General features: G+C 39.2%; 4 protein-coding genes across 5 annotated transcripts; 3 read left to right on the top strand and 1 right to left on the bottom strand.

The window, feature by feature from the left end:
* Positions 1 to 6,455: 6,455 nt before the first annotated feature.
* On the top strand, positions 6,456 to 9,590 carry LOC113162292 (early growth response protein 1-B). The gene is made up of 2 exons (XM_026360351.1): positions 6,456 to 6,807; positions 7,082 to 9,590. Exons 1-2 carry the CDS (start codon positions 6,648 to 6,650, stop codon positions 8,398 to 8,400), a joined length of 1,479 nt encoding a protein of 492 aa, XP_026216136.1. The 5' UTR covers positions 6,456 to 6,647; the 3' UTR covers positions 8,401 to 9,590.
* Positions 9,591 to 26,109: 16,519 nt separating this feature from the next.
* On the top strand, positions 26,110 to 66,153 carry fbxo41 (F-box protein 41). Its single transcript, XM_026360838.2, has 16 exons — positions 26,110 to 26,208; positions 27,567 to 27,712; positions 27,856 to 27,972; positions 36,207 to 37,004; positions 37,161 to 37,390; positions 50,012 to 50,219; positions 54,464 to 54,537; positions 56,842 to 57,221; positions 59,192 to 59,430; positions 59,517 to 59,632; positions 60,049 to 60,201; positions 60,371 to 60,466; positions 60,581 to 60,699; positions 61,094 to 61,252; positions 61,406 to 61,521; positions 62,228 to 66,153. Exons 4-16 carry the CDS (start codon positions 36,456 to 36,458, stop codon positions 62,288 to 62,290), a joined length of 2,502 nt encoding a protein of 833 aa, XP_026216623.1. The 5' UTR covers positions 26,110 to 26,208; positions 27,567 to 27,712; positions 27,856 to 27,972; positions 36,207 to 36,455; the 3' UTR covers positions 62,291 to 66,153.
* Positions 66,154 to 69,971: 3,818 nt separating this feature from the next.
* On the bottom strand, positions 69,972 to 82,103 carry smox (spermine oxidase). 2 transcript variants are annotated; one of them, XM_026359948.1, is made up of 8 exons: positions 82,002 to 82,103; positions 77,924 to 77,981; positions 77,539 to 77,773; positions 76,347 to 76,573; positions 74,587 to 74,760; positions 72,972 to 73,710; positions 71,553 to 71,713; positions 69,972 to 70,538 (listed from the first exon to the last, which is right to left on the bottom strand). In XM_026359948.1, the coding sequence occupies exons 3-8, from the start codon at positions 77,744 to 77,746 to the stop codon at positions 70,386 to 70,388; spliced, it is 1,662 nt and encodes a 553-aa protein (XP_026215733.1). In that variant the 5' UTR covers positions 77,747 to 77,773; positions 77,924 to 77,981; positions 82,002 to 82,103; the 3' UTR covers positions 69,972 to 70,385. The 2 variants fall into 2 exon arrangements, with proteins under 2 accessions (XP_026215733.1, XP_026215731.1); XM_026359946.1 differs by lacking the exon at positions 77,924 to 77,981.
* Positions 82,104 to 94,875: 12,772 nt separating this feature from the next.
* On the top strand, positions 94,876 to 121,472 carry rnf24 (ring finger protein 24). The gene is made up of 6 exons (XM_026359003.1): positions 94,876 to 95,426; positions 107,009 to 107,158; positions 111,693 to 111,735; positions 112,489 to 112,530; positions 116,698 to 116,777; positions 118,024 to 121,472. The coding sequence occupies exons 2-6, from the start codon at positions 107,016 to 107,018 to the stop codon at positions 118,163 to 118,165; spliced, it is 450 nt and encodes a 149-aa protein (XP_026214788.1). The 5' UTR covers positions 94,876 to 95,426; positions 107,009 to 107,015; the 3' UTR covers positions 118,166 to 121,472.
* The last annotated feature ends 790 nt before the right edge of the window (positions 121,473 to 122,262 follow it).

Consider the following 122,262-nt stretch of genomic DNA (forward strand, 5'->3'; position numbering starts at 1 on the left):
AACGACTGTATGTGCATCAATAATGCAGCGAAACAATGCTTTCTAATTATTAGCAGTCATATCTTTTTATACACGTTGTGTTGTAACTGGATAGAAGAAAGAGCAACAAAAAAAGAAATCAGTGTGGGTGCAGATGAGTCAGAGACTAGAATATGTAGACCTATTAACTTCTGTTGGTCAAACGTACATGCAATTAGTCCAGTGTTGCATGGTAATGATTTTGTGTAGTAGATGTTATTGACTTTCTAAGAGGATTGTTATTGTATCTGGTAAAGCAAGTAACCTACATAATTGCATTTTAACACTAATGACAGCTATCTGTAAGTGAAGGAATGTTTTAGTTTGTATCAAACATTTTTTTGAATCACTTGTGGAGTAATTAAAAAAACAAACATGACAATTTGCTTTTCTTTTTCATGGGTTTCTCCTAAAAAAAAAAAATGTGCAAGCGGTTAGGTAACAGCAGGTACAGTAGCTGGATCAGGCCCAAGAATTGGACTGTCAGAGTGCTGCAAGCACAGATCCAACAGAGAAGAGGGCAAGGTGGGAGCCATGCGAGTGCAGTGTGTGTGGAGGAGTCTGGGGGCATGGTTAAAGAAACACTGGGGCATTCCGAAATCACGATTGGAGAGCCGAATATGATTCTCACCCATCCCTGTTGTAGAACCAAAGAGTACAGGCGGCTGGGGACCAAAGTGGGCGAGTGCGAAAGTATTTTTGGATCGCACGGGAAACCTGCCACACCAACAGCAGCAGCAGCATCGGGGCCTGGTACCGGGCTTCCCTAACCCACTCCCACTCTCAGAGGAAGAGCAGGAGAGAGATGTTCCTTCAAAAGAAGAACCACGCTTCCGCTGCTTTTATTTTTCTTATTTTTGCTGTTTTTCTTTCAATTGCCCGGCGTTTGAATGATGATGTAGTATATATAACTATACAGAGCCCAACATGACAGAGGGAGGGAGAGGGAGAGAAAATAACGAACTTGGCAGCTTAGGCGAGTATCTTGTATTTATAGAAAGTCGTGTTTCCGGCAGAGGTTTCTGTGGTTTTAGCACTCCCAATCCATTTTGCGGTGTCTTACAGGCCTTATTGTATCCAGGTTTAGATTGAAGATGTTCCCTCATCTAGCGCCTTGGGGAGAGATTTGACTGTGAGACATGTCAGAATGTGATTTGGGGGAGGCAGATGGATTTCTCCAGCTCTTCTGCAACCCTGGCTTTTGAAGGATTACTTCAAAAAATTTGCTTTGCATCCACAAACCTAAAAAAGGCATTAGTCAAAAGTACAACACAGCATTTGAGGCTGCATACAAACATGTGATATATGTGCATTTATTATAATGACTGTACGGGTGCAGGCAGCGCTGTAACCTTCCTCGTTTTCTAAAGTTCTAGTTTTATCTAATTGTCTTTTAGATTCGATACAGTGTTTTCTGCATAACCTCGCCAGATCATGGTAGGTTAGAAGTGCTTTTTTACTTCACACGGCAACGACAGCCTCGGCATCTCGGTGGATTTCCTGGTATGGATCAGGTCCTTCTATTATTCACTCTCAAACAGTGTGGGTTGCATAGTTGGTTGACAGGATGCCAAGACATTGAGACTTTGAGGAGCTACTGTACATCAAATGAGCTGTCTTTCATTTTGAAGTAAAAATATACAAAGTAATGTGTCCTGTAATATGGATGATACCAGAAACAGACCCATCACATCAAAATCTGAGCTTTGGATTAAGGTCTGAAAAAATTTAAATGCAGCAGAACTGTGCTGTCAAATCATTAGATTATAAATATTTGTAAGTACTTGTGAAAGGAACCTATGGTCACATTTGATCCCTGGGGGAAACCTGAGGTCAGAAACTGACACACAGAGAGTTGATAATGTAACATGCACAAAGCCCAAATTAGGTGTAATCAATCAGTCAATATATTTGCCTTTAGTTTTTGCCAATAGCTTGACTGCTGCACGGTTTCCAAGAATCAACATGCCAGAGTTTGCAGATTTCATCCAAAGGAGTTACACCAGCCTCGTCTAAACCGTGTAGTACTTGTTAAAAGTAAAGCATTTATTTTGTGTTTTATGTGATTGTGACTCATAAAAGAAAATATAAAACAAAAAATATAGAACAGACATTAGTGTCCACCTTATCCTTCATCTTGCAGGCTGTGATCTCAGAGGGCAGTCACTCCTCACTGCCTCTTCAACTCTATCAGGCACCCACCTGCAAGCAAAACTCCCACACTTTGTCCAGGAATGAACCTGAAAATAACACGGCCAAGGGGTTACAGGCAGTATAAAGAAAAGTGTTTGCCTTCCCCTGGTGCACAAAGCTTTCACTTCAGTTATGAAAGTAGTGTAAGGCATTGCATGTGTAATCGATAATGCTGGAGTAAAGCAATCAAAACGTAATCAGCAGTGGCAGCTGGGATTGGCTGCAGCGTGTGACCCTCATGCAGGCGTAGCAAAGGATTCTGGTAGTGTTTAGTTAAGAGAATAACAAATGATAGATAGATGGACAATTGAATGTATTGCCTTGTGCAGCCAGACAAATAAATACATAGATATTAAAACATGATTCACTTGTGCTTTACTAAAGAGGAGAGTGCTCAGACATCCTGGGAACGTTTCCACAGCCAGCACTTTGAACCTCCTTTAAAGTCAATATCCTTGTTAAAACATGGCAGAAACTTACTGTATTGCCTCCATTACCCACCAGACTGATCTCTGAGAAACAGGCGCATTTTGTCTCACAGTACTCAGATGCAAAGGAATAAAACAAAGGCTTTCATTAAACTTACACTGGTATGGAGTTTACCCCTGCGCTATAATGTCAGTAAGTGCTAACATTACATAAATCCATTACTTAGTCCCCGTGCTGTGGCATTTTATGGAGGAGAGAGGTTAGCCACACTGCAGTTATCATCGCCGCATTCCGTGATCTGAACTCTGTGTGATCAGATTGGTTTTAATAGACTCTGGATTACTTGGAGGCAGTTCCTCAATGCTAAACATCTCTGGGCCTAGAATTAGAGTGCACATCTGAGGTGAAAACGATTTGTTCCGGAGAATGTCACTGCTGCAATGAAAGAGCTTATACGCTATTATCATACACTACCTTAAAAAGATGACAGGGTAGCGACTCAGAGATCCTTTGATACATTTTCCACCGCTCAGTATTGAAGGAAATAACATCAAATTTGAGCAGTCTAGTATAAGCAGGCCATTTATTATGCCTAATAATCTCTCTGCATTTGTGCTGCAGTAGACACAATATATTTTATTCCATATTGCCCACAAGCTTTCTTATCTTCAGCTAATGTTGTGTGTAACAAAGCGCACTCCAAACCTATTCAAACAGCCTGAGATCTGAGTGCACAGGAGCCCTTTCACGACATTTCAGAATAAGAATAAAATCCTGTGCCTATTGGTAAAAAGGTGTCTTTAGTGGTGTGAAGGATGTGATTTACTGGTTTTGGCCCACTTACCTTTTAACATTTTGGCTGTGCGCACTTGTGACCCCTTGTCAGAGGTTTCATGGCTACTGTGAGACGTCCAGTTGAAGAGTGATTTCCCTTTCTCGGATTGTTTCATTTGAATTGCTTTTAGAGAGTGGAGTGTTAAACAGATACGTTAAAGGAGAGAACAGGAAAGATTAGAGCAAAGTCAGAAAATATCATGTTATGGTAGTCTGGGTAGTATATTAGTCAATATGCATACCACTTTCCTTTCTTATAATTGCTGTGTATGTCAAGTGTCTATTGTTTAAAAAAGATTAAAATGCCAATTTACACCCAGTCTCCTCTTTATTAGCTATTTATGATGCCTGTAATCTCAGTTTTTGTGCACACAGGTTTACTGTTGTGGAACTGTTAATTACATTATATGTTTTTAGCATTGGGGTCATAGTTAGTGCTGGTTTTGTACTTGGACTTCCATTATAGTAAGCTGTGTGTTTGATAGTCTGTTCAACACATGTATGTGAATAAGGACAAACAAAAATAGAAATCACTTTTCATTATAATGGTCCAGTTCAACATCACAATTAACTATAATATGAAAAGTAAATAGTTCATTAAATGTACACATTTACAATATCATCTAATTTAGCATGTTAGGTTTGGATGTTAAGTGTTATACACTTATTCTAGGACCTATGATGGTATCAGTATCACCATCAGAGATTCTCAAACTGGTTGAAGTTAAAGTAGCAGTATCACAAGTAAAATAATAACATAATAAAAACAAGTGAAAGTCCTGAATTCAAACATTTACTTCAGTAAAAGCATAGAATGATTCACCTCTATCTGATTTACATTGTCCTCTGCAGAGCAAAAGCAAGATAAATGTCAATAAGTACAACAAAAGCTAACAGTTATTTTTGCCACAGCTTGTAGATTTTGTCCTAAAGTTGTTGTTTTTTTCTTAAAGGTTAAATTTCTTATTATAATACTAACGAACACTGAAGAATAAAGGAGAAACATAAAATATATATACAGAACAGACATTACGATATACCTTATTGTACTGAATTATTAGCTACTAGTGTAAAAATAATCAATGAAAAATAGCTGCTGTCAGTGTTATTTTACAATATCAGTCTATTCTAATATTTGATGCACATCTAAACAAAACATTGCACCTTATCAAGAAGGTGATACATAAATAACTTAATGTTTCTGGTTATTTTTAATCTTGTGCATATTTGTGCATAAACGTTTTAGTTGTATGTTGTGGAGAAGAAAGCACAATGCTTTCACATATTACTATGAAGTAAATATAAGCACCTTATGTTTTTATATAAGTGTAGGTGCTTGAATAAAACTTTCCACCCTGGGAAATAAGATATGTACACATCACTGCTGAAATATTGATTTTAATGGGTTGTCTGGGGCTGGCGTATTTGCATTTTGCTAATACAGTATAATGTTGCTTAAACTACATGCCCTCTGCTCCTGTTGGATTAACAGGATCATTATGATTCGGGTAGCCGCACCACGCCACTGTGGCAAAGTCATTGTGTTAGTAGCGACTAGAATTATCCCTCTGGTGTATGATGGGATTGATTTCATGCAAAAGAATGCCATTCACATGAATACTGAACCCCAGGACCCATTCAGAGCAAAGCAAACTCGCAAAGGGTTTGTGTATTTCTGGTTCATGTGTGATTACACTGCTGAATGCTGCACCGTCGCTATCCGTGGTCCTGAACCTCCAACCGGTGCCAGAGGTCTGCTGCAGACTGCAAAGTCCTATGAAAGAGTATCGACTTTTAGTAATAGGAAGTGTGACCGCGGCGTGCACCCAGCAACAGATGCGAAACAGAAAAAAAAATGCTTTGGGGATTGAAATGTCATGTGAACAGTTGGGTTCAACCACTGAACACCTCAGGGGTGATATCGACTCCCTTCAATGCTTTTAAAGGCCAAGGGTTCGTTTAGACCGGGCTCTGCGGCTATTCGCTCTCATGGTGTAAGCAACCACAATTTGCAGCGGCCACAAGGAGCCAGTTAGTGGAGGTGAGTCCAAGCAGTGAAAGAGCTGCTGCTGAATCCAGACCTACGCTGTCTGGGCCACAAATGAAGTGTCAGGAGAGGAGACGAGCTGAACTGCAACGGGTGAAGTTACGTTAAGATGTAATCTCTTAAGAATGGTTTGATATCTGAATTAATCTGAAATACTGACTTTAAATACTGCTTCATGACTTTCAGGTCTTCACAAACATCTCACCTGTATGTCCATGTATCACTTCTCACATCATGTCTCATATGTTTTAGATGTTTTTTAGATGTCGTGTTATGGTTATATATGATCAAATGTACTGCACACCTTTCTAAAACACTCTTGATTACATTATATATATTATAAAAAAAAACATTAAGTATCCTAAATATAGTTTTATGGAACAAACTTGGAGCACAGATTGAGCTGAATAGTGAAATGGTTTCCAAAATGCGTCGATGACCTCTGATGTACCCAGACTCCCAACCCTGGACTACACCTGCTGTGAGTAGCAGAGTGAGTTAAACACAGTTTCTTTTTCCATCTGGACGTCCAGGACACCGTGTGAACTCACTGCTGGGAGGCTGTGGACCCAAATAAACAGCTTCACATTTACACATTATTTCCCTCCGATGTCCTTTTAATTGATACTCGTTCATAATGAAACGCCATCATTACGGCGTCTTTACCACCCAGCAGCACTGGTCGCCACTTGTTGCAACGTCAGACTCCATCTCTCCGGTTTGGGAGGAGGGAGGATTGCAGGGAGGGGAGGAGAGGATGAGGGGAGGGGGGACTCCGTCACATCCTCTGGCCATAAATGGGCATGAAGTTTACACGCAGCGGGGAATCCTCTCACTGGAGATGATGAATGGGGAGGAGGGCCGAGGGAGCTGCCAAAGTGTATATAAGGAGAAAGAGGGGAAGTCGCTGATGTGAAATCCACAGCAAGCAAATACCTACCGAGGAGCAGAGACGAAAAGGAATACCTTTAATTGCTTTTTACACCTTTTGACACAGACCACTTCGGATCATTTGTTGAAAACCATCAAAAGGGGGTTGAAAGAAAACAATCATCTGCATCATTTGTTCTCCATTTTCCCTCCCTTTTTCTCCCCCTGGAAGAGACGGACTTCTAAGTGCATCATTATGTTGAACAATATGGATTTGAACGCGAAAGATTCTTTTTACCCTCAGTTTGAGAATTGCAACAGTTCTTCCCTGGGAATGGAAAACAGCGTGCGGAAAGACGGCAGCCAGGAGGTGTACGTCGATGCAGAGCGGGGGGTACCTGCCCAGTTTGGCCACGGTGAGTTCGCATCTTTGCACAGTCGATGATAATGTGCATGCATGAGGAGGGATGTTAAACGTGTTAAATAATGAAGTGCCACAAGACGCGTAACTCTTTTAGTGCATGTGTGTGTGTGTGTGTGTATCAAGGCTTCATATCAAGACATTTCTCCACCACGATACGCATTAATGTTTATGTAACACTGACTCCCTTCTTCGCTTCATTTGCACTTTATTCCCAGCTATAAAACACTCGCGATGACAAAGTTTTCTCTCTCTTTGTGATCCAACAGAAGGAGCACCTGCAACCCTCAAAACCGAAGCTTCCAACTCAGAATTTGCTTTTAACCACTGCGAGTGCCCGAAAGACACATACACCCCCTCCTCGCTCTCCTACTCTGGCAGCTTCTATGTGGAGGCATCTCAGGGAGCGCCGTGCAGCACTGAAACACTGCTCAACATGATCACCGAGATCGTGGGTATATCCACGCTGCCACTTTCAGAAGTGCAACAGAGCGGCAACAGTCGGGGAACTTACCCATCTCCTGCGCCGCTGGAAAATGGCAGCTTTGGAGACCCCAAGAGGCCATCGTACACCTGCTCCGGCCCTACTCCTCCTGTTTATTCCCCGAGCCAGACGTGCCAGAGGTACGCCGATGATCAGGCCGGCAGCCAAACCCAAGACCCGTCCACTTCCCAGCTCAGTTTCGGCTCCTCCCGAGCCTCAAACCAGAAGAAGACTGAACCAAAGTCCGAGGCCGCTTCTTTCCCCGTTGTGGTCAAGAACGAGTTTGAAAGCAGCTGCTACGAGTGGGGGACGTTTAACAAGTCTGACTGTTTGGAGACGAGTTTCCAGACAGAAACCTTCCCGATGTCAAGCGATTTCCCCCCCGACCAGCAGATGGATGTAAAGGAACTTTTAGACACGTTCCCCCCAATTTGTCCCAACCCGGAGATGGAATTTAAAGTGGAAGGGGGCATCAAGCAAGAACCGTGCTTCTCTGACACCTGTTCTCAGAGCTACTCCAGCCCCCTGTACAATAATTACCTCCCACCTCCACCCATGGGCCTCTCCTCCAACCTGAAACCTTTCCCCGAACCTCAGCAGTCGTCCAACCAGTGTGAGTCCTTATACACGTCGCCAGCTTTACCGAGCACCATAGACTCCATCCTCTACTCTTCCTTGTTGCCAGATTCTTTTGCCCAAAGTTACACCACCCGCGCCACGAAGCCCCCCAGGGCCAGGAAGAGTCCCGCCGCCTCTCACGGCCCAGCGAAAGAGAAACCCTTCACCTGCCCCATGGAGAGCTGCGACCGGCGCTTCTCTCGCTCGGACGAGCTCAACCGGCACATCCGCATCCACACGGGTCACAAACCTTTCCAGTGCCGCATCTGTTTGCGCAGCTTCAGCCGTAGCGACCACCTCACCACCCACACCAGGACTCACACGGGCGAGAAGCCGTTCTCCTGCGACGTGTGCGGTAAACGGTTCGCCCGGAGCGACGAGAGGAAACGGCACGGACGCGTACACCTGAAACAGAAGGAGAAAATGGAAATAAAGCCACAGGTGACCGCCGGCGCATGGCCGTTCACTCTTCCCGAGGGAATTTGAAGACAAGGCTGTGTTGGCCATATTAGCATCTTTCCGTCTTGGAAGATAAACCAGATCACTACAAGTTGATGTCTGAGTTGGTTTGACCTGCAAGCCGATGCCTGACAGGAGAGGTTTTGTGCAAATAATGCAGTTTTGGAGGAGCAAAAAAAAAAAAGGGGGGGGGGGGGGGGAGAAAGAGGTCTGCTGCGGCCTTATTGCCAGCTGCTGCTGATGCTGCTGACTTATTCAAAGATGCATTAATTCTAAAAGTCGGTAAACAGCTCAACAGTGACTTGTTGCTGTTGTTCTAGTAGAAGCCAAACCTCTCTGCTGCGGCATTTGCATGACTGCTGTTCAGCACCTCTTCATCTGGACAGCTCCGACCTCCACCCGCCTCTGAGCCTGGATGGATTGCACTTAAAGATTATTAATATCTCCATTTTAAGATTCTTATTTTCTGCTTTTAGCATTCTTAGAGCAATGGTTTGGACTATGTTTCTTAAAAAAAAAATGCATGTTTATGTCAGTGTTCTTTTCCTTTAACTGGAATATCAACCACTGTCAAGGTTCTCCTTCACTCCACAGCGAGCATTATTGAAGGGATGTAGGCGAACATATTTATGGCTTCGACCATAAAGCTGTCCATCTTTGATCCAATTTAGTGTTTGTTTAACTTCTTATCATTTGGCTGTCAGTGTTTTTTGTCATTGGTCTTTGTGTTGTGTTACAATTGTTTGGATTATTACAATTGTGAAAGATATATCATAAATGGGAAATAAATATATTTGTATTACTGTACTTCTTTGTATTTTTATAGATAACTGAATATTTTACATCTATCACATTTGAGCGTCATTTCTAAGGTGAAATGTATTCTAAATCATGAATAATGTCTTGGTTTTTGAGGGCTATTGTTTAGTAACACAATATTTTAAATGTTACAATTTGATATCAGAAACATTTTCGCACTTCATTCCATTGTTGGTATGATAAGAGTTATTTCATTGAACTGCTGATCAGATGATGACAAGAATGTACACTAGTTGTGGTATGGCTTTTTTGAACAAAAGTGGTTTTACAGTATGTACAGAAGTATATTTAATCAAGCTAGAAATGACTAGCAAATCATATAAACATTGCTTTTGAGTAATCAGGTAGCACACATTGCTGCGAGTTTCTGTGGATTTTACCTTGGTAATAAAAAGGGTTTGGACACCTCGACTGGAGATACTGTTTGCTGAAATGTTGAGAGTTTGGTGAAATTGTCACCAACAGGGTACTGCAAAAAAAAAAAAAAAAAAAAAAAACGTAATTTAACTCGCCTTAAGTTATATTAACTGTTGTAAACAGTAAAGATTTTGTACATACACAGTTTCTACAATGCTTTAAATTAATATTGATGTTGTTATTTTTATGAAAAATTTATGAACAAAATAAACATTTTCTGGAAGCAGCAAGTTTCTTGTGCGTGATTGAGGACGAGCAGACGTCTTTCCCCTTTTTCACTGAGGCCCAGCCTGTTTCTCGCAGCGTTGAGATCCCTTGTTAGAGTGTATCTCTTCCCAAAATATACATTATAACAGGCCACCTGTGGCACCACACTGTAGCCCTAACATTAGACATCACAGTTCTGCCCTGTGACTCACAAAGCTTTTGACTCCAACACATTACGGTTAAAAGCTTATTACTCAGTGCTGTGATTCTGAATCCCCCTCGACTTCAAAGATCCCTTTTCTCGTGATGTAAATGTAGAGATAAACACCACGAACGCCGTGATAATCTCTACAGGAAACCTGTTAAACAGGACATTTTCTTGCCATGTCACTGAGATGATCTGATGCTCTCAGTTCATTCATTCCTTTGTTCATTGACTCGTGCTTTTTTTGCAATAAAAGGATATTAATTTCCACTCAATCGCTGAATGTGATTATGGGCTATTATCATGTTTTTTTTTCACTCAAAGAATTGTGGTACTGAACTCTCCTCTTGTCTAAACTGTCTGTATGTTCTTGTAAATGCAGTTAATGGTTTCCATGTCTCATCTCTACTAGAAAGAAAAAAACAAAACAAGGAAAGGCTGTAGTGCCAGCCACTACTTCTTTTTGTGCTAAAGAGACTTTTTTTTGTTGTTGTTCAGAACAACAAAATCACTATGTTATTAAATTAAGAACAACCCCACATGGTTTAATGTTTTCATGTGCAAAGATAAAATGTTTAAAATAAGCTAATTTGATTTATTTATAGCGTCCATGCAAGAGAACTAGGGGAGAAGAGTGTTGTTTCTATACTTACAGAGGGAATCCAAGATGCTTTGTGCTCTGTGCATCTTTCCGTCATGCCAAGATCTTACAGTCTGTCTTTGCAAACCATGAAGCCATGTACTACCAGGGACTCCGCTGCGGTACGTAGGACATGCATGTGCCCATGACGCAGTCGCCTGGCAGAACACCGCTTTGCTTGCCCACGGCAGTGCGTAAGTGCCTGCGTTGTCTGTATCTGACAAACATACTGTACAAGTGTGAAAATGCAAGTTGCCACATGGAGCACTGTGAATAGTATGTACCCATCCTCTCCTGTCCATCACTCATCATCACTTACAATAGCACAGGACCCAGCCAGCATCAACACACGCTCCCTTATCCATGTTGTTTTAGTGGCAAACATTGTCCAGTGATGGATAGTTGAAGTTTTGAATTGCAGTGATGGTGCAGTCACAGTGACCATTATCCAGACACTTGAAGACTGAAGAGTTATTGAACTCTGGCCAGTGATGGAATTTCTGCATTTGTGCATGTGGAAGCTCAAATTCACATTTGCATACTGTAAATGGTCCTTGATAAATCTACAGCATGTGAATACAGTTTCAGCTGTGTTGTCTTTATCAAACGCGTTCCATGTAGTAAAGCTTCCTACCTAATGCTCCATTACAGACAAAAAGACATAAATCAGTTCTTTTTCTGATTGACATTTGTGTTTTTTTTATCCTCTGGATATCGCTGAAGCCATTAAGTAATTGTGCAGGGAGGACTCCTGTCTGCCACTGAGAACCATGCTTTCTCAGAACATGGACCTCTGCTGTGAATGGTAGCACATCAAGTCCATTAAATCCTTGCCAGAGTATTACTAATGCAAACATGTTAACATCAGGATTGCTGGATTGGGGGTTTATCCAAGGTAGTGCTTCTATGTGACTAACAAATTTCATATGTAACCATGGAGAAAACCATGAACAGATGTGATTTCACTTGTTCATTGTCTCATCCAATTAATCGCTTGATGTGGGATTGCTTCTGGATAAGTCAATAGAACTATTTATCTGCTGTACCAAATGAGTACTTTGGCTCAGGATTAAATAAAAAAAATCCTTTAAAATGACAGTGAAGGATTAGATGGGTCCAAATTCTGAGGATAAATGTCAGTGCAGAATGATATGTACTTACATGTTCATTACTTCTGAGCACAGGCTTTCCCCTTCATCTGATTGGTGCACAAAAGTAGTTTTTTTTAAATTGCATTATCTAATTTTTAACTTCTTTTGCATCATACACAAACAAATGTTGACCTCCAGCCAGTTTATATTACATCGATCAATAACTGGCGTATGCCGCATTCCTCAGTGTCAAGCACGTCCACATGTGTGGTGCCGTCAAATGTCTGAAGTCCGTCTTGAGAGGAACAAGTACAGTCTTAGTCATCTGTGAAGAGCCTAACATCCCTTTTGTCCATGCTTGAACTTCAAACAATTCTATCGCTACAACAATAATCCAATAATGGCTTTCACAATGTATGAAAATGAATTTTATTTGCTTATATGAAGGATCAGAGGCAGTTTCAGCGGTTCAAGCTTCAGGTATCAGGTCACCTCAAGTACCTATTAATAATCACAGTTCTACTTGAGACGGTCTATATGGCCACACAGTCTCATTCGCATGTGGATTGATCCATTGTGGGGTAATCACCACATAATTTTATGCGCACCTTTAAAAATGTGCACTGGGGCACGTCATGGTCCTTGGGGTGGGCTCAGTAATCAAGGTGCATAATCGCATGGCGGTAATGGCAATCAGGCTTAGCAGATTAATTCCTCAGATCATACATCAACCCGTCGGTCCTGTATCTGATCATGAAGAAGGGTGTAGGTGGTCTGGAGAGTGCAGGTGATTAAAAAGAAGAGAACCATTCCAGCGAGAAGGAGCTCGTTATGCAAACATTTTTTAAGTGCCTAATTCTTTCCATTGTTCTGGCTCCAAAATTCTTCATTTATGGTACTGATCAGGCGACGCACAAGACTGAGAAAAGAACTTTTAGTTTGCCCCTTCCTAATTTACAAATGTACTGTAGGATCAAGTGGTCAAGTCTTACCAGTTACCAGTATGTGCTGCACAGTGAACAGACCTTGCTAGCTGAATGACTTCTTAGCAATTCAGCCACTTGCAGAAATTTACAGCTGCCCTTGAAACATTCCAGGTTGGAGTCTTTACAATAATATTGCGGCACTGTGCTGCAGCTGTGTGCATGCTGTAGCAACTCCAGGTATCTGGAGAGCCAATGAAAATAATAATAATAAATAAAGCTTTAGCATCACAATCTGTTCGTCTGAAAAGCGTCTTATACTCATTTGTGCAGGTCACATCATTTAATATAAATGGTTTGTGGCTTCTATAATGAATGTTTTATATTAACAGTGAATACAATTACTGTGTAAAGTGTGAAATGGGTTATTACCTTTAAGTTCATCATCATCATGTTTATAAAATAGCATTTCAGTGCTGTCTTCATAGCTTCTCCCTCTTGGACAACTCAGTTCCCCCTAAAAATAAACTATTGCTGTTGTTTTAAGACAAATTCAACCGATGCCATCAGATGTTTTCCATCATGACAACTTGCTTGTTCTTAAAACAACATTGACTGATTGGCTTCGCCTCCCTCCATGACAGTGCCACTCTGGCTGTAGTTCAGTCCAGTTCAGACGGATGTGACAGCACCTTGTACTGACAACAGGATCAAATGTTAACCTTTAACTCCATCAGCTGGTGGCAGAGCACTGCAGCTTCCTCTCACAGTGAATGACAATTTTTAATCTGTCATGATATGTGTCAGTGGCTACATGCACAAAAAAAAAAAAAAAGAATTAAATAAAAAAATAAAACGAACTCTGGTCTCATCACTTTGTTGTCCAGTACATATACTTTGGCATTTGTGGAGGAAATAAGCTTCGGGCACATGCATGTATATGACACAACATGGTTTGGATTGACAGTAATGACTCTGAAGGAAGTTTGTGCTTGTGTTAAAAAAAAAAAAAAAAAAAAAGTGTGGCGTGCTATTACTTGTTGGAAGTATCTAGAAAACCTGCTGTCACATTAGCATGCAGCCATCTCACGAAGAAAATGTATAAAATCCACTCATCTATAAAACATCATCATATACACACACAGCTGTTAACATCTCTTCCCATAAAATAAATGAACTTATGGCCGTGTGTCCAGTAGAGCTCTGAGTGATTACTTTAGTGCTTTGACATTTGCAACAGCAGTAATGAGGCATGTCTGTGACAGCTGTGTCACTACCAGCAGCCTGTGTCTTGGCTGTTCAGTTCAACACTGGGAAAGGGAGGCATACTGTGGCCAAACACTGGCACTCTCTCTAGATAATGATGGTTCACCCATAGAGAAGCACAGAGAATGTGTCGAAGTCGGTGGAAAACTATGCGCATGTGTGTTTAGTGAGAGAAAGAAGTGAGTGAGGGAGGCCGATTGAGAGTGTACGCGAAGTGTATTAGCGTGTGTGTTTATGTGTGTGTGTGTGTGTGTGTGTGTGTGTGCATGGCTGTCATTGCCAAGATGGAATCAGAGACTGGGAGAGGAGGCTGGGCTGGGACATAAAGACTAGTATAAAAAAATGAGTGGGCTGAACACGCTCCGCTCATACAGTGCACCCTCCCATCATGCAGGGCGACAATTTGCATGTGCACACCAGCCTCAGTGCCTCAACTGTATGTATTCTGCATCTAAATTAACCATCAAAATCAAGCGATGCTCTTCAGAGCGCCGTGAAATGTATGCAAAATATAGCTACTTCAGCATTAGCAGCTTGCTTTCTCTACGGCAACACTTGTTTTAATGCCCGCTGAATTCTGATAGTTGAGTTGTTGCTGACTGTTGAGTGAATTGGAGCCATTAGGAAAGAACGGTCGACCACAGAAAGCCACATTATTTTCTGAATAAGTACATTAGTGACCTACAGAAAGAATCATACAGTGATTGCTCATGTATTGCATTGTTTTTACTTTTGTTTTAAATCACAGCAGTAGAACTACTTGATTGTTTTTTATATATTTTTAGCCATATTTAGAGTTATTATGTTAAATCTATCAACTACATTTTGCTGAGAACAGTTAAAACCCTGCGAAAAAGTTGTAGTCAAAACTCACCTCAGTGGTTTTATCACCCTGCACTCTTTTCACATGCTGTGCGTTTAATGCATCAGACTCTTAAAGTGTCTTATAGCTGTGTTACAGCTGCAGTGTCATTACATACAAAACATAAAGGAAACTCAATTCTTAACACATGAAACCAGTGAGAAAGATACTGTGGATTTGGGTTAAGAGAAATTTCTGAATCAGAGGTACCACATAATTGGAGTTGTGTGTAGTTAGTTGAGTTACCTTCCTCCACATTTCCATGTGGGTCAGTAAGGATATCCTATAGAGCTGCTGAGCACAAATGAAATCTGCACGTCTCTCAGTCAGCTCCGCTACCGGCGGCTTTACCCCCCTCTGGTTAGCAGCAAAGCAGAGCATCAGAAACTCCTCCTCCTGTCCTCTCCTTCTTCCTCGCTGTTCCCCCTCAGCAGTGCATAATGGCCAGCTCCTCCTCCCCCAGTGGTTTTAGCTCATGATGGACAATCACTTTCACAGTGGGGGAGCACACAGAGGGTGATGTCTCTCTTGGTCTGAGTGTATAGAAGCCATGCTGGGGTCACAAAGGGGCGTATACAGTACAGCATGTTTCCCAAGCTTGAAAAGGCCCAGTCATACATCAGACTGAAGCTGTCTCTGATCTCAAATCTGTAGAGTTTTGGAAACCTAAAGAGACGTGCTTTGCCTCCCTCCTGTGTTTCTTGGCACTTAAAATGAGGGCTTTCATATGTATGACTCAGATCAGCAGTACACATTTAAAAATCAAAACACTTTCTATTACTGCAGGTCCCCAGACTCCCCTGTCTCATGCTGTAAGCAATCACCATGTGAATTAAGATTGTGATTTAGGTTGTAATTTTTGTAATTGCTTTTGTGGCTTTGGAGAGCACGGTATGCTGAAGCGAGACTGGAAATTGAGAAAGGGAGCAGCATTTTTAGCAGTTAAAGTTCATACCTTACTCGAGCATCCTGGAAATCTGTGGGATTTGCGTTTAAATGTTTTATTGTTTTCCCTTTTCGTCACAGGTGCAATTACATTTATGTTGTTTGCCATTTAAAACTTTTCTTGAATTAGTGGATTAGAATAATGCTAATTTCAGTTTTGAACAATTACCAGCACTAATGCTTAGTGAGGATACAGAAGAGGGAAAGAAAGAGTCGGTGCTGTTGTTATTAGTCATCTGTGATCCTGTCACTCAATGCTGTGGCGGCATAGGGTCTGCTTCCTGTTAACAAGATATGTTTACAGCATCAGCATTGGGCTCCCGCCGTCTGTGTGTTTGTGCATTTATACTCCTTGTCACTCCTCAAGATTGATGCATCCAAGTCTCCGTTACCCATTAACTGATCAGAAACTTCCATCTTCAGGGGGGCACAGAGCGACAGGGTCCCCAGTCCTCCACAGTACTCGGTGGCTGAGGCAGGCCTTCCTTTGTTATGGAGCCAAAATGGTGCCCAGTGGCAGGATGCTGTGTCTAACCATTAACTAGATTCTTAGCACTGGGGCTTAATAGCAAGGTGACAAATTGCAATGTCCCCCAGAACTCAGGCTGGAGAAATATTAACCCCATCACAGCTGGGGCTCTTCCTCTGTCGTCCTGCAGATAAATGGAGAGATGCTGATCCTTCCATCACCATCAGCTTCTCCTTCCTCCTACTCATCCTCTCTGTGTGTTTGTGTCTGTTCTGGCACCACTGACAGTGGCGTCTTGTGAAGGAGTAAGAGATTGATATGATGAGAGGTAGATGTGCTGCTTCCTGCCTCTGGACGAGAAAAAGATAATTTATGGACTCATCACTGTGCGGGTTGTGAAAACAGTATTTTTTTTTTCTAACAAAGAATAACCCTCAAAGAAATCATCATTGTGAACGAATACAGAAGTATGATTGAAGTTGAACAATCACTTAAACAGCCACAGAGCTGGTACAATCAAGGACTTTAATTTATGTAGCAGATTCTCTTCATTTGTGATCTCCTGTAGTACCTGTGTTGTAGAAAGTCATTTTTAATGTGACCGTGTTTCTGTTCATATGGCCCATTCATCATGCCCTCAAATGCTGCAGGTCTCCCAGTGTTTAACACCTCTGAAATATTTCCTCCCTCCTTCTACGAGAAGTTAAAAGGGTGACAGATTTAGCTGTTGCCTCCATCATTAAATTCTGTACCCCTTCATAAAGTCAGCAGACCTCCACGGTGTGTCAGTCTCGCACCGTAATGGGCGCTCACGGTCCAAATGGACTGAAGAGCTTTCATGTGTCCTGAACAGTCTACTCCTCTCATTACGGCCCATAGTGGTCTCACATCAAACAGCCTCATTATTTTCAACGAGGGAGGAAGCGCAAGTGTGTGACGAGTTGGAGCTACAAAGTGACTACCAAGTTCAAATAAAATCTGCACTTTGTGGTTCTGCTATGCAAGCAAAACGCTGCTGAGATTAAAGCACTGTGTGCCTCCAGTCTGGTGACATAGGGCTTCAAGTCTCCAGTTATGCTCACACTGATGCAGTATTTGTGGAAAATTATGGGAAATCAGGACCTGTAATGTTTTAACATGATACTTTAGCTTCTTCAGCAACAAAAATGGGTACATAATGCTTTATGCATGCAGAGTCATCGAAGTACTAAATCCACAATATGGTGTGATTATGATGAATAAGATTCAGCATCAGCACCTCTGAATACCCTGGATCATAAATGGCTTTTCACAATCTGATCATTAAAGTGCACCAAAAATGTTTTGATATCACACAGACCATCATATTAGCTCTCAGCTGAATTCTGCCTATTTATAGTTTTAAAGCATTTTACACCATTTACATAAAAAGCCTCTATTACTAGCCTAATTCAATATTAGCTGACAACAATTTGACAAGGCAAGATCAAAGGTTAAGCTAACACACAATGGCTGTTAACTCTATTAACATGGAAATGAATGCAACAACTCAATAGCCTGTTGTCATACCTACAGTGAACAGCCTAAATAAGTTGCAGTGAAAAATCACAAGGGCCGCACTTGATAAGACATACTCGTGTTACTATGGCAACATCCATGGCTCAAGCTAAGAATGCAGAGATGTGGATAATCGTTGTCATTGTGATACACAGGGTTTTGCTATAAACCTGTGTATCACTATACTGGGACATTAATGCATTTTGCAGTCAGCAAGATCAGTTTCCATTCAGAAATGATCTCAACAATGGCTATACATGCTCTCAACTGTCAGCGGCACAAAGGCTTCTGTCCATCATTATAGCTCAAGATTTCAAGATTTATAGACTCCATGCACCCCTTCCTGTACAAACATGTACGGAGAAGTTACACATCGTTACAAATGATGAATCATTTTAAATCTATTCTGTTGTCTAATGGATGTGCTGCAGAAGCACTACTAGTCATTGAAAAGTAAATTGAAAGAGTTTTAGCTTCAAATACTTGTGTTAGATTGATCAAGTGAAAATATAAAATGCTTGCCAATACCTTTTTAAAGACAATGATCTTTATGTATGCTGCACACGTGTATTTTGATAGAAATGTTGAAATAAATAAAGTGTTTTGTGTGAATGCATATACTATATTTACATCAACATTTCAAAAATGTGCAGCTATAATGTGCAAATTCAGGCTGCTGAAATGGTTCAAGCATCACAGTATAAACAAGGCACAGAATGAAACTTTACTTGTTGATTTCTGCACGTTTGGTTGCACATGTTAGAGATTTCAACGTATCTTTCCAGTTTTGCCGTTTTAGTAAAAATGAGAGCTGGTGTTGTTGGCTACACTTAGAAACAATTTAATTGCCACTGGACAACACCAAACCATTGAAAACAAATCAAAACACACGTTTGTATCCCTGGAGAAAGGAGATTATAATTCCTCAGTAAGATTTCAAAGCAGCGCTTTGATAAAATTGTTAAGTGCCAACTGTAAGGAATAGCAGCACTGTTTGCTAAAATTACTTGAATAATTCTTCAAGTGATTGTCAAGTGATATTTTACATTTGTGCCGCAGAGTGTCTGTGCACACACAATTTTCATAGCTGGACTGCTCGATAATAAACTGTACACTTACAGTTAAGTTGCACTGTTGTGAAGTGAATGTGATAATGATTTTCAAGCTGTTAGCCTGCAGTTTCATCACATTTTATCCTTTTAATGACTATAATTGGCACTTAAGGTGACATATTGATATTGTCTGGGCTCCCACGGTCTTGTATGTTGTTCTATTGTGTTACTCCGAGTGTTAACAGATGGCAAAAGCCCATATGACTTTCTAATGTAACAAGAGTTCCTCATGCTTTGAAGAAGCCAAGCTGCCTGTCATTTTAAACTGTGTGTGGCCTCTGATCAGTGAGATCTGTGAAATGTAACTCTGTGTTTACAGAGGATTAACACGGCAGTCAGATCCTTTCTACATATTCAAGTACTCATCTAATCATTTTGGAGCATCATGTTGCTTTGGCTTTAGAGATAAGAAAAGAGCAGATAACAGGCTGACAACAAGGGAATAATCACCCATCAAGACACAATGTTTGCACCAACAGTTACAAACATTTTAACAGTTTGATTCAGTCTTGTTCTGACAACAACAACAAAAAAAACCCAATAATTTTTCTTAATGTTTATCAGTTAATGCTTGTATTTTACTGGTGCCCCCTGCTGTTAAAAGCTTTAACTGCTTTCTATGTCTTTTGTTGAAATGTTGCTCCTACACTTCATGGCTGATTGGTTTGTTTAGACTAGCATGACCTATTGAATTACATTTATTTTAAGGTCATACAGTCAGGCTCATTTCTTCTCAGCCTGATTAATAACATGAACGTTGAATGGGTTACTATTGTCTCAAAAATAACATCCAATTTCTTCCTTTATGATGAATTAAACATGTGATTATCACAGCTGCTTCTGGGTGTTTGTCTCATCCATTAATGTTGACATCACTTTAAAAATAAGTGTTAAATAACTTTAATATGTTAACACCACAGTAATAATAATAATTATTATAATAAAAATAATACTAATAATAACAGTAAGAGACTTTGCCTCTGTCTCTTCTCATTTTTATCACCTTTTTTTTGCTTTCTTATAGCCAAAATATAATAAACTCCAGGCAAAACGTTTTCATTGTACAAAAATGTCAGACATGTGTTGTGGTTGCTAAGCAAACAGTGACTAATAATATCTACATGGAAGAGGTTTGCATTAGTGCAGCAAGCCAAAGCACAGCATGTCTCAGTCTCTACCAGTCTAAAGACAATGAAGGTTCACCACACTGTAATTACCCGACAATGAGTTTGTCAGTCACTTCTCATAAATATGAATAAGGAGGGATGGATAAAGGTGTTCGGTCTAAATTTGCCACGGTTTTTGACGTGAGAACGAGAAAACGGCCCAGCATCATATTGATCCTATCAAAATCTCCTGAGGGAGAGGGTTTTTAAGCTTTTGTGTGTCAGTCTTTCTCTGTCATGACTGGATGAGTGCGGCATGTAGAGGGCGTAGAGGGGTAGAGATTGATGTAACAGGTTTGGGTTTTTACTTTTTTAATTATGAAAAGGGGTTATATGTTTAAGAAACTGCCTGAAGACGTCAGCTTTTACTGTGAAATGCAAAAAAATCTCAAGGATGAAGTCAAGAGTATAGCTATATAAAACAGAAGGATCCATCTCCGACTGATTTATACACCAGTTAATTTAAATGTTAATGAGATATGGTGGTGAAAACCACCTCTTATACTGCGGCACATGTGTCACTTAGCATCCATGGAGAGTGTTACGGTGTCAATTATATTTCAAATCAACAATATTAAAGGTTATATCAAAGGCTAAAGCTCAGTTAATCTATTAATCTGTTTTGGTCAGGGAGACTTCTTCAGACTAACTCTTGTGTATCACTGGATACATTTTTTATAAAGTGCTTATAGTTTCGACACTATACATCACAACTTTCTATTACACAGACTGGAACATGTCATTGGGGTTAAGAAACAGCACTCGGCTGGTTTAAATCTTATCTATCAAATAGATTCCAGTATGTGCACTTTAATAATGAGTCTTCCATACACACAAAATTTACTTATAGGGGTTCCACAGAGTTCTGTGATTGGGCCTGTGATTTTCACTCTATATATGTCCTCCTTAGGCAACATTATTGGGAAACAAGACATTTCCATTGCTATGCAGATGATACCCAACTATATTTATCTATGAAACCAGAAGAAAGTAAATAAGCATGCTTAAAAGACATAAAAGCCTGGATGTCCTCTAATGTGCCTCAAGTAACACTGTAAGGACTCTCAGTTATCTTTGACCAGGATATCTTCTTTACAAAATACATAAAAGCTTAGGTTCTCTCCATTGGCTCCCTGTAAAATCCAGACTAGAGTGTAAAACACTTCTCCTCACATATAAAGCACTTCAAAATCAAGCTCCCTCATATCTTAAATACCTTTTAGTTTCATACTTTTCAAGCAGAACACTTCATTTTCAGAGTGCAGGTCTACTTATGGTTCCTAGAGTTTCCAAATGTAGAATAGGAGGCAGAGCCTTTAGCTATCAAGCTCCTCACCTGTGGAACCAGTTCCCAGTTCAGGTTCAGGAGGCTGACACCATCTCTACATTTAAGGGTAGACTTAAAACTTTCCTTTTTCTTAAAACTCATAGTTAGAGATGGCTCAGGTGACTCTGAACTCTTGTAGTTGTGCTTCCTCCTTTCTGTCTCCCTCTCTCTGTACTTTTCTGCAGGTATCCTCGGCCTTAAAGCTGTATACTGGCCCTACCAGCCCAGTGTTTTTGATGCTTGTTGTTGCTTGTTGCCAGCTGTTCTTTTCTTTTCCTATTTCCACTCTCCCCAACCAATCGAGGCAGATGGCCACCCACCCTGAGCATGGTTCTACTGGAGGTTTCTTCCTGTAAAGGGCATTTTTCCTCTCCACTAGTGCTGCTCAAGTGGGATTGTTGAGTTTTCTATATAATTCTGTATACGGTTATATTTTGTAAGGTCTTGAGGCCTTAAACACTGTAAAATGCCTTGAGATGAGTTCTGTGGTTATTTGGCGCTACACAAATAAAACTGTATTAAAATAAAGTACAGAAAAACTTAGAGACAGCTTTAGGTTCAAGTTAAGGTAAGATAAGGCTCTTGTGGGCGTTTATGCAAAATGCTACTGAACGTCTTGGTACTATAATGATTTAGGCTTCTAACATACAAAAATCAATAGCAAAAGACAAATGTTTAACCAACCTTTCATGTGTTACATTTCTTTGAGTACAACCTCAAACTCTATACTTAAGTTGAAGTACTAAGTATGTGCTCTACAATGTACTAAAGTACAAGTACTCCAGTGTATCGTGGATTTGATGCTACTGCTAAAATAAATGTGAAAATGTAGTCCAGATTTTTTTTGTTTTTGGACATAGCTATAATCTATAGAGACTTGGTTTAAAACAGAACAGCAGCTGGTAAAGGTGAAGCTGATTTTATTCATTTTATGTTCTGCCTGGCGGTTAATCCATAATATGTATTATAGCACATCCACATTGTTAGTTGATAATATTAAGAATTCATATGCAAATTGTGGTAGGTAAAAATGAAAACACATTTTCTTAAAGTAAATACTCATTGGCCATACAGAACATGCTGTATGTTTGATCTCCTACAAGTTTTGGAGAGAAAATTAGAAAGGGAAATGTTGACATTTGGAACGAATAAACTGACAGCTGAAGTGTGATGAATTATGGCCCATTTGACACCTTAATGTTCTGAGTACTTGCTCAGAATAAAGTTGAGTGGACTAAATGAATTAATTAAAAACATTTGAAGACAAAAAGAGTCTGGCACTTTAATTGCAATTTCACCTTTCACAAGCCATGGTTCATACATTTTATAGGCATATGCAGTACATCCTAAGAACATGACTTAATTTAATGTATTTTAATCAGTCAATTCTTTCTCAAACCAGACACCATGATGAAAAGATCATATAGCCGACAGCCTGTATTTATCTTTGTGTCACCTTATGTTGAAAACTCTAACTCTTTCACATTTTGCTAGAAAGACTTTTACATGATTTACTACTTTATGTTTGTTCAGTATGATCATTTTTGTGTCTCTTGTGGCTAATTGACTGATATTTTGGATACTAAAACTAAAAATGTGCCAAACAAGTAATTATATTTCTACATAATAGTGGGAATTGTGTGCTGCACAGCATGTGACACAGATTCAAAACATTTCACATGCACCAGCATCATTAGGGAGTACTGTTACAGTTTTTCAGTACTAAATGTGACCATGTGGAAAGAGCTAACTAATATATTTCAGTTTATAGTTTTACAAATATGTTAGTAATACACAGCAATGCACAAACACTGTTTTCATTTGGAGGTTCCTTCATGGTGCACTTCTCTACTCTGACCAGTAAGTGGTGCTTGAGCTCCTAAAAGGGATTGATGCAGATCCTGCAAATCTATTCTCATGTTTCTCTGTTTCCCCCTTTACACATTCACATGTACACAAACTTTCTGGTTACAACCATATTATTTTATTACTACAATAAAATCTAACCTGATAATATTTATATTCACTGTAAGTTCATCTAGCTGAAATGAAAAAAAAAAAAAAAAAAGAAACACTGATAACCCAGTCCCCCATAGTGTATTTGCTCAGACATTTACATGTGATAAAACATGCAGCAGTTGAGCTTTAATGACTGATGAATTCTTTAATTAAATACATCCTTTATTATAGGAGGATGTAACTATAAATTTAGATTTCAGATTCAAAGCACTCATTCAAACACTTAAATTGATCAATTTATATATTCAGCATTTATTATACTAAAATATTCTTCACACAGAAACCATCAGTACAGTAACACCTACAATAGGTACGTGGGAGGTCAGGACTGAAACTTGGTGGATGATATTTAAAGTAATACATAATATAAAGTGCAGGACCAAAGCGATACTAGTTGATGTAAAAACATAAAGTCACTAGTCAGAAAACATCAGAGGCTCGTGGGATCAAAACATCAGATGTTGACTAAAGCTGGGAGCTGATTTCTAGTTCTGAAATCTTGTTTCTATTTTCTCCTCTTTTCTGTCACCACAGAGCAACTTAATGTATCATTACTCACAAGAGTTATGACCCCACTATAACAGAGAGAGAGAGAGAGAGAGAGTAAAAAGACTCCACATCTGTAAACTGTAAAATTGAAAGTTTTTAGCTAAATTAAGCTAAACTCTATTCCTGCATATGTAGCATGGCTTGTCTGTATTTTATGATTTTGTATTTTATGGTTATGATTCAGTACAATGATTACAATACAAAATCATTTTGTTGATATACTCCATCATCATTGTCCTACATTCAAGCAATACGAGGAAATCCAGTACAACACCACCACTAACTACAGCTAAACTCAAGCTGCATCCAGGATCTTTTAGAAACTTCGGTTGAGCGTCTCCCAGTGCCCCGCCACCCCTTATGCCCATTAACAATATTAAAAATACAGAACTTTTGCTTGTCAATGAATGACTGTATTCTATGATTATTTATTTCATTGTTTCCTTCAGCTCCAAATGTCTTGTTTTGTCAGACCCACAGTCTGAAAATCATCTTCTTTTCATCATCTTTTCACTTTACAGTTAAAAATGCCCTTTAGAGGAAGAAACCTCCAGTAGAACCTGGCTCAGGGTGGGCGGCCATCTGCCTGGATTGGTTGGGGAGAGTGGAAATAGGAAAAAGAAAAGAACAGCAGGCAACAAGCAACAACAAGCATCAAAACACTGGAAAATTAGATTCTCTGTGTATCAGATTGGGTTGTTACAACTAGACTTTGACTAAAAGCTAAGGCCATAGGAGTAATGATGGAGCCAGCGGATATGGTAGCTACTTTGATAGTGAAAAGTAATTATATTACCAAAAATGTACTGTGTGCTTTTCAGGCCCCTGGAGGTCTAGAGCTCCGGTTGGTTTTAACCACAGAAAAGCAGCAGCTTTCAAACAAAAGGAACACATAAGTATTCGATACAGTAGTGTTTTACTGAACTTTATTGCAGGTGCTCAGGTTACAGTGAGTAACATTTATTCAAAAGAATAAAAACTCACTTTTTTCCCCAATACATTTAGGGGTTTTGCTGCTATATGATAGCTAGTGGGTAACTTAGTAAATAACAGCTCTCTAATCTAAAAATTAGATTAGAAAAAAAGTTTAAAAGTTAGAAAACTAATTTTCTAACACTGCACAAACTACACACTGATTATGGCAGTTACTTTACAATTTTACAGCAATTTACACCAAACATGTGCAGTACACAAATTCTAATATAGCTGTAAGTACAATAGCTTCTTAACTCTATCTATCAATCAGTCAATCTATCTAACACTTAACATATGTTTTTTTGCATTCTGCAAAAACAAACAAACAAACAAACAACAACAAAAAATAAATAATAACACTCTACACTGTTAAATGACAAGTAACAGGACATGTATGTGCAATTTAATCATATCTGACATGCAAACGGCCAAACGAGCACAGCAGTGTCTCAGAAACAGAGTTTTTGAAGAAAATCTTCACGTTATAAGCACAAAACACACAACACTGCAGAGTGGTCATCAGCTGTGGCGGGACACTGTGTCACCTCTGACCTCACTGAAGATGAAGATGTAGTAGCACAATCCCTATAAAAGACAAACATGTTAAAATGGATTGTGCTGACATGATTGAAACAACCCTTGAATACTTGTACTATTGTGCTTCCTGTGTCAGTTATACTAAAGCATTTGAAGTGGTACTTCTAATTGTAGTGAGGTACTTTGTGAGGTATTCATAACATTACTTGAGTTTGGAGGTTTCTTTACTTTTACCACATGTGCAGTCTTGTAGATATAGCTGACCTCTACTTATAATAAGTTTTAGATCTACTAGAATTAAACCTCCACCCTCACCTCAGTAGTTTCTGTCTTTCTTCTTCTCTTTCTGGTTCGACAAACAGCATGTTGCTCACTACTGCCCCCTGCAGGATGGCGCCGCTCTTATTTCACAGTAACTGTAACTAACTGGTCAATTAAAGTCACAGTAAGATACAACTTTACAAACACATGACAGGGAAGACATACAAGATAAGTTATGCTTATTTGACGCTGGGTTACTACTTTTCAAAAGACACAGCGTTAAATGTCCGCTCACCTGTTTCTCCTCAGTGGATCGACGCCTGTTAAACTTTTCACGTCGCTATTTCTCGACGTAATTGTGACGTATTTAAATGGCGCCCTACGCTACAAGTACCGAGTTGCAACTTTTGCACAGGTTTAAATGTTTTTGTTGAGCTGCGAAGAAAAGATTTTTCACCCAGATGGTTAGAAAATGTTCTATATATTCCAACCACGTCGGCTGAGTAGCAGTAAGTATTTTAAGAAATATTGTACGCTTTTAAAACTTTACCTGTGAACTAACATTACAAGTAACCTATTGTTAGCTTTGTGACCCACTGTTAGCCCCGTTTAGGACTGTATGCTCAAGGCTGACTGATCTGCTACACACGAGCAAAATAGACGGAAAACAAATCACTACCTCACCAGTAAAATATTAATAATAAATTATTAATAATAAAGTAAACCACGGTGTTAGAAAACAACAGCTTTAAACTTTGTGTGGGTCCTCCAGATGTGTTTTCAAATGCGGGGGCAGTAGTGAGCAAGGTGAGGGTCGAGGTCTACTTATAGAAGATATAAAACTTATCTTCAACTATATCTACAAGACTGCACACGTGGTAAAAGTAAAGAAACCTCAAACTCTTAAAGTTAGGAATACCTTACAAAGTACCTCACTACCATTAGAAGTACCACATACTACTACCACTGAAGATTTTCTTCTCAAAAACTTTGATATGATGTCAGATATGACTAAATAGTAGATAAATACCTTGTTACTTGTCATTTAACAATGTAGAGTGTTGCATTTTGCAGAATTCAAAGCATATATTAAGTGTCAGATTGATTCATAGACAATACTGTGCGTGTTATAATGGATATTGTGATGTACTGTATGTGTACACTAATAAAATCCTATGCATCGTCTCATTGGCCTTCAGTGTTTTTGATATCACAGTCTTAAATACTGCTGTAATCATTGGGCAACAGAAAGGCTCTGCAGGACTCAGTTTGAAATATATATGTTTACCTACCATATACTTTAGAATATAAACCCAAAAGCTTTTACTTTTTTATTCCATTAGACCACTTTACTAATTATTTCAGGTAAATTTCTAACTCTTACTCAGTTGATAATTATTTGGGTATTTGATTTCTATTTTTTTTCTAATTTTGCACACATTTCAGGTAATAAAAAATGTCTAACTTTTATTTTTTTTTATTTAGCTGCTTTTAGTATACTGAATTGCACTAACTATTCTGTATTTGTGTTGTATTTTAGTATTTGCACCTATCCTGTAGTTGCGATCACAGTGGTCACTGCTCTTAAAAACATTTTTCACAGAAAATTTCAGTAGGATTTGCTTTGAGCTAAAGTATGCAGCAACTTTTAGTGAGCCAACACAACACTTACACAGCACTGTACATCCTACATTGTTCCATCTCACATCACCAAAAGAGAACGCACACTGTGAATTACAAGACTATCTTGTCCCCTTTCAATCCAGACCTACCACTTGCATCCCATGCAGTGGGATGACTGATGCTAAATAGTAAACGGTGTGACATGTGGATGGTATTTGACAATCCCCCCTCTTTTACGTGAAAGGGGGACTGATTCACAGAGCAAAGCTGCAGCTGACAGGACCACATTGTCTTAACAGCTGCAATGGGATGTGTTGTCCGCCTGTCTGTCCTCCTGTGTGAGCTGAGCTGTCTGTCATCTTTACACACCCACAGCCTCAGCAGGAGCAGGTACAGTATTGTCTCCTCAGTGAGGGGATAGGAGAAGTGCATTTCTTATGATTCATGCTTTTGCCTCTACTGAAGCACTCTCTCTCTCCCCCTCTCTTTCTCTCCTCCCTCCTATCCCTGCCTCTCCTGGTCGTCCTCTGCAGGCCTGCTGCTGCTGCTGCTGCTGCTCTCTGCTGCAGAGAGGGGCTTCGTGACGTCAGCGGAGGCTGGAGCGGTTCCTTGGTTGGAGCGGAAAAAAAAAATGGAGAGAAGATTGCGAGGTGAGTGCACAACACACAACACATCTCTTTCTCTCTCTTTTTTTTTTTTTTTTTTGAACCCCCCCTCTTCCACATCACATCTGTGTCGCCGTGTGTGCGTGTGTTGTGTAGCCTGCGTTTTTAATGATCTCTTCATTGACGCCGCTGCTCCTGTGCAACGATTCGTACGCAACGTCGGGAGTCCGAGTCCAGCGATGAGCCAGCGCTGCTGCGAAGGAAGCGAAATCTGGGTGCATGTCAGCCTGTCAGCCTGTCGCGTCTTCCTCGGAGAGGGCGCATATGCTGCCATCAGCATCGGTTCCAGCTTCAGGCCCCTATTTGTGCATTTTATTGGTTTTGGTGTTGCTCATTGCTGTAAGATGACATTTTTTTTTTTTTGTGATGATGCCACTCGTCCACACCCACATGATGTGCTGCTTGTGACTGATCCATGTGCAGTGCAGATATGAGGATCTTTTATTTTTTTTGGGGGGGGGGCTTTCCAGTGTGTCAGTGTTCACATCACGTTAATCTGCTTGTTAGTCGAAAGCTTGAACCGGGTTTTCCACTTTGATCAGCCTGTTTGGCCTGAGCATGGTAGTCTACCAGCTGATGGAAATATGAAGATGTGCTGTAGTGCAAGTTGGGTGTCCTTCAATTAGGGCACACATGGTTGTTTTAATGCACACATGCATGAGGATGCCATGTAAAACTGTATCATCAAGTGCATTCATTTGTCATCTCCTTGCAGTGAAGTTCACAACCTGAAGTCTTGCATACAGAGCAGGTTTTCAGTGTTTCCTCTGAGCACGCTTAGATTTAATAGTTAAGTGTCCAAGTAATTCACGACTCTGTAAAATTCACACTCGAGTAATAATATTGCCTTAGGACTCCTCAAACTCTCCCTGTGTGCCTCAGCGATAGTGGCAGCACACTGCTTGAACAGCCAGGGCAGCTGGAGTTGGGGAAACTGTCATGTGACTAAAGTGCATGAGAAGTCTGACCGATGCTGCTGTGTTTGTAAAATCAGATGTGACAAAAGTTGGAGCAGTCGCGATGAACTAAGGAGGGATGGCTACAAGATTGAAAGGAAAACTGTTTGTCTGCAGATATCAAGTCTGTGGAAGAGTTTTCTATATGCAGTGCAGCACTGTACAACATACAGACACATGGTGCCAGGCTGCTTCATTCGCTGATCCAATCCAGATTTTTTATTCATAGCAGTTTCCAACCGTCCTGTAAATGTCACTGCAGACAGATGGTCACGTGTCAGAGAAGAATTCATTCTGATGCAGAATAGTTTACGGTCCCTAGCACTGAGTGTGTATGGTTATGTTACTTTAAGCACAGTTACCGTACGCGTGTTTTCATTCATGAGCATGTGTGCAAGGATCTTAGAAAGGCAATAGTGAATCCATATTCATTACCCATGACATCAGAGCAAAGAGAAATCCTCTCACTCCTAGAAGACATGATTGTGTGTTTACAATATTGTATTTGTGCTGTTTTGAGATTGTTTTGTGTTCACATGTACATGGGCAGTGTGTGTCTGTCTGTATGTACTGACTGATTTACACGTCTCTGAATCAGGCAGGGATACAATTAGTGTCCGATCTGTCATGATGTTGTCAGTAAGTTCATGTGTACAAGCAAGCAGGTCCTAATATTATTATTATTGGTATATTTATGGGTTGGCAGTTATTCTGTATTTTGTACTGTCAGGAAATGAAAGTGCAAAGGACCAACGCCAACAATGCATCTTCCTGACTGCTCTCTCTGATTGTGGCTCTAAACCTTAATCCCAGTTGCTCAAGATGAAAATAAATCTTCAAAAACGGGTCATGAATATAAAGAGTCATGGTTAAAAGGCGCAGCTGTTTCTTTAAACACAAGGACACTGTAGGTTTTAGCAAAGGTTATACAAATAAAACTACACATGTGCATTTGTTGGGGACTGTTGTTATTTCATCATGCAGTTTCATGCTGTAAGTACTTGATCTGACAGTTTTTCCCTTTAGCTAATCATTTAATTTCAGCTGATTCTTCTTCTTATTAAGTCTGTTATAACAATGCATCTATGCACAGTTGGCTCAGGCATCTACAAGTCATTCACGTTATTGTTGCTTTTGCATATAAAGTTGTTCATCCAACCATCACACCGAGCACAAGGTGCAGGCTTACAGTATGATCCAGCTTGTGACATTAGATCAATAAAACTTTTCTGACAGCTTGTGTCTGCCAACGGCTGTAGTAGAAAGACACTGACTCTGATGTGTGAATTGCCCTCATGAAATATGTCCTTATTCTTCTTCATTGTTTTAAGGGTTTTCAGGCCAGATAATCAAAATGCCTCATGATTGACATCTAATCAAATTTTATTAAATGCTCCCATCCTTGTTGAGCACCACATGTCAGCCCTGTGCAAACAGGAAATATTTCATCATAACTGATTTCATTGCTCCTCTACCAGCAACTCAAACACCTTATCACCATAGGCTCCAGGTTAATGAAGACAGTTGAAATGTAGCCACAAATCATAAAAGCAATTTTCTGCATCATTTTCCATAAATGTCCTCTCTAGAAGCCTCATCTCCAGTCTTGTTTATGCTCACACAGATGCCTTAATGTACATACGTGAAAAGTTTGCTTGTCTTTCTTTTTTTACGTCTTACCCAGATATGGTTGGAGAAGAAACTGTAATTTCCTTTAATAGAAATTACAAATGTGGAAGTAGCTACGTACAGTATCAATATGATCATTGGAAGCTCAGATTAATGTCACTAAATAACCACACAATATGACTTTATTAATGGATCCGTTGATATTTTTACATTCCTTTATGACCTAGCCAGTATTAGTTTGTGGTCTGGGGAGTGTGCCTCTCCATCAGATCGCATCTGTGAAAGTAATTCTTTATACTGCTTCTGAACTGATAAATCTATCTCCAGTATTTCAGGGTAATAGCTTTACGTTGTAGATCTACTTCCTTTTGGTGCTGAACATGTAATGTAGAGTGGGTTTTTAGAGCTGTTTCACTATGAGAAGATTTGGCAGAGAGCTGTAAAGCTCAGCAAACCTAAAAGCAGCTGCAAATTCAGGTGATAATTCTCAGGTAGCAGGGTGGAGCCTGGGTAATATTGTCACATGAGATGAAAAGGTTTCTGTCTCTCTAATAACCATAGTGTGCTGAATCTTTTTAGCCATAAGTTGTCAGGTATGCCCTTTGCTGTCAGGTGAGGAGCCCCAGGCTGTGAGATTATCGTGCCATGGGAGTCCCATGCCTTACTCAGGGCTAACACACTTTGACATGCTCATGTAGGAGTCCAGAAGGCATTAGGAGCTTTCACTAAACCTTTTGTCGTCCAGTTTATTAAAGGGGTTTATATGCTATAGCCCTGTCCTGGGAACATGTCAGGGCTCAGCAGGTTGATGTTGTATAATGTGAATAATTTTGTCACAATATGTTTATTTCTTTGGATGATAAGGTTTATTCTGGGATTGGCTGTGAAAATCTTAACGTGGGAGTGGGAGGAGCACATTTTCCACACAGGAAATACCCACAGTGATAACAGCTCCATTGTTGTAGTGTGGGATGAGCTCGTGTCACACCTCTCATGCATACTTGGCACCTCCAGTATTATGTACAGTAGCATACTGCTACAGTCACTGCCAGTTTGAGTTTATTGCCACAGCATCTCTTTGTGAAGCTTTGCAGAGCACTGGCGTGATGGCTGTGATGCACCTTGAGTCACTGTCCTTCTCACATCTTCAAGCAAAACAAATCTCTATCAGAGAGTTACAGGAATAAATCTCACCTGACTGTGAGCTTCAGTGCACATCAGGTGAACCAAAACTGTGTGAAGCCGTGTGGTATTTTGCATTTAAACTCACTTTTGTTATTTGCGAGTGGATTCAGACCAATTTGATAATTTGGTTTTGACTCTTTATAAATTATTATTATTTTTTTTTATAATGGTACGTCAACAGGGTAGCCTGAGGTGCAGCGGATGTTTTATGCAGAGTGAGGAGTTCTTGCTTATGACTCCTGCTTAGGCTACAGTATTTACATGTTATTAGTTTAACTCTTCTCAACTAATGTGAGCTGATGTTAAAACCTTGATGTTTTTTAAGTAAGCACTGCTTACATAAGGAATTGACCATTTACTGTACAAAAAGTACTGTACTTGTTGAAGGAGCCTGCAAAGGATTGTGCTGCACAGCCAGAAGTCAGCATTGAATTTTTGTCCACTAGATTGTCCAGATGACACTTTGACAGGACCTACCTGATTTCCTGCTACCTGCTGACTTTGTTGGTCATCTGTTTTTCCTGCTGGGTTTACCTCTTCCTGTCATTGTTTGTGGTCCCGTCCAGCCTGCCATTGATACAGCATTTGTATCAACTAAAGTCTGTAGACTACCTGTACTTTCCACTTTTTCAGCAAGGGTGGTGTCAGAAAAAAAAAAAAAAATAGTGACCTTGGGTAGAATCAAAGAGGGGATCACCCACTGGGATGGTTGAGCTTGCAGTGAGTGTGGGAATAAAATATTAATATACTGTATCTAGCAGCGTCTATCTGCCAAACCTGAGGTTTGAGTCTGATCTTACTGGTTTTAGCTGCTGTCTTCTACTTTCTAACATGTAAAATACAGGTACAACCATGATGTTTACCCACAGAGCAGCAATAGAGCGTCCCGATTTACCTATTTTATCATTTACTTATTGGAATGACTGGACTGTTTCAAAAGTCCAGTCATTACTATCAGTATTGGTGATGAGATGTCATTCGACTGCAGAGCTGCATTCACTCTGTGTGAAAGACGCTGTGCATTTCACAATGCCATAGCTTTTATTTTTTATTTTATTTATTTTTTTATTAAAGCAAGCAGATCACAACAGCCCCCTCTCTCACGGTTGCCCTGATCAAGATGTCAGCATAAAGATTCAGACAGTTCAATCCAACATGAAAGAGATAAACACATAGAATACTATAACCAGTCAACAATGTGTAAAGGCTTTAATTAAAGGAGTCTAATGTTATTTCAAAGCATTGGCTTTCTCTTGTTTGTTTTATTGATTTTTACAACAAGGGAATCCACCTGTAGATCTGCCCCTGTGTGTGATATATACTGTATATTGACTTATATCTACGTGGCAGCGCAGTTTCCACTTGGACGTTTTTCATAGTTGTGTTTAAGCACTTATTATGATCCTTGATCAAATTTTGTCATTTAGCGGCTTCTAGTTGTTCTGTTGAGGGAGCATCAGTCTTTTACCCCAAAACCTCCTGTTAGTGTTGAAGTGACAAAGACCTGTAGTGGCTGCAAAGTTATGAAAAGAGAAAAGCAATAAGTCAGGAGATTTTTCACCCACATCACCAAGTCACATAATAGTTGGTTTTGACTGCAATACTGAATGTGTTGCTCACTGGACTGCAGTGCTCATACGATGCTGTCTGCTGACTTTTATGGCCTGTGGTTCAAGTTTTCAACTGTGGTGTGGGATTTCACGAGAATGTCTTCTTTATGGAACCACTGTTTGTCTTGTGTAAAAAAATGTCCTGTAAGATCGACGTTGAGGAAAAACCTCAATATGACACCAAAATGTGGGGAAGGGAGGTGGATTAATGGTTCAACAAAACATAGCACTATATCTTTGTTGTTGAACAATGGGCAGTTCAATCCATCCACTTCTGCAGCTTTCTCGTGCCCACGCCTCTGTTCCTCCTGCCTGTCTACGTTTATCATCACTTTTCTATATCTTTGTAACTCGGTCTATTTGAGAACATTCACCTGTGACCTGCTCCAGACCTTATGCTCCGAAACCTTCTTCTCTTCTTGTGAAAGAAAGAGGATGATTTGGCAACCTCTACAGACTTCAGGTTGCAGCTCTGATACATAAATAGTTAAAGAGTTTTTAGTCATGATACTGCCTGATTCACTTATGACCATGTTGTAAAGAACCATGGTCAAATTAAAGCCCTTGCTCTGTATCGTCTAGGTCTGCAGTGTACAGTATATGCCTTGATTGGACTGACTTTAATGCCTCATTTGACCGTCAGAAAGCTTGTATGAGACTGACAGACAATGAAAATGAGACTGTTACAGTTTCCCAGCAAAGAGCTTTTAAAAGTAGCTTTTCATTAAAGGTCTGCAGAAAATGGTTAGTGAAGAAACAGAAGTAAAACAACCAATTACAGTGATATTTTCAATGACCTGCCATGTCAGTCAAGTGTGCCCTTTAGCTGTAAGAGTATTAAGGTCTTTACTAATGCTTGTGTATTTCCATCAGCCTTGAACTAACGTAACTCAAGGACAACTGAACATAGTAGATAGTCACTCCATACCAGATACAATATGCTGTAAGACAGTCATGAAGTACCTTTTATTGCTAAATACTGTGACACTTACTGATATTTTGTCATGGCACTGACTGGCTGGTATGTAGAATCATAATGTGTATAAAAATATGTTGGTATCCCAAAATAATACTGGAACACAAAATGCTGCATTTCCCCCAAAATACAGCACTACTGCCCAAACTTCACAACTTGTTATCTGGGAGTTTAAAGTGCTCCACTGATACAAGATTATCATATTCAAGTTAAACAATTGCAAACACATGTTAGAAGCCGACTTTATGCAACAGCCTGGATGGCCTTGAAACCAAATAGACTTGTTTTTGAAACCCGAAAAACACAAAAGCAACCCTTTATAAGTAGAGAGCACTGAGTCCTGCATGCAGATAGGATAGCTGCTGTAGTAAAACTGATTGCTACCTATTTTTACATTAGTCTAAAAAAGTATTTCTGTTTTATTTTCACCTGGATGTGTTAATTTCCAAAATAATAGTCTTTGTAACTGGGAAAATAGTAAATGCTATACCTTTACTAAGCAGAGATCACATAGTGCTTTAAAGAAAAGTGATTGAGAGCAATAAGTACATGTGCGTGTTACTGTATTGATGGCATACCGTACATGCTCACTACTCACTAGTCCACATTAGATCTCAGGACTCTGTTGTGTCTCATTTGAGCTCCATTGGCAGGATGTGACATTTGGCTACCCAGCAGCCTCACTTCCTTCCATTTCGAGACTGGTTAAATACCTCACTTACTAATTTCGAGCAGATGGGGATGCCTGCTGACTGCCGTGTAGTGACTGAATCCATAAAATCCTCCTTTTTTAATAAGTGGGCATGTCTCGCCATTTCACTCCCTGATCCAGCCTCACCAGACTTCTAATAACAGTCTCAGTGGCTTCTGGGGATTTCCAGTGCGTGAGCCCTCTGTGAAGAACGCCCTGCATCTGTGATTCGTGATTACACTTTCTAATAGCTGTTGTTGAAGGTTCCTTAAAGTGGGTTCTGGTTTACCTCTTGAATTGGTGTCAACCATTGCTGCTCATCTGAAGGAGTCCAAATGGTGCATGTTTGGCTCTCATGGCAATCCAAAATCTGAGCTTATTGCTGTTTTAAACTAGCACCCATTGGGCAGCTAATTGTTTAAAAAAGTAAATTACAGTAATGTATTAATTGTTGGGTGAGGTGTACATCCAGTTTTTTATATTTATGTAATGATTTGTCACATTTTACACCTCTGACAAATCTCTTTGGAAAAAGGTATTCAGTGAAACTAGTCTGTAGTTGTTGCAAAAATATTCTTCAGAACGCTTGATCAGAGAATTGCACTTTAACCTATGCTACGGTGCTGCTAACAGTAAGGAGCTTTTAATACAAAAGACCAGATTAGGAGGCAACTCAGATAACAGATGGTTTTTTTTGCTTGGGTCTGGTATCAGATCCAGCTGTAAATGACTACTGGAGCATTGTCTACCTGACCTTGTAGATGTGCGTCTGGATTATGATGTTGGTGTTAACATGCACTCTCACTAATCTACTAACTACTCACTAATGGATCCACTTCCTTTTCTCAACTCTTGCCTCTGTCTTCTTGATTTTAATTTGAAATTAGCTGGAGAAACAAATATTGTTACAAATATGTAAAGTTTCAATCAAGAGCAGGATCCTATAATTTTCAGGGAAATGCTGGATATTTTTTTCATAAAAGTTCTGCAGTATATTTTTTGCAGTTGCACCTTTGTCTTCAACTTTCTGTCAGTTCGTTTATTACTGATTATTCCAATTATTCCAATTATGTTGAATGTATTTATGTGATTGTAATGTTTTTCTAATGTTACACTAAAGATTCACAGTTTACACCTGAACTCACTTGTGTTATCTTTCCCCGGTCTTTTAGGACCTCAGGCTGAGGAGCCATGAAGGATGAAGTGAAGAGACCAGTTGAATGTTTCCACTATGTGTGGTCATGAGACAGAGCTGGGCTCTTCCATTGCAAATGGGATCTCTCTTCCTCCTTCTGACTTTCCATAATTGTCCTGTTTTCGCCATGAGAGGATCTGTCAGGTACGTGACCTCTGTGCCCTTATACTGGCACTACAGTTGAGCTGCGTAAGCGCCTCCTCTCCTCCAGCAGTTGCTGCACGGAATGGCATCTCTGGACCTGCCATACCGCTGTCCTCGCTGCGGGGAGCACAAGCGCTTCCGAAGCCTGTCATCCTTACGTGCCCACCTGGAGTACAACCATACATACGAGACCCTCTACGTCCTCTCCAAGTCCAATAGTGTATGTGACGCTGCTGCTCTGCTGCCCCTAGTGGCTGAGGGAGCTCTCCTCACACCTGCCAACAACAACGATCCATTTGAGCCGCTGCGGCCTTCAGCTTTAAAGGAGCGGCGATTCCCTTGCCGTGAGCTTCCTTGTGCGGACGACCTGAGTTTGACCCCAGCTAATTCCAACACTGCAGCTCGGTATCTTCCCAATGTGGAGTTTCCTCTGGGGGAGATTTTCATGAAGCAAGCCATGACATCCACAGACCCAGGTCCCCATGGTAACCCCAGCACCGCTGTAGCAGTAGCTGCTAATGTAGCTGCTAGTGCAGTTGAGGCTGCCTATGAGGAAGGCCTGGCCAGGCTGAAAGCGCGGGCGTTTGAACGTCTGGAGCTGGATGAGAGGCTGGAGAAGCTTTCAGAAGAGGTAATTAATATTTTTGGCTAGTTACAGTACAGTACAGTATAGTATAGTTGCCTTTGGATTTTCCGTTTTGCCACTCACCATTGGTTGTGTCAAATGATGCTGATACATCACCTCCAGGAACCAACCTTTGTTAATGAATGTGTACTTGTCTTGTAGGTGGAACAGAAAATAGCAGCTCGTGTAGGCCGCCTTCAGGCGGAGCTAGAGAGGAAGAGCTCCGAGCTGGAGCGAGCCAAGCAGGAAAGCGAGAGACTGAGCCAGGAGAAGCAAGACCTGGAGGACAAGGCCTCCGAGCTCTCTCGGCAGGTGGATGTCTCTGTGGAAATGCTAGCTAACCTCAAACAGGACTTGGTGAACAAGGAGGCGGAGCTCAATCGCAAACAGCAGTAAGTGAATTGCACTTGTTCTGCAGACTTAAGTTGTGCCGCCATTGCATGCGAGATAATACGTTTAAGCAGGTTTGATTATATGTGTATGGAATGTGCTCACAGTACACAATAAGTAGACTAAATACACTTCATATTTCAGTGTGGTAGTACATGTTTTTGTTCCACAATGAACTGCACAAAGAAAATCGAAGAACCACAGACAAGGCCCAAGGATAGTGACATGTTCTATCATCTGCCCATCCATCATCGGTCTTGTTCATGTGAGATGGATCGTAGTCCAATCGCCTGTGGTGAAATAATGTTTTGGAAAGAAGGGGGCTCAAAACAGCCTTGGATATCAGTTTGTCCACTCTGTTGACCACCCTACCAACAACTCCTAAGGTGGTCTTTTTGTAAAACACATTATTATGCATACAAACTCCCAAACACGTTCTCCCACCTCTCCTTGACCTCTACATTTATGCTGGTAGTGTCATCTTCATGCGTAACCACCCGCCAGATGTGGTCAGCATCTGTCCTGCTGCTGTTTTCTTATACCAGTGCCCTCAAGGGCTGCTTAGCTGCTCATGCTAAATGGAGGATTGGGTAGAAGCAGCTGGATGAGCAGCACAGATGTCTTTCTCATGATCTCCACTCTCTCAAGCCAGTGGCTCCATGAAGGCAGTCAAACCATAATACTAAGTATGGCTGCAGTAAATAAAAAGAGCACTTGGCTGTAAATCACAGAGCTGTAATGCAAGTTATTGCTGGCTCAGAATCACAGAATGGCAGAAAAAGTGAGGAAGACTAGGTTTTATCTTTCAAATTTTCTGTGCTTTTATTGAAATGAATCCCAGGGCGATTCATTGTGTGTTCCAACCACTGATGATTTACTTTGGCAGGATAAAAACGGTGCATAACATGTATTGTTTTTACCGAACATAGTAAAAACAATATATATTATATATAAACAATATATTAAAATGAAATGTATTATTATATTATGTATTATTATAAATTAATCAAAACAATGCATCCTTTATCATTATATTTTACAAAATAATCTGCTGCTTTTCTGTTTCACTGATTATGTTGATGCACAGCATTACATTTCCATAACAAATATTCTGTATAATATATGGTCATGTTTCCTGTTTATTATTAATTGGATGGGAATAATGAGGTAACAGGCTAATGAGAAACATGGGCTCAGTAAATAGAGAAATTCAGTAGATCGGTTGTAATACGTTAATTATAAGAGCACATGTAGTTGAAAAATCTGATTTCTTTTTCAGAACATCCTAATATATTGGAACAGACTGTAGTTTCTGTCTTCAGATTAAGAAGTACTACTTCCATTCAGTGCTTATATAGAAACCTTCTGGAATGTGTCCTGTGTCATCTGCTCAACCAGCCAGCCTCATCTTTCTGTCTTCTCCTGCTTTTTATCACTTTTCCTCACTTTTCTTATCAGTTACCTGAATGTCAGCAGTAGGTCAGAGACAGAAAGGCGTGTTCCAAGACCTGTAATCTCATCGCAAACGCCGCTTCACTTATCCCTGTGTGTGTGTTTGTGTGTGTGTGTGCGTGCCCATTAGTTGTGACAACACACATTTAATTTAGACATCCATTTATTTCTTACCGTACATTACTAAGGATTATTTACTTTGTTAGACACAGTGAGTGAGTGTTGCATTTTCCAGTTTTGTTATTGATTATTGTTTTGACTATTATGTTCATATTGCTTGTTTAGTACAATCTAACTAACAAATCGCTTCAACACTTTTTACTTCACTTTCATGTCTTTATTGAGAACAACCATAAAAACCTCATAGTGTTAGTGGAAAATGTATGTGAACCCTTGGAATTCAATACTGGTTGACCTTCCTGTAGCTGTGGAGCAGACCAGCATTCAGGAGGAATTTTAGCCCATTCTTCCTGCAGATCTGCTTTAGCTCTGTCATATTCTTAGACATATGTATGGGTCTCTTTAAGTCGTTCCATAGCATTCCTATTGGGTTGAGGTCTGGACTCAAGTTCAGGTCACATTTTATGACAAATAATGCAGAAAACCATGAAATTCCAAAAGGTTCACATACCCTTACATGCCACTGTATGTGGCATGTAAGTGTCACAGATCTTGTTGTACATTATGGGGTAGCATAAAACATCTGTATTTGTTTCCTATTTTCCATAGTCTTATGGCAGACATTGTTAAACCTTTACTGCAAGTTGACATGGTTGATATTGTGACTAGATAACAAACAATAGTCTTTTACTGGGATGAATGTGCAAAAGACAAGTGTGCTTTTATCCTATTTAGCCCCTTCTCTTTCTTTTAAAGGTTGCAGTAGCTGTGGTCATTCGATACCTGGCAGCATCAGATTATAAAGGTCATATTTTTAAAATCCTTGCTGAAGCTGTGCGACCGGCTCCTAGTAGCTCAGTCTCTACCTCTCTCACACACACTTAAAGAGAAGCTGGCAGTCAAACACTAAGCTCATTCAGACTCTAAAATACAAAGTAGGTCTGAGGTGGAAAAAGAGCATCACAGGCACTGAATGTTCAGCAGTAGTTAACAGACACAGAGCGGCTTATTGGCTCAAATGCGTCTGCCTAACAACTTTATACAATCAGCAGATTTTCCTCAGTGACTTTGGGGAGTTTATGAAACCCTTTAAAGAAGATATGCATCATGTTTGTATTAATAAGGTCAAGTTATAAAGATGCAAATCACCCAACTGTGAGTTTTCATGGAGACTGCCACAAACTAATTCTGCCATGCAGAAACATGACACCCACCTGATACTTCATTCTGGAGCCAGAAACCCTGTGAATAGTTTTGACAAGCATCTAAAATACAAAATTTCACAGTACATATCATATCTGCACAATTAATAGACAAACAACAATACACAAAAGCACACTACATGTTCATACTGTAACAGTCACTGAGAATACATAATGATGCATTCACACTACACTGTAGCAGTCAACACTGAATGAATAACAGAGTCCCTGAAGCATGGTTGTTAAGTGATTTAATAGCAGCTGGAATAAACAAGAGCAGCTGTAGTCAGCAGAAACTGGAGCCTGAGGAGAGATGAAAATAGTGGGATGGTTATCTCCATCATTTCTCCTACAGATTGATTCAAATTGCAAATAAACCAAATTTTGTGTTTGCTGTAGAAATATGTTGAACGTTGTTGTAGCCATAGGTTATGACTTGATGAACTAAACAAGGTTTATTTAGTTATTATAATATTATTACAATTGCCAATAGGCCAATTATCGTATTATTGTTCCAGTAGATAATTTTGAAGCACCGTTTGCAGTTAACTTTAATATTGTCTGCATCATTTAATATTGCAGTTCAGTTTCTGATCTACTTCATGGACATAGAATACATGCAATGCATTACAATATTCAAAATACAATAAAGAAAATTATGCCTGTCCTCATTGAGTGCTCCTGCAGGAGGACATAATACTGTCTGGACCATTCATCAGCTGCAGTCCTTTTACTGCTTAATTATTCCTCTTCTCCTGGGAAATATTTGTATTAGATGTACAAAAGGGTCATTACAGTATAATTTAGTGCTGTGCAACACTTACAATCTGTTGGTACACACCCAGAACAAGATAGAGCTCATCACTGTAGTAATAATTGATTGACACAGAAAAATATATTTTTTTATATTTTTAAAATAATCTATTTTTTAGGTGTTGACTAGGTTGGCTTTTCAGTTTATATGGGTTTCTGCTTTTTCCTTTATTTTATATGATGGTAAACTGAATATCACTGGGATCTGGACTGTTTTAAAGACATCTCCATGGATTTGGATATTTTCTGATACTTAGAGACTAATGAGTCAGTCAACAGAGAAAATAACCAGCAGATAAACAGACAAAAATAATAAATCAGTTGCAGCCACACAAGAGTAACTTTTCTTTGCAAAGCTCGAGTTTATGTTGAGATGGCAGCAAAACTACCTTTATTTATGTGGCTGTACTTTTAGCATTGTCATGTTGGATTGTACTACTGTGTATTGTAATTTATAGCATTGACATGCAATTGACAGAGAAACTGTATGAGTGTTGATTGCTCATGTCATGGCCAGCAGCCAGTCCCCTTTATAAGACCGCTATCAGTCCGAGCATATTGGGTCTTTGTGTCTCTAATTGCATACAGCTCATATTATGTTCAAATAGAATTGACTCCATTTAGCATGTGTTCATGATTGTGGTCACCCTCTGCTTTGAAAAACGAGGAAAGCAATACGGGCAATATTCCTGTATCATATCATATTCAGCAGGCAGCACACATAGTTGATGCAGTAGGCTTGAACCCTGAGGCTTAATTTATTCACAAAACCAGATATGGTAAAGTAAGAGAGTCCTGTGCATCATAAGAAGGCTGGAGGATGTGAACACCCCACAGAGTATAGGAGAGTGTTTCAATTTGCCGTCACTGTGTCTCTCTAAAAAACATTTTTTAACTGAGCAGCAATCTGAAATGCAAAGTGTAGCTGCCAGGACAGAAAAAGAACTTGCCTCATTAAGGTCAGCGTAGCCGAGAGAGTGTAGCATGCAGTATTAGCATGGCAAGACTTATGAAGGCTTTCTAATGAAAAGAAATCACAGGAGGAACGTGATCTGCAGTATAACTGAGCATGTGCATAAGAGTTTGTCTTTTTAATGTTGAAACAATACATCAAAAAATGTAAAAGCATGAGACGGTAAAACAGTTTTAAATAAAGCCCATATGAGGAGAATTATGTTCAAATGTGTACATGCAGTTGACACTACGTTCAGATTTACATCTTTGTGTGGCTTATAACTAGAAAGTGTTCCACAAGATATAGGTACCTATAGATATATAGGTAACCCAAACTCTTTTTTATATGAACCCTTAGTTACAGCAGGATTTATGAGTGGATAACTGTGTTATTAGATAGGAGAAACTTATATGTGTCTTTGAGGATTTGAACAGAAAGTAAATGACCTTTCTTTGTCATTTTGTTAATACTATCAAACTGACAATGTAGTCGCTGCATGTTATAGTGTTAATCGGGGGGACTCTGATTATTATGGCCATAAGATGCTTCAGAGATTTGCTGGCATGTATGGCGGCGTGTTCTTCAGTTGAAATGTAACTTGAGCTGTCAAGCTGTCATAGAGCTGAATGGGTGTTACTGGTATGAGGCTGAAATGCATGCATGCTCACACTAGAGGTGAACTATGCAGCCACTAAAATGATGATCAACAACAATAATGAGCAATAACTGAGTCATTTTTAAGCAAGAATGCAAGAAATTTGAAGGAGACATTTCTGACTCTGAATATTGATTTGTCACAATTTTCAGACACCATAGACTCAAACTGAACGGCTAATTGATTAATCGAGAAAACATCAAAATATTATTTGACACTGAAAATAATGAAATGCTGTTGCCCCACTCTACACATTTTCATCCTCCATTTTCTTACATCTGTTATTATTTTTCCCAATTTTGTTCCAGTAGCATTTACATTTTTAACGTACAGTACAAAACATCATTACCAAAACATAAAGAAGAAATTCAAGTGATAATTTGTTGCATGATTTTTTGCTTTTATGCTTTTCCTCCCATCACCTTGCTGTTGTATCTCCTGGCGACTCAGCCATTTTGTTTGAATTTCATGAGGACTGGTAGAGCCGCAATAAAATATTTACTTTCTCCTTATTGATCAGAGCCAAGATCTGGATTTGTGGGTTCTTGGGAAACCAGTTGTCTTTTGGCTGTGAGTGGCTTCGAGAATAGTACATTTCATCCTGTTCCTCTTTCATCATCCCTTTTCTCTTGTCCTTTCATCCTTGTCGCGTCTCCTCTCATGTCACCAGACCCTCCAGTCAGCTCCTCATGCTGTCTTTATCTTCATGTTTGTGTGTAGTGCATACACATGTGCACAGTTATGACATGGTGACACAGTGTAGTGTGCTCAATATGAAAAACAACAAAACAAAAAAAACACAATTGGATCCAGGTGTCAAAACAGGGCGGCACACGAGCAGCTGTCTTTTTGTTAAAGTGGAGGAAGCTCGTATTCATGCTCCATCCTCATCTTCCTCATGCAGGCCTTTCAGTCAATCATCTCTGTTCATACATATTAATTAGGCATAATTTTGAATTAATGGTCAGAGATGATGACAACTGTGAAAGGCAGTTGACCAGTGATTGTAATTAACATTTAAACAGAATCCTTTAGAAGATCATGCCTTATTAATCATGCCTGTTACAGCGGGATGTCTTTGCTATACTCGACTATTTGTTATGGCTGTTAGGAGAAGGGAGAGGAGACCCTGGCCTTCCCTGCTCATTACTGTTGTGAGTGGTGCTGCAGCAGAATAAGACATCTATTAAAGTTTCCAAAGCCCATTTTCATTTGACCTAATTCAAAGAATGGACAGTTTTTGTTTGTTGTTTCCAAAAGCCTAAATGCAAGAAGCCATCAGGTATGAATGCAGTGTAAGCAAACAAAGTTTGGAAAAAAAACAGGACAATTGAAGCAATTTTGAAGAAATGTTTTTCTTGGATCACTGAAATAAGTTGAAACTAGCAAATGTAATAATACATATAGTAAAACCAAAAATCTTCTAATGAAACGCAGACTTTGCGTTTAAATTTGTTGTGTTGTCTTTGTGATTTCTGAAAACAAACTAATGAAACTGGCCTTAAGGGACATGTTAAACTAAAGAGTGTCCTGTAATTAGCATTACAGGTGTCTTCAAACTTGTAATCTGTCAGTCTGCCTATTTAAACAAGTGAGAATTAATTACTATGCTGTTTGTATCATGGTGTGTACCGCACTCAACATGGACCACACAAAGCTAAGGAGAGAGTTGCCTCAGGAGATTTAAAAGAAAGTTATAGACAAACATGTTGAAGATAAAGGCTGTAAGACCATCTTCCAGCAGCTTGATGTTCCTGTGACTACAGTTACACATATCATTCAGACATTTAAGGTCCGAAGGGCTGTAGCCAGCCTCCCTGGATGGAGGCTTGGTTATGTTCTGGGGCTGCTTTGCTGCATCTGTCACAGGATTTTTTTGCAGGATACAATGAAATCCCAAGACTATCAAATCATTACTCATTACTCAAATCATCACTAGCAAAACGTACTTCCCAGTGTCAGAAGGCTTGGTTTCAGTCACAGGTCATAGTCCTCCAACAGGCTAATAATCCAAAACACAGCTAAAAACACCCAAGCGAGCAAAATACTGGACTATTCTGAAGTGGCCTTCTATAACAGCCTGATCTAAATCATATTGAATATCTGTGGAAAGAGCTGAAGTTAAGGGTACCATCATTTTTGTCGAGACCAGTTGCATTCTTAAAATGCTTCTGTTGAACCACAACTCAACAGCAATGTCTGAATTTTCAAGAGTAAATTTTTAGTAAATGTTTTTCTTTTTTTTTTTTTACTTCTGTCAGTTTCAAGTTATTTCACTGGCTAATCTGGGTTTTATGTCTTTAATTAAAGAGTACCAACAGTTTTTCCACATCTGTATGTGGCCAAATTGTCACATTTATACTTACGTTTTTGTACAGATTAAACAAAAGCTGTCTAGCACTTCCCATCTTCCTGCTACACTATTCAGCTGCTCGCGCCAGTGATATATTTTCCACACAGTTATGAGAATCACGATATAACTCTGTGTGGAAAATACATATATCACTCTATGTAATTCTCAGCAAGAAAACTAATATTTCTCAGAATATCATTCCTAAGCCAAGCTAATTATATTAAGCGTGTCGCTGACTGAACAAAGGCTATAGTTGGGTGTTCAGTGTGTTTGTGTGTGTCTGTGTTTGAGAAGAGAAACAAAGATAGCAAGGAGACAAAACTCTGGGCCACCTTGAGCAAACGAGGGTCACAGATAAGAGGTTCCCTGTTACCTACAATCATGAATCAGTGTTAGGAGGATACTGTCGATCCAGTTTGGAATTTGCTCCAAGGCATTTTCTCTGAATCATGCCCCAGACTAACAACCTGCATAATCATCACCCTGAAAAGATGCTGGTCTGCTTTTCCAGCTCCCCTAGTGTCCTGGTAAACATGATGGCACGTTTGTCACCTTGAGGCTTTATTTTTAAGGTGTTGCAATGACTCACGATAAAAGAGGGAGGTGTGTGTGTGTGTGTCTGTGTGTGTTGAAATTAGGATTGACAACAGGAAGCAACCACATCTCATTTCTCCTCTCTCCTCTGTCAAATCCCCTGTGCTTTCTGCTTCCACATGACTGCAGATTTCTGTTTTCTGTCTGCTACTTTAGCCTCTGCAGTATATTTTCTTTCTCACACTGTCTTTGTGCCTGTTTCCTCCCCTCTTCGTGGATTTTATCAACTTCAGTCTTTATTTCTTCTTCTCCCATTCTCTTCCCATGTCTACCTGAATCTAGTAAAGATTTTTTTCTTCTTTCCCCTGCTGCCCACACTCCAACATCATCTTTTTTTTATCTCTCACCTGAATCTGGTCCCTCTCCATTAGGATTTCTACACTTAGTGAGGTTCCTTCGGTTGAGTGGTGCATTGTGCAGAGAAAAGGGGGGAATGTCTCCCCTGGGTTTCTTCAGATACAGTATATTCCTCCTCCTTAGATTGGTGTACAGTATCTGTCTCCACCAACAACAAAAACCTGATGCAGATGAATAATTAATTAAGACAAATTACAGATGCATTGCATTTTTATGCCAAAGCACAGACGCTCTAATTTTAGGGTACATGGCTCAATAACTATTATTTCAAGAAGTCCTGAGGAAATAGTTAATCATCTGGAAGCTGAACTGTTTTCAGTTGCATTCTCTGTTTATTAATGTGAATAATGAGAGTGAAACTTCCAGCTTCTGGCGGCTTAATCATACATCACATTATGTGCAGCTTTAATTATGAAGTCAAAATAAATGATACTTTAACTCATTAATTTTACAGGCTAATGAGATGCATCATATACAGTAGGATGAATCTGTGCTACAATCTATGGAGGCAGTTTGCTAATTCATGTTATTTTAACCTTGTGGAGTCACAAAAGAAACAAAAGATGCACGTTTTTAGTTATTACTCTTGTGTTTATACTGCACATAATGATGATCTGTCAATTATGTAATTTATCACAGTTTATTTGTGTAAAATGATCGTGGAGTCATGCTGCTGTTACTCTTAAACCACTGGATGCAGTTTATGACAGTGAAATTTGATTTATTACTACTGATAGAAATCATGCTCATCACTCACATATGATAGGTGTGTTAGTCTAGGCATCAGTATGGTGTACCTGTGTCTTCATCTGTAAGGCCCTGCTGTTTAATCCGTGGAGATATTTAACATCCTTAGTTAAGTTCAGAGCTCATGACATGAAATCACATGAGAAACTGGCTTTAAAAGTTTCTCAAACCAACTGGGAAAGAACAGTACTTTGCTCCTTATTAGTGGAATGAGCTGTGACATGACCTGAAGTTAAAGATACTTATTCCTTCATTAGTGTTGCAGTATATGCATTTGTATAACTGGAAGAAATCTGGCTCCTTCTGTTCTCTCTGTTGGCTCCTGCTTGTAGCTCAGTGTCGTCCCTGGTCATAGTCTTCATGTATGTAGATATTTATGTTGTTGTCATTGAGTGTAAAGGGTTCTGCAGACACAACAGCTATTTCCTGTCTGTCCATTCTGATAGAGGATCCATCCTCATTTGTTCTACCTGAGGTTTCCTTCATTTACATATATACATGAATATATATGGACCGGAAGTCCCAAGGTCAAAATGGGAACCACCTCCTAACGTGGTAAAGAATGACCAATGGCTATCCAACTAGACATAGTAGTTGTGGGCAAACAAAGGAAGAAGGCCGTAGTGACAGATGTAGCAAGCCAAGTGATGGCAACATCAGGAAGGAGCATGATGAGCTCGAGAAAAACCCGAGGGCTGAGAGAAGAGCTAGACAGGATGTGGAAGGTGAAGGCAACAGTGGCCCCTGTGGTAATCGGAAGACTGGTGGCAGTGACCCCAAAACAGGGAGAGTGGCTCCTGCAGATTCAAAGAACGACATTCGAGATCTCTGTCCAGAAGGGTGCAGTCTTAAAAACAGCTAGTTAATGCACAGGACCCGAGCTTGAAGGAGAAAGATATTGGATATCACAATATATATACTGTGTATACACACGACTTACTCATGCACTCTGGAGGTTTTTTGTTTAATGCCCTTTTTGTACCTTTGTGGAACCAGGACCATCCTCTGGTTTCTATCTTCAGTGCGTCTCTGTTTGTGACTGATCCCTGTTGAAACAATCACTGTGACACGTTGGCTGGATGTTAAGATTTCCTCTTCATTTTTCAGAAATAGAGAGCAGACTTTTGAGCTTGGTAACGATGTGATGGATGGGAAGTACTTAGAGCTCAGACAGTTTGTGTCTCAAACACAAGCAGACACATTCTTCATGTTTTCTCTGTAAATTTCCACAATGGGGAGTATCATTGCCTGTAGTGGAGACAGTTGCAGTAATTTGCTGCATGCACTCACTTTGCATGAAATTTTATTATGACTCAATGAGCCCAGTGTAGATCAAAATCATACTAAGACATTATAAAGCAATTACAGAGGGAATCTAAACATGATTGATGACAGAATAGAAGGGGAGAAGTTATGGCCACTTAATTTTGAAATAATTTACTGATTCACTCATTGCTTACTCATGTACAGATGTGATTGTATGTCTGTTTCTATTTCTACACTACTGTCAATTACCTTCACTAATTTTGGAGTCCTTTTTGTGATGCCTGGAGATAAGAAAAGCTATCTATGCCAGCTGCCACATTATTTTTATCCCAGAATGTCCCAATTTCAAGTAAAATTCATGGTGAATGTTTACTCTGTTTTGAAAGTGTTTTGGGTTTAATACAGGCTTATAGTAGGGAATGTTTTACAGTTGTTGCATCCTCCAGTCAGTCTGCTTCGTACAGTGCAGTGTGTGTTGACTTCACGCTGTAGATTAGCAGCTTTGTTTATTTCATTAGAAGAAGAAAGAAACAAAGAAACAAACCACTTTAAGGTGAATGTGAAGAGATCCCGTTTCCTTTCTGCAGTGGTGATGTGAACCTTTGGCTTTGCTGAGGTCAAATGACCGAATTACTTTGTTAAATTCTACTGACTGATCTGTTTAGACAGGAGAGGCCTAGAAGATGTCTGCTGCTTCCACGTGGAGGCGGTTCCACATTAACAGGGATCAAAAGAAAAAGGAAAGCCATGTAGACAGGTGGATATTTGGATGTTGAGTCAGATGGAGGCTAGATATTCAGATCTGAAATCTGGATGTGAAATACTGAAACAGTTCTCAATATATGTAGTAGACACAGAATAAAAATCTATAGCAAGTAAAAATACTCAGCAGTTGCTGGTTCTAACCTCTCAAATGTAATATATTGAATATATCTATTGGTTTTTAAACTTACATACTAAAAAGGTGCAGCTCTCGTGAAAAGAATTAAGCAAACTTAAAGCAGCTTTAATTGATTTTTTTCATCATATCTGTGTTTCAGTGACAATGTGAAAAGAGTTTCTTGTAGTTAAGAACCCACAGAGGACTAATTTACAAACTGCATCTTCATCCTATTTGGCTGTCTGATCTGCAGCTTCACTGTTTTGGTTGCCTTCAGTTGCACCTTTCAGTTGCATCAGGCAGCTGATCTCCGTGGAAAAACCTTGAAACCCCATAATATACTACCTACCTTAGCTCTAAATTGCAAACAAACACAGTTAGAGACTTGGTGATAAAGCATTTAGCAGCTCCCCTTGTTTATTCCCTTCAGTATAAAGAGCTAAAGTAGGACTTGCTTTAATCAGTTATTGCAGGCTTGGAAGAAAACCGTATGTGTGCAGATGTGGCTTTAGTCAGCTGAAATTTATCTGCAACTCTTTGTGGTAAATACTGTGTGCTTTGCAGTTCTGTGTTTACCATTGTGGGACCTGTCATTAAGGTGACACTTGTTCCTGTTGACTGTGAGATATGATAACCATCATTGCATTAATTGTTTGCAATGACATACTGGATATTAGAGACCCTTATATAATATATAATCCAAGCTTAAATGGCCTCTTTTAGTATGACTGAACTAATTATATTTGAACATTTAAAAATTTTTCATCTCCAGACTTTTTGCTAATGCGATTGTTCAGTCCTACATAATGTTTTTTTTCTGATGACATAGACAGAATCACTGCAGGAAACGCTAGAGATAAATGCCCAGCAGGTTGCAGACAACTACAAATGCTTTCCGAATTCCTGGCTTGTTTGCCTTTGTGTCTGGGTAACACACTGTCCCTTATAATAGTACTTGGCCCTTCTGTGTCCATGGTAGAAATGTGTAGCTGCTTTCTCATTCTCATTCTGTTTTTTATTTTTCTCTCTTTCCTTTGGTGTTTGTATTGTGCATTTATCTCTGTTATCAGCCCTCAGTGCACATAGTCTCCATGCACAAAGAGCAGGACAGTAGCTGGTGTGTATGTGAAAAGACAGGTTTAAAGAGTGTCCTGCAGTCACATGAGGATCATTTGTTTAATACATAATTTAAGCTAGTAACACTGCCCTTTCTGCCTCTGCCTCCATAGAGAGGTCGCCCAGATTGACCAGTTCCTTCAGGATACAGCAGCACGAGAAGCCAACGCCAAGGTGCGTCTGCAGCAGTTCATTGAGGAGCTGCTGGACCGAGCCGACCGCGCTGAAAAACAGCTGCAGATCATCAGCAGCTGCGGCACCACACCAAACGGCAGCCTGGGACGCTGCAGCCTCCAGGCCTCAAAGGGTAATGGACGCCAGGTGAGGAAATCGTAACTTGTTGTATGTTACAAGCACTATAAGTTTACTTAACTTTGTTCATAATACTGAAGGCAACAAAAGCCTGCCTTATCTGCATAATAATTCAGATACATATAATATAGATGTTCTTGTCGATTCATCGCAGCTTTTCAGATAACACATTAGACTGGTATTTGTATATCACAAGAAGATATTTTCTAAATATTTATTTTATTATTCAGGATATACCTCAGGATTCGTCCGAGTGCTGCTTCCTGTTTTCCGACAGTCTCTGACAGAGCTGCTTTTTACTTCTGAATAGTGCATAAGCATTGATTCTATTGAGTAGCATCCCAGTAATGCACCACAGGTCGAACCCATAATAGACTTTAAGATGCTTGAAACAACAAGTGCACTGTTTTTAAAAAGCTAAAGGGCAGCAATTCTTTTAACGGCCAGAACATTTTTCATACATCAGCAGGTGAAAAAAAACTACAATTACTTCATAATTTGTCCACTGAGACAGGATGAGAATTTCCAGATGACAGGAGACAGAAACTGGAATTGGACACATTTACTCGAAATTCAATCTCAGGTTTAAATTACATCTACAAAATCGGTGTTCACTAGTTGAACTAAAGATCACAGCAGTGTGTGTGTGTGCAAGTGTGAATGTGTGCTTGAGGTGTTTTAAGTCATTTAGCTCATTTGTTGTGCCCCATGCTCTGCGAATTAGGCAGTCATTACCATCTCACTGTATTAACATGACTTTAATTAAATGTTCAGAGATGTTGTTTATATGGGGAAATCACTTGTACTCCACTATGTTTTAAAGCTTTCTTAGGATTCTCTCGTTCAGCTAATCCGATTTTAAGTTTTGTTTAATGGCCTGTACTTATCAAAGTTAAGTATTACACTTAAAAGAGCCTCATGAGAAGTATGCTCACTACAGATTAAGAATAAAAACATCTATCAAGAAACAAATATGTGTTTGTGCCACACCTACCAAATGTTTAAACCCAAACCAAGTGATAAAATAAAAATAAACACTAAAACAACCTTATTTTGATTTGCTCATACTGCTTCAGCCAACATAAGATAAGATAAGATAAGATAAGGAAACCTTTATTTGTCCCAATATGAGAAAATTGCATTGTTGCAACAGCAAAGTACATAACACAGTGCCAAAAGTAGCAAAGATGTAGGATAAGTTAAGATATTATAAAATATAAAAAATACTAGTGCAATAAAACTATAAAGCCATAAGAACTATAAGTTTGTACGAATTGTGCCTATGGCTATGTACAGTATATGGACATTGATGGATAAATAAATAAATACCAGGTAAAGTGACTACAGGATACTGCACTGGCGGTGATTCACCTTAAAATACAGTATTGCACATGATTACAGCAGATGGATGCTAAATGTTCAGTGTTAGTGGATTTCGTTGTAGAGTCTGACTGCAGCTGGGAAGAAAGATCTGCAGAATCTCTCCCTCACACAGCGAGGGTGGATCAGTCTGTCAATGAAGCTGCTCTCCAGGGCAGACAGGGCACCCTGCAGGAGGTGAGAGTCATGGTCCAGGCCGGTAGTTTGGAAGTATTGCCTCATGCTAACTCCTAAGAGTTCAGTGTCTCTCCTGCACAGTTGCTCCCTCACTGTACAGTGTCCCAGTTTGCACCTTCTCACATTAACAAACACAGCCAGACCCCCTCCTTTCTTCTTACCTCTATCATCCGTTCTGTCCGAGCGCAGCAGGTGAAAATTATCCAATGAAACAGCCGAGTCAGGGATGTGAGGGCTCAACCACGTCTCCCTGAACACAGTGGCCCTGCTCTCTCTGTATTCCCGCTGGTGTCTTGTGAGTGTTCGGCGAGCTCGTCTCAAAAGACACATATCATTTAACATGTGCAGTCACATCTCTGATTCTGTAGCAGCCATACAGGAGATACAGCGTAAGGAATCTCTGGCACTCCTCATTTCAAAACATTTATTGATAAGTATCTTTTATTTTCCAGTTTGGAAGTAGGAGTAAAGTAAAGATTACTTTTAATTGGAACCAAGGGTCTTGGCCTAAACCCTGAAAATCAGTCGGAGATCTAAGGTACGGATGTAACCATTTAGTGTACTGTAAGTATCTACAGCATTTGTCTTCTAATCAACTGATGCTCACCCAACACAGGATTAGAAAGATTAGGATTTATGTTTGGGAGGTGAAACAGGAGACTTGATCCCAGTCTGTTGTGGATTTAGCCACAGTAGAAGTAGTGAAGCTCTACAGCAGGCTCCATCCTGACCACTCACATAAAAAGCTGCTTCTTGCCCTGAAAGCAGAGATCAGCTCTTTGTCTCCCAGCTCACTATGGCTCCCACTGTGCCCCCACCATCCCCCCACCCCCACCTCTCCTTCCCTATTTTTCCTAATTGCACAATGATAATAAAAAAAAAAGAAGTAACAGCAGTCATTTTCAGCTCTTAAAATGTCACTTATTCAAATGATAAACCAACACCTCTTGGAAAAAAAGAGGCAACCTGTTTCAGATTGCACAGATGCGTGTGCTGCCATGGAAACCAGTCCTTGCTCTCGTTCAAGGTTTCAACATGATTTCTGAATCAGATGAAATGTGGTAGTGATCTGTCAGAGAGAAATGTGCAGTTAAAAAATCCTCCACTCAGATAACTGTCACTAAGTACAAATATATTGTGAGTGTCATCATCTCACTCACTTTGCAGTCACACAATACACTGAATAATGTAAGAGATCTCCCTTTGGTTATACTATAAGTAGCCTGTTGCAGAGATGCCTGAGATGGTTAAGAGATGGCATTTTTTTCTTGCAAACAAGCATATTCTAAAGAAATGTTGTTTTTTTATCTGTCTTAAGCTACATTACCAATCCATTTGACCTGTGATTGACCTTACAGGCTGCCTAAATTTAGACATTCTCCCTTCAGATTTAAACGTCAGTCAGTTTCACATGTCTGTGCTCCTGTACTGTTTCAGGACTGTGAATAATCAACATGACAAGAACAAGTGTGGAGTCACACACTGGTTGGCACCTTTGGAAAACTGTCAGGGAAGGCCCTGAGATGTCACCCAGCCAAGCACACACCTTCACAACCTGGCTCTCCGTCTCTTCGTCACGGCATCAGCAGGGTTGCCCTTATCTCCTAGGAGACAGGTTTTAGACTCACAGAGATATTTTCAGACTGACAGTGGAGGAAAGGATGCAGAACTTGCTTCCTGTTCGCTTTCTACTTTAACCCAATCTGATTCTAATGCACTGTGTTGTTTTATGAGTAGCTGGATCTGTAAAACACACAGAACAATCGAGGAAGACTTGAATTTGGATCAAATTGAATTCACCAGATTGGAGTTTATTTTGTACCATCCATTTCTGGTAGAGATCTGTCTTCACTGCAGCCTGGCCAGCAGCGAGAGCCATGAATGGTGTGTTTGCCTCCACGGTCCATTTTCACTGGCACTAAGCCAGAAACAAGCTGTGTGAGTAAAGAAAGGGAGAGAGAGTGACAGTGTCTGTGTTTGTGCACATTTTCCCGCTGCGGCACGTTGCCGGTCTGGTACACAGAGTTCCACCTGGCACTGCCTCACACACACGCATAGATTGTTACATGTACATGAACAGTGTACTTCAGTGCGTGTCGGCTTTGAGTGGTGTGTGTGAAAGAGAGAGGAGGATTTTGCTCTCAGGCAAACAGAGTGAGTGAGACTCAGACTGCACACCCACTACCAAAAACACTTCAGCAAACCCTCCCCTGCTTTCAGAGCTACAACCAAATATTTTAGGTTGTAGGAAAGATGCTGACTTCTTTTTCTGTGTGTTGCTGGAGTCAAGAGTGGAAACAGTCCAACACTTTAGATAGCTAGAGAGCTACAGGCCAGCTATTCAGCACCCCGCTGGATTGAGGTGTTGATAACTAGGCTTTATTGACACCTCAGTAAATTAACGACTTTGGAGATAGACTACTCAGAGATTACCATGAAAGTGAGTTGTGATCATTAGTGCTTTTTCATTAACTCTTCCCATTTGAGCTCCTCTGAAAGTGAATCCTTCCAATGATGGACATTTCATGAGATTCCTCTTGCGCCACCCTCAGGACGAAAAGAGGCCTAGCTGTGATCCTTCAATCAGTGCGCAGATCTGGAAGCTGAATTGACACTGAACCACATCACATGTCTACAGACACAAGTAGTAAGTTAATTTAATACTAACACTCTGTATGTTTGTGGCCCATGACTAGAGAAACTCCAGCCTCTCTGGGAGCACAAGGGGAATGTACCAAGTGTCAGACCGCCGTTCCTCCCCCAGCACAGGGTAAGCACGCCTTTTCCACATTTACACTCAGCTTTACCTTGAGTCTGCAGATTTATCCAAGCTCTTAACTGCCATGTTGCATATCATATACTGAAATAAGATAATGTATTTAGTGTTCTTTATAAAGTAATTGCAATATTGCTATATTTCTTGACATCCAGGGGTTTATTGAGCTGTGAAATGCATCTCTGTGTCTTAAGCTGACACTGTATGTGCAATAAAAACTGGGTTTCTGGTCCAGCTGGAGATTTTGTGGCTCTTGGCTGTCAAATGAATTTGGTGCACCTCATCTTTTTTACCTGTTGAGAGCTGCTGTAGTGAAACACAGTCTGTCACTTCAGCAGAAATATAACACAACCCCTTGAGCCCCAGAGCTTTTAACCACCATCCACCGTGGTGCTGCCTCTGGCCTGTGGAGTATAACTTGTCAGTGCTGTGTATAAAAGTTTGTAAGCACGGCAGTCACAGTTATAGTACCTCAGAAGTACAGTGAAAACTGTGGTTACGGCCACTTTGACTTATTGCACTTTACTATATATTAGTTTGTCTTCCCCAAACAGGCCAGCACTTTAACACTGAACCAATGGTACATTTCAGGTTTCTGCAAAATTAAGATAGACTTATGCAACAATATTATATATATATATATATATATATATATATATATATATATATATATATATATATATATAAGTGTTAATACAATAATCATCAGTGGTGATTTGCTGCTTTCCCATTTTTATTGAATGCCTTTGGATTAAAGACTGGTAGCAGACCAAACAAACAAACTCTAAGACATTATCTTCGGAATTCAAATTGCCATTTCTATTACTAGTTCTCATTTTTAAAATAAGTGATGATTAAAAATTACTAATTTCATTGCAACTCTCCAGCAGAGACCCAGAAATTCTGATAACAGTGTCTCACCCTTTTGCGTGTCATTTTTACACAATGACGTCCACATTAACTTATTCATTCCTAGTAGTTTTTTAGTCCCTGTTGCAGCACTGAGCTGCAGGTTGCACGTCTGCCGCCATGAGGTGTGACATAAGTATTTCTGGGTCTCTGCTGGAGATTTCAGACACGTGGCTATGCCATAATACTCTGACTAACACAACTGTCATCCCCATTTGGTAAGTGAATGTGTCTCCTAACATGGCGTCACACTGAACATGTCAGGCCTTCCCCATTCAATCACGGACACACACGGAGGCCCAACAGCGACCGTCCAAGCCTTCTGTCTTTGGTTATTAATATCTCTTCATCAGTGATCAAGATATTTTTTGCGGCTGGTTGTAGTATAAGTCATTCTCTCAGATGTTCTGCAGTTTTAGTGATGTATTGATTTTGACATCACTAGATATTTTTGCAGTCATTAGTCTGCATGTGTTCACCCCAACATGTCACAGTTTGTGCCTCTTTAATGACAGCTCATTTTATAAATTATGTTTTTTACATTAACATTTTCACATTACAAAGCTTTTAATGTAAAGGTAATCCATCACTGTGAATTAGATTTTTTTTGTGTGTTTTGATTATGTGAAGCACTTTGTAACACATGTCTATAAAAAGATGTAATATTATTGTTATTATTGTTATTATTATAGTTACATGTGAAACATTCAATCAGGACACATATTTTCATACTGATTTGCTCATTAACTAGTAATTGCTGATCATCAGCTTATATGATGAGATGATTTCATGTCATTGTCTCTACAGTATCTTGTAATTTATTTTATCATTAGACTGTAATGTGCAGCCGTTTTAGATTTATTAAAACCGTGAAGAACACTGTACTAACACTGCACTTAGATTCAACTCAAATATGTGTCTCTGAATGTTTTTCATTCCTGAAGTGATTTATGCCGATGCTTTGACTCTCCTTATTATGCTGAGAGAAAGAGGTTTGAGTACGGAGACGAAAAGAAAAATGTCCTACTTTTTGAGAGGCTGATATTTGTAACTCTTCATCACTCGTGTTGACTGGGAGGTTATTTTAGGTGATGTGGCTGTTCGTATGTGCATACGTTGCCCTCATTCTACTATAAATCCTGATGCAGCTGTTCTTTGTCAGTCATAATAAACTGTATCTGTGAGGTTTATCTGGTGCTATAAGTGGTTCACAGCATCCAATTTAAATACCAAGACTGCTGTTTTTCTCAGTGGAAACGAGAAGTGCTACACTGTGCAGAAAGGACTGAAATAAATAACGAAACATCAGGTCACTAAAGGGTTTAGAGTATGTGTGATGGTGCTACTGTTTGTATCATTATTTATATGACTTCCTCTCTTTTCCTGCAGAGCATCAGGGCGAATCAAGTCTGTCTCACAGGGCTCTGGGGGTTACGACAGTGACAGCGTCGAGATGCATCCCATGGAGGATTGTCCCGAGGCTCAGTACTATCACATGCAGTGCCGGCTGGGCGAGGGGGGTTACGAGCGCTCACCTGGATGTGGCTCAAGAAACTGGGGTCTCCGTAAACAAGCTATTCAGAACTGGCAGCGACGGCCTTACAGGAACAGCACTGAAGGCGACGAAGGAGACGTGTCAGATGTGGGCTCCCGGACGACTGAGTCTGAAGTGGAGATGTGGGAGCAAGAGAGGAGAGCTGTGGCGGAAGTCCAGCAGTCTGCTCCACCGTATCCCCACCACGGCCGAGCAGGATACCGTCCTAACACAGGTAATTCAGAGCAGTGGAGCTGGTTATTCTTGGAGAGCTCATACAGTCTCTCCAGTCTAACATCCAGGCAGTAACTCAGACACAGGGGAGCCAGGATTCTCCTAATAAAGCCTTAAAAATGTCTCCCTCAAGAGCAGTGACTGATGTGGATCTAGGTCAGGTTGAGTTGCAGGCGCTGTAATGTTGCAGGAGCTAAGTCAGTGACCAGAGCTCCTTCTACAAACTGGGTGTTGATCAGCCACGAGCATCTATGATTAATGTGCACCGAAGAGGCCCCATACCTACAATAGTGCAGTGTAGACACACACAATAATGTCAATATGTACTGTAATGAACGAATTTTGTCCTCATCTGAAATCTTTAACAAACAGCTGGCTCACAGGATTAAGAGTGTTGTAATATGTAAACTGTAAAGAAGTGCTTCATTTTTGGCTGTGTACAGTCAATTGACTAGTTATAAGAAGGCAACAACATATAGCTAGATGTGGAAATGTGCATGTGGTCCTTAAGATGATCATCAAGAACACTTTCTACTCAGTTTTGGGATTATATTTGCAGCTCATTTTTGTCATGAGGTATTTTATTTCATTTACTGAGAGCATTTAATGTCAGTTGTAGATGACGAGTCCTATACTCTCTGTTCTTTGTGTATGTTTTTGACAGACTTTGAACATATTTATATTTGAGAGAGCACCGTTCCCCCTCCTATACTAAGTCTGTGATTGAGTCAGTTATGTCTGCACATTTCTTCAGATGCACCACAGATTGTACAGCTCTCTGTTAACTTCCTTCTTTGCCAAGATCTCACTGCTGCTGCTCTCCCTCCACCGGCTGTCAAGTTTCTGCAAAATACCAGGTGGATCTGGGCAGTCCAGAAAGGAGCAAAACCGTGCCAGAGCACTATGACAGATTTGTATGAACTGCTATGAATGCCTCATTAACTCAGAGATTTTTCTCACGTAACGCTCATATTACTGGCATTCCTCTTCTCTGACGTAGTTCCCCTTATTGGGAGAGTCCCTGCCATGTTTTATCAGATGGTATGCATCCACAAGCACACAGCATTTTTTTTTTTTTGTCAGCATGGAACACACAGCTTGGCTTTTTTAGTTCATTTGACAGTCTTGAGCGTAGGTGGTGTGTGCGTGAGAGAGAAAAAGAGACGGAGAGAAAAGGAGGAAAAGAGTGAGAGTGTAAGCAATGGTTCATAACCCTGGTGGTTTGGAGCAGACGCCTTCCAAGGCCAAAGATGAAATGAGTCGTGTAGGAGCAATGTTGCTGGAGATCGGAGGAATAATCCAAGCTTGGATTGGACACATGGTATCGGCTGATAAATAGCAATATAGAGAATAAAAAGATGAGAAGAAGAGGAAAAAAAATATGTAACATCATTCAGTGTCTTGTTGAAGGTTGGCGCCACCATGTGACAATCTTTAGAAATTGGCAGCTTCCCTGTAAGATAAAGCATAGAGTTACTCAATCAATTAGATTCTGTGCTAATGTCTGTGCTTACGTGTCATATAATGATATTCAGAAGTTATTCAAAGGCTACAATAAAAAAAATACTTATATGTACAATAATGTAAGAACAGAAGGAAAAAGAATATGGCATATAGACATTTACACATAGATATACACCAACCTCAACTGGTCATCAGTTTATTTACTGATTTACTGGTGTTGACCCGTTTAATTGACTGTTCATTTAACTGTATTATGGTATACTGGCTGATTATTTTAATGTTTTAGTATTATTTATGTTATTTTTATCCTTTTGAAGTCACTGGAGCTGGGATAAACATCTCTCTGTAGTACTGTTTAACAGGACCATGACAAACTACATCCCAATGTTATGAATGTGTATTCGGTACGTTTCAATAGATTCGACTCTTCTGTTATCTACCATTGTTACCATCAGCTTCGGAACATTTAAACATTCAAATCCTTACATTTAAAAATTCGCCCTACAGGTCGGTCTGAAGTGATCTACAGCAAGCCGTGTCGTCATGAAAAGAGTCTGTCGAAATCCAATGAGGTGATCAGTCCAGAGATCCTGAAGATGCGTGCGGCTCTCTTCTGTATCTTCACGTACCTGGATACTAAAACCCTGCTGAGAGCTGCCGAGGTCTGCCGTGACTGGAAGTTTGTGGCTCGTCATCCAGCTGTGTGGACTAGAGTCCTCCTGGAGAACGCTCGCATTTCTTCCAAGGTTTATAGCGAACGTTTAGCACATCTGTATTGTCTTTGGTGTGTGTTATAATGATTTATGAAGATTTACCATGTTTCCTTTGTCAGCTCCTCTGCACGTTGTCTCAGTGGTGCACTCAGACGCACTCCCTCATCCTGCAAAACCTTAAACCACGACAGAGAGGCAAGAAGGAAACCAAGGATGATTATCTTAAAAGCACACGGTGAGACACACACAGTATAACTGTAAAGTCTCAGATACAACTAGGATTTTAAAGATGAACATGATACATGTGAAAATATAGTTTTGCTTCTGATAAGCACATTGCAAACAACTGAACTGAGGAACATACTGAATGTTTCCACAGACAGGGACAGATAAAAACAAGAGGTCACTGATGCTTTGTTCTGTTTATGATCAGCATGTCAAATAGGAGTTTATATTTCCAAACAGAAGATAAGCTTAGGATTGAAATAAGTGGAAAAGGATAAAAGGACTTGTCTTGCAACACATAGACATGCTGTGTCTTGCAACATAGTACGTGTTAAAAATAGTAGAACTGATGAGGGACGTGAGAATTTGTTCCACTTCTCTGTCTCTGTCTTTTCCTGTTGACCTTCTCTTACATCTCCATCTAAGTGGCTGTCTGGAGGAAGGTCTGGAGGCGTTGTTGAAGGCCACAGGAAGTAACCTGCTGATACTGAAGATTTCACACTGCCCCAATCTGCTGACTGATCGCTCCCTCTGGCTCGCCAGCTGCTACTGCCGAGCTCTGCAGGCTGTAACCTACAGGTAGAGAACACCTTAGTCTCATTTGTTTTAGAAATTAACAGTTTAATAATTCAGTAACACATTCATATATCAAGCAACACAATTATCTGTACTGGGTTTTATGCATTACACGTGTCACACAGTGTGTAATATAATAAAGAATAGCTCTATCCTGTGTGCTGTACTGTAGGAGTGCCACAGACCCAGTTGGCCAGGAGGTGATTTGGGCCCTTGGAGCAGGTTGCAGAGACATCATTTCCCTGCAGGTGGCACCATTACACCCCTGGTAATATACAGAGAAATACACCGTATCTTAATCAGCTTCAGTCATGACTAATAATTATGATAACTACACATTTGTTTAATCAGTGGAAATGACTTTTCTTCTTGTGCCCTTCAGCCAACAACCTGCTCGTTTCAGTAACCGATGTCTGCAGACTATTGGACGATGCTGGCCACACCTCCGTGCACTTGGCGTGGGAGGCGCTGGATGTGGCATTCAGGGACTGGCCTCACTGGGTACATCTTTTTTTTTTTTTGGTCAACAATTATAAGATTACATTTGTTTTATTTGTCACAACTGGTTTTTAACTTACAAAGTGAAGTGATACAAATAATGCCTAGGCTAGATTATAAAATTATATAAAGATAAGGTTTTTAAAAAGTATGACGTCTATAGACAACTTGGAACAGATGACAGTTCACTTTGGTCTGTACCAGCCACTGAGATATTTATCATGTGTCGATTGTTTTGATATTGACTTTTGAGTAACATGTTTTCTTTATGCAATGTTTTGATCCATATACGTGTTTTTTAAGTAGTCAAAGACCTTTGCTGTGTAGTATCTCCACGTTCTTCTGCTCTGTTTTCTCTGTCTCCTGATCTGTTTACTTCCCTTTAACCCCCCATCAGCGAGGAACTGCATGCGTCTGCAGGTGCTAGAGTTGGACCACGTGAGTGAAATCAACCAGGAGGTGGCAGCAGAGGTTTGCAGAGAGGGACTGAAAGGTTTGGAGATGCTGGTGCTTACTTCCACGCCAGTCACCCCAAAAGCCCTGCTCCACTTCAACAGTAAGTTTAAACACTGCTATACTGGTTGGAATTAACTTTGTGTTATAATAATTTATTGTTGGTCAGGTCTACAGGTCACTGAAATTCTGTCAGATTGGGTGGAAAACGTGTGAAAACACTTCTCTGACCAGAGCTCTCCTTTCGCTCTTGTAGGCGTTTGCCGCAACCTCAAATCCATCGTGGTCCAGATTGGCATAGAGGACTACTTTGAGGACCCCAACAGTCCTGAAGCAAGAAAACTGTTTGATGAGATGGTTAACAAGCTGCAGGTAACAGTGTCAGGTCAAACCCAGCACTCATACTATTCAGCTCGACATATGTGTGTGCTGCTGAACCAACCAAGTATCACTCAGAGTTCACTAAGAAAAATCAAGACGACACTGAGGAATTGTTTGTCTTTTTTCAGCCAACATGCCCTCGGAGTTTTACGCCACTATACAGTATAAACATGAGTAACCTTTAAGCTCAGAGGATGACTTGCGTCTATTTTTGTTGCATCTAAACACAATTTAAACCGTGAGTCAATTTTTTAAATCCCAGTGATGGTTGGTTGCGGCTGTGCAGCTGCTAACACACTAAGCGCAGCCTCGTTGTAAGAGGCTCGGGTCGTCCGTATGACTGACCACGTACAAACAGAGATTTTTAAAAAAGCTTGTGAAATCCCAGTTTTATTCATGTTTTGTTTTTATGACTCAGTTTAAAGTGTGTTCTTCTTGGATGTTACACTCGAGTCAGGCAACCTCTCTAAAGCCACAAACAGCCATGACTTATTTTTATCCCTTCCTCTTCAAGTCTGCTCTCATGTTTAATCATCTCTTTTTTTATGGAAGTTCTGTAGAGGTGAAGATCGTGAGTGGTTAGTTTTGCACCTCAGTGTTTTTTATAGCTTTCTGTCATACTTGAGTTATTGTGCAAACCTAGTGGTGATTGAATATGATATAAAACCATGTCCCTTCCCTTCCACACTTTTTCTAGGCTCTGAAGAAGAGACCTGGCTTCTCCAAAATCCTTCACGTGAAAACAGACAGCCTCTGCTAACATATTTTGTCTTAGTTCTTCAAATCTTGGAGAGGTGCCATATGGGCTCCAGTCAGTCAAAAAAAAAAAAAAAAAAAAAGCCAGCTGTTTTGAGCCAACTCCACGGGGTTGAACGCATCTGCAGCAGAAACAGAAACAACAGAAGACTGCCATGATGAACCAGGGCCGAGGCTCGATGTGCATACTCCACATGTCCAAATTTGAAACAGAAAAACTAATTTCCTGTTCCATTGGTGGAAATCAATATCTCCTAATGTGGGTTATGACAAAAAGCTAGTTGGGAGGCTTATTTGAATTAACCACTGCACTATTTATAAAACAAATTACCTGATTTAAACTTTGGACTCCACTAACCCAACACCACGGACCCTCTTCTCAAGTTGTGTTTCGCTTTCATCATAAAATAGGATTGTGTCATCGCACAGAGCCAGATCCCTCTCTTGACACACCCGGATAATGCTTGATGTAAGGACATGAGACTGCCTTCCACACTAAAAGCTCGTGGGCAGAGGCACATCATACAGCATATATACTTCCCACCGAGATGAACACTAAATGGTGGCAGGTTGAAGAAATTGCAGAAGCGCTGATTTCCTGATATTCGAGGGTAAAAGCCAGGAGCTTTGTTTGTGTGTGCGTGAATGAGTGAATGCTTTAATAAACTAGCTGAGAATTCAGTAAAGGGTTCTCATCCAGCTCAACCTGGACTACTGTAGGGTGAAGCTGGACAATGGACGACGTTCAACTCCTACAGCTTCCAGAACAGAAACATGCTGCATCCAGCTTCAGGCACAGCAGCAAGAGCAAGGACAACCTCCCTGTAACGTACAGACCTTGACAGTCTCCTAGCCACTGCATGGCAACGATGCATTTTTGCCTCTTCTAACATCTTCCGCTTCCTCATGCGAACAGGATCATGTAACAAATCGAGAATCAGTGTTTTTGACCATTATCGAATCTCTAGATCTGTCGTCTAAGACGTCAGGATGCAGTATCTGATGTTAACAACTCTTTAATAAGACTGGAAGATGATCCACAATGCGTTTCTCTCAAAAACTGGTGCCATTTATATGTCTGTCCTCATTCCAGTGAACGTTTCTCCTATGTGCCATTAATGAGGGAGGAGGTGTCATGTAAGGCAGATGTTTAATCTCTACAAGTCAAAAGCAACATGAAGAGTTTGTTGTGAGTGTAAGCAGCTCTTATTGAACATGAGGGTGTGTGTTTCATATGGAACATGGTCTTGAGGCGTCAAGAGACGTTGTGGTGTTTATTTATCGTGAGAGTTTCATAATGTACTTTATCATACTAAACTGTGCCATTCTTATTTATAGGGCTTATCAAGACTAAGCCCTGTTATGATCATCGGCTGACGTCCCCTGTCTCCCTCTGCTGGTGTAATCAAGCATTTCCACAACTGGTGTGATGTGACTGTGCAGCACACAAGTATCAGCCTTCCTGTTTTTCTGACCTCAGACGAGTTCCTGGTTACATTTTAGTTTAGGTATGAGTAGCAGGGCCTACAGTGGTGACACTTTCTACACACCTCTAAGATATTTAGAATTATTTATAGAAGTGTTCCTCAACAAAAACATTTTAGTCCAGTCAAGGGGCATATACTTAGTATATGAAACAGCTGTGTAAAGTGGTGTGTGGCTCTGGAGGAGCTGTGATAAGTTTCAGCATGGAGAATGCAAATATACACAAATCCTACACTAAAATCACTTGGTGTGAAGTTTGAAAGATGCAGGAGTTTACAATGCAGGGAGGGTCAAACAAAATAGATATTAAGGAAGCGCATAATCCAGCATTTTCGAAGCTCGATCCATACTATGGACCAAAAGTCAGAATTTCCCTTCTGCTGCAGCATCGATTTTTAAATCTGTCTCTCTAGCAAGTTCCTCCAACTTGATGTAAGTGCAATATTAAATTGTTGGAGTGCTCCCATCCCTTTGATTCTTAGAAATCATGCACACAGTCTTGAAACAGGTTTTGAAATGAATCACACATCAGGGAGAACATCGTGTCTCTTCCCTGGCATCGTGTTACCGCATGTTTCTTTTTATCTGTCTACAACCAATCTTAACATTCGTGGACAGAGTGTACAACATAGCAAGGCGACAGTTTGCAATGAGTTTGTCATTGAGGCTTTTATAAAATGTACAAACTGACTGACAAGGTTGTTAGCTGCTGGTTTTGATCCATGCTTCATAGTCGATGATGTTTATAAGGACTTGTGTAGCTGCATATTGTAGTATTGATGTTCCAGGTCAATATTTGAGAACAGTTGTGGATGTTCATTACTCCATGTTCTTCCAATAATGCATTATTATCCCACACTGGTACTGATTGTCCACTCAGTTTCACTGAGGAAATCAGATTTGTGGGAAAAGTGTAGAGAAAACACAAAAAGCACTTGTTGATTTTATGTTTTAGACAATCCTGCCTTCGCTATCAGCTAATCTGTATATAGTGTTTGTAAAAAAGAAACCCATCATAACAAGAAAAAAGGACCAATGTTCGATGTTATATAATATTAAGGTCGTACTTATGAGTGGAAAACGTTGAAGTTTACAGGTCTTCATTCTGTAAGCATTTTCTCTCCAAAGTTGAATGAAAGATAAATATAGAGAATTATATTATGTATAACAGTAGTGTTGAAATTGCAGTTGTGTATTAGATAATTTATATTAAATGTGCATCAGAGTCATATAGAGATGGAAATTATTTAAGAAGAGGATAATTCAGCTATTTATTTCTATAAAAAAAAAAGCGCAGTGTGTATAATGTTGGCATGTTTGTGTTCAAGCATCAATCATTAAGTTGCCTTCTTAACTGTTCTGCTACTGTGGCAAGAAAATTATTAGATGTTTAAAGAGCTTTGATTGCCTGCAGGTTAATAACGTTTCTCTTTATTTAATCCAGTCTGTTGTTGCACTAGTGAGAAAAAAAAAAACATATTTCAGATGTTTATTATAAGAGTGTCGTTTTTAATGTTCAGCTGTTTCTCAGTATTTGATAAAATATGATGCACTTTTTTTTTTTCCTGGAACACTTTTTTTCGGTTCAGACACAGTTTCATTGGTTGGGAAGTTAAAGATTGAACCTGATTCAACTAAATTCAAGTGCTTTTTAGGTTCACTACCAGTATGACCTTATACTCGCTTCTGTATTTCTAACAATCCTTCTTTTGCTTTTGGATTCTACTGTGTATCTCATGCTCATACGAACAGTACGTTTGCTTTACTGTGAAAATGGACCTGCTGAAGATGTTACAGAGTTCGAGCTCTGACACTGCAGATTAGAGGTGCCAAGTACACCACAAGTTTTTCATTTTAAATTTACATTTTCTTTTTTGGCTTACATCGCCATTCTCTGCCTCTCCAGATGTTGTCCTGACTCTTTTTTTTTTTCCTGAAGCATAACCTATTAACCAAGGTGCTTCCACATTCACATTTACGTTTCATTTAATTTTTTCCCCATGTTGTTCCAGTTACATCTCTACATAATACTGTGCAATTGAAAAACAATGTATGAGTGTTCATGTACCTCTCTGTATATATTTTATGTATGAATGATTGTACTCTGCCCATTCATCTGAATAGTATTTTACACATTACCTCAACACTTATCTGGGCAATTAAGTGTGCAATTTGTAATTTTTTTATTTTACTGCCATCGACAGGTATGCCCATTGGTCTAGAAACTTCATTCATGTTGCTACAATGACAAAACGGTTTTCATTGCTGAAAATAACTTTCCCAAAACACGATCAGCCTTCTGAGATGACTGCAGTAGATGGAAATGTTTTACTACTCATTTTCACTCATTTGTTGTCATCAATAAAATTGCTTTAAATTTTATATGCTCACTTTTTCCTTTGGCTCTTTTAAAATGGGTTTTAAGCAAGAACTTAAACAGTTCACAGTGAGGTCTGTGGATTATTCATAGTAAGAATGAACAGACGCAGCACAGCTCAAGGATTTTAAAACAAAGATAAGACCCAAGCTCTGCAGAACGTGACAGACACCACTAAAACCACAAAGCTAACAAATAACAGTAGCTGTATACAAGGTCACACATGGAGCAACTATTGCTGAAGACCTGTTTACTTCTCAGGTGGAGACAGAATCACATGTAAAATAAATTGGTCTTATACATTTTCCAGTTTGCCAGAAACACAAATACCATATAATGTTGGATTTGTAGGAAATTATTTACTAACATGATGGCCTCCCAACACATACGTCAGATATGTGTGTTTGTGATTGGTTTCAGAATTGATGCCCAGTGGACAAAAAAGAATTAATGCAACAATTTAATGCTTTGGTGAAAAAAAGATCTAATTCTATCTAATTCTAAACACTTGTAAAGAAAATGTAAGTAACCTGTTTTCAGTTTCTTGGTTTTCTGCATGAATTGGTTGTGAAATGTGATCTGATCACATCACAAGTCACAAATATAAACGAAATATTTCTGAGTGGATAAAACACAGTCATTGTTCATGTCTATCAAACACGCATTAGGCATACAAAGTGATGGGGGAAAAAACGTAAGTGAAACAGTGTTTTAATAAAAGATTGAACCACCTTCGGCAGCAATAATGTCAAGGAAGCGCCTCCTGTAGCTGTGACTTAAACCTGTGGTTTGCAGCTCCTTTTTTACGCCATGTGTGCTGCTGTGTACAATTCAGCCTTAGTTCCAGGCAACAGCTCTTGACTCATGGGGCTATTTTGTGCCTCTGGACCTGGACAGCTTGGGTAAAATTAATTCCCAAGTTTATCCGGGTGTTTGTCCGTCAGTTGAAGCTCAGTAGAAGTTGGGTGAAGCACTAGGACAATAAACCCTGAAAGACTTCGGAGACACAAGTCCCGGTCAGAGCCCAGACCTCAGCCCAATAGAGATGCTGTAGAGTGACACGAAGAGAGGTGTTCACACCAGACATTCGAAGAATATGTCTGAGCTGAAGCAGTTTTGTGAAGAGGAGTGGTCCAAAGCCACAGGAAGCGCTTGCTTGAGGTTATTGTAGCCAAACTGTTTCACTTACTTTTTCCCCTCTGTGGGTTCAATGGGTGTGTTCAATAAAGACACTAAAGATAATAACTGTGTTTTATCTGCTTAGAAGTATTATGTTTGCTGATATCTGGGACTTTGGTAAAGATTAGATCACAATTCATGATCAATTTATGCAGAAAACCAGGAAATAACTTTTTTCTAATAAATGTGTTGTTACTGTTGTTGTGTATAGAATAATAGAAGAGACCATCAATACATGATGGTGTGCAGTGTGACACACCAAGCAGACAAGGTGACACAGTGGTGACCTGTTCTCTGTGGGACATTTCTGTGGTTGTTTGTTTTGACCAGCGGGCTACATGTCTTCACGTCTGTGCCTTTAACTTATAACCTACTTCAACTAGCAACCAACTGCACTTTGCTTTTTGTGTGGAAATTTGTCAATGTCAACTTCCAAAGTGCCAAATGAAGGTGTTGCTGCAAAATGCACAATTTTCCTGCTCGTGGATAAAAGATGACTAAGTAAATGTTTTATTTAGTCATAGTTTTAAGACTATAAACTATATTTTTGAGCTTACAGCTTCATTTTTTTCTTCCCAAAACAGATGAGAAGACTTTGACTATAGCTGAAGTTGAATGCTTCAGTCCTCCGCCTCGGCAGCCTCGCATGTTCTCTTGCAGCACTGAACTCCTGCCAGAACTTTGTCCCTGTGTTTCCCTCTCTTCTCTCCAACTGTCTGAATGAAGGAGGAGGGTGAGTCCACTGCCCAGAGACAACAAGGCTTCAGCTGCACAGACTCACAAGGCAATGCAAAACAACAATGCTAGCCCAGATGATTTAATAGATTTGTCAATAAAACAACATGCTGACACTCCACTGATCAATGTTTTCACATCAACAGCGCATCTGATGTGAAATAAGCCTTGGTTGCATCATAAAACAACCAGAACTATGCAGCTTCTTAGACTTTTGTAGGTGTTTGTTTCAGTTTAAGCTCAAACATATATGGGGGGAATTGTATGTACAGTATGTAATGTAGATATAATGCCACAAGGAACCAAATGACAGACAAGCTTATATGGTTTTTGTGACTGCATTAACTCAATTGAACCATAACCTGGAACTTCCTATAACCTAAACCTGTAAGGTAAAGATGATCAGAAATGATTTCCAAGTCTTAGGATCGAACATCTTCCCTTTAACTAATCACAGCAACAAGTCCTTCAGCCCTCCTCTAATTAGTGGAACATGATTTGGTAACATCTCCTGAGAGGTGCTGACATGTAGCTGTTTCTCCAAAGCAGGCGGAGAAAGACGTTCCTCCAGTTGAAAAGTCCCGTTCGTCAACTACTAAATTTAGGACCCAGGTATCGGTGAAGATGAAGATGAAGGAGTACAGTGAATGTGCGGACCGTGAGGACTACAGCGAATTAACGAGTGTTAACACTGTCCCCGTCTCAATGAGGCGCAGCTGTGTTCATGTTTCTAATCACTGCTCAAGGGGATGTTTGTGTAGCTATGTTGTGGTAGATCTGTGCTAATCAGCCATCAAATGCAAAACAGGAATCCATTAATACACTGGTTTCAGTAAACAACATTTAGATTGAAATATTTCTTTCCACAGTAATTGTGAAGATTCTCAGTCATCCAGATCACTTGGATCTAGAAGTGCAAGTCTTAAATGTGTTTACTATCAAACGGATATGTCTATTTTAATATACTGAGCCATTTATTTAGATCCCATCTTGTTTTACTGTGCAGCTAAATACAATGCCGTGTACTTTTATTTTAATTTAAAATACATTTTACAATTATGCAGCCTCCTTTATCTAGTTAAGTGGATGAAAGAGTAGAAGTTGATCTCACAAACACTCCTGTGCCCCCTAATGGATCAGTACAGTATCAGTTCAGGAAGTTCCTCCTGCTGTGATATATATATATATATATATATATATATATATATATATATATATAACGCAAAGGACAACATGACCTATGAGGGTCCTGGCACACCATTAACCATTAACTACTAACACTTGTGACCCTGACAACACATAGGTCATCTGAACGACTCCCATCCAGTGAGTTAGAACTGAGGAAGGCTTGCGGACAGGAGGGTTGTATGTTTTTCCAGACCTTCAACCAAGTCCAGTTGCCACTGGCTTAAACCCTGACCTGGATCGCTGAGAATCTCCACTGATGTGAGACAGAGCAGAAATATAAAGTATTGTAAAATATTAAACAGATGTCAATATGTCGGGGGAAAACACAGTTATTACATTTGATTTCTCTGTTGCTAATTAAAACCTTCCCTGTTCTTTTCAGCCTGTGGTTGTGTTTGTCTCCGACAAAGAGGATTAACACTGTTGTCTGACAGAAGTGAGGACTGGGTTGAGGTCTGTTCTAACACCATCTGTCACTTTGGCGCTTCATTACAGTTTTGGAACTGTTTCTTTGCTTTCTGTGTGCACTCACTTTCTATGTTGCTCTCACAGATTTAAAAGGAGACCGAAATGGTGATTGGGTGGAAACAGCTTTCGTCTGCGGTTGCACTTAGAACATGGAAAATATTCACAAGGACAGAAGGGGGTGAAGAGGAGATATCCGAGGGCTACCACTACTGTGTTGAATCTTTTTTTCAGTGAATTAACAACAACGATCTGGTCTTGTTAGATGGTGATAACTTTTATTTTGTTAAAACTTTCTCAAATTTGATTCTGTATTTCCATTATTCTTGAAATAACATAATGTTTCGTACAGAAGGCACTTACAAAAACAAGTTAAATTACAGATGCTGTTATTACAAACATTAACTTACTGATTTAAAAAAAAAACAACAACATAATGACATCATGATAAAGACAAGAAATGACAGCACCATTGGCAACTTTTGAACAGTACATCTCAAATGAAATTTAGCATGATTTGAATCTACAGTACAATAAGAAACAATACTCATTTGTTATCAGTGTAATAATGCCCAAGCTATGCTTTAAGGAATAAGTTAATCATCAAGATAAAAAGTTTAAAACTCAACACTTTTGTTTTTCTTTTCACTAGTCAGAGGTTTGTTTTATTTTACATATTAGGCTTTGTGGTTTCAGCTCCGTGCAAGTCCTGGTACATCTCTATCAAGCGAGTGGCTTCTCTCTGTCCTGACAGCAAAGCACCATGGGTAGTGGAATAGTATTTTCTGTGGGTGGCCTCTCCAGCAAACAGGACCTGCAGAGGCTGAGGGCGAAGAAGGAAATAAGGAGAGGGAAGGAGAAAAGATTTTATTAGAGAAGACGATCAGATTCAAAACAGCATCCACCGATGTCAACGTGAGATATTTCGGTCTTTTGCACCGTCTTCTGCTTCCATCATAGATTCCCCCGTTAGTGCTCTACAAGCAGGCAGCAACAGAAACTTGAGGGTTCAAGTATGACAGGATTGAAGGCTGTCCGCGGAGAGGTCACGCTGTTCCTTCGGCAGTGTCATGTGAGTGTGCACGACCTCCACCGAGCCCCTTCTTCCCTTCACCCAGAAACGCTTCAGGTTTCACGGTCTGGAGCAGACCGCTGGCCAGGCGTCAACATTCGTAACCCCCCCCCCCCCCCACACACACACACACACACACACCAGCTGTATTTGTTCTGCGCGTCTTGGGATGTGACACGGTGGTGATGACACCGTCACATTAGCCAGATGCTCTCTGAGTGTGTGCAGGAATTGTAAACAACCCAATGTACAATGAGTGAAAACACTCTTGTAGAAGTTACATCACGGTTGAACAGAGGGATTATTAAAATACTGTACACTGATATATTTATACACAGTGATGGAAGCTAATAAGTATATTTATAGTAAAAGGGAGGTAACCGACTGTGTACTTATACTATACTTTTTCACTACATCTTACAGCCTCAGTTCTCAGTTTGTACCTTATAATAACTATGTTCTTTATTTAACTGCCTATATAAACTAAGTAGAAGTGGGTCCTATGCATCCAGATGTTACATGTTAATCCAGAAGACTGTGGTTTTAACCGGTTGCTTGCATAAAATAAAGGGTTATTTATAGTAGCAGGAAACGACTCCTACTCGCCTCACTCCTTCTCCATTAATAATGTAAATCAACATTTGTGTCAAATAATAAAACCTGCACAAGAGTGTTTCGAATCCCAGCTTATGAAATGCTTTGTGTCGTGCAGTTGTTGTTCTTGTTATTGTGTCCACCTTCTGTGTTGTGTTATGGTTGTCTCACCGGAGCCTTGGTGCTGTTGGCATAAGGCAGAGGCATGGCCAGCCTCTCACAGTCCCCACCGCTGGAGCCCACCCTGGTGAAGGAGTAGGAGCCCCGGATGTACGGGTTACTGCCCCACGAGGAGCGAAGGACACGCCGGGGCTTTGGAATGTCAGGGTTCCCTGTGGACGGACAAACAGAGAGAGAGAGGAGAGAGGGCGTCAGAGCAGACAGTAACGTCTAAAACATGTAGTGCATGACGGTACCGAACCCGTTCAAACTAAGAATGTGGTGGCTGGGAGTCGAGGCCTTTTACTGGGACACCCCATCTGCCAGTATAACTCAACCTGTGACGTTGTGTGAGCTGAGAGGCAGCAGCAAGTAATTAAGCAACAGCTGAAGGGATTAAACCACATTGACCCAAATGAGAAATACGTGTGGTGTTTTTTTTTTTTTTTATTCGAAACAGTGATTGTGAGGAACCAGAACTTCAATAAGGACTGTTAAATGTTAGGATTTGGTTTTAGGGTTAAGGTACGAAGGTAAGAGGGGAATGCAATATAGTAATAATTGTCCTCATATCTATAGAAAGAGAAAAGTGTGTTGTTTTCCGGGTTATTTGTGGTCTGCATCTATAGGATGTCACTGGCCTCGCTCTGAAATGACTCACTATTACTCAGCAATCTGCTTCTGAGGTCACTGCTGTGCCAAGAAATAACATAAGACGCTTCTCTCTCTGCACTAATCTCTCGCCTAATGACAACAATGAGTCATGTGATGAAACATTTTATGTTACAATCAACTTAGAACACGGACAATATGTCCTTTTTTTTTTTTTTCTTTCAGGGAAACGTTCTCTGCTTCTCAAGAAATGACTTGTTTTTAGATAGAGACCAGTGGCAGTGACACTGAATAAGCCCAAGAGAAAAAAAAATGCAGCACTCACATGTCATGTGTTTGAAAAATGTGGGATTGATGAAATGTCAGTAAAAGTAAAGGCTCTTATCAACACCAGACAGCCGACCAGTTAGTTACTGCTCACTGAACACAAAAACAGACACCTGAGTCACTCAGCTGTATTATCTGTCAGCCCTTTTTTCTTCTTTTTTTTTTTTTTTACTACTTACGTCACACACGGCTTAAGCTTGTGTCATTTCCTTTATATGTAACACAATGACCACCCAACCCGAGTCATGGCTCATATGAGTCACTAAGCTCAGAGGCTTTCGTCTCATCCTACCCAGGCTACTGTGTTAGTTCTGATTTTTAGCAAAACACTTATTCTTCTCAGTTTTTTGTCATAAAAATCTAAACATTGGAAATCAGATGTTGGTGGTGACTAAAATAAATTCTGTCCATGCCATAACTATCTACAAGTGCAATGAGTGAAATTATGTGTAAATACTAAACATAAAAATCTACTCTGAGCTCTGTCCTGACCTGTAAAGCGCCTCAACAGGTCAGTGCAGGTCTCAGCCACTGTTTCATCATCACAGCGCTCCATGTACAGAGCCTCCTGCCCACAGATCCAGCCACTCAGCATGTAACCATAGCGCTCGGGTGGATAGAGGACGTCAAAGCTGCAGATCTTCTTGTACCACAGTTCCTCAGGGTAGGCCAGCTGCTCGAGCTGAGCCTCATCTTCCCACACAAACTGGATGCTGTTGCACTCGGGGCTCCAGAAGGGCTCTTCGAACTCTAAGAATATCTTATTGGTGGTGCTGATGCCCAGCTTCTCGATGGCGAGCACCTTGTCCTCGGGCAGAGACGGGGAGAACATGGCTTCATGGTTTTGCTTGAGAACGCCCAGAGAAGCTGTCACGATCACATGGTCGGCAGTGATCCACTCCTCGTCCTCGCACTCCACACATATGGGGTGACCGAGGATCAGGGGGTCCCGGTGAGGCTGGCAGCTGTTTTCATTGTGGTTGTTGTCCTGGTTGGTGTCGCTACTCTTGGCAATCACCTCCCGATGCTGGGCTGAGTAGTTCCAGTGGATGCAGCGGAGCGGTTTGCTAAGGCAGATGGTGCTGGAGGGGATGTCCTGGGCGAGGAGCTCCACGATCTTCATGAAACCTTCAGGAATGACATAGTGTGCACCAGGGATCTCTGTCCACTCGCCAAACTCACTCAGAGACACCTCATCCATACTGGGAGAGCTGCTTTCACAACTCTCCACCTGAAACAGGAAAACAACAACAGAGGGAATCAGGTCAGTGACACAGTCACAGTGAAACAGTACCTCACTGTAGCTACTGTGTTATTAGTCATCTCCACAACTACCGTATGAACAAACCAGCTTGATTAAACTGGTTTAAAACATGCCGTGAACACCCATGTTTGATTTATAGGACACCTACTGGTGTGTCCATGTTCAGTGCCTCTTCTGTTACTCAAAAAAAAAAAAAAAATACTGTTAGTGCTTCTGCCTCATTAGCTGGAGAGTCAACATGGGAGCAGTTACCTGGTGTTTAATGTACAATAATCTGTTCTCTGCGTTTTACAACACACCCTGTTCTTTTCGGAGTTTGGATGGGAACATAATGTATGAAGCAGCATTTTATAATTTACAAATTACATATTACTTGATATCAAACTCCAGTTGGACAAAGTTTTCAGTTCATATGTTAACTCTCTCTAACAGCGAAAACACTCATAGTATAATAAGGAAACCACCACTGTCAACTGTGTGGTAGAACACAAAAAAGAACTGTGCTTAAAAAAAATAAATGATGGAAACTGAACATTTGGCAGTAGATATCTTCATGGACTATAGTTTAGGAGAAAGTAAAAGTTCATCATAAGCAAACTCGTTTTTGGTCTCCTTGTTATGAAATTAACCTTCAATATTAAAGACAGCAGGAAAAACAGATTTAATTTATAGGCCTGTAAACTATGTTGATTCATAAATGCATTTCACTAAATATGTATTAGTCTGGTTTAAACCAGTTCTTGTGGCAAAGACACCTCCCTGTTCACAAATGTGCTGTATCTCAATAAAAAATATAAAATGAGAAATGGAAAAGGAAAAACCTGCGCAGTTCAGTGCACACACCTTGAGGTACTGTTGAAGCATGGACAGTTTGAGCTTCTTGGTGCTCTCAGAATCATCTGGATCCATCATGACCCTCTTGCGCATCACATCTCGTGTAAAGACGCCAACGCTGTTCTGGCTCTCAGCGCAAACTGGCTTACCATTCTGGAAGAACTCCTGAGTCAGCTCGTACACCTAAAGAGGGCGAAAGTTGAGAGAGGAAGGATGATCACGAGGAAGAAAAATGAGGAAGGATGTAAAGAAAGTAGAGGAGCGTGAGGGTGGCACCCAAAGCCACCTTCAGGGTAGAACAATGGTTTATTGTCTCTGTGCTTTTGATTCTGTTAGCATGAGTAACAGAGCACCTTGCAAAAGATGAGACACTAGTAGAAAAATAGACTAAGACATAAACTAAGGAATGTTGCCATGTGAATTCTGAACTATGTTTACGCATAACTTATCTTTTCTGACGTCAAAGATGATAAAACACAATTTTCCAGAAGGTACCAGGTCAAAACAACACTAGTGATGTACAGTATCAACATGTATCAAGTCAAAACATTACCAGACGTTCCTTAAGTTAATAAAGTTGGGCTGCTGCTCTGAACATTTCTTGAATCCTTGACTCTAATATTATTAGCCTATTACTATTAATTATTAATAGCTTTGTTAATGTTTCGGCATTATAACATGAGAATGAAAAATAATTTTATTATGTGATTTTCTATTCATCTGTAGGATCAGCATCAAAAATATTTATCTCAAAGACACTGTCAGAAAACCTTATATGACCATTGAAACATCATAATTTCACTGGGTTTAGGCCAGTCGAGGTTGGGATGAGTGGGTCAGAGGCTGGTGTTGGTCAGACAAAACAAACAATATGTATAAACAAATAAAATAATTAATATATAAAATCTTCATGAGATGCTAAAAATGAAAACCATTAAGTTAATACAGACAGATCTCGTCACTCTACACTATGTCAGTCAGCACTGGATGAAATCCTTGATATAATGGGTTCTTCCAAGTCGAGGTTGTTTAATTTATATGTACAGATGTAGCCAGTTTGCCTATAAGTGCTTGTATAACCAATGCACAAAGGAAACTGGACTTAAGGCTGATGCAGCTAAGCAGGACAACTATATAAATGTAGCAGAGGCGAGACTGATTCGAAGGCTGAAAGTTCTGGGTCTGTAATTCCCTTAAAAAGATTCATCGGAGAGTTCGACGCAGGTCTTTCTGGATGCAGCTTTATATGGGTTAAGAAAAAATGAAAATCTCTTTTTTTGCAGTAACTGCTTTTCCAGACACGACCCAGTTTAAGAACCATAACATGGGCTGCTCCAGAGCAAAGAACAGATAACTAGGCTGAGGAAAATGGCCATTCCTTGTTAAATCATTATGCTTTGGTGGTCATTCCATTACCATCCACTCACAGTTGAAGACATATTTAGTAAAGCTGTCACAGACATAAGCACAGATTTGGTGCATACTCTGGAAAAACATTATAACTTAACTCCTTCACAAACTTTCCTGCTTTGTTTCTCCTTGAATAGCTTTAAAATAATTGTCTTCCACACTGTCTGATATTATTATACAGTATATTCTGCACAAGCCTGTTCCAGCTCTTTGATGAAGTAACTTTGTGTTGACACTCTGCTTGTAGTTAAATAGTTACCACTGACTTTATAATAAGTGTATCATCTAATCTGGTCACTATATCTTTTTGTACTGTGCATTCAAGTGTGAATTATTGTGCGTGCTTATGTTCCCCTCACCTCGTTGTACAAGTCACTGAATTCCTCCACCATGTCCTTGGGGATCCTCTTCCCAACGTTGGTCTGGTAGTGAGCCACACCATTCTTGGTATAGAGGCTGATGCGTCCCACGCTCCTCTCCCCATCGGTGGTATGCTCCAGCAGCCCATTGTCCTCTGCCATGTGATACACTGGGTTCCCATTGGCACCATGTATCCAGGTTGCTCCAAGTTCCAAAGTTGTTTTTCCTACAAAATGAAACAAAAGAACAGAAAGTTTGGGTTTGAAAAAGGACATTTTTTTGAACTCATCTCATGCATGACTCTGAATGACAGAGCATTGCATCTAAAGTCAACTAAATTACAGAAGCCCACTGGAATACAATTAATTATAGCTTCCCTGATGATGTTTACATTGTGAAATATAGGTTAACATTCACCAGTGTTTTTACACGTAACTTTTTCCATATGCCTACAGCAACAGCAAATGCTGTTCCCTACGTGTTTGATCCTGCCATTTGAAGGAATTTGTCATGATAGAAATCAGTGGCATGCAAATTCCTATGGTGCAAGACTTGCATGTTAGTCGTCTTTGTTGGAAAAATCTCCCAACAAACCAACGTGCCTCAAGCGGATCAAGTAAAAAGCATCATTATGCCTCTTTTGAGTATATTAAGACTTGCTATTTAGGGAAACAAAGTAGATTGCACGAATGAACAGAAACCTGATTTGACAGTTTTCCAAGTAAATATCAAAGGTACTAACCAATCAGAATTAGCGTGACAACTACACTGCACTTTGACATGAGAAAGGCCCTCTAAAGATTAGATAATGTGCTTCTGCAGCATGGCTCCAACTTGTATCAGTAGATTCTTTGTTCATATACTGTATCAGCAGTCGCTTTGTGGCGATTTTAACTAAACAAAGTGAGAAACTGTTACTTGAGAGAAATGTTTCTTCATGTGTATAATGTGTCTGTACTGTGCAGTGAATTCCTGGTCCAGCCCTTGAGGAGGTTAAAATGTAGAAATGTAGAAAATCCAAAACAACCAGTTATTCTGTGAGTAAAACAACAGTTTAACAGTTATATTCTGGGCTAAGTCGCTTGTGTTTTGTGCCTCTAAGTGAAAGTTGCTGTGTACAGTTCATAAAGAATATGTGTTTAATACAAAGTCAAAGGTAACAAGAGGCCCTACGGGGATACGTCCTCTTACCGTGTTGAACACTGTGAACTCGTCCGCCGATGTGGTCTGACGCCTCTAGGACAGTTACATCCGTGAAGCCGTTTTCCAGTAGGATCTTAGTTGCAGCAAGGCCGGCCAAGCCAGCACCAATCACTACTATTCGAGGCTGCCGATGAGTACGTAGGCCGCTACTAAGAGGATCATCAGTGCTGTCTGAGGAAATTTCACAACTTTGCATGCCGTCCAAACTCTTCTTCGATGGGGTCTGAGGACAAATCAGAGTTAAAAATGACACATTCATAAGTTGTACTTTCAGTAATGAGTAAGCAGGCAACAGACTCATAGAGAGGAAATGAAACTCAATATATTTTAGAGTGGATATTCCCTACAGTACAAATGACACACAATGACCTACCTTGAAAAACAACAAACTCTGGTGTAAACAATTAATTACTGTAAATGCAGCCGGTTGCCTGTAAATTGAAAAAAAAAAAAAAAGAAATGAACCAAGGCTTTGAAAACTTTAACCAGCTTGGGCACACATGATTTAGCCAGATTGTTTATTAAGCCCTGACTGTACAGACCTCTTTTACAGCTGATAAGTGCTACTTATTGGCATTCCCTCTAATATAACCCACATTTACAGCTGTGTTTATTACTGTAATTAGCTTAATTTAGAGTCTTTTTTCCATGACATGTTTACATTATTCTGTCTACCAGCTGTGTATCCTGCTCTACAGCGCTGTTTATTGAGCATAAGGCCAATTTGGAAGTCCCAATACTACCTTGTTATTTCTGTCAGAGAACAGAAAAGATTTCTTATTGCAGTGTCTCTAATTATACTGAAATTGCTCAAGGATACTAAGAGAGGGAAGAACACACAGGCGACCTTGTTATTCCAGCACACAAGGCTGTTTGGTCTGAATGTATGGACAGCACAGTGGGAGTCTGTTCACAAGGCGTCCATGTTAACCCAACAGAGAATATACTGTGACAACTGTTATCAGTTGTTAGCTTTCGAGATCAAACAGGTCCGTTTCCCCTGACCTGACGCAAAACAGTGATATTCTGCTGTTGCACAGTACACACACTGTACATACACATACTCACCACTGATTTACCAGAGGAACAGGGTTTAGGACAAATCTCTATATCTTCCTGTTTTAAAAACAACCACGGCCATAGTTGACCACTGACCTGACAAAGAAGGAACTGATAGTGGTTATGATGTTGTGGTGGGCAGGGGTCAGCACGGGCACTCTGACCAGTCTGCAGCCATGCAGCTCCATACGCAGCAAACTGTGAAGAACCATGTGTTCCGACAACTATTAATCATGGCCACCACTACACTTTTTCATGCTGGTCCATGTCCACCACCACATTAAAACCACTAACTGGTTTCAAACTAGTTACTGGTATATGGAAATTATGGAAATCTCTCTCTTGTCTGAGGCTGTTTACTGTTCACTCTACTACTACTACTGTATTTGTGCTGTTTATATCTTTTTGAACTGTATTTGTTCTTACTGAATGACCTGCTTTGTTCCTCTGCATACTGAATATCATACATAGAGATAATGACAATACATTCTAGCTTGTATCTTTATATGATTCATGATGCTATAAATCAGTTTCTTGATTTACCAGGTCTCTACATCACTGAATCTGATCATTTCAACCACACCTTTAATGAACTTTCATTCTCTGTTTTCTATGATGCATCCATATTGCACAATCCTCGTAAAATGCCAGTTTGCAGATGTAGTTCCCACAGATGGCTGCTTATATCTCAGAATCACATCTTTCTAAGTACCAAATAAAGCCAAGTTTCAGTTCCAGTTCTGGTATTCTCTCTCAAACTAAAGCTTTGTGTCTGTGCACACAGAAAACACAGTTTCCCAGAATCATAAGCTGAAACACAGATACAACCTCAACATGAATATACTCATTCTTGGGCTTCATAGAAAAATAAAGCATGATGTTGGAATGATAACTAGTAAGCAGAGTCACCTAGAAATGATAGAGGAGGCACAATTAGGCTCATTCATAATGTCACACAAACAAACCCTCAACAAAAAGCCATTCTGTGATTGTTGAATCTGTGGTTTTGAATTGTGGTTGACACATCTTGTTTCCTGTGCTGCTACATGCAAGAGTTATAAAACAGATTGTAGAAATGATGGTGCCGTTTCATTTTCAAGTGCTTTCCATAGCGTGCCTGTTGCTTTTTTTAAATTACACACCCTTTAAAGATGAGGTAAACGTAGACAACACATCTGACGAAGGGAGAATCCATTAGGTGGTACTGTGATTGCTCTGTTTGCTGTAAAATATTGCTGTTGTTGCTGCATGTGTTTGCTCTGTGTCTATACGCTTGCAAGGAGCTTTGACCTCTTCAGACTATTTCCCCTCCAGCTGTACCTTGAAAGCGAACATAGTTAACCAGCATACCTTTCTCTACTTCCAGAAACAGGAAGACCGAGGTACTGGCTCGCCATTAAAGTAGTTTACAGTAATGCAGGAAGCAACATTAAAACTGGAGCGTCTTTGCCTCTCTTCTGTGGAACACTCCACATCATCGCTGTCAAGAAAACCAATTTCACTATTACATTCACCCAATTCTAAAAAATACATGAGCAGCGATGATTTCATATGGATGGTGAATGTAATTCACAGAGAGCCTGTGATCACTTTACGTTCAGCCATCACTGACGGACTCTGCCTCCCTCCCTGGTTGCGTGTAATTCCACGGCTGGTTAATACACTCGCCACATGCCACCACTCCATGCTCTACTAAACCAACGCAGATTAATGTGTGGGCTGGCCTTGGGAAGGCTTCTCAGGGTGGGGTGGAGTGAGGAGGAGGGAGGGAGGCGGGCTACTACTGACCTAGAAATGGCAATCTACAGTACAGCGCTGGTGGCCTTTCCAAAAAAGCAGGGTCAGTCTTGAGGAGGAATATTTTTGGAGGATTATACAACCGTATGTGAGCCGCTATCCCTCATCTTTGCTGCCCTCCCCCCTTCTTTTAATTGCAGCCACAGTTCTTTCCAGCTGTGTCCACACTCACATCTGCATTTCCTTCATCAGTCCCATGTGAATGTTAGCGTGATAACAAACACATTATCCACATCCTTAAATAAAAAAAAAAAGAAATGCAGAGTAGTCCGGAGGCTTCATGACAAAGACCAGACATTCCACACTTCTCTCCCAGCTCTGATTTTTCCAAGCTGATGATGTCGGAGTGGAGGCAATGCACACACACACACACACACACACACACACACACACACACACACACACACACACTGCACCACTGTGCTACTTCACCACTTCACACTGGATGTTCCCCTGGGGCAGATAAGGAGGAGAAGAGTGCCCTTGGAGACTACAGTAGTATTGCCAGTTACAGAGGCGCACACCTTATGACAAGTTCATTATCACCACTGACAGAGAGCGAACACACACTAAATAAAGAAAATAAACTAGAAAATGATTAGAAATAAATGTAATAAGGAATTTACAATTCACATTGGGACTAATACCAAACCTAAAAATACAAATACTGCTTTCTAATACACCACCTTTTCTACAGGGGTTAGACAGTTCAAAGTAATTCCTTTGATAGTTTGTTAAAAATACATTTGACTGTTCACACAGATTGAACTAAATCGACTTTGTAGCATCTTATTAACATTTCCACCTCGAAAAACCTGACTCAACACAGACTAGATGTTTCCTCAGAAAGGCTTTTTCTTGAGCTCTGATGCATCTATAAAACATTAGTAAATGATTTATTCAGCACTCACTGAGCCATTAGTCACATCTTCCACTGACAGCGCGCCTTCCAACGTGGTTGCAAAATATCAATAAAGAAATTCAGATGAAACACTTTTTTTTTTTTATTATTGGTAATCGTCCCCTCACAGATAAGAGCAATCGGAGTGAAACCAGAGCAGATAAAGAGGCAGACGATGGGAATGAAAACAGTTTGACCTGACTCGATGTCAGCCTATACTGCCACGTATAAGACGAGATGCCAAGTGGCAGCAGTTCGAAACAAAAGCGACCAACTTCGCCGAGTTAACTCTGACAAATCGTGTGGTTGAAAACCCTCCAACACGTGTTGAGGCACCAACAACAAAAACCTAAACACAGTTTAAAAAAGAAAAGCACATAAAGAGACGAGGATAGATCCACCTTGTTCCAGTTAGTCCAGTGAAATACATACATACACCAGCGGCGCTGCGCTGCGCTCCGTCGGATACACAGGTTGTTTTTACGCAGCAGCGTTTTTTCCCCCCCTGTCTTCATCAACACAAAACAACTGGATGGCATTTATTATCATGAACCGAGCGCTGACAACTACAGTAAATAAGCTGCTCTCACAGCCTGTTCTCTCTGGTTAACCCTGAAATCACCGCACTCGACATCTCCGCGTCCCGTTAAACGATTATTCCGCTAAATGTATTTTTAGTAGCGCAGCCGGTTACCTGACACTCTTGGTCTTCAGCTTTAAAACCTCAGAGTGCTCCGCTTTCCTTTGTGCTGTTTTTCCCTCAGACCGGCTCCGCTTTGTATTTATGCCTGGAAACCAGAAGCAGCCAGTTTTTCCGTGGCCGCTGCCTCCTCATTAATAATCCATGAGCTGTGATGACGACAAGGACCAGCCCACCGAGCCACAATAAATAAGCATGCTGCGTAATAAACACACACTACACACACACACACACACACACACACTGTGAGTGCTGCAGACAATACTGCAGTTATTTCAATCAAAGGAAAAAGAAATAAATAAACACACTCGACCTAGTAGTGATACAGAAGTAACAACAACTATAATAAAGTGAGATGAGGAGGTTGGTCCCAGCTTAAAAATGATACTCTGTTCCGAATAGAGGTACCACTAATATTTTACTCTGCTAGAAGTGCTAAGTACATGCTCTAAAATGTACTTTAAGAACAAAAGTAGAAGAAATCCACTAAGAAAATGTATTTAAAAAATGTAAACAGTATTGATGATGATGAATGAACAGGTCTTATCTTATCCAGATTGGATCAACAAACTATCAGTGGGGAAGTTTATATTTCATTTAAATAAAAACAGTTTGACAAAATAACAATAAAGTACAAGTACCTCAAAAATAAACTTAAGTAGTACTTGAGTAAATGTCCTTTCTACCTTTGTCTATTGTGTCCCAGACAAAAGACAGAAGTCTTGGTTGGCGAAATGTCACAACTGTGGCCGTGTGGCCGCGTCACTTCTGTAACTGCTTTTACGAGCAAACCTCATCATCAGCAGCATGACAAGTGAAATGCTGCTGTTGGACCGACATGGCTGGCATTCAAACAATTATTAAACGTCCATCTAAATCATTGTTTTACAGTGTGTTCACTCTTTTAGTGTCTTTAGTGACTGAAGCAGACAACTATCTCAAAATCCATAAACAGGAATGATTTCTTTACTTTATACTTTACAACTTCAGCAAATATAAAACTATGTACAAGTTTAAGATGTTGCAGTGTTGGATTTTTATTAATATTTACAGAAAGAGACAATAACAGTGAAAGGAAACGGAGTATTGTACAAAGATATAGTATTAAAACTAAATAAGTTTTAAACTTGCATTTGATTATTTGTTTTAATCAAACAATAAATTCCTTAAATTTCCATTTAACTGCTGGTTCATTACGTAGAATATTGAATATAAAACAGTGAAATTAACGTTGCATTTTGAATTATATTTAATTATTATCTTGTAATAATAACATTATTTTCTGCATTTCTGCAAACATTTTTCAGTGTTTGTTCACATGCATGATGAGTAATAATGTAAAGTATATATCCCACTTCCTCAAAACTACACTATGTTGACCTAAACATCACTTTAGTTGCCCTGTTGATGAAGTGTGCATGGTGCCTTCTTGATGACATGACACGATACTTTAAAGTGATGGTTTCTGTGGTGGTTTTGTTTCAAGTTGTTATGCAGGAAATCCGTTGGGAAGCAGCCGCTGTTTGTTTCGGTGGGTTGACCCTTTATCTCCTCGAACAAGCTGCCCCCCAGATGTTTTGTCTACAGGTCTAAGCCCATAAATCAACAGGAAGTCATGTGGATGAGTCGCTGCACCTCTCGGATGTCATCAGCATTTGACTGTGTATGGGCCAATAATTGCTGAAGTTCGTCTTGCAGGTTGCCTCCCTTCCTGTTCTGTGCTTTGTCTGTGCTTTGTTAAAAGAAAGGAAGTTTGTCATTTGACTAATCAGCAGAAAATGACACAGTCTTCCGAAGAAAGCTACGGAGTGCATTAAATCAAAGTGAAACACAACAATGAGAAGTGCAACATATGACTATGTGACTTACGAACTGTTCGACCAATTTCTCATCTATTTGTGCGCAGAAGTGGTTTCTGTTGTCACAGAAAGTAGTAGTAAAGCCACTAATGCCACAGGTGTGATTTTTGGGAAGTGTATATCTTGAACATAAAAATAAAAAAAAGAAACAACACATTACCACTAGAACTATATTTAGAAGAAGGAAGATAAAATCACTGTTTAAATATTCAAACATTTCAATGATCTAGGGGCCTGGACCACACTCTAATAGATGGCACTACTGTAAACTGTACTGTACTACTGTTTTCACATGGATTGTGAAACCTACCAATACGGTCTCAAACAGATACTGCAACTGTGAACTGACAAGATGACAGGTGTAACCTTCAGAGTTAAGCTCTGTGATAAACTGTAAGAAATTCCCTCACACAATAAGGTAATTGTCCTGTGAAACAAACTGTTATTTAGAAATGGATTCTGCTGGACAGAGCACAAATTCTGTTTGATGAGTGGTTCATTGATCAAGCAGATTAAACTTGATTAAACTTGACATTAGGTTTAACAGAGTTTTACTGTTAGAAAGACGTCTTTAGATAGTGGGGTTACTATTGGACTGCTTTGTAAATACCTGACTCACCATAATCTTTATCCAGTCTCTCCACTCTTCTCCTCCTGTTGAAACTTTTAGTTACCTGAATTTATGTGTAGGAAAGACAGTTTTCACATTTTGCTCCATTTGAATAGTAAATTAATGTGACACTGGTTGTAGCTGTGACAACACATGCCCACGGCTAACAAAAAGTGGCCTCTGCCTTAGTTTACACTGTTAATGGCTGCAAATCCTTTTGTGTTCTCCAGGCACACCTATTCACCTGGCAACTGCTTTCACTCAGTACTGTAATCCAAAATAAATTATTTTAATGGACCTCAAGTGCATAGCCAGTCATCTCAATATTTGTACTGATAATTGCCAAAGGTGCTTAAAACATACTTTTCTGGTGGTAAACGTGTCCAACATCTGGACACATCCAGCAAATGCCTCCTTAGGGAAAGGATGACAGTCACTCAAAATCCATGAAACTGTAATAATGGGGCAAACATGTAAGGCAAACATTATACAGGAGGCAAAAGTGATTCAACCTCACTGCTCAACCCTCAGTGTGAAAGGAAGCATCCAGCTGAAATGTCAGAAATGGAAACTTTTGGATGGACAGTCCTGAGTGTCATTGCTGCTCTAATAGATGGCAGAGCGTTGTCTTGCTGAGTGGACTTCTCTTAATGACCTGAGCACCTGTGAGTAAACAGCACTGAGTGAAATCACAGCACAGCTTAGTCTAGTGCAATGTATGCACAGTTTCTGAAGGCTCTATGAAATACAAGCACATAAGTGTCCCTTTTTGTAAATATACTGTGTGCATGCCCGATTCTTGTGTGTAAGCTGGTATATAAGACAAGGTATTGCATTGTAAGCTATATATCAATGCCATAAGGCAATAGAGATGATATAAAATGATATAAAAATGCATATAAATGGGAATTTTATGTAATTTAGAAAGAATCCAATATGATCTATGATGAAATATACTAAAAAGAAAGTAGTAGAGTAGACAGAAATTTAAAAGTGTGTAGGCTAGTGTATTGGAAGACATGGATAAATAGTTCCACATTTGATGTAACATGTAAAAATGTTGTGTAAAAAATAAATAATAAACTTTACATGAGTATATTCATCTCTAATCAAGCAACAGGGAACAGAGCCATGCTGCTCTCACTGAGCAAAGCACTGCAGGAATACTCAGTGAGTCTCTACAACACACATAAACACCGATTAAACAATCATCCTGTCTTTTATTAACAGCATTATGCAATCCCAAGACAATTATGTCCTCCTCTCTCTTAATTACTTCACAGGCTGTCCCGGCTGAAGTGACGTGATCAGCACGTGAACACGCATGTGTTTGCTGAATAATTAAAGTGCAGAGGAATGCTGGCGTGGGATTGATGAAGCAGTTGGACCATGAAAAAGGCCTCTCTGTTTGTTGGTCTACAAGGCTACAGAGGCCTCACATTGTGAGTCTGGCCAGCATTGGGTTACTATATTGTCCATCGTTTTCCCACCTCCCTTGCACAGCCACGCACCAGAGAGGGGGAAGAAAGTGTCTTTTCATTGATAGTTCAGTTGGAGCATGCACAGGAACTTAGTGAAGAGGAGAGTCAGTCAGCTGGCTACAACTGCCTTTCTTATGCTGAGCCATTCCTCAGCAACAAGCAACCTGAATGAATGCTACAGAGTGACTCATTACCTCCAGACCCTTCATGCAGCAGTGGGGAGGATGCAAAGGACCAATCAGAGTGCGGCTTTGAGTGCCAGGTTTATTGTTGTAGAGTAACTTGCTTTCAAACTTCAAGGTCCTCTGTGAGTGGGAAAGAACATCCACTACGGAGCTTCAAGGAGTCTGCAGCACCGAGTGAGTGAGTTCAGGGGAGGTTGTTCCTCTGTGAGAGGAATACTGTCGGAAGCAAATGAAAACACAACTGCTGTTAGATAAGTCAACTAATGTTAGCTCTAAACTCTAAAGTTGTAGTAAAAATGCTTAAATAGCAGCATCCAACACAGTGAGGGGACACAAACCCCACAAACTGCATCTGCAGTTGCTTATTTAATGAGCTAGTAGGACACACTAATGATAAATAAATTCAGACCTGCTGTGCCTTGCTTCAGTCTCTAGGCTATATTTATCCCCCTTTTACCCCCTGAAACCAATATGGAAATCTTTACTTTGGTATATTTAATTAACTTATTATTCTTTGTTATATTTTCTGTGAATTAAATTTATTTGTGAAGGTTTTTTCAAAGTCCTTCAAAATATTGGTGGTAACAAACTGAAGTTTCTTTGGGGGGGGACGTTAAAGTTGTCATATTTACAAATTTACATGTATGACACACACTGCAACTGTAGAATGTAACCTCAGTAGGGTCTCAGGAAAAATGCTGAGTACATGAACTTTGTGACCTCTGCCTCTCCAGATATCAACAGCAGTATCTACACTGCATGTGTTTAGAATATGGAGAAAATATTAAAAGGGAATTTCATAGGAGAGTAAATTATCCAGGAGAATCAAATGTCAGAAACATCCCGTAAACCACATTGCCCAATGCTCAGAACATTTCCCTATCATTTCCAGATAGCCTTGCATTTTAAAATCTTATCCCTTCATCTCTGTTGCCCCTTACTCTGTTTCATTCCCTTTTGTGTTCACTATCACACCACCGGTTGCGCAACAGGTCTTGGCCGGAAAAGTTTTCTGTTGTTGTAGTGTAACAAGGAGCCCTGTGACAAAGTGTTTTGGCCGAATCCTTCCCCCTGAAACTGATGCCCCCTCCTCCTCCTCCTCCTCCTCTCAAGTCTCTCTCGATCACACGTTAACTAGTAAGCTGCCAGGATCACAGAACGGCCTAAAGGACAAAGCTTAAGACTCAGCAACAGTGTCCAGACAGCAGCATATATTCTGATATTCCTCAGGGAATTATCCACAAACAAACCATTCTTGCTATTTTTATATATTTTGCTCAAAATAAAAAAGCTTGATTAGTGAAGACTGTTAACAAGTGTATGCTTTCGATTAATAGATTTGAAGTTATTATTGCTTTGAGTGATAACAAGCACCACAGAAGGAGACTAAAGCAATGTACCTGCATTTAGCACGTGTGTAATAACTTCAAAAAACAAAACGGGCATGTCTTCTAAAGTTAAGACTTGTCTCTGAGATGTACAACTATGTAAGATGCAACACGATCCAGTGCCTATAAAAAGTATTCACCCCCTTGGATGTTTCATCCTTTGATTGACATTATAAATCAATCGTGGTCAATAAAAGTTGGCGACTTTGACCAAATTGTCAGAGAAATACCTCATTAGTGTCAAAGTGAAAACAGGTTTCGATTAAACAAATGCATTATGCACTCTTGCACCCTCTCAATGAATTTAACAAGGCCACGAGCTGGAGGATTAGAAGAATTTGCACTGAGGTCACATAAATCTCCTCTGTAACTTCAGTGAAAGAATAAAACAAAAGCAGGTACTGTGATGTGAAACTCTGTGGTGCTTGTAGAGGGACCAATGAACCATAAGACTTACGCAAATTTAAATCTATTTGGAATTTTATTCATCAGCAGCTAATAAAAAAACATATTTAACGTTTGCATTAATTATGCATTACAACTCCTCAAACCTAAACCCCTGGGATGCCCAAGCACATTCTCTGAAATAAAAGTTGAGGGTTCAATAAAAAAAGAACGAAACAACTATTTTAAACTATTTCTTTTAAAATTCAAGGGAACTGTTTTTTACATTTCCAGAACAACTATGTTGAGAATTTTGATAAAGTAAACCGAGCAGAAGTCTCCTTGTTTTGTTGTTTGGTGTCTGTACTCAGCACGTTCAGTTCCTTGGTCCATTTCCACTCCTTTGACTGAATCCGCAGAACAACGTTGTTAACTAATGTTGTCTGCATTGGTGGAGGAAACAAACATATGAACAGAACGAATGACAATGCTGAAGGCAGAGGGAAGACCCAAACACCCTTTTACTTTTCTTTTTTATCCAAATTGGCAAAACATTAACACTCTCTATATCTTTTACTGTTTTTCCAACAAGATCTTAACTCATGTCAAGTCAAACTCCATCTACATCCTCCACTTCATCCACATCCACATATCCCCAGTTTCCTCAACAGAGTCAGGAAAGTGTAATGACTTACTAAAATAGAAACAGCAAAGGAAATAGAGGCAGTGAGACAGAGGCAGGGTTTTTTAGGAGGCAGGATGTGGACACTAACAGACATGAATCAAATAAAGACATGTTAATAAATGTAGGTCCTACCTAATCTTTGTCCTGAAGACCAAAAATATAAAAATAATAATGATGTATGATATTGGTACTCAGACCTTTTGTCTCATCTGGTGATTCTACAGGGAGTTCATGAATGGAAGGTGGTAGATAACCCTCTTATTTGACCTGTGGACTGTGGAGAGTATTTTAGAAGTGCAGTCCAGGAAAGGGATGAGAGACCAACACCCTGATGGAGTCACTCTGACCTGCAGCTATAGTTTACCAGTAAATTTAAGACTCGCTTCTTCTGTAAGTCAACTTACAAGATTAAAATTGCATCAAATAATAATCATGTTTGTTGCTTTTTTGTCATTCTAGTGAGATTTTCAGATTTTTTTGTTTTTCTTTTAAAACAACAAGCTGGATGAGAGTTGTGAGGCAAAACAATGAGGCAAAACAATAAAGCTGTGCACAGCAAAAACCAAGATCATGACTTGGACGATGCTAAAATGTGCCACAGAGTTGCAGCTTTATTGTCTGGCAAAAGCAAAACACTGAGATTTTTAAAAAGCACATCAGGGCAGCTTGTAAAACAAATTTGCCAAAAAATTATCCTATTTGCAAACTGTGCCTACAGTTGTGCAGCACTAGCTTGCAACACTTATACAAACTTAGCTCCATGTGAGATCAGCAAACACACTCTTGTTTCCAGTTGGCCTGTTTGTCATTGGATACATCACCTCGTCACAGGCCACTCTGCTATGTGTGTCTCAGTAGGAGAGCTGGGGGAGTTAAATGACCGTGAACTTGTTATAAAGCACACGCTGCAGCAGAGCAACCTTGCTGATTCTAAATGTCAAACAGGCTGCAGGAGATGCTGACTCTTTCACTTCAATGCAAGATTATCATTAGTTTTATTTCAGTGTGAGCTGGCAGGTTGAACAAAGTCTTTGTCTTTGTGGTTGATCTGTAACCACAGCAGTTAAAGTTAGTTAATAACCTCAGCACTGTTGTTAAAGTGACATCATGCATCTCTACAGGCCTGTATCAAATAAGAAAAGACAGCCAAAGTAGCTGAGGATTATAAGCATGTATCGTGTGCAGCATGTGACTGCACTACATTTAAATATGTCCTAATAACTCACTGTTGTGACTCTGCCATAGTTGTTCACTGACCACTTCCCATAGAGCATCAGTCATGGCTGTTTGCTTAATCATTGCTGCTAGGAACTACAGTAGCTTAAAGCCAAACCACTGGTGCACAATAAAATGTCAATGAACCACTAATCAGCATGTGCACATGCGACATCAGTCCTTTCGGTGATGCAAAAATAAGAAAATAACCCTTGATTCATTGTTGACATTCATCATCTTCATATTTACTTATTCATCATTATAACAGTTGCAGATGAAGGAATTGATTATAATGATTTAATCGGTACCGGGATCCAAAAACAGAAGCTATGATCTCAAGTTACTGTTCACAGTGAATATGCTTACTGACTACATTATACTTGCAACATGTTCTTGTGTAAAACACACTGGATGTCATTGGGTGACTACACTATGAGTGGGAACGAACTACACGCCCAAGGTGGAGGTGAGGCCAACACATTTGTACATTCTGCACACATAGTTTGTTCCTTTATAAAACTCTTGTGTAATCTTACCACATGAAACAGGTTTACTTTTGACATGTCATGGGCATGGCAAGAACAATTCAAAGGGAATTTAACAAATCTGTAGCGAGATAAGTGATAAAAGTTAGAATGCTATTCCTTTAGAGATAGATTCAAACTTTGGTTTTCAGTGAATTAGCTTCAGATACTGTATCTGTCCAAAAACAGTCAGTCGGTGTGGTAGGTGTAGCAAGCAAAAGAACATCAGACACTTATAAAATTTGGTTTCTGTGTATTCTAACAACTTTACCACTCCGCTGGCCGCTGCAATGATATGAGAGCTCGGATAATAAGCACTCCTTTTCTTTGTTCAAGTGATAACTCTAGCAGCAGACTGAGCTGGAACCGTGGGAATGCTATTTTGGAGAGTCCTGGACATCTGTCCAGTACCTGTAACACAATCACAGGTAACATAGCAAAGGCAGTAGGTCTCATGTTCAAGAGACTCTGCAGCAGCCTTAAAAGCACCACTCTGCCCTCTACAGGCACAGACACGTCTTATGCATCTTAGCATACAAGGCATGATCATCTCTGAAGTCAGCTTTCACCAAGTAGGAATTAGTGCAACAGAGAAACATAACGTGGAACTGGTGCAGCAAAGACACAGATGTAATAAATCTCAGATATGTTATATATGTTCTCAACTAATCTTTTCAAGTGTTTTGTCTTTTTTAAGTTATTTATTTATAGGGGATTTACTTCAGGACTGTTTTGTTAGACTGCATTGCTTCCAGCTTGGTTGTAGAGAGACACATAGATCCTGCTCCAGAATTAATGTAAAATTATTTCAACGTATGATGCACTGTCATCACCACTAGATGGAAGCAAATACACAGTGCAAAAATGTGTGACCCTGAAAAACAAACATATACATTAATGACACTGTGTAACACTCTCCTGTACTAAATTTTGTCTGATGTGTTGTCCTGTCAAACCCACTGCTGCTTGCATTAGTGTGAAAACACACATACAACACACAATAATGTGTGTACTCGCGCATCTACTTTGGGTAGTTACTTTTTATTTAACCAGGAATCAAACCACAAATCCTGGGGTTTGCGGACAACTGCCTTATCAATGGAGTAAAGCTGCCCAAAAGTATTTTTATCTCTCTGGGTTCATATTATTTACTTAATGACGCAACTTTCCCCTACTGTTACAGAGCTTGGAAATGGCACCGGCACCACTGGTGGTGCAGCCTCAATTGCTGAGGTCTTTGGACAGCATGGGGGTTAAGTGGCTGGCAATACCAAATGATCCACTGTCACCCCTTTATGCTTCCAACTCTTCCAACTTCCATTCATGCTCTAAACAGGATGTGAAGCATTTTGTTAATTGACAAAAAAACAACAAAAACAAAAAAATCCTAGACCGTCCACCATACTACTGATTATGTAAATATTCTATATGCACACAGTACCAGTACTATACAAGACAGCTACTGGTCATCTCTGGCATCTAGAAGGCAACAGTATAAAGTACACATCTTCATCTATAAGGTGTTGCTATCTGCTGTCAAGAAATTGAATATCAGGAACTGAGCTCAGACCTCATAACTATGACACCAGATCACAGGAGAGAAAAGCTTGAAATGTTCCTCATACTCACTCTGAACTGGGTAAGACTGGTTTCTCATACTTACACACCTTACTACAACGGGAATAAGCTGGTGCAACACAGCTTGAAGTTAGAGACACTGTGCATGTGTGTGTGTGTGTGTCACTTTGTATGTATGTTTGTATATGAGTAATTCATTATATAATTTGTTTGGCTCTTGCGAAAGGGATCTTGAGCCCCATGGCATTTCCTGACTAAATAAAGCTTAGCAAAGACTTACTAATACAGCTCAGTCTCCTGCTTTATATACTGCATTTCCGCAGGAATACATTAATATATACTGCACACACGTTATTAACACATATCTTTAATTTGTACTAAATGTAATTCTTGCGCAAATGTGGGCCGCAGTGTTTTTTAAAACCCTGAATACGTCACATTGAATTTTCATAGCATTCACTGAGTCATCGCCTTTTTGTGGAATGAAACATGTGACAGCACCTTTTTTTTCATTTAATATTATTCTTCTAATAATTGTGAAAAAGAAAACTTGTCTTTGAAGCTGCTTAATGAGTTGATATTACTGCTGACATCATCATCGGTTTTGATTCTTGTGCTCATTAGACTTTGTCACTCTAAATAATTTGCAGTATTTTTCAACACATTTAACATATTGACCCCTAGCAGAGAATAAGTCTGTGTCATCATGTATGACTCATATTTTATCCCACTTTATTTATGCTGTTGGTGTTGACAACTCAATAGTCTATTCTGCACTGTATGAACAAAACGTACTGGTAGATTACACAAGACAGTAGTGTACATGTATGTTGTGCATAACTGGACATAATGGCCATTAACAGAATGAAGGAAGTGTAACGTGGTGATAATAAACCTCCTCTCTCCAATTCTTTCTAAATAATCTCTCCATTCAGTCAGTACCAAGCAGCAGCCTCCTCCTGCCACCCCATGGAAGGGAAGGAGAAGCAGTGCCAGTCTTGTACCTAGTCTGCACTCCTTCAATGGGCCTTTGTGGATGCTGCCATCCTTCCCCGGCAGCCCATTCAGGAGTGTCACATGGCATTGCCACTCTGCGCCCATCTCACAATGCACCCCTGTCATTTGCACCTCATTGACATGCGCTCGTAGTGATGCGTATCGGGGAATGGTCGTGATCTTCCACTAGTTTCAAAGGAAATGAAGTGCCGGGCTGGGTGGCCAAAGTGTGGCTTCCTGGATACGGTATTCATATTTCTCAGGAGGAAGTGCCGAAACATGTGTGTCAGGGTTGGCAGTGAGTTTTAGCAAATGTGTCATGCCAACCTCCCACGCCTTAAACTGTCAGGTACTTTGATCAGATGTGATTATAAAGGTTAAACACGGATAGTCTTGTTAACACCATATGAATGCTACCACTGAATATGTCATATTTCAGTGTTAATGCCAGACAAGGCCTTTCAAGTGAGATCTAGAATAAGAATATAAAAATATGAATGTTAAAATGTTACATAATGTAGGTGTCTTTGCATTTCCCTGAGAAATAAGTGTATTGAGAGGTGATTGTGGTTTTGTAGCTGAACTAAATGCCAGAATTTGTCAAATAGTTTTTTTAACAAAACACATTTCACATTACCTCATAAAATACAGTGAAACACTTTCCTAAATGGGGCGGCATGACACTTTAGTAAGGAGAAGTTCCTGAATTCCTGTGCACACAGCTACAAATGCCACAGCCTTTAGACAATATTTATTTATATTTAGTCAATTAGTCAAACAAAGATTTTTTTATGTTTTTATGAACTGCTTGAAAATGTCTTGAGGAACTTCTATCAGTCTGCTTTGGTCAATCTGGATGCTTTGCTTCTTTCAAAATTGTTCATTTTTGTATTGCAGTTAGTTGAGTATTTTCCATCCCAGCATATTAGTGTATAAAAGTAATCACATGGGAATATAAATGCCCTAAACTGTGACACTAAAACAAGTTGGATTCCTTTAAAGGATATAACTGTAATGCATGACTTTTATCCAAGTCTTACTGAAAGAGGCAGGAGTTACCATCATCCTCATTAAGAAATATCAACAGCATTCAGTACAGTACATCAAGCAGATATGAATAGACATCAAGCAACTTAAAAATAAAGGTTCAATTTAGAACCAGTAGTGGTTCCTGTGATGTCTATTGCGTTGTCCTGGCCAACTTCAGCAGAAGAAACTACGGGATGTTCCACTTATGTGCTGATGTCCAGGTTCCTCCTCTTTAACACATACAGTATAATCAATAAATGAAATGTGTATGATTAACATTACAGTAACTAGCAGCATAGAAGTATTTGTCTACCATAACAAGATGAAAATACACACACGTCACTGCAATATATACATCAATAATAATAAAAATATATACAATGGTAAAATTCTGTATCGTTTTTACTTTAGGTGCATTTTCTTCAATACTTGATCGTGTTTTTTCTTTGTAATAGGTGATACATGCACTTTTTGAACATTTTTTTTCTTCACTAAAGGATCTTAACATTTATTTTATTGTTTAAAAATGTAGTATGTTTTCCAATTAAAGAAATGTTAAATGTAATCTGACTAAAGCAACGCTTTATTGTTATCATTATTACAATGATGGCCCTATAATAGATAAATAACAAGCGCGTAGAAATGATACAATGAAAATGTCATAGTTGCATTTAAACCTATATAATAACATTTATTCATGAATGGTCACTCGGTTTGTGTAAATCATGGCAACAACAGAGAAGTGTGAGCCTTTATTTTTAATACACAGTGTATATGAGTATATTTCTGTTTGGTGCATGAAACCAGAACCAGTGTTGGTTCTACACTGAACCATTATTTTCAGGGATTACTTGCAATAAACCAGCTACGTGACCAAGTGCAGCATCTCCTCCCTCTTTTCATGCTCGCATCTCTCTCTCCCCCTCCTCCTCCTCCTCCTCCTCCCGTACACGCCGTCCTCAAAACCTCCGGACGCACCAACCGCTCGCATCGCTCCGTGTTGGCCGCTCGGCACCGGGAGGAGGTGGGATCTAGCTGCTGCCAGTGGTGGTCGTGGGCTCGGAGGCGTTTACGTGCGAACCGTGCAGACTGCCACGGGCGTGACTCCCGTCGCCAGCGATGGTTTCTGGAGAGACGCACGACGAGAAAGGGACTCCCAGCCCGCGGCACGCACTCGCATCGCGGTGTTAGTGAACCCTGTTTATTTTCCGTATCTTCCGTCGTCTTGTGCCCCAGCTTCCAGCCGAACCGAGCGGGAGTCTCCTCTTAACCGACGCCGTCGTCGACATCACAGGCGGGGCGGGGTGGGGGGGCTGTGGGATGAAGTGGCCCCGCAGCAGGGGTTTGGTAACGTTAAGATAAGACGGGGAACTGGACTCTTCGCTCTCTTCTTGGGGCAACGTGCCGCTTGTTAACACCGTTCAGCACCACGACTGTGTGAAGAAGGACATAACCGAGGAGCACGCAGCCGAGAGGGGGTCTTTGGTGAGTGCATGGTCCTGGTCTCTTTAATCGTTAGCTGCTAACTGTTAACTGTTGAATGAGCACTGAAGACGTCCAATTTCGAAATAAAGTCCAGTCAAACGTAGGATTTAACTAGTTTATCCTGTCACTAGCCTGGTATTATCATTAATATTATGCATGGGTGTTTCTGAATGGACTTTTATTAAGGTCTCTTGAATACATGTGCACCGCTCAGGGACGGCTAACGTTAAGTAACGTTGTGTCATCGGTGGCTACGGTTAGCGCCAACCGCTGCTAGCTGGCAGCAATACACAAATACCGCTGCTAGCTAGCTAGCGAGCACACGCCCAGCTGTCTCCCGTCCTGGAATGAGCAATAATACAACCCCGATAAAACCTGGATATACGTGGTCGCTTCTTAGTTCATACCTGCTTATCTATTTGTCGATGGCACCATGTGAAAATGTTAAAGTTGGCCCTTACAGCGTCCTCTCAATGAAGTGCTGTCACACTAACGATTGCACTTTTATTTTTCGCTTGTCACAGTAACGTAATCCAGAGAAAGTGAAGCCGCCGTGGTTTTAACATCAGCTCACATTATTATAGTCAGACAATGGTGACCCATGTGAAAACACACGGTAGGGGAACAGTAGGACTTTCCCTGTGTCTCCGTCAATACAATTGTTGTGGTCTGCACCACACATGTGATACTGTACAACAGGATAATCCCCATAGGCATTGTTGACATCAGCGTATGAGAGAATGACTGAAATCATCTTCAGATGTTTTTTACAGTGACTGTGAAAGTAGGAACTAAGTATGAGATGATGTACAACGACGACTCCCAAGTGAATAACTGTTAAAGTACAAATTACTAAATCACACCTTATATCTACAAAAAGTTTTTTTGCAGGTAGTGGTGGTCATAGGCTGATTGATGCTTTCTGATTGTGTTAGAAGGAGTTTGTTAATGGGCTAGAGTCCTGCACTGAACTACTGTATCTGGTGTTAACAATGTGCACACAATGCAGCAAAAAATGTGTACTGTAGCGCTATAATGTTATCAAATCAAGCCTTTAGAGACTATATACAGCGTCACAAATGATCAGAGTTACATTTATATATAAAAATAAATTACATCTCAAAAAAACAGTGCGTTGAATTGAACTTGCCACATGTGCATGTGGCAAAGGTTCAAATTGGTTGACCTTTCTCTGTACTGACCTCTGAGAGTACAGTACTCACATGACCAGATATGCACACTGGAAAGAATTGATTAGTTATGTTTGTAAGCATCCTGAGCTCTATTATACAATCTACCTTAGCATGTAAGTGGCACTGTTTATGAACAGTGTCCTGAAATCACAGTCCTGATGCTAGAGCACTGATTTCTTAATGTGGAAGCGGCTGTCAAATGATAAGACACAATGCACAATGTCTCCAAACCACTGTAACCCCTCTAGCATCCATGGAATAATTTATATTTGAACTCTCCTCTATCATTTTAAAATTCTAAGAATAGAGGGTTTTTATTTTTGTGGGCTAAATAAATGAAATTGATGTAACTTGTGTTGAAAGGTTTGTGTTGGAGGTACAGTGGATTGCACTGGAAATGATGAATGGTGCACTGACAAATCGTGGACACAGCTTTATCTAAAACTGAGAAAAAAATAGTCCCTCAGAATTTCCTGAGCCTAAGCAAAGCAAGCAAGCAAACTTTATTTATATAAGTCTTTTCAAAACAGAAATTGCAATAGCCACATTTAAGGACACAGTGCAAAGCTGGTCATGTTTGATAGCTGTTATCATGGTGTTTCACTCAGTCTCTCCTGGAAGACATTCACGATGTTGCACTCTGTAGTACACATGAAACATGCCACAAATAGTTGTGTAACAAATAAAAAACAGAACTCGAGAGAGAGGTTTAAAACAAGCATACTTTCTCCCCTTTGCACAGCTTGCCAATCACAGCTTGAATGGGGTGTGAATGTCAAATTGTTGGTTCTGGAAAGTTACAGAATTAGTCAGACACAGCTCATCCTGATTTGACATTGGAAAGGCGTGGAGGCGTGGAGATGAACACGTTTCCAGAAGTATCTGGCGATCTGACAAACACTTCTGACAGACTATTTTGCTGATATAATACATTTTTTTCAGTATACTTGCCCTTTCAGATAATTAAAAATATGTCAGACAACAGTGCAGGTTGTCCTCAGATCATATTTTGTTACTCATTTTGTGTGTGTATTACTTTATATTTGTAAGGCTTATGAGAAGTAAATGTGTATTTACCTACACAGTAATACAGAGCAACCAGCATCTACAGCATTCATTGAAATGACATAATTATTAAAATGGCTCACCTACCTACAAATAGCCAGTGTAACTCAATGCTGAAGAGATTAAGTATGAGGAAATGAGAGGAGCCAGTGCTATTGCCTCTACTTAGAGACAGGGTGAGTGTCATGTAACAGTAAAGAACTGCTTCTCTGCTGACTTCACTTCTTTTCCAAAAGAGCAATATAAATAGTTGATAAGTTATTTTGATAGCTTACAGAAAGGGTTTTTGGATACTCTTGAGAGAGATGGGAAGTCGGCTGTGCTTTCTTGACACCCACTATTACTAAATATAAAAAACATGAATGTGATTAAATGGATTACTAATTCTAAGATTCAAGATTGGAAAAAAAGATGACCATAGTGGTGAACAGCTCATGGACATCAGCTTATAAACACTGATGGTATAGGAAATATAATTTCCTTACTGTCTTTGTCTTAACCTGTTGTGTAATTTCCATTCAAAGGGAAATAGGCATAGCTGAACACTCATGTGGTGCAGAGAACTTACAGAAACTAGTTCCTTACATTAAGGGCAAAGGTTAAATAGTCAAATACGACACATTACTACAGATTTCAGTATTTCCTAAAACACATAGAGCTGTTCCATTCTCAGTCTGGAAATTACCAACTTGAATTATGGGTAATCAAAGAGTGCTCCATTAGACTATTTCAGTTTCACATATAATGAAAGTACAATATAGAGAACTACTAAGAGTGGGGGAAAAAAACCCAAGGGGGATTTATTGGAATATAATATTGGCCTTAGCTCCTGCTATTGGTAGATAAACTTGTTGAATTAGTTGTAAAACCACACTAAACTAATATACCATAATACCAAGTTCATACAAATATGTTAATTGATTGATAGTCATACAGTCTGTGTCCAATAAGAAGTAGACAGTAAGATCATTTGGATTTAGTGAAAGTGTGTGAACTTGACACCTTTTGTGTGTCTTGTTTTGTAGGGGTTATACTGTCCTGCAGGTCAGGAGAAGATAACCTCAAGAACAGATATGACTTGTATTGGATTCAGGTTGTTTTCACGTTCCAGCTTGACTCACTCACCTTCACATGAGTACAGGTTTTATTTATAGTGACTGTGACCCTGCACTTTGCAAACCAAGGGTCCTGTTTCACGAAGTAGCAGTGAAATTACATTGCATAGGATTAGACTTGATGGGCAATTTAAGTGTAATTTTGTTCATACTATTGCGAAAACCTTTTTTCAAAATTTGAAATAACTTGCTACTGTTAATTTAAAGGGGCGTGTGTGTGTGGCAACTGTCAAACTTCGACAAAAGTCAAATAGTCCACAAAAAATAGATTGAAAGATTGTACAAAAAAGTAAAAACTTGACAGTGAATTGCTGATTCTTAATAAGATGACATGACAAGCACTGAAAGTACTGTAGAAAAACAACCCTCCAGAAAAACCAGATTCAAGAAGACAGGAGTGCTATGAGACAGCTGTGTGTGTCAGTTCCTGTTGTTTGTGTCAGATTGTGTTACTGTCAGACTCCACTGAGGAATGATAGGCTTCAAAGGGAGAGAGAAAGAACTAATGCAGAAGAGGTCATTACAAAACATTTTATTTTGGTTTCTTTTAAATGTTAGATTACAGTTTAATGTGGCCTTCTTTCCCAGTGAAATAGTAAATGTGTTCAAAGGTTTATTTAATTTCATTTATGTGTGATTTTTGATACCGCTATGTTTTTGCTTTTGACATTAAGGCGTTAAGGTGAGTACTAGGATTACTTGGCACAAATACACTAATGCTTGTTGTCCATGAGTAACATTCAATATTTAAGATATTTAGTTTCTTTATTCATCATGCAAATCTGTGTGCTGTAAAAAACTCATAAGTGAAGGAGGTGGAGTAAGGGTGAAAGAATGGGTCTTAAAATAGAAAATGTACAGATGTTTGATTCCATTGGAACATTGTGTTAACCGTGTGTTTATAATTACTAGTATGAAAATACTGTAATAGAGTTCTTATTTTAAGCCAAATCACAACTACTGGTTTACTATCCTTAACAAAGTTGTTTTTGTACCATAGCATAACTAAAACTTAACATTTCCATAATAATTTCTGCATGTTTTGATCCAAGACCATAAAGGCTTGTTACTCCAGCTACTGTAAGACAATATTTCAATCAATTCAAATTTTCAATTCAATTTTATTTGTATAGCGCCAAATAACAACAGAAGTCATCTCAAGGCACTTTACAATGTAAGGTTTAAGACCTTACAAAGTATAATTGTATAAACAATTATATAGAAAACCCAACAATCCAATTTGAGAAAACATTAGGCAATAGTGGAGAGGAAAAACTCCCTTTAGAGGAAGAAACCTCCAGCAGAACCAGGCTCAGGGTCGGCGGCCATCTGCCTTGACGGGTTGGGGTGAGTGGAAAGAGGAGAGAGAAAAGAACAGCAGGCAATAAAAACAACAACAAGCAACAAAAACATTGGGCAGGTTGGTAGGGCCAGTACACAGCTACAAGGCAGAAGATACCTGCAGAAAAATACAGAGATAAGGAGACAGAGAGGAGGAAGCACAACTATGGAAGATTTCAAGAGATGTAACATCTTATTAGTTGTATAAGTGCGTAGGGACAAATGACATATATATTTGTTTAGGCTTTATGACTTGTTGAGACTTTGGCCTACAACTATGATTTGGTTTTGACTATAACTCAGAAAAAGATGTAAATCCAGTAATTGGAATTCTATCAGCAGCTGACATTAGGTTGAACTTGTCAGTTCCACTTAGACTCTATTCCGCCCACATCCCCCAGAACTCGAGTTATAGTCACAGCGACCTACTTACTGTAAAACTTGGACTAACTTTAGATAAAAAAGGCCTTTTTTTTTCAAATGCATATTTCAGCGCTTGAAGGTGAAAATACTGTTAGCTGCTTTCAAAAGAAATGGGGTACGTGATGATCTATATCATCGTCCACTGTCAGCTATATCCCAGTCCTGCGTTTTCTATGCTTTGTGTCTGGTCTGTGTTGCCTCCTCTTTAGTTAAAATGGCTATTTAAGTAGCCATTCTTGTCATAAAACATCCTAACTTGGCGCTGTTACAGTTTGATGGATGGATTGGATATGTGTCTGGCATCACAACATCCCCCACAAAAAGTAGCTTCAGCATTATATGAATATGGTCATTTTAGTTACCACAGCCAAAATATTTAAATTCTTTTGCTCTGCCTCTGAGGCCCTGGTGCTTGTGGCTGCCCTTAGCATATTAAGTTTCAGATGTGAAAATCTCATTGCCAGCCATAGTGGCTAGTGGAAATTTCCATTTCTCATTCAGACAGTGTCTTGTGTTCTGGGTGTGATTACAAGAAACTCCTGAGAAGATCTAAAAGTATTGAGTTGTTTTAAAGGTATTATAGTTTTTAGAGCATGGTGTCTTTCACTAATCTCAGTCAGTGAAAGTGTTTTGTAATGGCAATAAGAAAGGGAGGGTCTTTTAGTTTAGATGTTAAGGAACGATTTGAGGTTTTCTGTAGCAAAACTGACTGTGTGTTTGACTGTTTGAATAACGATTATAATCGTCAGATTTTCCTTTAACATTTTCTGCAAGAGCAGAAGTGGTGAAGTTATTTACAAAATTCTTGATGTTGGTCTATTTTACACTTACATGGTCACATGACATACAACACCAGTCACCAATGTATGATCGGTTTAATGTTATTCTTTTGTATTAATTCTCTTAATACAAAAAAATAGTCTTAAAACATTTTAATGGTTCTACAGAAACTTAAACCTCTGCATTTCAATGTGATTCTTCACTGTAAAGTTGGGGACATTTATCACACTGCAATGTAAATGTGTCTTTGAATGGTTTTAAGGAAGTCTTTATTTTTATGGGGCAGAGGTAAAAATAAAACCATTTTGTTACAATAATAGGTGATGACTCAGTGGCTAACTGGAAAAGGTCCTAATTAGAAGAAGAATTTGTCAAGTGGTTTAATTGTTACCAGTCAACAGAGGAAAATACTAAGACAAAGGCTTAATTTTTCAGAAAGCAATGTAATCCTCATAGTGGGGAACATCAGCTCATGAAATGGGTTTATTCTATGAGGAGTAGAAATGCAAAGCAGTCAGTCTGTTCAATTTTCCATGTAGCAGTAAGTAAGGTATTTTTGAATCCTAGATCCTAGACATAGACGTGTAAATACAATGGCATAAAATTCCTATATTTCTTCTGATATAATGATTAACAGGCTAGTAACATTCCACCCTTGGCACATCAAACATTTTGCTAGTTACTCACAAACTTCATGAAATTAGGAAAAATATTTTATATAAGCTAAAATTGTTTTGTTAAAAAAAATACATTTTATTTCATTTCACAGAATTTGGAAATATAATAAAAAATGTTTTATCTAATCACAGGAAACCATGCACAATGAATGTGAAGCGTGATTTGCTAACCAATGCTTATTTCTCATGAATACAATATACTGCACAAGGTCTTGATGCTTGTTTTTTTAATTGGTTGAGGGCATGTGAAAATGTCTGAGAGAAACAGATGGTACCTGAAAACAGTGGGATGAAGAGAACAGATGCAAGTCACATCTGCACTTTATAACCTAAAGACAATGTTTGTTGCATCATGTCCTTTCTCAGTACTGCTTAGTCTGGATTATCCTCTATGTAAGATGCAGTCACAGTGACACTGTAGGTGGGATTAATATACATCTCTACATGAGCAGTAGACATAGTTTTGTGATCTCTGCTTCATTTTATATTCGCTTTGCTTTTTCAACATAAACTGATTGTGATATATGTTAAAACATATGTTTATGTTGGCAGCATTAACTATCTTAGTAAGTTGCTGGGACACTTCTGGCTTCCAGAGCAGCTTCAGCAGCAGAGCAAGCTTGGCCTTGGCATAGACTCCACAAGTATGTTGACTCAACAACATTCTTTCAAGAGGTCGTCTCTATTATTTATTTGATGATAGTGGTTCGGAGTGCTGTCTAAGGCCAGTGTCCCACTTGCAGAAAGTGGTGCAAAGTCCTGCCATCCTGCATGCATCATTTATATTTTTGAAACTTGTGCAGCTTGTTGTTATTGATTGATTCAATGGTTGGAGGAAACCCTGACCCGACCACTTACCGCTCTGCCTCTGTCCAAAATGCAAGCAATGCAAATTCATAATAACACTGAAACAACATTAAAGCGAGTAAAACTGTGGCAATGTGGTAGGTCACCTCAGCTTGTTTTGTAACAGGCCCATGTTTAATGATGTTACATCCCAAAGATGTTTTGTGCTAGTAGGTTGTTTACTGCAAAGGGGTTAGATTTCTAGATCGCTTGATGTACCCTAAGATTCTCTAAGTCAGTGAATCTTGATACTGTAGGGGTGTTGCAAAGAGTGAAGCGGACACTTTCATAGTGCAGAGAAGGATACTTTTTTTTCCCTTCAGCTTTAACTGTATTGGCAATGATTGATAAAGCTGCAGTTACCTAGTATCATCCACATCTTACCAGCTAAATATACTCACACCTCTGTGCTCCTATATGTGAGCCTATTGCCATCTCTAGCACTGTAAAGGAACTTTAAAGAACTGTATGCCTTTACCAGACAGTACAGCAGTCCTGCTTTATCTCCCTATACTTCAACATAGGAGATAATCCATCATAAGTTTGTCATAGATTATCAGGGCATGTCATGTACTCATTATATAATCTTGACAACATAATGCTTGTCATCACTTGTGATTGAGTGCATGAGTGAAAAAAGATTTGTTTTAGCTTGATAATTACATTTTCATTTCACTTCATTCATACAGGCTAGCGTCATGTCCATATTAGTAAATGTTTATCTATCTTTTGTTGTGTTTTACCATAACCAGTCAATAACAACATGTCTGCAGTTCAAATTTCACTTTTAGGTAGAACAGAATCTGTGGTAGTTGTTACAAGTAAAAGAACTGTACAGGTATAAAAATACTAAACCCAGTTAGTAAAAACAGAGTTTCAATTGTTTCTCCAGTTGGAGAAAATGGTTTCAGTCCAAGTGCAACACCAGACCCATTTTAATCACTGAATGAACTCTGGCTCACTATTTAAAACTGATCTATTTACAAAACGCTAAATATGACCATATCCTAAGATAGACTTGTTTTTACACACTAAGGAGTAAGCATTATGTTGATGAACATATTGTGGATTATTTGGATTTGTTGGGCTACCTTTGTTTTTTTTGTGAAGCACTTTGTAACGCATGTTTAGAAAAGTGCTCTATAAATAAATATATTTATTTATAATTCGTTATATTGTGAAGCAGTACATTGCTCAGACAAATGATTACGTTCATTCCGCTTAGTGTGTAGAGGCCTTCATTCTTATTCGCTATCAGCTATGTAAGGCAATTTGTCTCTGTGTTAATCTCAAATTTATCCAGATGTGTTTGTGTGTGGGAAGCATGCGTCTCTGCAGCTTGTTTGTGTACAGATAAGCAGGAGGAGGCTGTTATGGCTATGTGAGAGAGACACCAAAAGAAGTCAAGAGTGGAGAGGGGCTTGTGTTTGGCATGTAGCCTGTATGATCAGGGTAAAGAAGGGCTATGATCCAAACGAGTCAACACGAGGCGACCCACTGAGAAGGTTCTTAAGGACAAGTCATGTTGCTGCTCAAAGGAGTGTGTTATAGATCTATGCAGACTTTTCTGCTCCTCAGCATGAAGGCACCGCTTGGGTATGTGTATGTTGAATATGTGTGCTGTTTGTCCTGAGTGTGATTGGAGGAAATGATAGAGAAACAAGTGGGGCCTGGAGCATTGAATTTCATCAAAATTCAAAATGATGTCATTGTATGCCTTACCTATATGCGATCAAATTGACGAATGCAAAATTAGTTGTAATTAAAAAGTTGTTGCTTGTATAAAAATGATGAATCATTCAGGCTAAATGCTATGCTATTCCCAACCGTGACTGGCCCTTTGCACTTTGTTTCCTAGACCTGGGGGAAGACAGTTTTGACACTGTAGACCCTGTTAACAACTTCCTGAAGACAACTTGTGACTGGAAAAGTAAAAGTGTTACCTAAAATCACAGGTATTTCATTCCTGTGGCAGCAGTTCCCTCCTCAAGGGAGGTTTTTGATAAAGTTTCATGGAAGTGCCATCTGTTTGCTATTTTGTCAAAGTAGCTACACTTGTTCTATGCCATGTCAAAGCTGTATGTCACATCAAAATAAAGTTCTGAACACTGTGTCCCAGCCGCCATGTATAACTCATAATGATGATACTGTCTTATATATTTGCATCAGCAAAGGCCACACATTGCAGTCTTCTCAGTTTGCACGGGGTAACTCATGCTTAGGTGCCTCCTAGTCTTTGTACCCAGGAGCCATTAGGGCATTTATACTCACCCATTTCCTTTCTTGCATACCAGCTGCTGCAAATGTTCTATATAATGAGATATTTTGTATTTAATGTATAAAACCAGACCTGCTGTTCAGCTGAAACACTTAAACATACAGTGATAAGAAAAAGTATGTAAGGAATTCCTTGCTTTTCTGCATTAATTTGTCATAAAATTAGATCTGATCTTCATCTAAGTCAACACTATTAACAAATATGATGTGCTTAAAATAATAACACAAAAAATGATGTGTTCTGTCTTTATTGAGAACAACTATGACCACAGAAAAGCTAGCTGGAGTCAGGTGGTAGCATACCTGGAGTCTTGTTAAAAAAATGTGTTTGTAGGTGGGGACTAGAGCATACTTTGACTGACCAAAACTGCACAAGAAGAATATGCTTATGTGAGCTAAGCCTCACAAAAATCAAGAATTGATGAATTACAAACAGCTGGAAAGGATTACAAAGTGATGTCAAATACTTCACCAGTCTACAGTTATGCAAACAATCTACAAATAAAGACACTTTGGGACTGTGACTTCTCTACCAAGAAGTGAGCCAGTCAAAATGACTCTAAGAGCACAACGGGAGAGTGACAGCCAAAGATCGGAAGGCATCATTGAAACTGTCTAATATCTGTGTTTCTGAGTCTACTGTAGGTAAAACAATGAACAAGAAGGGTGTTGTCAACCGGTTATTAATTAGAAGGGTCCACAGACCTTTTCCACTAGCGCAATGAGATTTTTATGGTTGTTCTCAATAAAGACATAAAAGATCAGAATGTTTGTTTGTTTTTTTGGCGTTATTTTAGGTACATTATATTTGTTAACATTCTCGACTTAGATGAAGATCAGATCATGTTTTACTACAAAAGGTTCACCTACTTGTTCATGCCACTGTATGTTTCAAATTGAAACTCAAGTTACTAATGATGTCTCCCTTATTTTCCTGGGGCATAAGTTCTAAAACTAGTACGAGATAAGCATATGTTGAAACGTAGTGAAGAACTATAGGTAACCATAGTGACACACTACCCCTATATAACTGAGAGCAAGATTTTAGGTCACAATGATACACATGTGGTGTCATATTAAGAGAGGATTGATAACTTTCCACTCTCCAGCAAAGTGTAGAGGAATGAAGCTCTTGGTGTTTGGGAAGGGGAGGAGCCCAGGGCAGGGTTCCAAAAGGAGCAAAAGTTATTCCTGTCCTCCCCTCCTCCTCTTCTGGGAGTAGGTGTAGACATGTCTAGCCATGTCCCTTTAGTATTGCATAAGATACACTGACCAGTAGATCTTTGTTAGTACACTTTGGTCTCTTTTTTAGAATGTCTTTAGGTATGGTCACATAATGTGAGCAGATAAGAGTTAATACAGTATGTATCCTTATAAACATTGTGTACTGTATTTAAAATAATAATAAATTGTAAAAAATAAGGGGGGGTGGCTGCAACTAGGTAAAACTAATACTGTCCAATACACCAGTCCTGCAAAAAAACCTTCTCTTAATTAATGTTGTGGGCTGGCTAACTAACATATAGACCTGACTGTATAATACAGTGGAACAGCATTTTCTACAATGATCAGAATGATAACAACAGAGTATGAGATCTAAAACACTTGATGATGCCATTAAAACAGTATACAGACTGATAAAGACTTAAGATGATGTTAAACTTTGCAGCAAATCTTAACCAAAAGTGAAACCTAATTCTAACACTGCAATATTGAAAGTAAAACAAATGTAAAAGTGTAATTTAACTTCCAAGTTTCCTTTTTAACTCTGTTTCTATATCCACAGTATATGTTGTGTCTATACTGTATGTTGTTTATGTGGATGTTCTTTATATACTGTATGTCATTTGTCTTTTTCCATTCAGAATATCCATGAGCTCCGATTTCCCACACTACAGTTTCAGGATGCCAAATATAGGGTTCCAGAACCTTCCCCTTAATATCTACATTGTGGTGTTTGGGACAGCCATCTTTGTGTTCATCCTCAGCCTTCTTTTCTGCTGCTACTTGATAAGGTAAGATCCATGCACCAAATAACTTTAAATTTCACTTTGCATAGAATTTTACCTGCGTATGATGCTGATTTGTTGTGTGGGTCTGTGCCAAGAAGTGTTTCAGTAGGGGTTTCTTTATCTAGCCAAAATTATCTCTTTACTGGGTGCAGCAAAACATTAATCTGGTGGTAGGATGGAAACAGACATTATGTAATTTGCCTGTTCAAAAACATATTTTTAGTAGAGTTCACATTTCAACCCTCCGCACTGTGACTGCATGCAACCAAAAAATAAAAACTAAATGTGTCACTGTAAAATAATTACAGCATGTGAATAAGTAATATTCATAAACATGGTTCAGTGAAGAACTACTACCTGTACTGTCCAATTAGTGCAGTACCATTTTAGCTACAGTGCTAATGCTTCTAACAGTAGATCACATTTAAGACTTTTAAAACAACCTGGTGCTGTGCCATAGCTGCATTTGCACGTTCATATTTCATCAATCGAGAATCTTTTTTGTCTGGTCTCAATATGAGTCTTGTTACTGTACATTTCTGTAAATTCACTGAGTTTATAGAGTCATGTTTAATGTACAAGAAAAAGTAAGTAAACTGGAGGTTTTCTGCATAAATTGGTAATGAAATTTGATCTGATCTTTACTAAAGTCACAAATATAAACTGACTATGTTTCTGATAAAACACAATCATGATCTTGTTATGTCTTGAACACACAATCTCACACACACACATTAAACATATAAAAGGATGGTGAAATTGTTTTTAATTACTGGTTCAACCAACTTTGGAAGCAGTGATCACTCTTTTGTATTAGACCTGCACAAAATTCAGGAAGAACTTTTCTTATTCACTGAACTCCAGCTCTGCTATATTCTTAGGACATCTAGCGTGAACAGCCCTCTAATAGTCATTCCATAGCATCTCTGTTGGGTTGAGATCTGGGCTCTCTGACTGGGCCACACTAAAAGATTGTGTGTCTCTAAAACCATTCTTTAGTAGATTGGATTTTAGGTTAAAGATCATCTTTAGATGTGTTCGATAAAGACATGAAGGATCATGACTTTATCGGTTTTGTTTCATCAGCAAAGAACTATTAGGTTTGTTTATATTGTGACTCACATCATGTCATGACCATTTTATGCAGAAGACCAGAAAATTTTAATTGGTTCTCTTACATTTTCTTGGCATTGAATATAATATCTAAGAATGAGGAATCAACATTCAACTGCAGTACCAAAACATTTAGCCTTTACTAGAAAAGAATCCTAAATTATGAGGTGCACTGCGAGTCCTCAAACAGTCTGGAGGGTTGTGTTTTCATACCCGTTATCACGAGGCTGTGAGAAAGTCTTGAATTCATTATTACTTCCACAAGTATAGCTGCAATGAACATAGGCTGTATTTTTTTCCTGGTGTGTTAGAGTGACGTTTGTCCTAAAAATCTATTTACACATTCAAATTAAATGTATATGCAATCAATCATTACACAGTTTCCTGAGAAGATGCCTTTTATTACACATTTTCAATTTACATTTGATATACAATTCACTTAGCTTTGTTCAGAAAAGTGCAGCCTGCCATAAAAAAACATGTCTGCTTTGAACAGTGTGGCAGACTGTCAGTACCACCACTTATGTGAGACTTGACAGTTATAATGAGAACTGAATGTTAATTCTCACAGACTGCCATTATGCAACAGTCCTCATATCACGTCCTTGTGCTTTCCAGGTCACTTTGGCTCCTGAATACGGCATTCAGAAATGTCCTCATGTACTATTTCACTAACAAGCTGTGTCCATATTTATGCATGGACAGGATAAATATGTAAACGTGAACAGATTTTTCTAATGCTAACGTCAGTAGAAACACCCCACACCCTGTCACAGAAACAGCTTTTTTAAACAAAAAACATTCTAATAATCATGTATGGCACTTGTCACTATGACTTTTAGTTGGGGCTGAATTTAATCTCTTATGTTTTGAAATGTGGGATTTTGTATTCTTCTTGCTTACTGTATTCGTCATGTCACAACAGGGCAAAGAGTTCAACAGCACAGTTTAGAGAAGGCACTAATGATACTGCAACTGGTGTCTTGATAATCTGAATTGATAGGAAAACCTGTAATATTGTGCTAAGATTCAAAACTACTTGTCTGTTACCTTGATCATGGTACTTGGCATCAAAGGAACTCGTTTTAACCTTCTTTTTTTTTTCAAAAAGTCACTTAACCTTATTAATGCCTTTATCGTGATTGCGTTAAATAAATAAACTGTTGGATATTAACCATTTATATTTAAATTCTTTTACTGTAATCAAGTAATTGTTTCCCATAAAGGACACATACACTGATAAGCTACAACATTAAATCCACCTCATGATTTTAATGCAGTCTGAGCAATCTGTGCTTTAAACAGCTCCAGATACAGCAAGTAATCATGGCCGTCATTTCACCACAACATTAAAGCCACCAGGTTGTTTTAATGTTGTGGCTGATTAGTGCAATGTCCAGGGTCTTTCGTCTAAGACAGTGAAAGGCAGCAATACCCAAAAGAATTCACCCTTCACCACCCTGTCATATCCTATTTTGCAGGTCAAATGGTAAGTGGGATAATTACTCCTGTGCTCCAGCAATTTCTATAAAGAGACACTTTATGACTTTGATGCAGTACCGTGATACAGTAATTAAAGTCAAGATTTTCAGCTTAATTAAGACAAAAAGAAGAGCTGTTTTGCTCCATAAAAGGCTTCTAAAGATGCAGTCTCCCAAAGCAACTGGCCCAAGATGACTTATGACTCACCATATGCACCATCAAAAGTTTCCAACAGAAGATTCATTTTATTTTGAGCTAAAAGATTTTGCTAAACCTGCTAGCTACTTTTACAAAGACCAGCTAAAGAGGAGTTCTACAGTTGTTGTCCGGTAAGCATCACTGCTCTATTTTTCAATGACAGGTAAATGAAGAGACCAAGAGATTGATGTTAGCGTTTACATGTGAAAAGTCATTATGTCTACAAAGACAAACATGCACACGTGGTTTGACACAAGAATGAGTCTTACAGATATACTCAACTATATCTGTCAGTGAGTCTTCAGTCTACACACATACATGTGAAATATGCAATGCAGCATATAGAAAGATGGAGAAGTATATCTTGAGCATGCAGTGTTTCAGAAAATAAAGAGCCAGAGGCCTTAGCTGGTCATGAAAATAATCTAAAGGTTTATAAATGTTAATTCTAAAGAACAGCTGTAACAACAGTGTAGTTGCTAACCTGTAGGGTTTATGAATCCTCAGGGCAGTGATGTACCGAAAGGTAGACCAAACTGTCAATTTGCCTATTGACTGCAATAAGTATTGAGATGAAGGTCAATTTGGACACATTTTTGATTTTTCAGCTGGTTATGGCTATTGCACACATGTACTTTTACAAAGTATGTAAGGGCCATTTAGCAACTTCCCCACCCTTGCCTTGTCCCCTACCAACCCTTGGGAGTCTCTGCACCTTTACCTGCTGACCTCTTTCAAAATGTCAGTTTCTCTCCTAGACTGTGCTGCTTGTTTTACAGATCCCTCTCACTCTGCTGCGAGAGGTTAAGGTTACTTGTAATGGAGGTAAATCTTACAAACCTATGAATTTCTCCTATCTCTCTTAGTCTTGTTTTCTTTCCCTTTGTACATATTCTCATTCTCAATATCTAGAATCTTGTCTTTTCCAGTTCTCTTCATGTTCTGTCTTTATTCAATGAGTTGTTTTGTTTTGACCCATTAACAAGAGCAGTGTAAATGAAAACTTAAGCCAACTGCCTGAAACCTTGGTTGTATGTCTCCTTATAACTTGTTTAGAAGGCCTTCACAAAGTGCCTTGATAACATACATTCATACAACATACACAAGTTTTTTTTATGTCTGACCTGTTGTTTCTGGGTTTTAGTGTAAGTTGATGTTTTACTAGTTAAGTGTCAGTTTTGACAAGAAACCCAGGCTTCATGCCTTATTAAGAATGTTACCTGTTAATAAATAACTTCTCTTGGCAGTACCAAGCAAAACAATTGAAATTTAAGAGTTTCAGTCAAGAATTGTTTCTTTTCTGTAATTGGTTAATCTAAGTAGTATTCGTAATTTCAGTACTCTCGCAGTTGTGTTTCTTATAGTACACTTGAGGCAGAATAATGTCTTTAACTTGTGCACTCATGCAGAACATACACAACCCAAACATATTTACCTTAAGAAAGTGCACATGCTCTGCCTTTGTTTAGCACTCTGTGAGATTATCTGCAACATAACATATGTAAAGTCTTAATACCTGTGTGTATGCCAAATTATTGTCATGTTTTGTTTGGATTGATAATTGCTTTTCAACTGTACACCCTTTTGGTGTCACAGTGATAGTTTAGTACTTAATATTGAAATGGCATCCTTGAGGGTTATTTTTCTCTCTTTTTCCAGGGTTTATGGACAATTTGTCTCTGTTATATAGTTATAAAAGGTCTCTTACTAACTAGAAAGGTGTTTTGTCTTTGCATCTCTGCAGGTTACGGCACCAGGCGCACAAAGAGCTATATGCATACAAACAAGTAAGCACTCCACTGACACAGCACAAACACTGCAGTTAAAAACAGGTTATATGTCTATATTTTCTGTGACATGATATGTACTTGTGTGGAGACAATGAACTTCCTCCCTGTCCCTAAAAGTCAGTTCTGCTGGTGCATGAATTCATTCATCCATCTTCACACAGTTGTTATTTCAGAGATTATGGTGCTCAGTGCATTTAGGGCCATTTACAGTTTTTTTTGTTGTAAAGTGTACTCTCACAAATTCTCTGCACTTGAGCTCAAGGGAAAGCAAGTGGGTCAGCTGGAAAAATCAGGTTCACAGTTAGTTGAGTCTGTCAGCCTGCAAAGCTGGTAAGAGGGATGCAGGACGTAAATATGACTCTCATGCCCTTCAGTTATGTCATTTTAGCATGCAAAAGCATAAACACTGAATGTTTAAAAACATGCACACACACACACAGGAGTACTAGATGCTACAGTGAACATTAAATCTCTTTCTATGTTTATAATTATAGCTAGCTAAACATTGCCATGTCCAACTAGCAACTACTGACTTATGCGAGACTGCTAAACCTATGTGGTAGGCACACAACTACACACATAGATAGCGTATATGTATTGCTGGAAACCAGTTGCTATATTACTGTTAATTATACCTCTGGGTTTTTTTTTCCAGCCTTATTAAGTCCCCTGAAATGTAATTTCAGACAAACTGATTTCTCACTATTAGTGTCAACCAGTTACAAATATATCTTTCCTTATGCCTCTTAGGTCATTCAGAAAGAAAAAGTCAAAGAACTAAACTTGCATGAGGTAAGTACTGGTTTCCTTTTTTTCCATTATCATCAATTCTTGATTACTAAAATATAATCAAAAGTTAGCGTTACTTTCAGCTGGATATCTAAATCTTACACTTGGTGATAAGAAATGCGTTAATGTTATCCAACAATATAGCTTATTCTGTCAAGCTCAACACAGCGATCGGTATTTTAGTCAAACATTCAGTTCATTCTTCAATCACTTACTACTCTGCAGAGCAAAGAAACATGAACAATATGTGAGAACAAATAGACACATTTTCTGTTGCCCTTGCCATAGGTGAGGAAAAACACCTGCAACCATGGTAACTGTACACAAAATAGATGGTAACAGCTGTATTCTCAAGAATCTTACTTTCTAAGATATAAATAGAAGTATAGGACAAAAAAAGACAGTGAAATGCCACTGTCCCTGTCTCTGTCTTTAGTTTTTGTTGACTTATGTTGCTAAGACTAGCAAAAATAGTACTGCGAGACTGAAATTTGACACAAACTAAAATAGTTTTTTGTTAAAAGATTAAAACAAAATCAGGTACCAAAGTTAATACTGGTGTGCAGAACATTCTGTAATGCAACCTGACAAATGTTGCAACCATATTATGGTCAATGCTTCAGCCACTATACTACATACTTATATTTTTGTACTGTTTTTAAAAACATAATTTCTGCTGTCGTGTCATGCGTCCATCATTTTTTCTGTACACTGAAGACATTTGCGTTTAAGATTAAACTACAATTTTTTTATTTATAGCTTTAGGATTCTTACTTACTGCTGAAGAGGGGTTTGCATTTTGTGGTACGACCTTTTGGATTTGTGCTTATAGTCTTCTTTAAATAATGGTTTGTGATATCTTCACCCATGCTCTGTGGAGGTTGTTGTTACGCCACTTAATCTTGTTTTGTTTTGTGTATGCTGGTCAGTACACCAGTGGTTTACTTCTTTTTTCATGACATTACTCAGCATCCCAACTTTTTTGGAGTTGGCGTTGTATGTATTTTATACCTAGTTATTATTCGAAAATCTTACTCACACCCCTGTGTAACAAGCAACACCTGTTGTCACATCTTTATACTTTTGCACAATAAATGTGGGAACCTGATAGAAAAGGTACTATGTACTGTTGTTTAATGAGTGTCTACATGGAATTAAATAAATATTGATTATGAATTTTATCTCACATCCATCTTTTGTATTCAGTGTACAGCAAAAGGAAATGAATGAACCTTGTTCTTGTGAAAAGATGGAAAGATAATTTAGCCTTTTGACCACTGCATTTACATACAAGAGTGCAAGTGCACAATGGCAAGACAAACGTTGTGAAATGTGTCATAAAATGAGTATAAACAAATATAATGTGCCTAAAATAACACAAAAAAATCAGATTTTTTCATGTCTTTAGTGAGAACAACCATAAAAACCTTATAGTGCTAGTGGAAAAAGTATATGAATCCTTGGAATTAATAACAGGTTGACACCCCCCCTCAATCTACGAAACACTTTGCCAATACTGCTGTGTAGTGTCAGTGTGCTCTTTGGCAAACTTCAGGCACACAACAATGTTCAGCTGCTTCCTTTGTGGTGTCATGCCAGACACCGTGCTAGTTTAATATTTTACCTACTGTAGACTCATGAACACAGATGTTATCCAGTTCCAATGATGCCTTCAAATCTTTGGCTGTTATACAGGGTTGTTTCTTAACCTCACCAATAAATGTTTGTTGTGCTCTTGGGGTCATTTTGACTGGCCGCCCACTTCTTGGTAGAATAGCCACAGTCCTCCAGTGTCTCCATTTGTAGATTGTGTGCCTAACTGTAGACTGGTGAATTTCTAACGTCTTTTGAATAACTGTGTAACCTTGTCCAGCTTTTTGTAAATCATCAATTCTTAATTGTAGATCCTCTGAAAGTCTAGCCATGGCTCACATGAGCACATTTTTCTTCAAAGTAGCTCTAGTCCACACCCTCAAAATAATTTTCTTCCAGGTATGCTAACACGTGACTTCAATTAGCTATGTGGGGGTTATTATTACAAGGGTTCATATACATTTTCCACTAGCACTATAGGGTTTTTATAGTTGGTCTAAATAAAGACATGATAGATCAGAATTTTATTGTGTTATTATTCTAAGCACATTATATTAGTTAATACTCAGATGAAGATCAGATCACATCTTTTTCTTGCAACTGTATAAACAATGATATCTTGAAATACCCTTCTCCAGTAACCAAGTAAAACTACTGTTTATAAATTGACAGTAATTATCAACTGTTTGTGATGTTCTGTGGCCAAAGCTTTATGTTTGTGAAAGACTATGGCAAATGTGACATCCTTTCATTCAATTCAATTTAATATGTAATCAGTAACTGGGACTAACTGCTGTAGTAGGCATGTTCTGTGAGTTTGAAAAAGAGCGTAAAAAAACTATTGGTTAATCATTTGGACTAGTAGCAAAACCACTATATGGTCAATTACTTTACACAACAAATTATAGCATTTAAGTATTATCACAAATAATCCCCTGTATACAGTACAATGGATTATTTGTTATTTATTTATATAGCAATCTACTGATTGAAAGATTTTTAAAGCTAACACAAAAAATTACTGGTTTGTAAAGGTTGTAAAATGGATTCTATTACAGTTTGTCTGTGTCCATTGCAATTACACACAAATGTGCATGCCAGTACAACAGCGCTAATCATCTGTCATTATGAGAGTAGAACATTATGTGTTGCCACTTAGAACAGGCTTTTTTATGGTGACTGCAAATTTATGACGAGACCATGTGTTGTCAAGGCACAAATGTAAGCAAACAGATGCATAAAACTGAAAAGGCACTTTGTGTTAGTTTAGTTGGTAATTGTTAGATACACAGAAGAAAATAACGAGATCATGTCTGGTAATGACAAAGAAGTGATTCCAAAAATAGGTTAATTATTTAGCCACAAATTGCCTTAGATGCCTTAAATGCCTCATGTTTCTTTTTTCTTTTCACTAACTTTAGCTTTAAATTTGCTATGTTTTGTGGCTCTTGTAAATTGTATTATTTTGTAACTTATTCTGGTTCAGCAATTGTTAAGTAAAATAACAAAAGCAGTCTAAATTTGTCTTTCTGATCAACGCTGTAAATGTTTTTTTGTTTTTGTTTTTTACCACAAAATAAAGTCGTTGTGTTTTACATGGAATCTTTTAACTAAAGCTTACAGGATTCATTCACTTAATTGGGAAAAAGAGCTTCTGTCAAACGTTAGTTAGGGGTGCCAGGTCTCAACTGTGAATGTGACACCACAAACAAGATGCTGAAAAGAACAAAAACATTGATATTCACCAGTAAATGCAGCAAAGCAGACATCTTAACAGAGGACTGTTCTGTGTTCAGAGTAGAGAAAGCTAAGAGCCCCCATGCTGTTCTTTTCATCTTCCCGTGTCCCTTCACATCCCAGAAAAAGCTGAGGGAAAGAAAACCTCTATGGCCAAAGGAGTAATAGAAGCAGAGCTAGACAGCCAAACAAATCAGTTTGCCAAATCAAAACCCTCTTTAGTGAAAGTCCTACCCTGGGTCATAGCCTGCGACTGCAACCTGGATTTGTACAATACGGAATATATAGTTTGATTCTTTAGCAGTTTTAGTCGAAAGAGGTTTTCCTAAAGGTCTGAATGTCCTGAAGAAGTCATACATGCAAAGCTCTGTCATCAGATTGTTGAAGTGGAACAACAATAAACCACCAGTCACTCAACACAGTGAGAAAAGGTTTACAAACATTCCTTCAATTGTCACCCAGTGTGGTCTTTTAGTGGCCTCAAGCTTGGACGTGTATTTAAAACAAAGATGGATAACAAGAACTTGTTCATCAGGATTTCCTTAATGACCCTGGGAAGAACAGCAGCCAAGAATATCTGACTAAACTGAATAAAGGCCCTGAGAACATACAGTTGGGTGTAAATCAATGAATCAGAAAAGCCAGTAAAACTTTTCTTGCCTCCAAAGATTAGACATTTATATGCACCAACTGTCCCTGTTTCAGTTTGGCTTTGTGTGTGATCCACTTCGTGGCTTTCTATCGTGTGTACTTGTTGCTTTTTACCTCCTGTCAAAGTGATCTCTACTGTTGCATTGTATTTCTCAGAAAACATCTCTAACTCTCCCCTGTGTCTTTCAGATATGTGCAGTGTGCCTCGAGGAGTTCAAACAGAAAGACGAGCTGGGTATTTGTCCATGCAAACATGCCTTCCATAGAAAGTAAGTAAAAGGTTTTGTTGACTTTCATGCAAACAAGCCGAGTCAAGGACACACAGATTAGAACAAATTCTCTTAACAAAAAGGTACATTTTTTAATGCTTACATACTCTAAGGCACAGTAGCACACTGTAAATAGTTTATATTTAAACAGAAGGACCAGAATTTAGCTTACTAAAGTGAATAAGTTATGTGTCATTATTAGTGGCACGAGTGGAGTCTATGTAAAACTATAATGAAAAGTTAATAATTATCTTTTAACTTACTTTAGTAAAGATAAGTATGTATGAAGTGAGGAACTACACAGGACATAATACATTACTTGAACCAACTTCAGCCCACACCTCCATTTCAAATGGGTTGTTTGTATCAGCACGACACCCCCCTTGGCCTAGTTCTTTCCCCTACTTGCAGCAAGAGTGGTTACCCCTCACTGAATCCACTGTGTAAACACTCCTTTTAGTGTGTGTAAAAAAGCAGATATTTCAACATGGCTTTGAACAAGTAAATCAATGTTTTAAAACAGACATTCCAAGCAGGCCACTAGCAAATAATTATTCAGCAGTGTTCCTCTCATATAGACAAACATAGAAAATAAAAAACAATAAACTGCTAATTACTTAATGCTCATGGTACATGATGTCACTGATGGCATCTTGAAGTATCAGCTTAATCCAAGACATCCCATCCAAGTAGGAAAGTTTTATCTGATCAACAGAGCAAAACCTATAAATAAAATATTACAGGTAGAATAAACCTGGAACAACAATTTACTGGTAAAAAAAAAAACTGGTATGTGCAAGTTTAGAGTATTTAACTGCAATTGAACTGCACCTTCCTGTTGGAGTCCTGTAGACTTCAAAGGAAAAGCCACCACTAATTTATCATCTACTTTTCAATCGTTTTTTTGATTATTGGTGAACATAAATTGTGGTATGAAAGTTTAGCTGGAAAAATATCATCATCCAACCACTCCTGCAGTGGACTCTTTTCTGCTTTCCATCTGGATTAGAGCACATATACTAGATTATATATTAAGTTGAGCTAACTAACATGTGCTAGTACAATACATTTTAAATAAATGTGACAAAAAAGAAAAAAAATATTACTATTATACATTGTATTTTCTCAGTGTTGACTGCTGTTGAGGCTACAGCAGTGACTTTGAATTAGCTGAAGCTAAATAAGGTTCATATTTTCAGTATCCTCTGCTTGTTTTTCTTCTTTGCCCTCAACCTCTTTCTCGCAGGTGCCTCATTAAATGGCTGGAGGTGAGGAAAGTGTGTCCGCTGTGCAACATGCCTGTCTTGCAGCTTGCTCAACAGGCTGGTGGTACAGATCCCCCTGTGCCAATACAGCAGCCTCTGCCCGGCATTGAGAACCTGGTGTAGCAGAGTCAAATCTTCCCAAACAGTACACTACAGACACACATGCACACATCCCATCACTCAGACTCCGACCTGTATAAGTATGAGTCTGTGGACAAACCAGAGAAACTGGAGTTACTGTGCAGATGCTCACGAAAAAATGTGAATCTGCTGCCATCGTCACCTCTTATCTTTGCATTGCTTCAGTAATGGATTTACTGATATCAGCTCCGACTGATAATCAGCAGTTTTCATATTTTTCGTTTCACGGACAGTGAAGAAGGATTGATGTAGAAGATGTTTCCTTCTCGGCCGCGATTTTTCACAACCAAAGCACTTTTTCTGGGGACACCAGCTAAAGACCAGGAGAAAAAAAACACAAAAGCCAAGACCTACAATACACTAAAATAGAACTTTTTTTTTAACAAGCACTTTACGAAAAAGTCAAACCTTAATTGCTTGTGATCGTAGTAGCAAGGTCATGTTTTACATTTTATAATTAATGATTATTTTTGTGTACAGTTCAAAGCCACATAAGTTTTTATTTTTAATTAGTAAACTTTGATGTTTAACACAAAAATATACATATATCTGAAAGGGACAACAATACCAATGTTAATAGATGTCAGGAAATTTGGATTATACTGTAGTTTATGCTCAAATTGTTCACACTCACAATACACACAGAAGAACTTAAGCTCAAAGCAACCGCAAGACATTTTGTCTGACTAAATGTGAAAGGTTTGAATGTGTTGTAACATCCTCCAAATACTACAATACAATAATACAATACAATACTTAATACAATAAGTGCTGTTGGGCACAGGATGCATACTGTCATGCCCAGTTGTTAGTCATTATTTTTCTTTTTGGAAAAATAATTCAGGATTTCTCCAACAGAAAATCTAATTTTCAAAGTCACTACTTCAGTAATTGTGATGATCTCAACCAGTATTAATGTGTATGACTGGTGCTTTAGCTGTTAAACTGTTTTATAGAAACACCAGTAATATCAAACAAAAACGTCTGAAATGACATAAATGTTCCAGTCTTAATTTGCTCTGCTGCTGCATCCTTTAATTTAATTGAAGCTGAGCCGTGTGACTGTCATGGTGGCCTTTGCTTCAGATTAAGACTGAGACACAAAACAAAACAACAAATGTCAAACTGTTACATTCTCGTCTTAAACTTACTAGAAAATGACTGACAATTCATCTGTCCCAATGGAATATTACTCTTTTTTATTTATTCTAATTCCTTGGTACAGCTGCATAGACTGAATGAATTACTTCTGCTTTACATTTACTACTTTCAGCATATCACCAGTATATCTTTTGGTTAAGGTTTACAATATGTAAAAACCATATACATGGACATAAGGAGGGAACGGAGCTGCCCCTTGCCCAGGCTACCAGAGAGTCGATAGTCAGCAGGTTACAATGCAAGCAGGATTCTCATTCATACACACACATACAGGGTAGTTGGGCTTTTTTGGCTTTTGTATTCTGGTGCTTTCGCCTCTCTCCCTCTTGTCTGTACAGTATAGGCTGCTTTTTGTTTTGTGACACACATGCAGTAACTCTGAGCCATGTGATCTTGATCTCATCTCTTAGCTGTTGGAAGTAAACATGCTGATCAAAAGGGGGCCTAAAAACAAGTTGTTCTTCGCAGTGATGGACCCAAGTCGGAGATTGTCCTTTACCTCTGATATGTGTTGTCAGATGGCAATCATACATTATTTTGAAAGGCATAATCTGACTAGAAAGACTAGTTAAAAAAAAAACTGGAATGCACTATTAGGACTAACACAATAAAACACATTAGACAGTCTGTTCTGGTGCTGTACTGTCTGTTGTGTCACTAAACAGGATTATATTTCAAATTCTGATTGGAGAAACACACCCATATCAAACGCCCTTATGATCTTAGGCCAAACACTGCTTGTGACTGAATTGCCATCACATGGATGGTTTAACAAGTAACAATGCGTTTCACCGTCCGTGGCAAAAGTGTATTGTCACACTTTGTGGTATCTCTGTTGAATGTCTGCTCACGTGCTACAGTGTTGACCTTTGTGGTTGGGTCAGAGCCTGCTGAAAATGTCACATGTCAATAGCAAGAGTTCTCTATTTTCTGTGCAGTCGGTTGTTACCTGGTTGTTTGCCCTTGATGAGGTTCAGTCCTCTACTGTTAATGCAGTGCTATACTATGCTAATTAGGAATGAATAATGCTCAACTAACATTCAAAGAAACAATTCCACATTAGACAAATTTGAGCAAAAACTGCCACTGCCACAAAAGGTATTCATTAATTGGCAATTTCACAACCTATTTACTATACTGAATCAATATATTGATGATTGACTATATGAGTGTGTTTTCAGGTTGATCAAAACAAGCAACAGTATGTTTTATGTACAGTGTGTATTAACCTTTTGGTTCTTAGTGTTCACTTACAGGCAAACTGTGTCATTGAACTTGTATCTCATTGTTACAAAGTGAAGCCTACGTTATCTGTCAGACATTTATTTCCCCAGACTTCACTGGTTCAACGACACATTGGCCAGTACTACTACAGCGTTACTGTCCCTGAAAGATGACACATTTTATAGCTCAGTGCTAAAAACTCAAGTCTTTAAGCTTTGCTAATGATTTTGTCTTGGAATGTAAAGTTCACCTGAGAAAGAAAAGGAAGTGAGCAAATTTAATGTGAAAGCATGCTTGTTTGCATAGTGAAGTTGCCACTGATGTCACCATTGCTAATTGTATGTAGACAGTAGTACCCGTAGTAGTGTATTTATACATAAGGTACACAATAAATGCTCCTTTATATAATCTAAATGGCAGCTGAACACCTGCCATTTTCAGTGTTGTGTTTGTAAACACTTCTAGCCTTTTCTCCTGAACGTCCATGTTTTATTTCCTGTGTGCCGTCCTAATCCCACGTTAAACAAAGTGCCAACCCATGATGAACTGTTATATATCGAAAACCCAGCCAACCAGGAAGGTGGTTCTGTATTTTGAAGGTAAAAAACAAAAGAGCTGGATGGGAGTCTCTGTCAGGTTATGACCAAAAAAAGAAAGGAAACTGAGCCAGTCATGAATACAGTAATAAATGGCCTCCCACCTGTGAAATCACCATTGACGTCAGTGCTGCTTCTGAATTAACATCATTATAAATAGAAAAGACTCAATCAGATGAAATACGGCAGTCATCGAAAATGTACTGATATTCACAGTAGAAGGTATTATTGTTGTCCCATAGGGGAACAGTGTTTGTTGGCAGACAATGTTCAGGCAGTGATGAAATGCTACGGTTTTGTTTTTTAAAAAAAAAAAAGAAAAAAGAAAAGAAATTGTGGCCACTTTTCTTCCTAATGAGGGGTTTAATTATATTCGCATGGTTGGTTTTAGTGACCAGACCATTTAGGATTTGTAACCTCTGTCACTGCCTCCTTGATGTGAACCTCTTGTTTGTTTTATTTATTCCTCTGTAGCACTCGTAATGCCCTTCCAACTCACAAATAATTTCCCTGAACAAACCCTCCCATGTTTACCAGTGTACCTGAGGAAATCCTCTGCCCTCACATCCACTTGTTTTTTAACACTGATTATGTTTGTGGACTCTCACAGACATTGTAAAACTAAGAATTCTGCAGCAGAATATTTTTGGAGACAATTGCTGTACAGTATTTGTAAGCTCTATTTTTGTATATTGCTATTTTGGAGAAAATAATATGCATTTTTCTTTTCTTGTTTTTGCTAATTTTATGTTTCTTCATTTTAAGAAAATGTTGCATGTGACTGACTTGAACTGTAAATAAAATTTCCAAGTTTTGGAAAGATTTACCTGTTTATTCTTTGCATATGTGTTGGAAAATGCCAACTTGATATTAATCCAAAGTTAGCTAAAGAAGAAAGTTGAGTTTCTGAAGAAATTACGTGGTAGAGCTGAAACGTTAACAAAAAATATGCAGATGTCTTAAAAGCTACTGTTCGATGACAAGTTAGTGCAAGTTTTAATTAGAACAAGGAAAAGTTGACCAAGGCAAAAAGATGACAAAGGGACTAAGTTGACTAAGAAAACAAAGTTGATGAAAAAAGCAACAGAAAAAGAAGAA

Source organism: Anabas testudineus, chromosome 1 (assembly GCF_900324465.2).
Source record: "Anabas testudineus chromosome 1, fAnaTes1.2, whole genome shotgun sequence".
NCBI lineage: Eukaryota > Metazoa > Chordata > Actinopteri > Anabantiformes > Anabantidae > Anabas > Anabas testudineus.

What these genes read in the sequence shown, in the direction of transcription:
- LOC113162292 (XM_026360351.1), top strand. Translation starts at nt 6,648, where the DNA reads ATGTTGAACAATATGGATTTGAACGCGAAAGATTCTTTTTACCCTCAG. An exon ending in ACCTGCCCAGTTTGGCCACG is followed by an intron (nt 6,808 to 7,081) that starts GTGAGTTCGCAT and finishes GTGATCCAACAG; the next exon opens with AAGGAGCACCTGCAACCCTC.
- fbxo41 (XM_026360838.2), top strand. Translation starts at nt 36,456, where the DNA reads ATGGCATCTCTGGACCTGCCATACCGCTGTCCTCGCTGCGGGGAGCAC. An exon ending in GAGCTCAATCGCAAACAGCA is followed by an intron (nt 37,391 to 50,011) that starts GTAAGTGAATTG and finishes CTGCCTCCATAG; the next exon opens with AGAGGTCGCCCAGATTGACC. An exon ending in ACGCTCGCATTTCTTCCAAG is followed by an intron (nt 59,431 to 59,516) that starts GTTTATAGCGAA and finishes TTCCTTTGTCAG; the next exon opens with CTCCTCTGCACGTTGTCTCA.
- smox (XM_026359946.1), bottom strand. Translation starts at nt 77,746, where the DNA reads ATGCAAAGTTGTGAAATTTCCTCAGACAGCACTGATGATCCTCTTAGT. An exon ending in CCTGTTGAGGCGCTTTACAG is followed by an intron (nt 71,714 to 72,971) that starts GTCAGGACAGAG and finishes GTCCGTCCACAG; the next exon opens with GGAACCCTGACATTCCAAAG. An exon ending in CCAACAGCACCAAGGCTCCG is followed by an intron (nt 70,539 to 71,552) that starts GTGAGACAACCA and finishes CTTCGCCCTCAG; the next exon opens with CCTCTGCAGGTCCTGTTTGC.
- rnf24 (XM_026359003.1), top strand. Translation starts at nt 107,016, where the DNA reads ATGAGCTCCGATTTCCCACACTACAGTTTCAGGATGCCAAATATAGGG. An exon ending in AGCTATATGCATACAAACAA is followed by an intron (nt 111,736 to 112,488) that starts GTAAGCACTCCA and finishes TATGCCTCTTAG; the next exon opens with GTCATTCAGAAAGAAAAAGT. An exon ending in AAACATGCCTTCCATAGAAA is followed by an intron (nt 116,778 to 118,023) that starts GTAAGTAAAAGG and finishes TCTTTCTCGCAG; the next exon opens with GTGCCTCATTAAATGGCTGG.